Genomic DNA, 144,179 nt, shown 5'->3' with positions numbered 1-144,179 from the left:
AAATTGACGATGGCCGTGTTGACTGTGATGATCGTTTAGACAGTTTGCTCATCAACATCAGTTACCTTCTGAGTGCGCAGGCTGATGGAGGGTCAAATGTGAGACGGAGACACACATCTGGACTCCAAACTGCACATTTTCAAGCCAGATGTTTAGACGGTGTCAACATGTGCGCGCCCGCATGCTGGGATGTCGCCCTCGGAATTAATAAGGTGGTCTTAGTCATAGTATGTAGGCTGTGGTTTGTCAGCAGCGTACCCGTGCAGACAGAGAAGGCCTTCCTGGGAGAACCCTTCTGCCTGGACATGAACATCGGAGCGCAGTGGAACTGATGGGAGACACGTAGCTCCCGTCACATGTGTGCAGCGGACTGGACAGCAGCCAGGCGCTCCACAGGCCTGTCCACCGTCAGCCTCAGCTGTTGTGTCTGATGAACTTTATTGAAAACTATATGCTGAGATCCAAAGATTTGTTCCGGCCGTGTTGCGGGGAGCGCGCAGTGACGAACAGCCCGCTGCGCGCTGCCCGCTGTTGTTTCCCTCTTTCTGACTTATCGGCTGTTTTTTTTTTTTTTTCTTTTTTGTTTTGTTCTTTTGCTCTTTTTCTTCTTCCTACCGTTTGTGTCTGTGGCCTGCTGCCGTGAATGTTGAGCAGACCTGCAGGTGTGCAGTGTGTGTGTGTGTGTGTGTGTGTGTGTGTGTGTGTGTGAGACGCCTTTTGCAGCCTATAAAGGGCCCAACAATGCGCCCGAAATTTGAAAATGTATCGACACAATTTATACCATAAGGATGGATCGTGTTTTAATACCGCAATAGCCTTCACAAACTGCACACAGAAGCCCATTAAAGTGTTGATTTCAACGTGTTTTTATAATTTATTTTTATTTCCGACAGACAGGTCGTTTATTATTTTCCATGAAGGCGCAGGAACCGCACATCTGAAACGTCTGTTTAGTTACCAGCGCATTCGATTTTTCTTTCTTTCTTTTTTTTTTTTTACCCCAAACTCAGCTGTCAGCCTGCTGCTGACGACAGTTCCCAGCATGTTTGAGAGGCAGGCTCTGACCGGCCAGCGCCTTCCTGTCCCCTCACATCAGCGGTCTGCTGGCACCGCGCCGCCGGGCCAGACTGGACCTATAGGCTGTTACGCGCGCCCTCTTTTAGGAATGTCGATGGAAATAAGCAACGTTTAATTTGTTAGAACTAAGACCACGCTGTGCTTATTTATGACAGGGCGGATACCTGCAGGCCTGGCCATGCAGACACTGGGGCTCTGAGGCGTGCGCGTCGCCTATGTTCCAGTTTGGAAAGACTGTCTGAATGCTTCTCTAACAGGCCTTTTTCGGGTGCACTTGACGTGGATCTGAACCATCTCGTGCTATAACGGTGCTGAGAATTATTATTATTTTTTTAATTTGCTCTTCTGCCTTACAGGGAGTCCGTGTTTCTTGTATGTCGGTACGAACCCGGACGGGCTCCTTCCTGCCTTTAAAGTTGTAAATACGCCCTAAAATATTTACAGTGTTATAAAGACAGAGCAGCTGTGTTTTCTATGAAGGGGTTTTGACATTAGGATTTTAAATGATAAAATAATGAACACATCCAGCTGTGTCTCTTTTATATGATCCTGTGTAAATAATTCATATCCTAATGGTGTGATGGTTAATAAAAGACAACGGTGCAAATTTGACGTTTCGCAAGGTTATTCTATGATTTGACCTCAAACACACATCAAGAGAAAATGCTCCAGAAACCAGAATGGCATAAATATTGAATACTGTGCTGTGGAGTGAGTGTGCGGGTGGCTCTCCCGCAATATCTTGATAATGAAGGAAACAGCAGTGAGGTCTGGCACAGCACGGAGGACACTTCTAGTATTCACCAATATATCCGCACTTCACCTTTTACATTATAGCGCCGTGAAATTGAAAGCACAACTTATCACTAGTCATCAAAGCCTCCTGTGTGTTTAAGCCTCAGATATTAAAGGACCAGTGTGCAGTTTTGCTGAAGAAATGTTAATGAGCAGAGAAGGGTCTTCATTGGCTGATTTTTTTTTCAGACTAAATAATCAAACTCTTTGTTTTCATGACTGAATACACTGAACAAACAAAAGGACAACACAGTTTATACTGTTTTACATTCTTTTTTTGTGGCGGACCCCGCCGCCTTTCTAGCTTCAAACATTGTTCTGGGACCTTCTTTGCTCTGAGAACAGCTGTATATTCACTTATGAGAAAATACGTATTTATGAGTTTTGTAATATTACCTCATTAATATTGTAGATATTAAAATGTAAAGTTTGAAGTTATTCTCCAAAATGGCATAGTGCTCCTTTAAGTTCAAAACGTTTTAAAATCACAGTGAGGAGTGTCTTCAAATGATTTTACACATTTTACAATGATTGATTAAAATACAATCATGACAATGATTCAAGCTTTAGATCCATATTTTATTTTTCTCTTAACTTTGGTGCAAAAAGAATAACACAACCATACTGTTTTCATTACTTGTATAAAAACTGAATATTATTATATTGAAAAAAAAAAAAAAAAACAGTTCCAGAAAAATTGGAATATAATTCAGGCTAAAACAGATTGTTATAGGATACAGTAGTGTGAAAGTGATGTGACTGAAAGGGACACACATAAAGCATGCAGCTACTTTTACATTCCAAGTAAAAATGGGTTTTTGTACACTGGTAGTCATTTTCCATATTCTGACTCTGACCAGAGGTCATCCATAATACACACTTCAAACATAGCTATCCTTACTGAACATGTGACAAGACTCAGGAAGCAGTGTAAGCTGAGCTAAGCAGGATTAAAGATTCAGTGTGCTGAGGGAGGAATGATCAGTAGGAGCTTTGACCCAAAACAATTCAGCATCTGTAAACCATCTGGTTTTACTGGTAAAGAGCATTTTCACTTAGATATTCATACCTGCAGAGGCCAAGGAGTCAATTCCACAACTTTCACCTCAGAGCACTGAAATTCTTCCTGGATTTCCACTCAATTTCGGCTGAACTACATTCTGATGCAGTGAGTATGCATTTGGCTAAGCTACATTGTGCTTTATTACATTAAAGCAGAGAATTTAGTGGTGGTCAAATCTCCAGGACCTTGTCATCCAGAACGCAATGCTCGTAATTACAGAATATGACCTGAAACTTTATAACTGTTCTGATCTTTGTTAGTTGAGTTTTCTAGCTTTGTGATGTACAGGATCACTAGAGGGCTGCATATACATGATTTGTTTTATTACAGTTATGTTTTAAATATCTAATTAGGGTTTTCTTATATCCATAGATGCACAATATCTGTCAATTATGAACCACATCTTCAAAATGTCCATTTATTAGGAATTTAGATCAGCACGATTTCAAGCGTGGTGCATTTCTTTATAATGTAGTGTTTCAAAACAACCATTTCAGTCTTCAGTAACAATACTGGTATGAAAACACAAAAATTAGCCAACATGAACAGTTTTCACTGACATTCAGCGGTACAGATTGGAGTCATGAGGGTGGTGGACCCTCTCTTGTGTATTGTACAAACGTGTTGTTTTTCTGCTGAATTCTGCTTGGTAACACCAATAGAATATGAAAAACACTTTTTGAATGAGGGCAACAGCAAAGCCAGTTATTAATAACTACAATGAGCTGATACCAGGTTCTGCGGAGACAATGTCCAACACATGGTTCTACAAATGACAACATCCTTAGAACACCTTAGCTGCATTCAAACCCTTACACAATAACTCCCCAGATCAATTCGTTTAAAAGTTATTGTAACTCTTTTCCGTGAACATTTTAAGCCAGTACCAAATGGAATCTTTGATGAAGAAGGTTATTCAGTACATTGTTCAACATGTAATTTCCATTAAAAACTGAGTGCCTCTGACTTGCAAATTACTCCAAGGTAGAAATGTACTTGTAATATTGTAATAAACCTGATTCTGATACTAAAAATGACACAACAAATACACAAAATACTGCAGAAATGCCACTAAAGTCTGTGAGACTGGATGCAGTGGTAAAAAAAGATAAGTGAAACATGTAAAGTATAAGCCACTTAGTTACTACTTTGATTAGCATTTTCGCTTTAGTGTCGATCAGTTTGTCTACAACACACGAGAGAAGTCTGCGACACAATGCGCAGAACATTGCAGTTGGAAACATACACACACAAACTAACACTGATGAAGGTGTGAAGCCAAATTTATCTGCAAACCCAAAACAACTCCTCTTCACAACTGATCCAGTAGCCATATCAAATACATCTTCCAACAGCATCACTGAAATCTCTGAACATCCCACTCATGTTTTATTTGTTTACCTTAATATCTGAGCGATGTGGAGACACAGTCGAGAACAACGAAACAGAAAAGGAAAAGAAATATAGAGAGCAGTGGGAGATCCATCAACAAAAAAGCCTGAGAGTTGTCTGTTACGTGTCCATTGGCGGCAGCAGCAGCAGCAGCAGCAGCAGCAGCAGCAGCAGCAGCATTGACGTGGGCTCTGTGAACGGCAGCAGGAGCCCTCATCTACATTTCCTTTCTTAGCTGGCTTGTATTTGGAAGTATAGCCCAACGGTCGCTGACTTGATGAACTGAGCTAGTCTTGACTTGTGCAAGGGAAGGGGGAAACAGCTAGGAGCTGGGTTTCTATGCACAATGTAAGACTGTCAGTAGAAAGGGGGTGTCAAGGGGTTTAGGAAAGTGGGGGTGGTGGTGGTGGCTGGTGCAGTGGCCAGAGAACCTGGACGAAGATCAAAATGCTCTGGGTGTCCATGCAAAAAGCAGCAGGTGAGAAATGTTTTTGATGAGAAATGGATGTCTTTTTCCCCTCGTTCCACTGTGGAGAACAGGGGATATTCTCAATCCACAGTTGTAGAGAAAACGACTTTTACTGTTGTTCATCATGACTCTGAGGCTTCACACCATTTACATTCTGTTCAAACTGAAACATATTTCGTATTTGTGGTTATTGTGGCTCTGACACATTGACCCTGCTTGTTGTGACTTTTCAAATGTCAGCAATGATCATATACAACCTCTTGAAATCATCATCAAACCATTGAGTCTAAATGTATTATTCTGTCATGTGGCTGCCAGTGTCTACTACTATGGTGAAAATAAGTTAAAGATTGTGGTAAAAAAAAAAAAAAAAAAAAAAAGCAGAGGGCTGAGATGTTTGCCTGGGTAAACCACATACAGGTTAAATGTGTCACATTCCTATCTTCCATCCAAAGCTCAACACCCTTAATATTTTGAAATATTTGAAAAGTGTCTGATTGGCTATAGTGTATTTATTAACTTCTCACGTACGGCACCTGTGGAAACTACAGTAGTTGCTCATTCAAAATGAATGTGTTATAACCTGTATCTGAAATGAGTGGCATTGGTATCAGCTGGCTCAACGTTACAGATTAATTAAATGAACATAAAATCGGAATATCGTATTTTACGCCAGTTTGTAGTGTAGTCCTAGCAGTGCATCATTCTCTGACTACCACAGGGTGGCGCCTGTAACATACAAGCTGCAAGATGTCGCCCACACTGTCCTTGAACACAGGTGGTCATCTCTTTCTACTCACTGTTCAACGCGCTACTCCAGGCTGTGGCTGACGGTACACATGGATTATCATTTGTTTGATTCTGATTTGAAAACAAGGACAAGGCTGGCTAGCTAGCTTGTCTTGTTGTTGATCATACCATCAAATTACATTTAATATCTGTCAACTGTATGCAATGATATTGACCTGAATCTTGCTAGCATAACATTAGCTTTCTGGCTAATAGCTGAGCCGAAGGGCTCAAGGAGCTGAGTGGAATGTTTTATTGGTTCATCAAGTAGCATCCAATTTTTTGTCCAATTTACTGAAGTAGCGCAAAATTTCTACATTTTAAAAGAATCTAATGGGATTCTTATGATTGTTCCAGCTATTAGTTCAATAATCAGGTGTTGCCAGGGGAACAGGCTTTTCGCTTGTGAAAAACGACACCGAAAAATATTAATAATAAAAAAATGAATAGTCTAAATTCCTTGCCAAAACCGCACTCCGCAGGCATTATCTCTTACTTAAAAGATCTGTCAACCACTGTGTTTGAAGCAATAATGACCCTGCAATCTGTGCTTTACTTTACATAGACAGAATCACCATGACATCATGCTAACAACAACAGTCACTACCTGCTAGACACCTGGTAGTTGATTTGCATCATGCAAATATGTGAAATTGGCAAACCACTTTTTTTATTTTTTTGGTTCTCATTTTACAGCATAATTGTAATTGTAAAGATATAAAGTAAAACATGATGGTCCAAGCTATCTGATGTTCCTGCTGTGTCACTTTTCTAGCGAAATTTCAGGCTAACTGCTAGTTAGAGATAAACCTAAGGTGTGTGTATATATATATATATATATATATATATATATATATATATATATATATATATATATATATATATCCCTTAGGTTATATATGTATGTGTGTGTATGTATGTGTATATATTATATATTATTTATAGATATGTAATTTGTACATATATACACACCTTAGGTTTGTCCTCTAACTAGCAGTTACTATATATGAATATAGTATATATACATACACACACACACACACACACATATATATACTATATTATTATATAAATACATATATATGTATATGATATAATATGATATAGAACCCCACATTGCTCATCAGTGAGGGCCCTGCGATGAGCTGGCAACTTGTCCAGGGAGTACCCTGCCCTCGCCCTGAGACAAGGCTGGGACTGGCTCCAGCAGCAACACCCCGTGACCCCATGGAAAGGGATATAATATAATATAGTATAATCTGTATAAATATATATATATATTTTTCAAAAGAGAGCGGTAACAGTAACAGTTACAATTGTCTTGATTGCTTTTAGAGACAGAAAGCAAAGTGTTATGTATGTCTTTATGGTAACATTTCAGCAACATGTCCCGTATGAGGGAGAAAAACAATAAAAAAAAAAGTATTATTATTATTACTTAAAGTTCATCCATCCTCTTGTCATAAACTTAACCTCTCCAACAGGCAGAGGCAAAGGGCAGACGAGCGAAGAAAAGAAAAGTACATATCACAAAGTATTGACGTCCCCTGTGTTTCCGTCAGACAAAAGACAGCCCATCAAGTCCCCCTTCCCCCCACTGAGTAATTTAGCCATAGTTCTCTAAATGCTTCCTAGTCAAACTTGGAATATGGAATGAAAGAGATGAGGGCTTTGTGGCGGAAATATAATTACGGCTGCTAAAAGCTGGTGAAGGTAGAGAATGGGGGATGACATCAGACCAATTTCACACTCAGGCCTCCAATGGGCAGGCCAAGCCTGGGATCGCCGCGCTACACTGATCAAAGCCTGCTGCAGCAGCAACAAAAGCCGAAACAAGAGGGAGACTTAACTATGCTAATCTCCAGGATAAATATATTTTTAATCTTGTTAGAATACAAGATAATGGGTCAGCTCAGTGAACAAACTTAATGCAATAAAAGTAGAAGGATACAAGAATACAAAACCACAGTTGATCTCAAAGGGGGTTTTACACAACAAGTAAATGCTGAATCACAGAAAAAACAAACAAACAAAAAACATTTAAGCAATTATCAAATAGTTTCTGTCATAAAGCTCTCCAGAACCTGTGAGATCATTAAGTACATGTCCTACAATAACTGATAGACCAAGGTGTGGCATATATTCTCCTATTGACTATATCGATAAACCTGCATATGCTTGAAAAATAGTGCTCTGCACAATAATCAAAATTCAAATGTGATTGGTTGATTCTTTCATTGTTTCTCATACAGAGATGTTTCTACACACAGAAAAATCTAATTAGCCATCCAGTACTCTGTATCATCAGAGAAAGATTGTACACATATTTTTTTATGTATCAGGCCAATTTTCAGCATCAGTCAGTCACTGTGGACATAGTGTGTAATTTTAATGTACTAAACCAGAAAGAAAGCGTGTGGTGTCGGGGTTTGGCAGAACCATCCAAATCAATGTTGTGTAATAATAAAGTTGCTTAATCTCAGATTAGATCCACTCTATATGTATTAATTTTGAAACACTTTATGTCATCATGTCATACGTCTTTGAAAGCTCAGTTGTAGAACTCATAGGAATCATCTGAATATGTGTCCACATAAGCAACCTAGTCGCCAGAGACAGTGTTGACTGAGCCATTCAAATTTGTATTTGTGGTGGAGTTAAAAGCAAGAAGGCTGGTAAGCCGCTGATTGCAGATAGAGACTGTGTCTCTACATTTTTGACATGTGATTACGGTGGTTTAAAATTTGCAAACTGTAATTTGTGACCAAATCTGCTGGATCAAAAATATACACACAGTAATGTTGTCTATTAAATGTCTCTTGGTCATTTTCACCTCAGTTAGGCACTTCTGATAACCATCTACAAGCTTCTGGTCATCTTTTGGCTGAATTTTTAACCACCCCTCTTGACTGAGTCGGTGAAGTTAAACTAAATTTGTTGTCCTCTTGGCACAGACTTGTTCCTTCAGCTCAGTCCACATGTTCTGATGGGGGTTTAGTCAGGACTTTGGGAAGGCCATTGCAAAACCACAATTCTAGCCTGATTGATACATTCATTTACCACTTCTGATGAGTGTTGGGATAACTGTCCGGCTGGAACACCCAACTGCACCTAAGACCCAATCTTCTGTTGATGATCTTAGGTTTTCCTGAAGAATTTGGAGATAATCCTCCTTCTTCATTATTCCATTTAATTTCTTTAGAGCAACAGATCCACTGACAGCAGAACAGCTCCACACCATCATACTCCCAGCACCAAGCTGGACAGTGGGTGTGGTGTTCTTGGTGTTAAGGCCTCACCATCTGTCCTCCAAACATATTGATGCTCAATGAGGTCAAACAACTCAGTTTGTTTCAAGTGACCACAGAGTTTTCCTCCAGAAGGTTTTTTCTTTGTCCATGTGATCAGCAGCAAAATTCGGTGGAGCTTTAAGGTTCTGCGTCTGGACCAAGAGCTTCATTCTAGCAGGGCTGCCTCTCAGCTCATGATGATGTGAAACACACCTGACTGTGGACACTGACACCTGTCTTCCAACAGCTTCTTATTCATTGCAGACTTGCCTTTTGGTGGTTTTCGACTTTTGACCACCCTGACCAGTTTTCTCTCAGAAGCCATGCACTTGATAATGACAGACAGCTGTTTGAACAGTTGATCTTGGGACCTGTAACTGCTTTGAAATGGCTCAAGGTGACTTTCCTGACTTGTTCAAATCAATAATGGAGCCCATCACATTATTTTCAGATCAGTGCTGAGCTCAAACAGGTCCTATTAAAACGGGCCCAGAAAAGTCAGCAGCTGGTATCAATCAGAATCGCTCAGAACAAGTTAAGAGACCATGTTACAAAGAACATTAGATTCACACAACTTTCTGTAATCACCAGAAGTGATTGTTCAAATTGCAGTATGTATATTTTTGATTTTCAGAGGACATATAATAAATTAATTATGGAAACAAACATGAATGTTTTGTGACATAATTTGTGTTCGCTCATTCATCTCAGAAACATGAGAGCTGTAATCATTAGATAAAGACTGACATGATGTACATGTTCTTTACAAGTGGATGGAAATGTTTGACCACGACTGTATATATGTATGTACTGCACACAATACTAAAACTATTTGGTATGGTGTAGTGCAGAGGATGAGATAAGTAGTCTCAGCTTGAGGAGTGAAGCTTCTCTGTAGTCTGGTGGTATGGCAGTGGATACTTCTGTATCTATTGTCAGATGGCAGCAGGTGAACAGACTGTGGCTGTCGTGGGTGTTGTCTTTTCATACCCTCTGGGCTCTGTGCAGACATCTCACCTCACTGATATCACTGATGTTTGGTAGTTGTGTAGCTTTAATGTTCTAGTTAACTTTAATCACTTGCTGCTGTGGATTTAAAGGTCCCATATTATGAAAAACACATTTTCTCTGGTCTCTTCATAAATAAACTGGTCCTCCCTGACCCTGCCAACTCCCAGAATGAGGAAAGCAAACAAGTCCTGCATGGTCTCTGCAGCCCACCCACTGGTAACACGGTGCTCCTACAGGCTGTTCAGATTCAGTTCCCTTTGTTACGTACTGAAAGGAGTCACTATCATAGGCCTCCTCTACGCGGTGATCGGAGATATCCAAGAGGGGGGGCGTCCATCCCCGAGGTGAAGTTCGGTGTGACCTGCAGTAAGATAGCAGTGTTTCACAATGTCGTCGCTCAGAGCTAGACATGCAAATGACTCTGTTGTTGGTTGTATAAATCAACATCAGCGCCTATATTCTGTCCCAGCTACAGAACAACAGAAGAGACAGTGGCTGCATTTCATTTTTAATGACAGCGTGCTGGCTGCAGTTTGTGTTAGCTTGTGTGTGTGTGCTAACCACTTCACATTAGACTGCTTCAGTAACGAGGGTCAGTACAGAGCTGGCTTTGCCTCGACACTGACCCTCGTCAAAAGATCAGTCCCAACCATAGCGGACCCAGCAACTGCACCCGAGCCACAGGTAAGTGTTGCCGCGGTTTGATAGTATTTACAGTTGCCTACGCGTATGGTGAAGTCAGCTGGAAATTGGCTAACTAGTTAGCTCCGCTGTGGTCCGCTATGCAATGGCGTGTGAAGCGAGTTTAATGTTAATAATATTACGAGGGAGCTTGGTTGTCACAGTAAAAAGTCTGGAAACATGCAGACTGGAGACAGAGACGAAGTGAACAGTGTCCAAGAGTTTGGAGACTGAGTTGGAGACCCTCTCCTTCTTGGTCCGATTCTGGGTCAAACTGGTATGGTTGAACGTCAGCATCTCGGCGAGCCATAGCGATACATCCACCGTAAAACATTAGCGTATGCTACCGCTAGTAGCAGCATCCTCTCCCTGAGAGGGGCGTGTAGCAGGCAAGGCGGGCGTTAACAGACGTTGCTCATTAGCATCTAAAGATGCAGGCACAGCAACAGTCTGCTCTCAGTAGAGCTCACCTGAGTGACTTTTAGACAGCTGAAATTCAGGACCATGGATGGGTTTGGGGCAATACATTTCGAATACAGTGTTGCTGGACCTCTGACAGCTGTGTGAAATTGATGAAAAACAGTATAATATGGGACCTTTAATGATACTTTGAATTTCAGGATATCGCAATACACAGTTTTTATGATGCCATCATGGGATTATGACGATATCTACCAACATGTCACAAAGTTTGTTAAGCTTTATGAGCAAAATAACAAACAAGTGATAAATGAATTCTGCTCTTTCTCCTTCTGAACAGCAGTGAGTGCTTTCATACGGCTCAAGAAGACAGATTACGGGTCCTACCTGACCCACCCTACTCTGCCTCTGATTGGTTGGCTTTGTTTGTTGCGTTCTCTGATCTTGACTGAAACTATTAATCAACTCTGACATAGTTTGCGTTCGGCAGTGTTTGAGCACCGACCTCTTTGGCCTCTCTCCTGGTCTTCTGCTGCTCCTGTCAGGGTCCCTCATCCTCCGAACCTGCTACTTCCTGCAAGTGTGTGTTTCTCGTGGTGGAGCAACCAGCAGGAAAACAACAAGACTGCAAGAAAACAACACATAAACCCATTAACATCAGACAAATGCTGATCATATACTTGCTGCATGAACCATGCAAGTTTCCAGTCAGAACTGATGAGAACTCGGCATGGGATTTTATCTTCAGTAAGTGTCTAACTTCTTGGTGTCCTTCTTAAGAAGTGAGTGTTTTCTCTTTCTTTCCCTTTTCCCTTTTCTTAAAAAAGAAATCAAGCTTGCATGGTTCACGCAGCAAGTAGGGATTTATAAATGAAAACAACCCATTACACAATATCATCATGATAAATAGTCTACAATACAATATACATCACAGTATTAAATAACCAATGCATCCGACCAATCTCTCTCCCTCTTGTTGTCCGGCAAACACATTATTTTTTGAAAAAAAAAAAAAAAAAAAAAAAAAAAATAGTGGCTGTAGCTGTAGCTCAGTGGGTAGAGCTGGTGGACTGATGATCAGAAGGTCGCTGATTCGAATCCCGGCTCCCCCTGGGGCAGGACTGAGCTACATGTTGAAGTATCAAACTCATGATGTGCAGTTGGCACCTTGTGTGGCAGCCGCTGCCATCAGTAAGGGTCCTGCGATGAGCAGGTGACTCATCCAGGGCGCCCGTCGAGTGAACTGGACTGAACCCCTTGGGGTGAAAAAAGCAGCAACATCCTGCGACCCTCACAGATAAGCGGAAAGAAAACGGAACGGAAAACAGAGTGGCAATGTGTGAAGATCAAGGCAGTTTCTCTGTGATGTTGATTCTAAGGAACCTCAGCCCCACTGATGTAGACACGGGTGTGTGTCTTCACTTCCTTGTCCTAAAATCATCAATCTGCTCCTGGTTTCTGTAATACCAAAGATATACACTTGGTGGAAACCTTTCTGTAAAATATCACAGCCTAATGTTAGACAATGAATGAGTATCTACTAGTTTTGGGCCAATGGCTGACGGCCTTGGATCACTAATCCCTGACCATCGTACTATTGTGATTTAGAAGGCTCCCCACCACACAGCATAATCATGTCCTCTTAGAATTTCTGTAGGGCAAGAGCTGTTGTTATTTGTGATATATGGGGAGAGGAAATGAAAAGTGTTTCTCTTCCTGCAGGCCACTGTTTCTCTCAGTTATGGATCGCTGTTTTATGCATATGAGGCAGAACAAAGCTCAGTTACGGTCATGTGGTGTGTAGACGAAGATGCTTTTAAACCTGGAGCAGGCATGTATGTCGGTGGTAACGGGAGATAGTTTCTTCTGCAGGGTGAGACAGTTGAGGGGACACTCTGCCTCAGATTCATAAACAACGATACCATCGTCCATCACTATGTTTCACTGTAAACATTCAGCAGACATCACCCAACCCCATGTATGTACATAACTTTACTTTTGTAGCAACCATTTTGTATTCAGTGGATAGCAAGTGTTATAATTACTGTCTCAGAAGATGCTTCCATGTAGTTTATTATGAAGGCGAGACAAAGCTGCCAACTGCCAACTGACTGAGATCACACAGGCAACACCGGATCTCCGGGAACCAGTGAGGTCCAAAAATAAACCCGCAATTACTGCTTCTGGAAATCATTGGGATTGCCACTTTAAGCAGTAGATTGCTCTCACCACTCTGCACCTAATTTCATGGGTAAGAGTCTGAATGAAGAGCTGAAATCAACATAAAACATTTTGATATACATGTTGTTAGGTTCATTATTTTAAGTTCTATATTATTATTATTATTATTATTATTATTATTATTATTATTATTATTATTATTATTATTATTATTATTATTATTATTATCAATTTTATTTTGATTATTATTTTATCCATTATTATCAGAATTACTACTGCTACTACTAAGTTTAATTATTCATGTGGGTATTGTCTCTTCATATGATGTTTGCCTTAAAACGTGATTGAAAATCTTTTCCTTTTCCTTTCCTCTGTTTCTTTGTAACATTTTTCCTTTTTCCTTTTTGTGGAAATGTGTGAAGATCAAGGCAGTTTCTCTGTGATGTTGATTCCAAGGAACCTCAAACTGATATCTGCTCCACCTCAGCTCAATCTGCCCCTTGGTTTTGTACATTACAGTAATAATCTCAAAGACTTTCATGTAAATCAATATCAGCAGTTAGTGAGTGAGTTAGTTAGTTGAGTAACTATCTATCGCTGAATGAGATAACACAGTGATGATTAGGAAAGTTCACAGGACTTCCTTGTGATACATTCTGAAAGTCACACACCATTTTGCTAGTTTCTGTTGTATTGTCAAGCAGTTTGGTGAAATTTATTAAAAAATCAAATGAAATTAAAAATGTCAAACAGTAATAATCACAGCTAGTTTTGTCACGATTCTCTAAATCCTCCATTTGATTACATTTTCAATTCTAAAGTCAGGGTTCGATTCGATTCTCGATTTTTACATTTATTTTTTTTAAAGCACAGGTTGCTATGCCATTTTTTGACTAGACTTTTGTGCAATATAAAATCTGACCTTTGTTGGCAATGTAACACTACATTGTCAAATTCAAAACATTTATTAACAACATAATGTAATGATAACTTAAATCTTCAGTCAATTGGAAACCATCTGCCATCTAGTTTCTGCAGAGTTTGGAAACTGTGTTTTCTTTTTGTTGTCAACATAACTCACTGGAAATCCAAAATACTTCAACACCTGTGAGTTCAGTGAAAGAGGAGGGGGTTCAAGTTCTGTTGATGGGTCTCCTGCATCTGCTGTTGCCACTGTTGTAAGAGTGACGTAGCCCCTTTCAGGAATAGGGCAGTGCGTGAGGTGTGTGTGTGTAAGGTGTGTAAGGTGTGAGTGGGCGAGTGAGAGTGAGGGAGTGTGTGTACATGCAGAAACAAGTGAATGAATGGGAGAGCAAGGAGAAGCCAAATGAGTAGCAGTAGTAGTGACAGCAACAAAGTGTACAGTATGGTCTGTAGTTTGGCTGTAAATAAAGGCGACGGCTCCTCCAGATACAGCAAAGCTCCCTGGTATTATTTCCCAACCAGCTGAACACATGAAAGGGGTTCACCCTGAAGGTAAACACAAACTTCAGCCCTGGAGGAAATCATCCCCCCTGTGCTTCCTGACCAGCTATTAGCTAAGTTAGAGGAGGTTGACTCGCGCAGCACTTCAACACACGTGTGTTTTTTTTCTGCTTGGCAAGCCGACCGGACGTGACATAGGGATGTGACAGCATCGACGATTCCATTTTTTAACTCAAAGATCGAGCTTGTGACTTAATTTCAGTCGATTTTGAAATCGTGACACCCTTAATCACAGAAGGATATTTTTATTTTCACTGCTTACAAACTATTTAATCAATCTAAACAAAGATCGACACACTCAGTATTTATCTATATGATGTGCATGTCCATTACTAGTAATATTTGATGACAGACATTTATTTATTTTTTGTATGGAGTGACAGCCCTCTAAAAAAGACCATTTGCCATACGCAATTTTGAATCTCATCAGATGTCTTCAAGCTGGGAATCTGATCAAGCAAGCTGCCTCTGCAACTGCCACAGCGTATGCTCCATCAGCAAAGACTTAAAGGACCTTCTGATCAAATTTGGGATGAGTCTGTTCAACCTGCGAGGTGTAGGTGAAACATTTCATTTCCTTTTCTTGTAGGTGGTGCTATGACTATGAATATTGGCATATGGCCGGCTTGGACTCTCATCAAACACTGAAAAGTTTGGTCTGTGTCTCATTGTCTCCCATCCTTTAAAGTACTTTGTTCCATTGCAAGTCAGCAGTCCGTATTTCCAAGTTTGTATTACCGACTTAAGATCTAAATAGGTAAATTAGTGGATTGTGATGTACCTACTGTGTGGAGACAACCTCTAAACATGCAACAACCATTTTGCCTTGCCCATGGCCGAAACCCATTAAATAAATGCATTTCCACCATATTTTACCTTTGTCCAAAGTTTTATGAGATTGAGAGCTAAATTGATAAATAATAGATAAAAATGATTTACTTTGGCATAGATTTCATGATTTCATCCCTCGCCTCTTCCACCTTGGTTTTACACTGAGATACAAACACAACTGAGGAAGAAAGACTTGGCCTGGGGGAATCAAAGCTCAAGCTGCTCAGTCATGCATACACAACACACACACACACACACACACACACACACACACACACACACACACACACACACACACACACACACTAGCACAATGGTGGACATGCCATTTGCATGGTGACCATGTTTCCCCTCTCTTTGCCAAACTGTGCAGCCATTTTGACACTTGATGGTCACATTGCTAAACCACAACCCCAATAATTCACTGCGAACTTGATATTCAATATATTCTGCTGAATTCATTTCAGCATGTAGTCCTTTTTTAAACCTGAACTGCTCAATAATGCAATATGTAAAAGCAAAACATTACCTGTGATCTGTTTTTGGCCAAACATTTTTATATTAAAATACAACACAAAAGAATAAAAAAGCAGTGAAAAAAGACTCATCCCCGGGACCTGTAGGACTGTTGGTGTAGAATCAAGGATGAGCACATTGACTTTGGATGGTTTACATACCAGGCAGTAATACGTCCTGGTAGATAAATGATTCACAAATGATCCTTCAGTGTTTCAGCTGCAATGAGCCATGTATTCAGATTCACCTCTTTGGCCCCAGTTTTACAAGGTGTTGATAGCTGCATAACCTCAAGGAAAATTAGAACCCATTGCTTGAAAATTTGAATTTTCAGAGGGTTTCCAACTCACTGCAATCATTTTCTTAGCAGCTGCTAGACCTGCCAACACTATGTGCTTCTGATATTTAGGGAGCTTAGAGATATCATTTAAAATCAAAGCTTGAATGGTCACACTTATTGTCTCTGAAATGAGCACTGTCAGCTTGGAAGCAACATCCTGCCAGAACTGGCCTGATCCTAAGTCCCGACCTCCTTAGTTACTGTTGCTAGGTTGGACAAGCTTGACAATGAGAAACATGGCGACGTCAGTCTTGTTTAGCCGGTTGCAGCAGTGTTTAGTAGATATCTGGTAGCCAAGCAAAATAGCTTCAAGAGGTGGACAGCAAGCACAAGCATAATTAAGTAGCACTAAGGTGTACCATGGTACCACGGTTATATGTACACTAGCCAGTTAAAGCTGCAGTTGCTGGAGTTTTGAGAAAAAAACTGGACCTAGAATATTTGAATAAGCACATCTCCCAGGTCCCTCCTTCTTCCTCTCTGCTGCGCTGCAGCCCTGCCTTCAAAGCCAATATAATTAAATTACAATGACGAGTGCCTCATGCAGATCACTGTTGCTATCCCGAGTAACAAACAATATTCCTCACATCGCTGTAGGCGAAGTTACCACTTAATCATTACTTGCTGCAAATGTTTGCCATGCTGCCTTTCTGAAGCATGAGTAACGTTATTTCTCTAAACCAGGGGTACTCAAATACAAATCTTAAGGGCCACAACATTTTTTTTCAATGACTCAAAGGTCCATGTGTTGAGGTTGGTCAGGACACATGCAATAATACTGTAATATTCAAAACAAAATGTCCTTTTCCTTCAAAACAACAACAAAAATAGGAACTAAAATAAAATGTCCATTTCCATTTTGACATAAATTAAAATACATAGCTGTATATTTCCTCTTTTTGTTTGCCTTCAAACATTGTGTCCATCACTTCAGTCATACATTATTTTATTATTTCTGTATCAGAGAATGGCTTCTTGTGCCTACCCAAAACCCACACTACTCTAAGTGAGCACTCTGTTGCTTTTTATTGTTGTGTTATAGATGTGACAAGAATCCTGCTTGCAGCTTGATAGGACGATTTCAGTGCCTTTATTTGTGTTGTTCTTACCTTTGAATACTGAGGAAATGTCGCTTCAAAATTCCTATGCTTCGTCTCATAATGCTGTTTCAAATTGGAAATCTTCATCACAGCTATAGTCTCCTGGCATATAAAGCACATGGGTCTTGTGCTGGTTGGAGGCAGAATGAATGCAAATTTTTCAGTCCATTCCTCTTGAATTGCCAATTTTCACTGTCCACTTTTCTTTTAGCAGTGAAGTTGGAACACGCCATTTTCATGCAATCTTGGCCCCTAAAGCAGGCAAAATGTCACTATGCGAACTGCTCCAAAGACAAAAGTGAAAGTTAAAAATTGTGCTTGCAGCACTGAGTAATCGACCCAGCTGTCTGTGTATTGTTGACATGGAGACAAGTCCCGGTATAGATGTGCTGACCCATCCAAAACACATGGTGAAGGAATGATAGTTCGGGGGCCACAAATAGGAGGCCAGTGGGCCAGATGCAGCCCGGGGGCCGCCTGTTGAGGACCACTGCTCTAAACCAATTCAACCACCTCAGAGCGTACTGAGCACAAATTAACATCATAACTGCTTGGTCACTTGAAAGACAAATGTCAGTGGTCATAAACACAAAGATAAACACCAGAGTTATCATACAAGCTAACAAGCTACATAACTCGACTGCAACATCATACGGCCCTATGCACTATTGCGAGCATTACTGTAATAGCCTTGTGGTTAAAACATAGAATGAAACTTATATCAAGCAGCAGTCCTTACTTGTCCAGCAGAATGTCCTTACAAATCCTGCAGCTCCCCCAACTCTGAAATGAAGCTCCGATATTTGTCCTTGTTTTCTCTCTGGCTCGGTTCAATTCCTTCTTTGTACACTGCTTTTCTTCGCCAGCCTTCTTATTTCTTCTCTTTGACGTGGGCAATGGTGGGGCATTTTTCACCTCTGTTGTTGTTGTCTGTTCTCTGCCATTGTTTACAGTTTGGGCTTGTACGTATCTCCCCTTAGCTCTCATTGGTTGTATTGACCCAGGAGTGGTGTATTCTTGCAAATCAATTTACAGCCACTGGGTGGAGCCACAGACAGTGGATTTTTACACAGGTGACCTGTATCTTATTCTACTGTCATATCATAATGACAATTTTAGCAAATAAATCACACAAATAGTTACAGACTACTGCTTTAACTAGCATTTTGCAAACACCGGCTAACTGAAGATGTGACTGTAAACATTATGATGTGTCAGTGCTGATCTTGGCATCATAATAATGTGACTGGGCATAGTAATGTGACTGTAATGTTTGGGACTGGAATAAATGGAACACCTCCCACATAGTCAGGGTTTCAAATGTCTCTTTTAGAAGCCCCCTAGCAATATCTTTTAACCAACTTCTTGACTCATGTTTTTTTCAATATAAACCAACCAAACACAAATTAAAATATTCATTTAACAGCTTAATGGTAAACAGGAAAGTTGACTGAGGTACTGAGGGCAGGGTACTATGTCACTCAGCTAAAATTCATTCTTTCCTGAGGTTACACACTCACATCAATCTGGTCTGGATGCCAGTCAAAATACTGTATACCATATAAAATTCAATTTTCCCATGAAACAGCAATCTCTGACCCCAAAAGAATGATTCATCATTGATAATATCTCTGTCCACAATAACAGCCTCACAATTGTTAATCTATATGGGCCTAATAAAGATGACACATCCTTCTTTCATTAACTATTAAAATCCCATCAATAAACAACCACTAGATGAAGATTTAACATGTCTCTGCCGAGAGACAAAGACTCCAGCACTTACTTTTGGGCTAGACTATGGACATAAATTACTCTCCTAACCCTAGTCCAACGTACAATTTCTGAGATTTGAAAGATCTGGAAATAATTTTGTTGTAAAACATAACAAAAAAAAAAAAAAAAAGAAAAACGAAAAAAAAAGTCCTATCAACAGACGGTGAAGAAACAACAGTTCTGGCATCTAGAAAATGCCTATGTATTGCACTGCAGAGATAGCCATGGCTTGGTAGGCCTAGCTGGAGCAACACAAACTGTGACAAAAATTTTTTCCAAATGGCATCTCACCACTGTTGTGTTGCTATGCCACATGTGATGATTAAAACATTGCAGTCTTATTTTGACGGAGGTTCTGCAGTATGATCGAATTTCTCATATTCTTGCTCTGCTGTTGGTTATTAGTTGGCATCATTTATAACAGATGACTGTGTGTCTAAGTGTACTCAATATCAATCGATGTCATTGCTGCAGTTAATAACTCATGAATAACTCAATTCTTGTTCCTAGGAGCAGCTCTGGCTTCAACCCCCATGAAGAAATGAGCAGGCCCTAAGAGCTGGAAGGTCCTGCTGTATCAAGGATGGGACAAAGTGACAGTGAAGATTCTGAAGGTCTCACTTGTAATACTTATAAAAGTAAACCATGTGGCCTGTGAAAAATATGTGGCTGAACATGTTTTTCTCTGTAGTCCATGTTTCTGCTATGTGACAATATAAAATCATTAGTTTTGTACACAACTGTTCTTTACTTTCTTCCAAAAGGAGGGCAGATGGCACTGTGATGCATGTCAGAGAATCAGAATCAGAATTTCCTTTATTTGTCAGGCAAACGGGGAAATTTCTTCATCACAGCAGCAAAAGAACAGTGGTATTGTAATGAACGATGATAATAGTAAAAGAATAAGCAATACAAACAAAAGTAAAAAATGTATTATGAGTATTGAAGAATCTACAGAAAACATTCAAAACACTACAGTATCACACTGTATATATGCTGGCCTGATCATATCAAATTGAAATAAATGAAAAACACATTATGCAAAATTAATAAAAAATGATGAGTTCAAACTAGATATGAGAAGGGGACAAATACTGCCCCTTATTCATTTGTGTTATATAGCATTTATGTGCATGTAAAAGGTCCACACCAGAGGGAGGAGTCACTGTCTCCCACTGAGACGCTGCTCCTGCACTGCCAGTAACACCTGGTTTTGAACACCAGGCCTTTATTTCTATAACCTAATTGCATCACTATGTAACAGACTTTATATACATATATATTTTTATGTGTCTATTATAAAATGTTCAAGACAGTCAGCAGACATACAGTTGCTACTGCTGTAGCAGTGTTATTGTGGATCACACTACCTTGCTTGGCATGACTCCCCCTACTCTGCTTCTGATTGGCTACTTCCTGCATATTAAGTAATGTACATGTGCAGCTCTCACCAAAGGTTGATCAGAGAGGAGATGTCCCACTCCATTGCTAAAACAGAGCATTCAAGACACAAAGTGAAAAGGGAGGCTGCAATATTGCACCATATGAGAAAAACAATGTGTTTTTTGAAAATTAAAGTGTGTAAACCTATTCAAGGACCCCCTAATAAAATTATGAGCCTGAAAATTAGCATATTATCTATTATATTTCTTGAAAGGGCAAGATAATTTCATACTGACCTTATAACAAGAAAAAGGACACAGAACTGAAACATCATATAGAAAAAAAAGAGCTGGATAACACATGCAGCCAACCCCAACCCAATATTCAATAAGAATTAAACAAATTCTAAACAGAACTGAATGATCTCATAAACAAACCAAAAATGTATTTAATTGAAAGTCTCAGACACAACAAATTTCAATATAATAACAGATCAAATACATGGAAAAAAACCCAGAAAATCCAAACATTTCAGTCATGTGGACTCGCAGGGCAGTTCCTCCATGTTGCCTACAATGTAAATGACATATTAGTTAATGTGTGTATATTGTCCATACATCCCCTAAGGATGCAAGCCAGCAGCACTTAACCCCAGACACCAAATGCACCCATATGATTTCGGTGGTGGCATGTCCGAAAAAGAAAATAATATATTTAGAGACAGCATGGAAATTAGGTATTAGTAGATCAGTCAATGACAGCAAATCCAGCAAAGATATATTTATGCACACACACACGCACACGCACGCACGCACGCACACACACACACACACACACACACACACACACACACACACACACACACATATTAGTGCTGCTAAGCAATTAGAAAAATGTATGTAATTCTTTACAAGCTTTGCGATTCATTAATTGATCGTGATTAATGAATTGTAATTTATCAAATATGCCAATATCTGCCCCAAGCATTTAAAAATATTTCTGTGCAAATGTATTTTGGTAGATGAGTGAATCAGTGAATAAATGGACATTCTGAACTTTAAAAGGAGGTGATATTTTAAGCTTGTAGAACTCCGATGGAATAAAAAAATTCCTTGCTGCATAAACTGCACAAAACCGTGCTCCAGTCAACAGTTCCATCTGGGCGTTATTGAAGTGCCGCTCCAGTGTGTTTTGGTATTTTTATGATCTTTCCAAACAATGACTGATCATTTTTGACAAATAACTATACAATAATTTTGCGCTTAAAAAAAATGTAGCTGTTGCTCAAATGAAATGGACTGCAGTAGAACCTGGGACATTTAAGTCATCCATCGAGCTAAGCTTCTGGTGTTATAAGAAAGGCTGGTTTATATATATATTTTTGTGTGTGTGTCTGTGTGTGTGTGTGTGTTTGTGTGTGTGTACGCGCACGTGTGTGTGTGTGTGTGTGTGTGTGTGTGTGTGTGTGTGTGTGTGTGTGTGTGTGTGTGTGTGTGTGTGTGTGTGTGTGTGTGTACCCAACATTCTCACTTACTCTACAGTTGTCACAAATAAGGTATATTCCAGTCTGATAATGTACTTTTGCACTCACTGTGATTTCAGGATGTTAGCTGCCTCTGTCTCACCATGGTGGAGGTTTTAACGTCAGTGAAGTCCTCTGTGGCCCTGCTGCTGCTGGAAGTAAAGCTCAGCGCTATCTGAGCTGCCTATCGGGATCCACGTGTAGGGCATAGCTGTTCATGGTTTTGCACACCCTCCTCAGGAGCTCTCTGATATGTGCCTCTGAGTGGGCGAGAGGTACCTGCCCATACAACTGAGAGAGAGGAGGAAGACAGGAGAAGAAAGCTGTTTTGTCCTGTGAGTGTCACAATGTCCTGGGCTCAGTCTGGTCTTCATCTTTTGTTCATATTGCGTTCCTCTGATTTTACCACAGTTTACTATACCAGCTCAAATGCATGCTTTTGAAAGCTGGGGAAACACGCATAGGCCAAGATGGAAATATACACATGGATAAATAAACCTAACCTCAAAATCTAAAAAGTAAGATGGCACTAGTGTCTGTCATGGACACCAACCAAACAACAGTTAGCTGACGTTGAGCCCCCCCCCCCCCCACAAAACTTCACAGGCCACTCTGATGTCGACAGTCCTCCTCGGGGTCTGGGTTGCCCTGCTGTCAGCTGTTTTACTCCACAGGCTCCATGTGGGTCAGCAGGGTGACCTCTTGTTTCTGCTGTGTTTTCACTATCCTCACTAAAATCCTAACCCTCCAACACTGACTTTTAACCTGCATGCATACCCTCCTTACCCCTCCATCCAATCTCCACCATCCAACATTTCTTCTGCTAACTTGGTGGGCAGCAAGGCAGCGATGTCTAGACTGACCAAGACAGGTGCGGTACCTTGTTCCCACTATCCCCAGCTGGGGTTCTTTGACGGGGGTAATGCTCTGGAGGGTGGGTTTCCTCGAAATGGTGGGCTTGCTAGAGGAAACAGGAGAAGCAGGAGGCCTCAACAGAAGCCAAGTGCAGGGTAAACAGTTCATCTTCCCAGCCCTCGCACTGCTCCTGCTGCTTCTTTGTGGCCTATTCATCCCCCTCCATCCTCTACTGATCAAAGGAGGAAATCTTCCTTGTCTTCCCTGGTCAAAAGGTGGCAGGATGTGAGTGGGGGGGGGGTACAGAAGACCGGAAGAGGGGAGGGTGGGAGGGCATTTTGGAGCATGATTTTGTAACAATGTAGATAAATTATTCCCTGACCCTTTGTGTCTCATTTCAGAATTGGCTGTGTTCCCTTCTAGGCCAAGGCTTCACACACACACACACACACACACACACACACACACACACACACACACACACACACACACACACACACACACACACACACACACACCAAGAGATGTCACAAAGTGACAAAGGGTCCCTTTGCCATCTGTTGCCACCAAATCCTTCCTTTGCGTTCTGTTTTCTGCCTATTCCTCTGCTGAACAAATAACTTTTTCACAGTAAAGATAAATCGGACCAATTACTAATCCTTCTGTCTTTAAGGTCAACCCAACTCTTTGACCAATTAATTCAGCAGAAGATCCCTTGAGCTTGACAACACTGTTGTGCTGAAGAGGAAGGAAGTTGGCAAGTCAACAGAATGTGCTACAGCACAGGGCCAAAGGTTGGAGGCCGAGCACTGAGGGATGTAGGTCACGCAGGCCAATGACGATGAGGTTCACCTATCAATCAAAGTCAGTTTGTGATGACTTTGACACCAGTTGCAACATTTCAGTCATGAAGTGTAATCAGTGATTAGATATAGCATTGCCTATTGCACATATGGATATTTGTGTGGCTGATCATTTTATCATCCACTGATGGGAAAACTCCAGTCTCACTTAATTAATAAAGCCTTTGGTCTACACAGCTCTCAGAAAATTGTACAAATTGCCCATAACAATTTCCTAGAGCCCATGTTGACATATTTAAATGTCAACACTTAAACCACTATATAAATGATTGGTGATTAATTTTCAGTTGATCTGCCAAATCGATCTCTTCGATCTCCAAATATAGCATATAAAGTCATCTTTACTCAAAATCATCAAGTTTATTTAGTTACACTTGACAAAAATGTCAACAATGAACGATCAAATTCAATGTTGCATTTGAAATCATTTTATCTCGAACTATCTTCTATTTTTATATTTCAGCTTGTTAATTTCATTCTGTTATAAATATTTCAGTTCAGCAAAGAGTGTATGTATTCTGAAATTGAAGATAGAAAAAATGAAATAAAAACTTTGGAAGGTAAGCTAGTGTTGCCAGCAAAATGTATACATATTGGCTAATTAGTTAAAAGTTGAAAATTCATGAATGGAAAACAACCCTTTTCAGGAATTCTTATTATTACATAGATTTCATCATTATCATAGTTATCATAGATGCTTCTCATTAAGTAGCATTTTCGAGTTTCAGCTGGCTAAGCTGAAGCTACTTGTCACTACTTTAAATAGTTAATTTTTATCAAGTCCAATATACAATAATGAAGACACATAATCATTTATTCACATGACCCTTGTCTGGAGGGGTAGACTGGGATAATTACTAAGCAGGGAATGTGACAGCAGTCCAGGTCGATTCCACATCATCTAGAAAACCCTGTGACGAGATATCAGACACACAGATGACCTCACGCAAATTATTCATTTAACATTTTCATTTCACACATCAGTAACAGTGCAGATCACTTCAGTCATGCCGCTAAAATGTCTTTTACCATAACGGCAATTTTAGCAATTAGGAACATTCGACAAATTAGTGTCAAGAACAGCAACACTAATAATTGTGCACCAAGACACATTTATGGTGATTAAGAACACATTTAAACCATTTTCTTGGGCTTATGGACCCAAACATTTACCCCTATAATATACAGCATTTGCTTGAATTATGGTTTATTATTTAAAATGTCTCCGCTACTGTTTAGGTTGGTAATAGTTTTTATCTTTCTTCAAGATTCCTGATTGCCAGTCTGCCTGTCCGTGTCTGTATGATCATTTCTGTCAGTTTAAGACAAATTTTCAACCAGATGCTGAACAATATATGCCATTCTGGCTTTAGGTATTTAAGTTGCATTGATGTAAACATATAACACAAATCACAATTTTAAGTAACACAGATGGAAGTTGTGACCAACCTTTGAATTTAACGTTGCTTTAATTAAATTTCTTTACATTACGCGTACTTAAAAATAATTACTTAGTAAAAACACGTCAGTTGTATCACAGCAATATGTTTTTGTGTCCAGCATAGCTCTGCAGCTCTTGTAATGATGTGTTTTTGTTATGTAGAGTGAGCACACATTTATCACCTTTTTAAAATTTATTTATTTATTTTTTAACTATGACTGGTTTTCAAATAAATGTAAAAAATAAAGGGGTAGATGTGTTTTATACCAATTTGTAAGTTCAAACAACTAATAAAATTAATACACAGCGCAACTGTTGTTGTAGTGATTGTTTTTGTTATGCAGATTAATCACACATTTCAGTTTCATTGATATGACCACCTGTCATATGATCATAATTGTTTTTTTAATACATTTTAACATTTTTTTTTTTTTTACTTCATTAAACAATCATATAATATGCTTTTCACAAGGTATGTGTTGTTAATTGGCCTTCTCTGCTAGGTTACATTACCATTTAAAGCATTTTTACAAATTAACTTTGTAGAAATAAATAAGAAATTAACATGAAATTTGTTTAAGGTCATTAAGAGATGTCTGTTTTAATGTTGATATGACAGTCCTAAACATTTGTGTTGTCTTACATATGTAATATCTCAAGTATTACAATTTTGTGTCATGAATGGATTGGGGTTTACAGTGTATCTGCTCAGAACATGTAATGAGGCAGAATGTACAGGTGTCCTGCTGAATATACACATTTTCTTCTTCAAATCCTGACTCATATTTTTATTGTCTGAAATGATATGATCAAATGATGTTAGAATTGTCTAACTACTCAAATGTGTCTTTTGTTGTCATGTATGAATTTGACGAAATTTAGTTTGATATTTAAACCCAAACTGAATGCTCAATGTCATCCAAATCCCATTAAAAACAGAATAACTGCTCTCCCCCTGCCTGACATGTCCGCCCGTCTCAGCCCGTGAGCTTGGGTTTGAGTCATTATTATGCCATGCCACAAAATGGTTTGAAATTAAACCTTTTCCTTGCCACTCTCAGCCCTGTGAAAGGGAGCTGTCAGTCACAGTGTTATTTGAAGAATGGATGGGGGAGGGAGGGGGCAGAGAATAGGCTTCTCAGGGATGCTATCCTCCATTCAGTTGCCATTGGACAGGGAGCCATTAATGCACCGCTGTCCAGCGGTATTCAAATGTCATTATCCTGGGGATATAGACCAGTGAACACCCATAAATAAATAAATAAATATATAATAATAATAACAATAATATTAAGAAGAATGAAAATAGTAATAATAATGATATTGTCATCAAAGCAGTCAGTTAATGGGGAAGCTGAAAGGTTATTTTATCACTGTGCCATTTAAGCAATTATGGGTAAGTGAATCAGAATATCTATTATAAAGATTTGATGATAATAATATCACTTCATTATGACAAGAGAGGAATATTAAAATGATGTGTAATTAGCTGGCAATCGTAAATGACATGCATCTTTAAAGCCATGTTAAATTAAGTCATATATATAAGTTGTGGCCATTTTTGGGGTGAGGGTAGGAGGGACATATAAGGAGATGAACCACCAACTGCTGCTTACTATACTTTTTAACTGTATGCTTTGTCTGTAGCTTCTAGTTGCTGTGGCTGTAGCTAGCCATGCAGCTTGGATCTTGGGGGAGTCCCCACAGGCTCAACCAGGCTCGACATCACACTAGGACAAGCACAGCCTACAATCATCTTACTTGGTGTACTGAGTATTAATCTAACTAAAACTGAGTGAGTTTTATTTTGTAACTGTCAAGTTTGAAGGATGTTTTTTTTTTCAGTTGATGAGCTAATAATGTTATTAAACTTGTCATAGTTCGGTAAAGGAAAGAAACGTGAATTTAAGAGGTATACAATTCTGTTTTTGTTTAACAAGGAAAATAAAGACAGGACATGCTAGGATTACTTGGTTAGCATGCTAACTTCACTGTTCTGTCAGAAAAAAATTTAACTTCGCTGTGACCATCCGTAAACCCTCTCAAGTTAAAAAATACACCTACTGACACTTCTAAAGCTTACTGCTTTAGATGTTCTATATTTTTTGTTTAATCCCAACCCTGGAATTAAGTCATTTTTTTGGGCCTTTGATCTACTAATGTAATGGGACATTGTGGTCAAAGAGTAGGGCATCAATTTCAGAACCTTTAAGTCATTATTACACATATTTTGATAAACTTAGTATAAAAAACAGCACTTGGTTTACTGACCTGAATCACTTTAACAAAATGCTGACTTTGTTTTAATGTGAACAATGTGTTATAGTAATGTAAGTTGAATTGTCATGATAAAATAAAGTCTATAACACTGCTGACAGGGGTGGTCATGTTACAAAAAGTAATGAAACTAGCTTTTTCTGGGTTAAAAAATGTTAATGTTCCTTATAATAAGGGAGAGTTCAAGTGTCACCGTGCATTATTAATAACACCATGTTTAGGAGAGTTGTTTAAGAACGCACACAAAGAGCAACTATTAACTGCACTTTTTTTCACATCAGATAATTAGTCAGATCTGCCATCTTTCTGTGGTGGTGACGAAGCATTAAAACTGTACAAACAGTATTTGAATATATATATATATATATATATATATATATATATATATATATATATATATATATATATATATATATATATATATATATATATATATATATATATATATATATATATATATATATATATATATACACACACACACACACACACACACACACACACACACACACACACACACACACACATATATATATCCAGCACACATCAGAAATGGTAAATAAATGAAATACAGAGAAGCTGTATCTCCAAACAAATTCAACAGATTTAGGATATAGTGGAAGGACACCTTAGGAATTTGAATTGAACCAACAAGTTACTAGATGAGATGGTATTAGATACACAATGATTTATATACTACTTGTAACACTGTTAAAGGAGCACTATGTAGTTTTGTAGCAGAAATTCAAACTCTGACTTAAATAATAACAATATTAATGAGGTAATAATACAATAATCCCATAAGTGAATAAACCAGCTGTTCTCAGAGGGAAACAACTTTGCAGAACACTGTTTGAAGCTGGTAAGGTGTCAGGGTCTGCCACAGTATTAAAACTGTATAAACTGTATTGTCCTTTAAGGTCAGTTTGTTTATTCAGTCATGAAAACAAAGAGAGTTTGATTATTTAGAAAAAAAATCAGCCAATGAAGATCTTTCTCTTCTTATTAACATTTCTGCCCCAAAATTACAGAGTGCTCCTTTAAATCACCATGTAGCATGAGAGATTTAACCACTTTGTGCAGTTCTTTCACAGCAAGTCAGGTCTCACAGCAAGTTACAAACTCTATGTAAGTTTGTAGTTAGCTAACTCTAGCAGCATATCATTGTACATTTTGTACTGTACACACTCTACAGTGTTCAATCCTCTTGTGCTGTCCAATTACTTAATAAATGTAACTGTTAGCCAGTGTATTAGCTATTAATCCACAGTTGGTGGCTTTAGCTGCAGTGCTGGAACTATGTTTAGCTGGAGAAAAGTTGCAGCTTCCTGAAGTCTCATCACAGTGAAGGTGTCTTTATTGGTGCTATGGTGCCTGAGCAGAACACAAAACTAAAACCTGTATAAATTGTTCATATCTGGCGGCCCACACTCCTGGTATCATCTCACCCTCAGAGGGAAGTGAAATGCTTGCATTTGGGAGAATGTCGAACTATACCTTGAGAAAGAATGAAAGAAAAAATGCATAACCTCCATGGATTAAGTTAAACAAAAGCAAACCACATGTCACCTCACTTGGTCACATTTCTGGGCTATGATATTATGTGTCACCATGTCATGATACATCCTCTCATTCTCAATGCATGACTTCCCATTGGTCACCACGAGTTCAGGTCGCCACTCCAACTAAGTTCAATGTCTTTGGAAGCCTTAAATGTGTCATTGTTGCAGCAGGCAGCTTTACCTTTTGTGCCACAGAGCAGCCCCATGCCCCCAGGAAGTCCTACTGTGAGGAGGCCAAAGAGCAGAGACTTAAAACCTGCAAATCCCCTTCACTGATGGCATCTTAGCTGTGACATCCCTCCCTCTCTGATTCACACTAGGTCAAAAGCTGTTGAAAAGGAGGGAGCTGGGAGGGCATGGGATCAAGGTTTGGCTTCTTCTGTGGCTTAGTAACATTTGATTGACCAAACAATGCAACAGGTGGAGGTTAGTGACAGCTAAGGGCAGAGGAGGAGCTCATCTCTCAAGGAACCACACTATCCTGGCCTGGTCATAAAGCATGATAATAACCCAAAACTGTTTTCCACCGAAAAACTGCTCTTCGTTGTAGTGTTGTATTGAAATAGTTTTTTTTTCCATTACCAGATGAATAACTCAGAGTGGGTGCATTTTTTTGAATTTTACCATATGTAGAAAATGAATCACACCATTTCAGTTTGCATTTTCTTTGCATAGCTTCCTCAATATAACTTTGTTTCAAGCTAAGTTCACAGCTAAGTTACCAACATATACAGTGACGATGACACTTATACAATGCAGAGTGTTGTTGGTGGGGCGGGACATTTTGCTCGGTGTGACAGGTCAGTGTGACAGTGAGAATGTCGACAGCAGTGGTGTGCGAATGAGTAACTACTGGCGTATGATAACTATGAGGGACAAACCACCTCAGAAAACACAGTGAATCTGTGGCCTGAGATGTTTCTAGTTGAGATACTTTCTATTGCCCCTCTGTAAAAGTTGACTTGAAATTGGCTCCAGAGTCTAAGTTCACTGATATGCAGTCTTCTCTCTGCTTTTGAGAGATGACCAAGATAAGTTATCTGAAATGTTTTTCCCCCCAAGACCCTAAAACCATTCACCTGCTCTACCTCAGCTCCACTGCTGCAGACAGGTGTATGTGTCTTTGCCTCTTTTTTTCATTTCCAAACTCAACAATCAGCTCCTTGTTTTTTTGCAGATGTTGAGTTTGTAATGATAGAGGTTAGCCATGCCTGGGTTAGCAGACATTTGTGCACAGTGTGAGCAGCAGGGGGCAGAGCACACATCCCTGGAAATCCAATATCCAGTTGCACAGTGTAGCAGCAAAGCCTGGAGTCTTTTTATGTACAGGGATAAGTCACAGTCCTCACTGAGATGTAACCTTTGAGTTTAGATTTTTCTCACATCCGCCTACTCCGGTTACTGACACAGGCCCGTCTGCTGGAGGTGAGAATGTGTTCAGCTCATCCTGCTGCGTGGCCTCACACATGAAGGGGGCACTTCTGCTTTTGTGGCCTGTGACATTTTGAATCACCTGCCACATATCATTAGTGCTGTTGATGTTGAGGTCCCTCTCCAGTCTCTGCTGATGTCTCCTCTTTGCCTCCTTGATGCCAGCTTTCTGTCTTGCTCGGGCAGTGTTGTATGCTTCCTTGTCACCTGACCAAAAGATAGCTTTTTTGGCTCTGGGTAGAGCCCTCACCTCACATCAACACATTTGCTAACCTGCGATGTCAGTGAAGATGTACAGTATCTCACAAAAGTGAGTAGACCCCTCACATTTTTGTAAATATTTTATTATATATTTTCATGGGACAACACTGAAGAAATGACACTTTGCTACAATGTAAAGTAGTCTGCGTACAGCTTGTGTAACAGTGTAAATTCACTGTCTTCTCAAAATAACTCAACACAGCCATTAATGTCTGAACTGCTGCCAATAAAAGTGAGTACATCCACCAAGTGAAAGTGTCCAAATGAGCAATTTTCCCTCCCCAGTGTCATGTGACTCATTAGTGTTACAAGGTCTCAGGTGTGAATGGGGAACAGTGTGTGTGTTGAATTTGGTGTTATCGCTCTCACACTCTCTCATACTGGTCACTGGAAGTTCAACATGGCACCTCATGGCAAAGAACTCTCTGAGGATCTGAAAAAAAGAATTGTTGCTCTACATAAAGATGGCCTAGGCTATAAGAAAATTGCCAACACCCTGAAACTGAGCTGCAGCACGGTGGCCAAGACCATGAAACGGTTTAACAGGTTCCACTCAGAACAGGCCTCGCCATGGTCGACCAAAGACGCTGAGTGCACATGATCAGCGTCATATCCAGAGGTTGTCTTTGGAAAATAGATGTATGAGCGCTGCCAGGATTGCTGCAGTGGTTGAAGCGGTGAGTCAGCCTGTCAGTGCTCAGACCGTATGCCGCACACTGCATCAAATTGGTCTGCATGGCTGTCGTCTAGGCGTGTCACGATACTCCAAATCCTTGATTCGATTACATTTTCGAGTCTAAGGTCACGGTTCGATTCGATTCTCGATTTTTACATTTTTTTTTTTTAAAGCACCGGTTGCTATGCCATTTTTAGACTAGACTTTTATGCAATATAATATCTGACCATTGTTCGCAATGTAACACACTACACTGTCAAATTTAAAACATTTATTAATAACATAATGTAACAATAAATTATATCTTCGGTCAATTGGAAACTTAAACAAAATAACCTGCCATTTAGTTTCCGCAGAGCTCACAAACATTGTCAACATAACTCACTGGAAATCCAAAATACTTCCACACCTGCGACTTCAGTGAAAGAGGAGGGGGTTCAAGTTCTGTTGATGGGTCTCCTGCATCTGCTGTTGCCATTGTTGTAAGAGTGACGTAGCCCCTTTCAGGAATAGGGCAGTGTGTGAAGTGTGTGTGCGTAAGGTGTGTAAGGTGTGAGTGGGCGAGCGAGAGTGAGGGAGCGTGCATACATGCGGACAGTGAATGAATGGGAGAGGAAGGAGAAGCCAAAGGAGTAGCAGTTGTAGCGACAACAATAAAGTGTACAGTATAGTCTGCAGTTTGACTGTGAATAAAGGCGACGGCTCCTCCAGATATTATTTCCTGACCAGCTGAACACATGAAAGTGGTTCACCCTGAAGGTAAACACAAACTTCAGCCCTGGAGGAAATCATCTCCCCTGTGCTTCCCGACCACGGTCCAGGAGCTGAACAGGAATGGTGTAACACCATGCTATCGTCTGGCTGGCAGTAGCTACTGGCTTAGCTAGTAGCTAAGTTTTTAATTCGAAGTTCGAGATTGTGACTTAATTTTGGTCGATTTTGATGTGAAATTTAATTTGTGACACCCTTACTGTCGTCTCAGAAGGACGCCTCTTCTAAAGATGATGCTCAAGAAAGCCCACAAACAGTTTACTGAAGACAAGCAGACTAAGGACATGATTACTGGAACCATGTCCTGTGGTAGGATGAGACCAACATAAACTTATTTGGTTCAGATGGAGTCAAGCGTGTGTGGCAGCAACCAGGTGAAGAGTACAAAGACAAGTGTCTTGCCTACAGTCAAGCATGGTGGTGGGAGTGTCCTGGTCTGGGTCCACAGGGGTGCTGCCAGCACTGAGGAGCTACAGTTCATTGAGGGAACCATGAACACCAACATGCACTGTGACATACTGAAGCAGAGCATGATCCCCTCCCTTCAGAAACTGAGCCACAGGGCAGTATTCTAACATGATAACAACCCCAAACACACCTCCAAGATGACCACTGCCTTGCTAAAGAGGCTGAGGGTAAAGGTGATGGACTGGCCGAGCACAACTCCAGACCTAAACCCTACTGATCATCTGTGGGGCCTCAAACAGAAGGTGGAGGAGCGCAAGGTCTCTAACATCCACCAGCTCCGTGATGTCGTCATGGAGGAGTGGAAGAGGATTCCAGTGGCAACCTGTGAAGCTCTGGTGAACTCCATGCTTAAGAGGGTTAAGGCAGTGCTGGAAAATAATGGTGTTGAGTTATTTTGAGGGGGCAGTAAATTTACACTGTTATACAAGTTGTATATTGACTAATTTACATTGTATCAACGTGTCATTTCTTCAGTGTTGTCCCATGAAAAGATATGATGAAATAATGTGCAGGGTGTACTCACTTTTGTGAGATATTGTATATTCCTCAAGATTGATGTTATCCTGAGAGGCAGCATTTCTGAACATTTGCCAGTCTGTGCACTCAAAGCAGTCCTGTAGCGCTGCTGTAGCTTCATCTGCGATAACATAAGCGACGCACATGCACCCAGCCATCCACGTAAAAAATGTGATTCATCAGACCAGGCAACCTTCTTCCATTACTCCATGATCCAGTTCTGATTCTCCCATCTCACCATCACAATTTGGCCAGTGTCAATGTTGCTGAGATCCTTAAGTTGGACCATTTTTTTCTGCTTCCAACACATCAAATATGAGGACTATATGTTCACCTGCTGCCTAATAAATCCCACCTACTGACGTGCCATTGTGATAATCAAAACGGGCTTGACAGTGCAAGCATTTCACTCCCTCACACTCTTTTTTTTTTGTCCTTATTTCTGTTTACTGTTTTATTTTAGTGTGTGACTCTCCTCTCAGATCTTTTCCTGCTCATGTGTGTTTCCCCACCACTGTGGTTATCTCCCCCTCCCTAATGTGTCTCATCACCCCCTCTTCCCTTGAGTATATATTCTGCGTGCTCCCTGTCTTCTGAGTTAACTTGTCTTTGTGTCCCATTTCAAATCATCCAGCACTTCTCCTAGTGATACCCTTCCTTGTGTTTTGATTAGGGATGTCCCAATCATTTTTTATCCTTATCCGAGTCCTTTAATATTTAGTATCTGCCGATACCGAGTCCTGATCCGATACTTAACTAATATTTTCTTGGATCATACAGCTGTTTTAAGAAAATAAGTACCTTCATTCTTTAATAGTTTTTTTTATTTTGTTGAAACAGAGTAAATACTTTCAGATGGCTCTGTCTTATTTTGCATATGCTTTTCCAACATTGGCCTCCACCTTCCTTGTGTTAGCAGGTGAGTCTGTGACGCTGCGCTGTGACAGCAGAAACTCGTGTACAGCAGCTGAAGTGTGTGAGACGCAGCCTATGCTTGGTACCTCCATATCATCCACTGCTTTTTTCATATTCCTTACATTGTCATGTAAAATGACATGGACGCGTTGTTTCTTTGTTTCACACGCGTTCAGCTTCTCCTCAGTTGCCTGTTTTACATGCTCTACTGTATGAGACCCACAAAACTAGTGCACATACCGGCACGTTGTAACTCGAAACTGGAGTCAATGTAATGTCATGCAGAGATGGTAGGGCATACGGAGGATTAAAAAAAGTCCAGATGACAAGAAAACCCTGATCCTCAACCACAGAGATGAGCTGGTTATTCAGAGAGATTAATTTAATCACCCTCTCTGTAATATTTGTGGCCATGTCGCTGTCTCCAGGATATTTCTCTGTCCTTTTCAAAGTATCTGCGAGTGTTTGTTGCTTCGGCGTCTTTGCCTGTATTGCTTGAGTGAACTCGTTGTATTCTTTGAGTGTTTGTTTTTTATTTGCTGTATCAAATGTGCAGTATTAAATGCTGCTCTTTTGTTACCCCCCCTGCAAAAAGGTCGTATTGCAGATGTTAAATGTCGCCATTGGACTACTTCAGCTTTATTTATTCAGTTATTTCCACACTGCAGACAGTACCACCCATTTGTTTTGAAATATTATAGATCTGATAACAAATAATGAGAATAGATATACATATATATATCTGATCTCTGATTGGGATGTAACGTCCAATTCCATTCAAGTCTGAAACCACGTGATCAACCCTGATTTCCGAACCTGTGATTGGATCGGGACATCCCTAGTTTTGATCCTGTTTTTATTTTTGACTTTTTGCCTGTGTCTGATCTCTCTATCTTTGTTTGCCCTGCTGACTCCTGTCTCCTGTGTAGCGAACCTGATTCCAGTAAAGATTTTTGCATGTTTGCACCCAGTCTGTCTTGACTCCTGCATTTGGGTCCCTGTCAACTGTAAAGTCTACATTTGTCTGAATTTTTTAGTTACTAGTTAGTTTTGAGATGACATTTTTTCTTCATGTCTAGTGAAAACCATGAATCTCCAGACTGGATGATTTTTAACATTTCTAATATTTCTGTTTATAGTTCCTTACCATAGAGCAATACTCTAGAGGAAACAGCTGTCATCGTGTTGGTAAAACGATCTAAGCAGTACAATACAACTCATCTTCTTTGAAGTGTCCATGTTTTTTCCTGAATAAAAGCTAATCAAGCTAATCAAATAACACCCCAGGCCGGGAAATGAAACCCTCCAAGGAGCATGTGAACGCCACTAGGTTGCGTTTGACGAAAACATGTTCTTGCAAGCCCTGCCAGAGCCCACAGAGACTGCTTTGCTGTGCCCTGATGCCTCAATATCATCTCTATTTCTACCTACATATCAACCAATTATGAAAATGATGACACAAATGTGTGTTTTTTGACACGTTGATTGACACGCCACAAACAGGTCACATACATTTCAGCTTGTTGCTGCCAGTCTTAATCAGGGCTGTAGTCAAGACGTTGCAGTTATGTTCACTATTTGCCTTGGTTTGATCTTGTGATCAGTGTAGACTTTTCTTTTGTGATGAAATATCATACATCCTGCAAGCTGCAGTAGCGAAAAGCAAATTTGAACCAGATCTCTTCGGCTAGAGTTGGTTAGTTGACTAAACTGGGGCTCTATCTAGCCGAGATGTTTAAATCAATCGGGCTGTGGACCGGTACCGGTCGGTGGGTCGTTTGGTACCATAGAAAGAATAAATAAGTTATTTTATTTTGATTTATATTGACGATCACATTCTGAAAGTTGCTTCATTGTGAAAAACTGGTTCTCTTTAAATAACATCCGTCTGTTTCTCTTGACCTGCCCAATACTGGCTGCACCCAGCAGAGATGCGCATCTCTGCTGGGTGCAGCCAGTATTGGGCAGGTCACAATAGTGTAGTTCACTCCTCTACTTTACTGTAACAGGGAAGAATGTGTGTATTTTTGCATCTCTTACCTCTGCTGCAAAGTATTCAATGGTGAAAAGAGCTCAGCATCTGTAGTTGTACCATCCTGCTGATTTAAAAGGAACACATGGTTTGAATGATGGATGTCTTGTTCTCAATGGTCTAAATTGTGTTTGCATTGCTCATATTGATTTAATTACATTTAATAAACTTAAATGTTACCATTGCCCACCATATTTCAGGCAGCATATACGTTCTTAGGACAATGGTTATTTTGATGACATGTACATATTCAGTATGATTTATTACAGTCAGCCTGCAGGAAGAAAATCCAATATGACGTCCTTTTTATAGTGCTAATAGTGCTCTCATCAAAATGTAGCTAACATCCTGAATCAAGCCTCAGGGCAGACAGAACACAAGAGTCTGGTAAGAGGAGAGGAGATCGGCTACATACAGAATATCATGCTTGCAGGACCATAGCCAGGATATTAGAAATGCTGAGGCAATGCATCCTAGCCCAGCAGGGGGGGTTTGGGGGCATGCCCCTGCCAAGAAAGTTTTGTAGAATATAAATCTATATGTTTTAATACATTTTGAGAGTTACAATATAACCTCTCTGCATGGCATTACTCTGGCCCCCAGCACACTGTAAGGGATCTGGGAGTCATCTTTGTTGTTCAGCTATTAAATCTTTGTCTGGTACATTACTTGGTTCCTTTCAACCAAGTGACATTGGTTTGTGATTAATTCCTGCAGGACACGATTTCATCATGCTCTTATCACCATGTGGCACAAGCTTTTAGTTGTTGTTTATACTGCTGATGGTATTACACAGTCATATGCCTCAGTTTGCAGTTTGTCCTCAGTGATGCTGCAAGTGTTTGTTTTCCAGAAAATACCAATTAACCTCAGTCCTCAGCCCTCCTCCTCTATGTTGGCTTATGGGATTAAACTCTGTATGGCTTGGCACTCTTGGCACTGTTGTCAATGTCTACAACACGGCATTCAAATTATATTTAGTTGGTTTGCTTTTCCTGCCTGTAATGTATTCTAACTGATTAGGGCACAAAGCACCACTGAATGCCAGATGCTACAAAGCTATGATCAGTATGTGACTCTTATGAATGTTGTAGTGCTCCATGTTTACATGCTGTGATATTAGATTTAAGGTTTTAGTACCTTCCTCAGCAGATATTGAGAATAAAAACAAACAGAACGTGACAGTTCCTGAGTTTAGTGCCTCATAGTGGTAGACAACCCACTTTCATTAATAAGCTCACATCAAATTCTTCATAATTGCTGTCCTCAAGCCTTGGAAAAAATGATAAATAATCATAGAAGACAATGCATAATCGTTAACATAATGGTATCCTCCCAGAAAAACGGTAGAGTCTCTTACATGCATCCTTCCAGTGATAATTATTATGATGTATGTGGCATATTTTGATGTAATTTAAGACTTTTTTCAAACTTGGCTATGTTTACATGCACAATCCCTCCCAAGGTCAGTTTACTAAATGGTGCTCTGTGGAACTTCTGTGTTGCGCTGGAAGCCATCATAAGTTTATGTTAGCAGACTCCATTTCTATATTAATGTGTGCTACTGCTGCGCCCTGTTGATAGAGGTACTGAGACGAGGCACTCGACAACATACATCAGGCAGCATCTCTTGGACTATTGCAGAAAATCTAAATCGAGTCCCTCACGAAGAAATCCACAGTCCAGTAGCATTAAAGAAATTAATCAAATAGTCCACAGGCTTGTTTTACACAACCAAGAGAGACAGAGAGGTCTCATTTTTCACATCATGTTACAATCCCCTCACGTATGGCTATTAAAAAAGAGATGAATGCATAATAAAACCTACAGAATCCCTTTATATTATGTTATTTTATGCTTGCTTTTTTTAAGGTTCATACTTTTATCTTCAGGGTCCACTAAAAAGTCTTTACATACTTGAGTGTTTCTTTTAGGATTTCTTAAGACAATGGCCCAGACCTTGACCTCTGTGTCAATATCATCTTCTTTTTGCTGGTGAACAGTGCATGTCATGGAAGTCCGTCCATCAGCATTTCTATAAATATAATCATCACCAGCTCAAATATTATTTCTCGCCATTGTAGACTTTTGTAACGATGAACACGGTCACTGTACATACCACACATTCTCCACATTCTGCTTGCATATTCTACACAGTCTATCCAAGGCATTCCAATTAGAACACTGCAGTCTGCTGAGTGTGTCTGGTGTGTGTTGCCGTTAGCTCGAGGAGCTGCGCCATGGCTCAGCAGCCAAACATCTTTATTCACTGCCTGTCGCAATAATCCGATACACTCCATCTCCACACCAGAACCTTTAACCGAGCCATGTATGTGTGTGTGTAGGCTTCAGTATGCCTCATATGGCCTGCGGACAGTATCCTGCCACGGTCATCAGTTCACTTTCAGTCCTGCAGGTGCCCAGCGCTTCTGCTGCTCCTTTCCTCATAACTGCTATATACATATGTAGAGATGTATGAGCTTGAATGTTTGTGTGTGTGTGTGTGTGTGTGTGTGTGTGTGTGTGTTTGCATATCAGAACACAGAGAGGACATTTCAAACATGACAGAGAAAAGCAGAAAAGTAGGAGACAGACTCATCATTCAGAAACCATATGAAATGAGTCACAGTCATGATAAATAATAAAATTTAATTGACTAGAGCGTGTGTATAACTTTCTGATAGCCACACAGATCTAAAACGTTACACTTCTCTGCTTCTTCTATTTTCTTCATATTTTCAATCACTCTTCTTCCTATTTCTCAGCTGCTACTGGGCCACTTGTTAACATAAACTCAACATGATCACAAACTGAGCCATCTCCATGAAAACTGGGCAAAAGTGATGTAGACAGTGATATGCGAGTGAAAGGTCTGCAAAACGACACTTTGTGGAATGCTTTGAACCACAGGAAGATTATATGATTAAAATGCATGAATATATGAATCAGTAAATGTAGCCTTAATCAAAGCAGTGAGTGTAAGTGGGCGTAAAATAACAAAAGTGCGACTCATTGCCAAATAATACTGATAGAAACATCCTTGGGTCAGAAAAATTCATGCTACTGGTTAAACAGATACATTTGTGTAGTGGCTTTGGTAGAACATCTGATGTGGTGAACATTTAAACTGGATCCAGGGATCCATTCCAACAATACATTGTTTTTAGGGGTGAACTACAATATATTAACAGGATGGATGGTGGGTGTGGATGATTTTTCTCTATACATATATATTAAAATGAAAATATGACATGTCCAAATAGTATAAAACACAAGATACTACTATAACTACTACTACTATTACTCCTAATAATAATGATTATTACTATTATCATTATTATTATGGGCGGCTGTAGCTCAGCGGGTAGAGCAGGCCGACTAGTGATCGGAAGGTCAGTGGTTCAAATCCCAGCTCCGGGCAGGGCTGAGCTGCATGTCGAAGTGTCCTTGAGCGAGATACTGAACCCCACATTGCTCATCAGTGAGGGCCCTGTGATGAGCTGGCGACTTATCCAGGGAGTACCCTGCCCTCGCCCTGAGACAAGCAGCAACACCCCGCAACCCCATGGAAAGGGATAAGCGGCTACGGACAATGACATGACATTATTATTATTATTAGTAGTATTATTGAAACTTTTCTCAATGGCAGTAGACCTCAAGGTAGTTGAGTATTGTATCTTCTTTCAGATTCTTTCATCCAGTGGGTTAGGAAGATGAGCGAGTATTTGACTGTGCTTCCATCCTCTCTGACCAATCAAGATGTTATCTGCATAGACAGCCTGTGGAACAGAAGCATCTAGTTTCCCCATGAGAAGGAGATTTGGGGTAATGGGGTTAAGATCTGCTTTAACCGAGGCTGTGTAGCTTGGATTTATAGATTCCTTCTTTAGTACAGACCGTAAGACTTTGTCGGGTCACAGGAGTTCATATTCATGGGCCAGAGGAACCTGGACCCTCCAACCAAAAGTCTATCAGTCAGACGAAGATGCTCAGAAGGTTTGCTGGAGTTGTGAAGACTCTGTGGCAAAAGAGTTTATTGTGTTCTCTCAGACCGAAACAATAAACTCGAGCCAATCTTGGGACCACACTGAACTGGAGCTCTCAGGCTCCTGGTTTTGTAATCTCGGAGATTACGAGGAGTCTCCACCTTTTTTCTTATAACACTCCCACATAGATTTTTCTATTGGTGTATTTTCTCGCCTTTTTTCAGTGGCTTTCCTAATGGCGTCATGTCAGGGCATGCCTAGGCCTGATCTCGTCCAACCTCTGTTCCCATTATTTCTGAGACTTTTGGGATAAATGAAGTCAATTTGAACTGCTTCCTGATTGATTTAAATATCATATAATTCACTGAGACTTGATCCTCCAAATGGTTTAACCAGGCAAAGGCAAAAAGAACAAGATGATCGAACCAAACCTAAAAGCCTCGGATTGGCCGGACGAAACACCAGATGCTGATAACAGAATTGAGGGAGAACCCATGAACAAACCCAGAGGGGAACTCCATTAAGTCACATTTGTGTGCCACCATAGAAACCTGCATGGCTGAAATATCTGCTACCATTAGGGACGAGATTTCATCCTTCAATAAAAGCATTCAGAAGTCTGTTTCAGAACTGAAAAACCACTTTGCCGCACACAATGCCAGCCTGAAGGAGTTATAGAAATGCACCCCCTTTCCACACTTAAGGCCACAGTGGTTTTATAACAGAGGTAAAGCAACTGGATGTAAAATGTGAGGATCTTGAAGCCTGATCTAGATGGAACAATATCAGGACCATGGGGATACCTGAAGGTAAAGAAGGGGAGAGGAGAGAAGAGACTTCATCTCCTAACTCCTAGCTGAATTGCTGTCTTTGGAGGAAAAACCACTGATAGACAGCACACATAGAACCAGTCATTAGCGCCCCGAACCAGGAGCCTCATTGCGACCCATTATACTGAGGCTACATTACCATCATGTTCCTAAGGAAATACTGCTGAGGGCCGGAGCAAAGAAACACTTGGAATACCAAGGACTGAAAATACACATTTTTCCAGACCCCCCCCCCCTTTTTAGTGGTCAAAAGGAGAGCCGCATTTACCAAAGTCAGAGAGATGCTACAAGGAATATGAGACGTCAGCTATGGACCTGGCCATGTGTACCCTGTTCAGACTAATGACAATGCATGGAAAAGTGAAGGTGTCTTTACCGACCCAAAGGAGGCTCAAAGCTATGCCGAGCAACACTTCGCTCCACAACCATATACTGCAATAAAGGACAAAATGCACCAGACTGATCAAACAAACTCTCACGGACAATGCGAAGTCCAACTCCAACGAAAAAGGACTGATGCACAGGTGAAATTTTATCTGAATGGGGAACTGTTTTTATTCACCTGTTGGTCTGATTTGTTTTCAAGTGGCCTGAGCCTCTTCAGCCCAACAAATACGCTCTTCCTCCCACTGTCATTACAATATTACAAGTTTCTCACAGAGACTAGGTCTATTATAACCGTTTTACTGTTCAGGTGTTTTTAAATATTTGTTTTTATTAACAGAAGCTCTTACAAGATGTTTATGGTGTATAGCAAGCATCTACAGTTTGATACGTTGAAAGTCATTTTTTACAAAAGGAACATACACAAATGTATAACCTTACAGACACATGGTACAAGGATGATGATTTTTAATTTAGTTAACTTAACTAAGAAAATAAAATCAATACAAAACAAAAACGGAAATATTAGACAAACTTTTCCCATCCCACCCTCCTCCCTTCTATGGTTCTCAGTTTCCTTTCATTTATATATCTGCGCAGTCTATATATACAGTTTATACATACACCCATCTGAACACATTCATATCTGAATAAATCAACACACTACTCGCAAAAAATGCATCAGTGAGTAAGTCATAGAAGATGAACCTGCAGAGGGCTAATCTGAAGCCGGTCCAGGAAGGCTCACACCAGCACGGTCAGCCAAGTCCAGAGAAAGCAGAATGTCTGTGAAGGGGCCCCAGATTTCTCCAAAGGCTGCATGCTTCCCTCTCACATTATTTAATATCGTTTCAGGTGTGCAGTAAGACACAAGCTCATTAACCCAATGTCTTACTGATGGTGAATTTTCAGATTTCCAGTTCATCAGAGTAAATTTAGTAAAATAAAGTATTTCCTGTAGTAGTTCACATTAATAGAGCTTGTGTCCCCCAGAATCCATAGTTTTGGGTCCTGTTCAATTTGTTTTCCTATTACCCTTGAGGTTAATTCAGTGACATGTTTCATAAATTCTTCTCTCATTGGGCAACTCCATAGCATGCGAATAAGATCACCATTGTTCACTTTACATCTCTGACATCTGGAGGAAATGTTGCTGTCAATTTTATGTAACCTGTAAGGGGTGTAGTATGTCCTAACCCCCCCATTGCAAACTGTTCGAGGTGCCACCAAGGTGGCCTGGCGGGATATTATTTCTCTAATTTGATTATATTTGTACAGTTAAATTACATGTGTTTAAATCATCCCTCTGATTTGTAGTTTTGCTAATGCACATGCATACATCTGGAGTACTGGTCTAGTGCACAGTTAAGATGCATTCATTTGGGGGAGTACTGGGGGTTCACATGAGTGTATCCAGTGTATCAACTCACAGAATTGGCAGGAAATACCTTTGCAAATCTAAAAAAGAGGGATGACTCGAGCTCCCAAATGTCTTATCGTATTACTGGGCCTCAAGTATTAGAATCATGACATGCTGCCTAGATCACAGTGCAAGAGCCACCAAACTCGAACTGGAAGCTCGAACTGCCATCCTTCTGTCTCCTTCCCCTATTGGACAATCTCTTTACAGTTGGAATGGAGTGATTCACAGTACACTGTGCATTTGGAAACAAATTAAATCACATTTTACAATATCCATTTTGCATAATCCTTTTAAACTCTGGAAAGCATCAACACAATAGGAGATTTGTACATTTGGGTTGTTTTGACCTTGTTTACACAATTACAGTAAAGTATAAATCAACAAGGAACAACTTTTTCAGATTTTTGTAAATAAGAGAATGTATTAAGAAACATCTGCAGAATTTTGGAACTTTTGGGGGCACTAGTCTTGATGCGTTACTTTCACTCTCACCAGGCTCACCTATCAATATCTTGTATTTATGACAGCTTACAATCTATTAGTCTGGTTAACGCCACTCCAATAAATGCAAAAAGGGAGGAAGAAGATTCGTTGATTCGTCAGTGGGACCAGAATTTAGATGACAAGTTGATTTTTGCATTGTTTGACATGTTGCGTCCATCAGGTTTGTCCAGGTGCTGTACTGCTTTGGATGGCACATTTGGACATCAGTGTGGTAGATCTCTGAGTGGCTTACCTACCTCCTATCTTCTACTGAGCTTTTCTTTGTGTCCAAACCAGCCTTCACTGACTGAGGTTTGTTCAGATATCTCTACAATCCTGCTGACTACAAAGGTTTTATACCTTCATGACACAGACTGGTGTCATGCTATTCACAACCACTGTGGAATCAGACCACAGGAAGGTTCTGTCAGTAGGGACCATCAGCTCAGATTTGATCAGTTTTCTTGGCTGGGCTCTGGTCGGGGCTGCAGATAACTCTCAAGTGACCATAGTCAGATTCTTTAGAGGAGCTACACATTACAGATTAAAACAATTCTGACACATGGGTTGATGTCCTTATTTACAGAATTCCATTTAGTTTATTAAATCACTTTTATGACATTATTTTAATATATTAGACAATATATTTATACACATGGCTTTCATCTTGAAAATAGAGGTTTGAGGCATGTGGATTTAGATGCGACACTTCTGGTCATTAGTAAAAAAATATGGGGAGATGTACACACATTATGGCAGTGACCCTTTAAATGTGGTTACGCTGCACTTGTGAGAAAGTGATGTATCCAAGGCAGGATACTGACACTTCCTGGTCAAAGAACAGCCGCAGTTCTGTGTGGCCGACGCAGACAATACAAATGTAATTGGGTTCTATGGTGTGTTGGCGACACCTACTGTTCAACCTGTGTACTGCCGTGCGTGCTTACAGCATGCTGTGTTCACGTGATCAATTAACGGAAATTGGAGCTACCGACAACCGCCAAAGACGGGAGAAAAGTGCTCGTCAGAATAACGCGACATCAGAAGACTGTTGTCAGCAGAGCTGTCAGGCGGCTTTAACAGCGGTAGAGACGTCAGATGAATTTGTGCACAGCTCTTTTAATGTCGCCCAACACACAGACCTCCAGTGGTGTGCATTGATAAACCTGTGATCAGTCACCACTGTGATAAAAACAAACTATTTTTGTCTTTTAAATAATGCAGTTTGAAGTGTCATCAGCTCAGACACGTGCATGTATAAAGTTAGAGTGAATAGGCCCACACTTGGACTTAGACTGTGATTAACTTGATTTACATGTGGGTTAAAAGATGGATAAAGGTATTATTTCCTTTGCAGTTATTATTTTGCATTATTTCAGCTGCTGTCAGTGTCCTGCATCATAACCAATCATGTCCTCTTCCCAAACACTGACCTCTGGAGAAACTTTAACAGCTGGATCTGGATTTTGTGAGCTGGCATGGTAAAGTTCAAACTGTCTGTCTGTTGCCTGTTTGGCAGTCTGTTTTGATTGTTTTTGTTGCATTCTGTGAAAATTCCAAATACAGAATTACTCACATTCAATGTGACAGTCACAAAGTGCTTTACAATGAGAGACAACATTCAAATACGAGGCAGAGTAGCATACATGACTTGCAGACATTGACGATACATTAAAATGTTAAAAGAGCAAAAGTCAACATGATAATAAACACTTAACAAGAAAGTCCAAGCAAGTTAATCTTGATCAGCTTGTTAAAGGTTCCATTTTGTAGAACAGACTCTCTATTTTGAAACATTTCAAGGCCTACACAAGATGTGTAACTGAATATTGTTTGCATAGCTGATCTACAGATACCTGCCTACTGCCTGGGATTATCACCCACACTGCAGTGGTCCACAGAATCAAAAGCAGCAGTGAGATCATTTGAGACTCTGACATCTCGACCATGTGCATGTGGACGTTATTCAGTGGAGCGGCAGGATCCATCTGAGCCCTGCCCTTCTCCTTCACCTCCTCCAGTGTCCGTGGAAGCCTCTGCGCTGTAGTCCACTGCCAGGATTTGGAACATGTCGTGAAAAGTCCAGCAATCACACAACCGAGCAGCAATTTGATTGTTAAGGTACTGAAGAACAAATAAATCAACAGACAGGACTGGAAGGACAAGATGAGACAGGCCATCAGGCCAACAGTCTTCATACACATGGTTAAGTAAAATTACCCCACACATTTTAAATGCTTCCTCTACTTATGGTTTGAGAAATCTGAATTTGCTTTGTTGCTGTTGTTTGGGTATTTTTACGAATTTGTATTAATATTCCTATAGTCCTGGTTCTGGACTTTTAGTCAGACTTACGTGTACTTTCCACTTGAAATGCACTCTGTACGAAATTGGCACCACCACGGTACTGCACTCTTCAACACAGATATTGATATTAACAGAGATAGCGCGCGCGGTTTGGGGGGTGGGATTGGTGTGTGTGTGTGTGTGTGTGTGTGTGTGTGTGTGTGTGTGCGCGGGGGCGCTGACTCTCACGGTCAGCTGCCTCTTCATTCATCTTTCCGCCGTCCACAAGCAGCACCGCGTGCCATGGCGCCCCACCGGTACATCGCGGGCAGGTCCTCCGCCGTTCAGACCGAGGCAGCCGCCGGAGCCGCACCGCCGGCCCCCTTCTACGGTAAGAAGCGTGAGCGGTGTGGACGGCTGACAGTTGGCAAGAGGATGTTTAAAATAATTGAGACTGTTTCCTGCTACAGGTAGGGCGAATGTAACAGCGGGAAGAAACACTGGGCAGTCAGGACCGCAGTCTGATGTGACTGAGCTCCACGGAGATGTTTAAGGAACAGCCTCAGATTAATATCTTTGGAAAACATTACATGTGGGATAAAATTCGATATCTTTGTTGTTGTCCGTACACTTTAAACTCCTGAGACACTCTGTGCTCTGACTGCCTGGTGTAGATGATGGGTGCTCACTCTAGGTTACGCTGACATTTAAAGGAGCACTCTGTACTTTTGTTGAAGAAATGTTAATGAGCAGAGAAGGATCTTCATTGGCTGAGTTTTTCAAACTAAATAAACAAACACTCTTTGTTTCCATGACTGAATAAACTGAATAAACAAATTGCCATTAAATGACAACACAGTTTATACTGTTTTACTTTGTTTATATGTGGCGGACCCTGCCGCCTTTCTAGCTTAAGACAGTGTTCTAGGACCTTATTTTTCTCTGAGAACAGCTGGTTTATTCACACAGAGAGTCATATAATTACCTAATTAATATTGTAATTATTAAAATTCTGAATTTGAATTATTTCTCCTAATCTACATAGTGCTCCTTTAAAAATTAGGCTACCAGTTAAAATAGTCAAGTAATCATCAGTAACGTGTCGATTTCCATTTCTTTTGAATTACCTCAATACCAAACATGTACAAATAAATAAAAAAGAAAAACATCAATAAACTGACTCGTATTTATTGTTAATCAAACTATAAATGGCAATAGTAGTGGTATCAGTGTAGGTATGGGTGTGTGGAGAGATGGTTGGGTGTAGGTGGTGGTTTGGGCAATAAGAGAAAGAGAGAGAGAGACCCAGTACAGTTAGAGGCTGGATTTTTATGGGTCCAGGTGCTCCAGATCTGGCTGTTACTGCAGTGGTAAACTGAGAGAGTGACAGGTAGAGTTGTCAATAACAAACCTACACAAACGCTCATAACCAGCAGCAGGGGCTGTCATTTTCTCTTAAAGTATGCACAATCTAATCTAACTTGATTTGAAATGCTAAAATACTATATCCTCATTGAAATGGCCAGGTATGCTGAAAACTAGGTAGACAAGACATGCAGATAATAGATAACACATGATATGTTGCATTGTTCCCTCTTAAGGCTCCCATACGGACGGTTGTTAATATGTCTTTAATGCATGAGCTAAAACCAAAGTTGTACTTTGCAAAAGTACTATTTTAGTTTCATACTGATTCGCACTTTTTGCAGAATACTGTGGATGGTCAATGAGTAGTGTAAAAAGAACCAATAAGAGCTGCTAACAGAGGTGTGGGTGCTTTGTTGTGAGCAGACTGTGGTTATTTTGGTCAGCAGGATAAAGATTAGCTGAGCATTACTGGTCACTAATGCCATCAGCTGACATCAGGTCTGTGCATCTCTCTCAGCTTGTTTTGTTGTACGATAACTGCCCACTCAGCACCAGATTACCTACATGAATATAAAAGACACTGAAGTGAGAATAGAATACAATAGCACAGAATAGAATTGATTTCATTGCACTGCAGCAGTTCAGCCAATCGTAGACGGTTGCTGAGACAAATAAACACATAGCAACAGCTAATTTAGCCAGTTAGCGTGCTTGGGGCGGTGGAAATATCACCCCAAGCCTATGTTTAAGTATCCTGGCAACCAGAAACAAGTGTTGGAAATCAAGATGGCGAACAAGAACACAGAGGGCTTCAGCTACCCATACATTCTGTAAAATCTCTCTTGCTAAACCCCTTCAAAAGGAGCCTTTAATGGAAAAACTCTGTAGTAAAGAACTTGGACCTGAGAAGCCCGGTCTGAATTTAACACAGCATACACATGAGAAAGGTACAGTGCACCAGAGGAGCCTCTCTCTCTGAATTGGTAAGACAGGAAGGCTTGGCTAACTGGATGTAGTTTTGCAAGTGCAGTATTCTGCTTCCCGTGTTTACTTTTTCACCTGCTGGGGATAAATACTACATGGATTTTAACAAGAGTCAGAGACCTTAAACATCTGTCAGAACGGATCAAAAAAACAGGAAAAAACTCACTAACACCTCAGGGCTTCCATAAATTAAACTAAGTCACATTTACCACCCAAAAATAAGATCTGAATCTGAAAACATAAAATCTAAAACCGAAAAAATTCAAAATCAATAATTTATTCAAAAGAATATCAGAATTAAATCAAAATTATATTTGAATTGATATCAACCTTTTCCTAGACTTATTTTTATTTTGAAAATGTTAAATGTAAAATGTTTTTGTTTTTGCATTAAAACATTTTGACAAGAAAAATAAATAAATCATTCATTGTTTTCAAACCCTTATAGTGTAATGCCAGAGTCACAGCTTTTGAGAAAATCAGGTTATAACATTTTCAAAAGATCCCTAAACCGTGCCTGTACTGAAATGGTTCAACAACAGTTTGGTTGCCTGGACTTTTGGTCAACTAAATTTTGAAATAGTACGAGGTTGACTAAATATGATTAAAACCTGATATGTTTTTCTTTTCGTTCGTTATTGTTTGATTTTCAAAACCACAGTTCTTTACAACAGCAGGATAAAACAGAAGCCTGAAAAATACACAAGGAGAACAGTTAGCAATAAAATAGAAAAAGGAGAAATAAATACACCTTTTACTCTTGCAAAAAAAATAAATTTTACTGACAACACAGATGTTCATTAATTGTTGAGAGAAGCTGCAATTTTGGGGCAACAAAACAGAATCTCACCTAGGCCCTGCTCTGACAGCCTGTCACAGCCGGCAGCTGAGACACTCTGTGGTGTTGGGAATTTATAACTGAACAGTGAGCAGGATGCACACTTTCTCTAAATGTGTGGAAGTCTGATGTTTTCACATCGCAGATGACAAAGACGGGCATTAAAACACAAGTTTTACATCAAATTGTTTTATTGAACAGCCAGAATCCGAGTCCTGAGTAGGGCACAGACCTGCAATCACCCTTATCCATGTATCTACAAATTCATACAAACAAAATAGTGGTTTATTTCTATGGTTTCACCACAGTGTGTCTCCTGAACGGTAAAGCGCCATCTGACATCAAGTAAACACAGAATTGGTCAGAGCTGATCATCCTTTACAGGGTCTAACTTCTCACTCCAATCTACCTCTCCCAACTCAAGTTTTTATAATGGTTATCATTATATTGTATCACAAGTAATAATGATTGTAGTATTACAGTACTAATACATCATTAATTACCACCGTTACATGAACATTTGTGAACAACGTTACATATCACAGTTTATTTATTTGTCCCCCCCCCCCATGTTTTGTCTGAAAACATTAACCCTTTACATTTCTTTTTGTTTCATCCAGGGGAACCACAGAAGTTTGATAAATTCTTCAGAGGTCCAGTCCGTAAAAGGTAGCTCCATACTTCCTTCATTGCCTTTGAACGGATGCTGTAGTAGTCTGTCCTGAGTTATTATCGTCACATATAATGTCACACAGAATACAACAAACAGGGAAATTCTTTGTTGCTTAGTTCCAAAAGGAATCTGACAAATATGTAAATAAATATGAATATTGCCATGAAATAGACAAGAATCCAACAAATAGATAAAATTTAAAGATGACCTCTGTGTGACAGTGATGCATGGCAGTCAGTCATGCATTCAGTTACTGTATAGATAGAGCAATGCTGTGTTATGTATTGCTTTCTCTTGTAATATGTTGCAATGTTTGGCATTGGAATGATGGCAAACATGAGTCAGTGTGTGTGTCAAATAGGCACTAAGCTCAGACTATGCACTTATCTCTGCCCATGTTGTTGCACTGTTGCTGTAAAGGTGCGAGTTTAAGTATGCTGGTACGCTGGTGAACTGACAGCAGCACATGAAATAGAATAACTTATACAAGGTTACAAAGTTACAAGATACATTTATTGTAAAAAAACTAAACAATGTTTGACTCCTGCTACATCTATTTTGAAAAATGATGTGGGTGTTGCGGATGAGTTCGGGAGTCTCACAATCTGAGGAGTGAAGCTGCTGTGTAGTCAGGTGGTACAGCAGCAGGTACTTCTGTATCTGTTGTCAGACGGCAGCAGGATGAACAGACTGTGTCTCGGTGGCTGGTGTCTTTTATTATCTTTTGACTCTGTGCAGACATCTCACTTCACTGATGTCACTGATGCTCTGTAGATGGTACCACAACTCACGTTTGTAGTTGTGTTTTCCACTTGCCGCCGTTTTGCCAGTCAAGAAGTGTCGTTCTCCGAATGCACATGGAGGACAGTTACAATGGACCCCTCCTAAAGCTTAGTTCCATATAAATACATGGTTAATTTGCTGTTTTGTCGTTAGCGAAAAACAATATTGACCTTGAAGTTGCAAAAGGAGCCTGATATAAGAAACAATACTAGAATAAAAAGCTGGAAAAGTCCCGTGATCTCACTTGGATAGTTGTTGCTGAAAGACAGTAGCGGTCCACCTGAACTCTTTCGGAGATCGACACTTCTTGACTGGCAAGACGGCGGCGAGTGGAAAACACAGCTACTAACGTGAGTTGTTCAAAAACTTTCTTTTCTTCTAGTAAACTCTGTGTACACAAACAATGTTCTCAGTCACAGTCAATCAGTTCAGCTCAACTGAAAGTCCCATGGACAACTTGTTACTTCTCTGTCTCTTTAGAAGCTGCACTGACGTCTTATGTTGTTTGATCTTCATCACTGTCATCCTCTTATATGTGGCACTGGGAATAGTAGGTGAGTATACACACACACACACACACACACACACACACAAATGCTACACACTTGGTGATGCTTAAGTGTACGGTTTTGTTTTGTTGCTGTAGTGGTAGCTGTCATGATGTTTGTTTGTTGACGTATTATTGTTTATTGGTCAGTTTTGCTCATGATAGTCAGTGCTCAGATTCATTTACTTGACTGTAAATATTTAATAAATATTTGCATTTTGCAAGTGAACATCCTTGCATTTTTACAGGCTGCATTTTCCTATTTGGTTATTGGTCCCATTATTAAACATTTACATTAATAATTTTGGTAACTGCTATTAGTAAGCAAACCTTGTGAAGTACTCCATGGAGCCCTGAGAATAGCTTGTTACATATCTAGCCTAACAAGGCATCTTTGCATATATAAGATGTATAAGAGCTTCCAGGTTTGATTCCCACCATGGGCAGTAGTGTTGTTAGATACAGGGCCGTTTCAGTCTTTCTGGGGGCCTGTGCAAGATGCTGTTTGGGGCCACTATTTTGTCAAGGATAGATTCCTAACCCTATTAGTGATCCACAAAGATGCAACAATCTATTACATTTCATAAGGAAAACAGGCCGGAGTCATGAAAACCTCTCTGAAATTAAAATCAAACATCTTAAGTTGACCCACCCAAGCAAGTTGAACTGATAGAAAATGATAATGCAAGGTAAACAATGGGGATCGTCTATAGGTCAGTAATTGAAACTGATGCAGTGTTCCGCAAAAATGTTAAATTGTAAAATATTTTTAAACTTAAACATCCTGGTCCGGTGGTGCTGAAAGCAGCTATTCTGATTCCTGGTCCGCAGCTCCAAAATATTTCAGAATTGCTCCTGAAAACAAAACTCCTTAGGTTAACTAGCAATATAATAATGATGAAATAGTTCATAAGCAGATATTCATACTATATAATTGAGTTATGTTACACTAATGCAGAAATTCATAATCTGGTTTTACATTAAACATTGCAATGTACAGTACAGTATCCCTTCAAAGTGTCCTCAGATATTGAGACTGGACTTCGAACCTGAGGGGGCCCCCTAGTGGTGCGGGGGCCCTATGCACCCGCATAGTCCGCATATAGCAAGAAACAGCTCTGGGTAGAAACAACCTTGAACTCTGACATTTGTTTGGCTAACACAGGTATATGTGTTAACCCAACAGAATGTAGATTTCTTGTGAAGTTGATCAGAACAACCTGTGTTGTCCAAATCATAGTCCACATGGATATATGTGTTTTAACCTACTGCAACTTTTACTATGACTACTGCTACTACCACTAATACTAATACAGCCTTTATACCGATAATGCTTGCCCTACTACTACTGCTAAACTACTGCTGCCACTGCTGCTCCATGGCAGAGTGGGTAAAGCACATGGCTAATAATTCCAGTGGTGTCGGAAGGGTTTTAAATATGTTCAATATATAAATATGTAAATATGAACAATTAATGATAGATTTTTATGCCTTTGCCAGAGTTTTTTCTTGTCAAGTGGTGAAAAAACACACTCGGAACACTGAAAAAACGTCAAAATGTGTCACAGTCTCTTTACAATTTTGACAACACTAAATGGTTAAAATATTAAAAATATTACACATTTAGTAGCTCAATTAGTAGTATGAGCAGAGGCTGTGTTTTCACCACAGTGGCCAGTGTTCAGATCCACTCGGTTGCTCCATGATGCTCATGCACTGGACGTCACCTGTTTGGGAAGAGACTTTTGTTTGTAATTTTTTTCATTTCTAGCAATGGACATTTCAGCATTCACACTGCATTATCAGCAGGAAATGCATTTTATAGCTGTAATATTAATAACTACATAGACGAGCCAAATTCCAGACCACAAAATCAAGTAAATCACATGTATGAGATTCCTTTGCTAATTAAATTCCTTTGCAATGTTTTTGGGATAATGGATGGCTGAAGTTCATCATACAGAGAGAGAGATGTAGATTTCTCCATGGTTACTGGATGGATCATAATTGTTTTCCTTTTTTAGTGAAACTACAAATAGCGAGGTATTTTGCACAGAATTTTGTGTGTATAGAATATATAACTATTACGCCTACAAAATTAAAACAATATCAGATACATAATATTATTGTACTGACTGTGTCTAAATCGAGTTAATTGATAGTATCCTATGGATCCAGCAAGTCTTCATGTTTCTCTGTGAAATGATCTGTTCTGTCTACCTGCCTGTTTGTCTGTCTGGCCAGCCTGGTTACATGGAGACTCCAAGAAAGTGCTCTATCCAACAGACAGCTATGGCCAGTTCTGTGGTCAGAAGGGAACTTCCAATGTGTAAGTCTCCGATATCAATCAAACAATAGATTTCTTTTACACTCTACAGGGGGTTGCTGTGGGGTTCCAGAGTAGAGAGAGCATGTAGGAGATCATAAAACATCACATTAAACCAGACTCAGAATCAAACTCCCATGTAGGCTTTTTCTCTTGCTCAGAACGACCTTAACCTTATCTTTTAATATGGTTCTACCCTACTCTGAGATAAAGCAACGATCTCTACTCCCACTCTGGGGGTTTATCGAAAGACATGGGACATGTAGAAAATTTAAAAAGAAGCAAATATTGCAGTTTATCCGACTTGATGACCTTTGGGTTGATGACACACTGTGTATGTGTTTGATTTAACACTGAACACTTCTCTGCAGGAAGAAACCCATCCTATTCTATTTCAACATCCTGAAATGTACCAACCCGGCTGTACTCATCAACCTGCAGTGCCCCACAACTCAGGTACTTTATTAACAACCAATCATGTGCTGCAGTAACACAACGTGATTCTGATTTATCATTTAGTTTAAAGAGAATTACATAAAGAACAGTGAGGACTAAACTACTCTTCACTTCAAACACTGTAGTACAACACAAATTGAATTCAATTTGTCAATTTATCATACCTTACATTAACAAACACGCACATATTGTCAAGTGCCCTTCACGTAACTGAAGACAGCTTGATGTTTACTAGCTGACAGTATGTATATTGGCATTGATAGAGAATCTGTTTAAAACATATATCCATAGCAGTGGCTAATAGCTTTTAATTAATTAGCAATTAATCATTATAATTTTCCTTTCAGATGTGTGTGGCAAAGTGTCCGGACAAGTTTGCCACCTACGCTGACATGCAGCTGCAACACAAACTCAACAAGAGCCACTGGGAATATTACAGACAGTTCTGTAAGCCTGACTTTAATAACCTTGACAAGGTACCAAAACTGATTTATGTTTCACACCAGTTATTTAGAAACATGAACAAACTGCACAGGGATTACTACTGGACTTTATGGGGTTTGATAAGCTGTGGTCAAATAGAACCAGTAATGCACAGCACAAATTACAGTACTACAATATTATGACAGTAAAGTGAATCCTTTTTTAAATTCGAATGGAAAGAATCTTAAGGCACGGCCAAGACTTATGGAGGATATGGCCTGTCTGATATCGCTGTGCTGGTGTTGTTCCTTGGACATCATGATTGATGTCGCTCATTGAAACTGGCTAATCACGCTGTTCTGATGTCATATCTTTGCGACTCTTGATAGCGTTCCTTATGATTAATGTTTCTCTGGAATCATAATTTCAATTTATGGAAAAGCAACAATTGTGCAGTTGTGGCTGAACGGGTTGAATGCTGTACTGTCACTCAGGAGACCAGAGTTTGTATCCCACTTGGAAAATATTGTTATACTTTTCACTTTTTACATTATTTTATTTTTACACGAAGTTGAAGAATTATCAGAGCCGACAGGGCACAGGACGGATGCTTGGTGCTCAAACGCAGTTAAAGTGGATGGACAGTAGGGAAGTAACCATGCCAAGAACTCAAGGCAACATATAATCATGATTTGTAGTCCATGGTATGATACTTTTCACAATATTAAAAACAACGAAAAGAAGACTTGAACAATGTCACTTGATAATAAATGTGATATGTACCACATCCATTATTTGTCATTACAGAATTAGTTTTTACTTTTTACTTGAGGTACCTTCACTTTCCTGCTATATTGAAATGAAAGTAGCCAGTCATGACCTAAGCATATGTGCAAAGTACCCATTAATTGTCTGTTTCCCTGCGTTGCAAAGCTATGACATTACAAAATGTAATGCAATGAAAATCCTGGAGCAACATTATTTCTGATGTTTCAGGAACAACAGCAGCACGATGATATCAGATCTCAAGAATCTCTGCGTGTTCAGCGATGATGTAGTCCTGCTTTTAACCTTCACACCAAAAGAAGACACACACACACACACACACACACACACACACACACACACACACACACACACACACACACACACACACACACACACACTATTCTAACACTCGTGTCTCTCCTCTGTTTCCTCCAGCCACTATCTCAGGTTCTACGAGATGAGGACTGTCCCTCCATGATTGTGCCCAGTAGACCATGTAAGGATTAGAAACTTCTCTCATTAGAATTTCAACTAATTATATATGTACAGCATTTACATTTAAAAGTGGACCCCCACTTCATAAAATGTGACATTTTGTGTGTGCCTAATTCAATGAAATAACTTGACCATCTGTTCTGTCATATAGATTTGATTTTACTTGTATAATTGATTGCATTGATAAGCTAAATATTTTTCTCTCATGGTGTAAATTCTGTTTGAGAGGAGGTGTCATTTTTTAAAAAATTGATCCTATAAATAGTTACACGTTAGGAAATTAAACTTAAATGGAAAGTATCAGCTCTCGTAACGTTCACTTATGTGTTCACGTGTGTGTGTGTGTGTGTGTGTGTGTGTGTGTGTGTGTGTGTGTGTGTGTGTGTGTGTGAATGTGTGTGTATCTATAACAGTTTTTCAGAGATGTCTACCAGACTTCATCACTCTGAATGGGACTGTGACTACAGCTAACAGAACCAGATTTAAAGATGCTCTAGAAATGGCACACAACGATACTGAACTCCAACTTCCTGCAAAGTACTGCAACTTCTTCTGTCATTGTTTATTTTCGTATTTCTTTTGTGCATTGTTGAAACTCCCCAAACCCAGAACACTTGTGACTAAATCACCAGCAAAGACTAAGACGTTCTTCATGTGCAAACCTTGTTAGACAAAAAAAAGTCTTTGTCAGGCAATGAAGGGAGGCGATTATGGATAAGTGCACACAGTTTCAGGGTTTAGACAATAGAAAAAAAAAACGTATGTGTGATTTTTTTACCCGATACTTGCTGAAGAAACATGAAATATCTTATCAAGACAAAAATAATGCAAATTGTATAATGAAGTGTCTAGCTGATGAACATGAATCTTAAAAAAAAACGGCATTTATCTGTACCCTGTCTTTTGTGTTTGTCGTTGATGTAACATTGATGGGACCAGTCTCTGTCTCCTCTGTCTGTTCAGAATCCTTCTAATCTAAAGTCAAAGTCCAAACTTTTCTTTGCATAGTGACACTGACTTCTCTCTCCTTTATGCAGGGATGTGACAGAACTTGTGGACACTAAGCAACTGGGCATGAAAATAGTGGAAGATTATGCCAAATCATGGACCTGGATACTCATGTAACTAAACAACACACAGAGAAAAAGAGTAACAGTGACAAGAAATCGTCTTCTCTCTGAATAACATTCACAGTAAAATATGTGACAACTCCAGCTTCCTCCCACAGCTCGAAGACATGCAAATGAGGTTTATGGGTCACTCTAAATTTCTTGTTGGTGTAAATGTGAGCATGACTGGTTGTTTCTCAGACTCAGCAGCACATGTAGCATAGTGCTTCACAGCTGATCAGACAGTAGTACTGAGTGAAGTGAGAGGAGTATCAACTTGCTTACTGTTTTGTGAGTGAGATAGGCCTTCATACTGAAAAGCCAGTAAATGACGAGCTCATCACTTCCCATTTTCAGTATAACCTTACCCTGTCCCTGACAGCCATCAAGTCATCACGCTTGCTAATTCTAGTGAGGTAGCAACTAGCCAGCTTTAGTTTGTCAGTACAGTCAGTAACATAGCAGACTGAAAGGTAAATGTCAGAGCAGGTTCCTGCAGCTGGGCAGACACTTTTGAATCTGTTCGGCGATAATTTTACGCTCGTTGGTTACCTCATTAGTGAGTGACGATGCTGGAAGGTGAAACAAGTACGTCCCATCTTCTACTCTTTGTGGCAACAAGCTTATCAAACTTGTTAATGCTGCATGTTAACAGTGAATATATCGCTAAAGATGACATGTGTTGATTATCAAGAAACACTGTTCACTGATTGGGGTTAAATTCACTAAAGAAATGGTTTTGAAGTGGAACAGAGACGCAAACATTAGTGTCATAGCCTGCTTGAGAATGAATGGGGTTTAAAAGAGGAGCGGTGGTGGAATGCAACTAAGAACATGTACTTGAGTACAATTTGTAGGTTATGGTCGAGACTTGCACATTACTTGAGCATTCCAATGTAATTTACTGCTACTTGTTCCACTCAACTCCACTTTTGTACTTTTTAATTCACTGCACTTATTATCTTACAGTTAAAGTTGCTAGTTACTGTTGTCAGTAAAAAAATTCACCCACCTGTAGCATTCACCATTATCCTTTAATAACTGCTTTGTTACACAGACAGCATCATATTCTCACTTGATCTTTTTATCTGTGCCTCGTGTCCATGCATGTGTTACAGGGGGCTGCTGTTATCGCTGGCTGTTAGTCTGGTCTTCATCCTGCTGTTGAGGTTCACAGCTGGGTTGCTGCTGTGGACTACCATCATCACTGTCATACTGCTGCTGGCATATGGTGTGTGTAGTCATCATTCTATCATTCTAATGTCCTGCATTAAGGTGCTGTGGACTTAACAGCAGAGACGTGACTTGAAAAGAAACACTGCGAGAGGCAGTTCTGTAACCTCCTGTTAATTTGACTTCAAATTCCACATTGAATGCATATTTGTATGTTTGTGTGTGCAGGTATGTGGTACTGCTCCATGAAGTTGTCCCAGCTCAGACACAAGCCAGGCTCTGACGTCACCATTGTAGAAGTCAGCTTGCAGACTGACCTGCAGGTCTATTTACAACTCACACAGACATGGATCATATTTTGTAAGTCTGTTCTGGAAAAACTCACAGGAAATCATGAGAATCCAGATTGTTACTTTTAGATGTTTAGTGCCAGTGTTCTTCAGTTAAGACCTCTGTAACATTTAGAAAGTTAAGAGTAACATCATATCGCCCTGTTAACCATTTCTTGTTTTAATGAAGTCAATTTATTATACCAGTCATCTAATTATTTTACATCAGCTTCAGACTATTCAGAGGATGTGCTAATTATTGAATCCTTCACTGGTCTGCTTTATTCATCATGAATCATCATGCATCATGAATAAAGCAGTTCAGTGCTAGTGCGAGGTAATGTTTTTAAGAGTATGTGCGCAACAATCTTGGCCCTGAAAATATATACAGCATAAAGTCTTGTTTGTGTTTGTCAGTGGTGTCTCTGGGAGTGACAGAAGTTTCCATCCTGCTGATGTTGATCTTCTTAAGGAGAAGAGTCCGAGTGGCTATCGCTCTGCTCAGAGAGGCCAGCAAGTATGAACTCTAGGCACCGGGATCGAAATTGCAAGTTGTGTGAATGGGAATGATGGGATTAACAAAAAAAAACAACAAACAAAATCTATACTGTACAGTAGACCATATTCACACGGCGGCCATTTTACTCTGATGTTACGCTCAGGGTGGAAAGCTCAAATGTTAATATCAAAAGCATGGTGTTGTACCGCTGTGCTCCAGGGTGCAAGACGTATATAGAAACTAATAAATCATCATCAATTCACCGCTTTCCCATTGATCAGCAGCTAAAAAGATGATGGACAGTTGATATGGGAGGGACGTCAGGCCATATTTCAAGGGATTTCAACTCATTTTCATGTAAACTCCATGACTCTCTCTTCTAAGTGATTAGCAGGGCTTTATAATGTGTTAAATGATATATATCTATATCTATATCTATCTATCTAGAAATCAGGCTTACAGGCTGGACACACAGGATGTGTGTGCTGCTGCATGGTGTTACCTCTCGCTTTTCTTTTCAGCATCCAATACTTTCTTTCCCTTACTCACTCTCGTTTCCTCTCCTTCTTTCTTGCTCTATCAGTGGGGTAAAGGAAAAACAACTCAACATATTTATTAATAGTTATCAAAGTCAAACTCCATGTAGACAGATAGGGCGGGCAGGAGCCGCGGTGTGTGTGAACACACAATCCACACAAGTTTTGGGGCAGATCACTGAACACTGATCGCTGCAAGCACTGATAGAAAGGACATTTCTTTAATTTGTCATTATTCAGTTGTTAGTTAGTAATTAGTGGCATAATGAAATCACCATTAAGATGATGTGGAAATAAATAGAAAGGAACAGGTTTAAAACTTAATGCAAAGTTATCTCTTATCTGTAAAAAGAGATTCAACAAAAATGAAGTGAGTCTCTGTACTGAGGTCTTTGTGCCCTGAAGCCACCATGACACCACCTGGTCACTGCTAGTACCTGCTTACTTTTATCCTTGACAGAAGTTTGATCAAATGTACACCTTCAACTGGATCTCACGGAACACATTTGTTGTCAGTAGCCCACTTTATAATAAAAATCAGCTGGTGTTACAGCATTGAATGCTTTGAATGTGAAGCTGCAGTAGGACACGTGCAGTTTGCATGAGCAGTACATTAACACAGCACTCTACAGAGGGTGAAACGATTTTCTTGTTAAAAGCTGGTGTGTCATCAGCCAGTGGGAAAAGGTTGTTACACAGCAACCAGCGCCCCTTGGGTTTTGGACCCTTGATTGTTGGGTGTTTGGTGGAAGATAACTATGACTAGTTTGTCTCGTTTCTGAAAAAAAGATTAGTGTTGGTTCAGGGAAGATAATACCATCGCACTCAATAATATTGTACAACATTATTCTCTTGATATCAGCATTTGAGCGAAGCATGACATCAAAGGATGATAAAAAAAAGAATCAATTTTGATTACCTGTGTAGTCTGTAATTCTAAATAGTGATAGTGATACGTATGTATCTCTGTCATGCATATGTATCACTATGATGTAGCACTATATTTGTCACTATGATGCAGATGTCTGTATCATTATGTTGATGATTATTATGTCTGAACTAGTCACATTCACCCATTTACACACACATTCATACACTGATGGCAGAGGCTGCCATACAAGGTGCCAGCAGCTCATCAGGAGCAATTGTGGGGTTCAGTTTTCTGCTCAAGGATACTTCAACATGCGATAATCAAGCGATTCGATAAGCAGACGACCTGCTCTACCTCCTGAGCTACAGCCGCCCCTTCACTGATTTAACAACCCACAATGAATACAGCCCATGGGTTGATGTTCAGGGCTTATGATTTCTTTGTTGTTGCAGAGCCATCGGTCACATGATGTCCACGCTATTCTTTCCAATCGTCACATTTCTCTTGTTGACTGTTTGCATCTCCTACTGGCTGATGACGGCTATGTATCCTTCAGAGTAAACAGAAAAACAAAGAGTTTTATGTTGACTTTTGATAGTTCAGAGCTGAGAGATTCATCGAAGAGTTCACAAGATGTCAAAATGATCATTTCTGAAACTCTTAAGTATCCAAAGTATGGCAGGTTGATTTTCTATTTCATTACCTCTCAAAGCAGCTTGTAAGATGTGTCTTTAACCAGCACTGTGAATCAGTCACCTAGCATCCTCAGGTAATCCCATCTACAAAGTCGTGTCGCCTGATGTGAGCTGCCCCTACGCAAACAGTACTTGCAAACCTGAGGTACAGTACATTATAAACCAACCTAATTTATTTTTCTGTACTGAATGTTTTTGGTCTTTTAGGCCCACTAACAGTCTAACAGCATTTGTTCGAAGTTAGCAAAGGTCTTTAATAGATTTGAATTGTACTTAGCTCTATAGGCAAAGTATGCGTACACATACAAGAGGACTTTGTCTCCAGTTTTCTCAATGTTACACACTGTTTCTATAAAATTTTACTGTTTCTATAAAATGTTTCTATAAAAATAGAGAAAGAAAAATACATACAGCTGAATAAGGACAACAAAGCTGAACAAAGACACATAAATATAAATGTGTGACACAACTTAAAACAACATTTGTGTATGTTTTTGAAACCTAAAATAACCACTTTAAAATTTTGATGGGACAGTGTCTTGTAACAGGGTGAATGGTGTCTGTGACTTGTTTCTGCTTCAGATCACAACTTTACATGAATGTTTACTATCACATCCAACTTTTCAAAATGGTCATATAATGTTTAATGCCTTCTATAAGGAGCAACATCTAAAATATGGCGAGACTCTTAGTTCAAATGTATGCAAGCAGGAAGTTTGCTCCTTACGCCAATAAGTAAAGAAGCATACACACAGAATGATAACTCTGTTATCTCAACATGAGTCACACTTCAAACTGAACAGAAATAAAATAAACACTTACACTGTGTTCCTGTGTTTGGTCCAAATAAATAATAAATGATGACAGTATCATGCCAGTCTTATGCAGACCCCTTCACTTAAAACGTTGGACCAGTTTATTTAAAAATGTAAACATACTGTATTCAAATAATCATAATTGAATAAATAAAATTGATATTTCAGAAATTGTACAAACCTACTTGAAGACAGAGTAAATAACTGTCCATTGTTCTCCCCCCTCACGTGTCTGTCAGACCTTTAACAGAACCAACGTCTCCAAATTAGCGCTGTGTCAGGGTTCTCAGTGTCTCTTCGCCTTCTATGGTGGGGAGACACCCTACCACCGCTACCTCTTCCTGCTGCAGCTGTCCAACCTCCTGGTCTTCCTCTGGCTAGTCAACTTCAGCTTAGCCCTGGAGCAGTGCACCCTGGCTGGGACATTTGCTAGTTACTACTGGGCCAAGAGGAAGCCTCAGGACATCCCACCATGTCCACTCTTTTCATCATTCAGCAGGGCCATCAGGTCAGGGCATGTTCAGAACGCATGTTTCAAAGTGTGAAGTGTGTGGTCCTGTTTGATCTTTCCTCCAAAGTTAATAATGTAATACATCTGTCCTCAGGTATCACACAGGGTCTTTGGCATTCGGAGCTCTAATTCTTTCAGTTGTCCAGCTGGTCCGGATCATACTGGAATACCTGGAACAGAAACTAAAAGGTTTACACACACACACACACACACACACACACACACACACACACACACACACACACACACACACACACACACACACACACACACACACACACACAAATTACTACAATTGCTACCATTATCAATATACTAATCTTGCCCTTGTTTATCCATGTAGGTGTTGACAACAGTCTGTCCAGGTTCATTCTGCACTGTCTGAAATGCTGTTTCTGGTGTTTGGAGAAATTCCTACGCTACATGAACCATAATGCTTACATCATGGTGAGTTGATTAAGGCAGTGTATGATCAATAATAATAATCATACATCTTGGTTTTATATAGTGCCTTTCAAGAGACCAGAGGAAGCTTTACATTAGGGAGGGCACAGAAACCAAATAATAACAGTATGAACACCTATCCACTGTTCATGGTGTCACCAACAAACTTCAGCTGTTGCTTCTCTTCTCCACCAGGTGGCGATCTATGGTAAAAACTTCTGTACCTCAGCCAGAGAAGCCGTCTTCCTCATAATGAGGAATGTAGTCAGGTAAGGAGACTCTCCAGAACCGTTCAGGTGTCCACTAATTCTCTCTTGAGAAATATATTTTTTTTTTAGTCGATACGTTTTTGCTTGATAATGACAATTACAGTTATTACCTGTGAACACACATTCCCTGTGTGAGTGACAGAGACTAATCAGCTAATCAAAGCAAGGTACCCTGGCTGTGACTTCCCGAAGCTCACTGGAACTCTGTTCTGAACCTCCCTGTGTTAGATGAGGAGCAACGCTTAACTTACTGACTGTGTCTGTAGGGTTGCCGTCCTGGACAGGGTGACGGACTTTCTGTTGTTTCTGGGCAAAGTGCTGATAGCAGGAGGAGTTGGTAAGTGACAATGTATGGCAGACAAGCCACTGTGAATGTGTCACTGTGTCAGACAAATATAACACAAAGACACCAGCACAGTGTGTCACCCTGTGTGTGTGTCTGTGTGTGTGTGTGTGTGTGCATATTTGTTTTCCAGGTGTGGTTGCATTCTTCTTCTTTACCAGCAAGATCCCTGTTATCCAGGAGGAAGTGCCCAATCTCAACTACTACTGGGTCCCTCTACTGGTCAGATACACAAACACACATAAACACTGTAAATGCATGCATATACACGATGAAAATCTTTTAGCCCCATTGTGCACTGTGCACATTAAACAATAATATTTGAGCAATGAAACCACAATTCCCCAGACATTGTTTAATTTGAACCTACAGGATCTGACAGTACAAACTCTGGTCTTAAGATTGGATGGGGATAACACGCTCCATACAACTTCTGTCAGGGAAACATCCTCAATCTTCATATAATCCATTTTTGGCCAGGGATTATAAATTATGTATCAAGAAGCTGACAAAGGCATGAAAATACAGAAATGTAAATAATATCTTCACCCAACAACAAGACATCGCTTCCGACCATATCAGGACTCACATTTGATGATCACCTCCTCCTCGTTCCACTCTCCTCATTCTCAACGCACACAAAGTCGGGCGTTTTATTGCACTCTGATGCAGACATAAAAAAGGATGTAATTTCTGTCATTCTGTGATCTGGAGAAGGTTGTCCATGCATTTATTTCATCTCACCTTGTCTACTTCACAGTTACTCCCTGTGTACATGTCTCAAAAATCCCTCCGTTCCCTCCAGCTTTAACAAAATGCTGCATCGTTTTCATAATAAAAGCCAGTAGGTTGCTCTGCCTGTGCTTATGGAGCTTCTAAACTTTGAGCACATACTCCAGTGTCCATAATCTGCAGTTCACTTCTCACCTCGAAATTTCTCAGAAGTGAATTCCATGACGAAATGTCATACATGAATAAAATGATAATATACAAAAAAAAAGGGATGGCCTCTTTCCATGCTGCTCTCTGCTCCTCGCTTGAATTGAAAATAAAATGTGGATATTTGTGGTGTCAAGTCACCGACCCGTGCGCCTCTGAACAAATACGCTTTTCAGCACTTCTAGGAATTTTACACATTCCCTGGAAAATGCAAAACTCGTCAGTGTATTTTGACAGTAGTTGGGGTGCAAAAGATGAATACAGATGAATTCGTTGTTGAGAAAAATGATGTCTTAGGTTCCTACCTGTAAACATTTGTAGTCCTGCTTAACCTGTGTGTTTTTCACATCAGACGGTGGTGATAGGTGCCTACCTGATTGCTCATGGCTTCTTCAACGTCTATGCCATATGTGTTGATACACTCTTCCTCTGCTTCTGTAAGTACAGCCGGATTAATTGTACAATGGGGTGCACTACACTGTACTGACAACACACTAATTAAACTGAACAAATGTAGCCAGCCTCCACCTGTCATAATGGCAACAGTCCAGTATTATGTTCTAATTTCTTTTAATTCAATTTGCTTGTTGGTTAAAATACATTAGACGACGAATGCCTTGAGGTCAAGGAAATGAAGGAGGAAAGTTTGTACTGAGTAAGAATGACAATTACTCTTAACATATAGCATAGTGAACTTTGGAGCTTTTAAAAATTTACATCTAGTCTCTCGGCCCCCCAATGTGTATAGGACAAGCCCTAAACTAGTGTGTTTAGGGCTTGTCCAAGTCCATTTTGCTAACGGTGGATAATCTGAGTGCAAAGAGGTGGTATTTAGACTGTGAATTAGTCTTGGGTGTCTGAAGAAGCCTCTTGGATGAAAGATGAAACATCTTCAAAAAATGATACAGCGCTTAGAATAACCATGACCTGGATAACTGAGAGCCTTCTTTAACTGTATTTCACAACGTGAAACGAGTAGCATTGAAAGCAATGCAGGGATGATAATATGATAAACCCACCTGAAACAGGTTTGGGAGGGGTGGCAGACATCATCTGGTATGCAGAAAACCTCTACCAGTCAACACAGTACAAATATCTACTGAAGCCAGTGAAAAGTATGAACTAACCTAATTTAAGAAAATTACAAATGAACTATGATAACAATGATATAACAAGTACTATATATATAATCTCCAATGAATATCCACATTTTCACACACAAAACTTATAAGGATATTAAAATAATCCTCAGCTCTGAAGCCATAGTAAGCAAAACCTGTGGCACTGTGGGGTTTTATTCAGGATATTCTAGATGTGACAGAAATACTTTAATATATCACAGAACCAGAGTTTGGTTGCATACAGTGAAAACTAGTGGAGATATGAATTTTTAAAAATGACAGATCATTCATTCTGGTAAAATAAATAAATAAATGAGACTTTATGTTATTAATTTGTATTAATTTATTAACAGTTTAAGTGAAAACATGTTTCCTCAGGGTCTCCTGGATGATCAGGACAAATGTTAACACAATCCAGTAAAAAAAAAAAGAGATTGGTGTGGTTTAGAATACACATGTCACTAAGTGCCGAAACTCAGAATTTAAAAGGTGTTTGGAGCACAGCTTTAGGATTTTGCAAGGTCCTATTAATTTGACAGAATTTGCAACAATTTTTTTGATTTGGGGGGTTTTTGGAAAGTGTCTATGACTGGACTAGGAAAGTTCGACATTTGAGAGACTTCCACAGAGAACATTACTCTGAGTGTACCATCAACATGATAGACAAGTCCTTGGAACACTCACACTCCCCTCTGATACACTCATTCACCATGTAAAAACTGGGGACATACGATAACAATAACAGACAGTTTCAACCTGTTAGAATGTCTAGCACCACTGATGTACAGATTTGCATTTGTCTTTAATGTGTCCCTAACCCTAACCCTAACCTCCTGAAAATGACAGTGGGTTTAAATGGCCTAACACAAGGTTTTGTTACAGCATACATAAAATCATCCATCCAACAGCATGTATTAATTGTTCTTTTCTATACATTACTGATTTTGTTTCAGACAGGTCAAAACTCTGTTACAGAAAAAATAATAGTGGAACTCTAATGTGATCTCTTTTTGCATGTGGATCTTTAACATCACTAACTAACCTCTTCTGTCTTTTTGTCTCTATTTCATGCACAACCACCCTGCTTTTCTGTTGTTCTGCTTCTCATCTGCTTTTCATTCATCATTGCACCTATTTCCTATAATCCATCTATCCATCATTCATCCACACCTGCTTCTCCTCCTATACTTCCTGTTTATCCATCCATCCATCCATCCATTCATTGATCCAACTAGGTGATGACTTGGAGAGGAATGATGGTAGTTCAGAAAAACCTTTCCTCATGTCGCCGGAACTGCACAGAATTCTGGGAAAATCCAGTCAGGTGCATTGAAATCCTGTTATCCAGCCCACTGCATCAGCCATTCTTGTTAGTCTTTTTCTTCTTCTCCTGGATCCCTTCTGAAGTGGCACCCCACCACACTAATGCAGAAACTTACTGAAATGACGGATAAAGTGTTTTTAAATAGAGCCAATGACGATGTGTCAGGGTCCTCAGAATTGAGATAAGAAGCACCCTGAAGCTCACAGTGAAGACACAAGAAGATTCACTGTGTGAAACCCTCCGTTGTACTTTTAATTATACCTTGTAATGTGTTGTATGTTTTGATCGAATGTTCAGAAAAATTCAAAGTGTGTCTAAAGCCTGGTTATAGGTAACAGACACCGGAGGTGAAGGCTCTAATCGCTTTCTTTTGATGACAAGAAAGAAGTGGCATTGAGCTTTGTGACCACCTCACAATCTGCAGGGAGATTTTGAATGAGGGTATCTATCAAACAAACAAAACAAAACAAAAAAAAAACACACTGATCATCTTTTATAAACAATATAAATGATATATGATAGGGGTGTTGGAGTACATGTATTCGTCACACAAGGCGAACGCACATGTACGTGGACAAAAGCACAACCGTTCTGCTCCACACACCAATCCAGGAAGTGTCAGTGATGTGCCTTCTAAATGCCGTTATACAAGAAAAGCAGCAGAGGACAGAGAGGATGATACTGTGATGTGGTACGCACACAAGAGACAGCTGAGGTAGAGGACCCACCTGCCGCCTGCTTCAAATCAGCTGTGAAGGAAAGTTTGAGAGTGTGTGGCGGATCAGGAGGGGAGGCTGTGACAAACTGTTGTTTCACAGATAAATATGAGTGGAAACACAGATGTGTCGCTAGAGTGAGGCAAGAAATCAAACTGTTTATAATCAGCCTCAGCCCTGCATGGAAATGATGGTCACTGTTTACTGCTTAATGCATTAACAAAGAAAATGAAGCAGCTTTATGTTTTCAGGCTCCACACCTGTGCACAGACTTTCTCAATGAGGTCTGAAACAGTCAGCGCATTTACATCAGGGCGTAACACATTACTGCTTACTGTGGCTTTCCAATCAGTTAGGTACACAACCTCTATAATCTGTAACTATGTGTTTCCTTTTCTTTTCTTCTTTTTTCCTTTTCACTTACATTTTTTTCTATTCATTTTTTTAATATTTCTAATGTCTTAACTCAGTAGAACAAAGTGTATCTGTACTGCTGTCTGTTGAAAATAAATGAGAAGAAACCCAGCCTTATGCATTTGGGTTATTTTGTTTTTCCCCACAAACCGTGACCTCTGTGAACTGTTAAACCCCTGATATATTATCGAAATGATCTGACTCTGATATATGATAGAATATGCCTCACCTGCTTCCCAGGCCTTTACATTTAACTGGCCAGGGATTTTCAGTTTTCCCCAACTTTGTTCCACAAAAAGGTGAAATATCAAAATGTGCCTTTCCACTGAGTTAATTAGAAATATGACTGCAGTCAGTTATTTGTTATTTGTGTTTTTTAAATTACACACACACACACACACGCACACACACACACACACACACACACACACACACACACACACACACACACACACACACACACACACACACACTGTTAGCTGTTACTGACACACTGGGGTTTTTTCATGCCTCATTTTGAGCAACACAGTATATGTAAAGAACTTGGTTAGCAGGTTAGCAGTATAGTAATTGTAGCAGCAACACTAGAAGTAGTTGTAGCCTAAAAGCTACTAATGGCTGCTATTATATCTGTATAGCCAACATATTGCACGGACCAATCAAAGCCGACGATTCAGATTAAGGGTGGACCTGCACAGTCAGGACAGAGAGAGAGAGGAATCAGAGAAGATGAGAGGGAGAAGGACAAGGGGGTGTGGCAAAGCCTGACAAGAGAAAGAAGACAGACGAACCAACATAGCCAAACAACAGCTCGTTTTAATTTCTGATAAAATAAAAATGTGCTAGAGACAACTGTTGTGTAAAAGAGCAGTTTGTTTGACAGAACAGCTAAGGTTTTAGCCAATCACAGCCACAGGAGGCTCCAACAACAGGTCTGAACCATGCCGGTGAGACGGGGCCATGTGGCGCCCCAGAATACTTTCCTGGACACCATCATACGCAAATTTGAGGGACAAAGTAAGTACAAGGATCCATTAACAGTACTATTTGTAAGGAAAGTTGATTACCAAATTAATAAAGTAATGATAATAACACACTCTGGATGTCCTAACTCATCAAAAACTGCTGAGCTGGGATTATAGGACAAGTCGCCCCCCCAACTGAGTCTCAAAATCAACTTTTCTTACAAATAGCACATATAAACCTACATTGTAACTGTCTGAGTTCAGTACTAGAATGACAGCAGGATAAATGAAAAAAACTATTTTCTTTGTGAAGGTCATAGGCTGTTTACAAAAACACAATATCTTTTGGGGATTTTTACAGGCAGTGGGGAAGTAGACCTCCATGTTCTGCCTGCAGCAGGAGAAACAAAGAAACTATTTTGTTTGTTTGTCTCAGTACGTCCGATATATGTACACGCAAATAGACAAAACACAAGCAAATCAGAACATCTCCATCGATTTGACAGCACATATAGAGAACACTACAGAAATGGCAGCAAAAATAAACAGAAAACAAATTTGGTCTCTCAGCCTCTGTTGTGTTATGTGTAAATCAGCTACATGAAGTTTTGTATAGAAAGTAAAAACCATTCATGTATTAAAAGACAGCTTTTTCTCAATGGCTTACATGAATACTGAGATCATGCGTCCAAACCCTTCCACGAGTGTACAGGGACGTTCCACTTACACAGAAAATAAGTTACTAATATGGACAGTTTTAATATTACTGTTTTGTTACTTCAGTTTCTTTTGGCATTGAAATCAGCTTCACTGTCAAGCAAATTTGTCAGAGGAGCAAAACTACAGTAGACTGCAGATGAACACTGCTCACCTGATTTACAGGAGCCTCCAGACCATTACTGGCCATAATTCAGCGGCCTGAATTTTTTGACTTCGAAAATCACAGTTTAATTTAAACATATATCTCTAAAAAGTACTTCACGTTCTATGTTGTATAAAATTGTTGAAAAGACACAAATGCCTCATATGTCTTTAAATTAATTACAGTATATACTAATAGTATGCCCTAAATTATTACTTTAGGGCATACTGTTGCCCTCTCTGTATATGTAGTGAGTTGCGCAATTCGCTCGAGGCTGCCTTGTTAGACGCAGCACCTTAAAGCTCTACTGAAGTTTGTTGCTGATCACATGGACACACAATTCAGTTTTGTCTAACTTTTGGTGAAAAAATCCACACTAATTCCTTTACTGATCACTGTCTGCACCGTGTGATCACTTAGAAACTGAATCTCAGAATCTCAGAAGAAAACTCAGAGTCATTGAGAGTCCAGCTTGTTCAAAAGCCCATATGAACGACAGTATATTTTCTGCATGACCAAGACACCTACATCTGTGTTCACCTCCTCAAGGCGATGCAGAAGGCTTGCTTAGATACTGCGAGTGAATCTTGCTAGATTTTGGATTAGACATACAGAGGGGTTTGTGATGTTGAGGAGAATCGTTGGCTGAACTTATTTTTTAATGCTTGGTTTTCATGTTAAGATAAGCGTGCAGCTGTGCAGTTGTGTTTAGACTTTTAGATGAAATTAAGCATAATTAGGTTGCTGGGGACCTAAAAATTTCATAATCTATTGTTGTCCTCCATTTTCACCACTAGGTTGTGCTATAATCAAGGAAAGTGCATTTTGGCTAATAACTCACATATACTTCGTCATACAGTCGAAAGCCTTATATCCACATGTTCACTAAATTGTGCTGAATCTTGTGATATAGGCCGTTTTTTTTCTGCAAATTCGCGAAATGTCGCAAACCTACTTTTTCCAACTCCTACCAGGCGATTTCACTCATTTCCACGAAACTTTGCACACAGCATCTGTGGACTCTCCTGACTAAAAATTATTAAAAGAATTTTGATATTCTAAACAGTACTCAAGTTACTGAATAACAAATTCCTGTCCATTTTTCTCAAAACACAAAGTGTTGCATATCTTCACATTGGTCTGTCTGAAAGACATGAAACCCAAGTGACTACTTTCCTATGAGCCACTAAGGTTCTACGAAAAGATAAACTTGCGTTTTTGAACTCCTCCTAGGCCATTTGACCAATTTGCAACAAACTTTGCAAGTAGCATCTGTGGACAAAACTTATCAAAAGCTTTCACCTATGTCACACCTGGTGGCGCGGTCCATTTTTATTCTTCGCCATAAAACCATCAACTTATTATAACTTCCACATACAATTTGCCATCTTCTCCAGATTGCTCAAACATGTAGAGGGTCTTGCTCTGAATACATCTACGCAACACATCCCGACATGTGGACTGCGAGGACCCGTTCATCGCTGCTTGCAGCTTTAATTTCAAGAAATGTCTTTTAACAATAGAAAAAAAACTGTAAAGCGTCCTGACAGATGCATATGGCAACAACCATACCTCTAGTTTGTCCCTGCTGACCAAAGTGTCATTTTGTGCATGAAATTACTGGTTTTATTTTGTTTTGTTTGATCGCTAACATGCATCAGTCCGAGCTGAAGTCCAAACTCTCTGACTGACAGTCAGAAAACAGGTATCTATATGGACCAAACGGTGACTAATTTTTCATTGCTGTCACACAACATGCATTGAATGACCACTTCTTCCGGCTCCATTAACCAGCTCAGCCATATGCAAGGATCTACTTGATTTGTAAAGTGGATCTGATAAGACTCAGTCACTTTGTGTCTGTGTATGTATGTTACCGTTATATATAGGGTGCCATTTTTAAGATCCATTAATTTCATTCTCAAGTATCTGTGTGTGTGTGTGTGTGTATGTATGTGCATGCTGTGATTTTAAGCTTATGCTCTGCTTTGCATTTTGGGATTTTGTTCTCTTATCTTCCTAATCCCTTCTTTCTTCTCTGCATTTTTCCTGCAAAGACCGAAAGTTTATCATCGCCAACGCACAGGTTGAGAACTGTGCCATCATCTTCTGTAATGATGCCTTCTGTGGGTTGTGTGGTTACACCCGCGCTGAGGTGATGCAGAAGCCCTGTACCTGTAGCTTCCTGTATGGACCTCACACCAAGAGACCAGCGGTGGCCCAAATGGCTAAAGCTCTGCTGGGAGCAGAGGAGAGGAAGGTGGAGATTTCCCTCTACACTAAAGATGGTAGGATCCTGTCAACTCTGATTTTTTTTTATATTCTCTCATCATTTTCATCAGTTAAGGTAGGGTATTTGTTATTTGCACATAGCTGCCACAATTAATATAATAATATATATATATATAAAACATATAAACAAATGAATATAAATAGATTTTCGACACATATCACCCCCACACATATAAACATATATTACAGATTAATTGTTAATAGTCAAATCGTTCATTAATTTGTAGTAGAATAAAACCTCAAAACTTAAAAGTTGACATGTAACATTTTACATCTCAAGCAACAAAGCAAAACAGCATGTCAGCTGTTGTGAGGCTTTTACCTGGGGTGTGCTTTATTGTGTAGGAGTACCTCCTCAGGCGCATTCTGAATCTCTGTATTTACGGTGGCAGTGAGTCCAAAGCCCCCCCAGCCCCCCCAGCAGACTCACGAGAGGCTTGTGGTCATTTCCCAGCTCATAATGGAATCCCAGAATGACGTCATTGAACTTTTCACAGGCCCAAGTAAGAGTTAGTGCCTCTTTTTCCAGCTGAGCGTAGCACTGCTCTGTGTCTGTCAATGACCTGGAAGCATAAGCGACTGGTGACCACACTCCTCCATCCTTCTGTAGCAGCACTGCCCCTAGCCCATATGATGAGGCATCAGCAGATATTTTCTGTGGGATGTTAGGATCATATAGTTGTACTGGGGAGGCTCTTTCATGTCCTGCACAGCTCTGTTTTTTTTTCTGGATCTGGCCTCGTGCCATCTGCTGAGACAATGTAGCCCAGGAACTATCTCTCTCTTTCCAAACTCACACTTTGCCATGTTTAATGTGACGCCAGCCTTTTCTGCTCGCTGCAGTACAGCATGAACTCTTGTGTCATGCTGTTCCTTTGTGGTCCCCCAAATGAGGATATTGTCCATGTGACAGACCACACCTTGCAGGCCTGCTGTAACCTCAGTCACCATCATGCTCATGTCCTGGGGCAGAAGAGATACCAAAGAGCAAGGAATTAAAATGGTAGCACGCGAATGGTGTGATGAAAGTGGTGAGGGGAGCAGAATCCTTGAACAGGGGTATTTTCCAAAAACCCATATTTGCATCTAACTGAGCATTCCTAGGGTTTGGTCTATAGAGGGGGAGGGTGTACCTTTCCCGACACACTGACTCATTTAGTTGTGTCATGTCCACACAAATGCGAACCTTATCACCACTATGCCACAGCACCAGTAATTTGGCTCTTTCACACGGCTGATGACTGCTAACCTCTCCATCCTCTCCAACTCTTTTGTACTTTGTCCATTAGAGGACCCTTCATGGCACTTTAAGAGACAAGGGCTTGGCATTGGGCTTGATCTTAGTGGTGTATGGCTTCTAAACAAACCCGAGTCCATCACAGAGTATGGGATATGTCTGTTTGGTTATCTCTTGGTCTATGGTGTCAACTCTAGCTAGTAACTTGCGTCTCACAGAAGCTGGTCTCCTCAGTAGTGCTGCATGTAGATTTCTCACAACATAGATTTTCTCTGTGGCGCTCCTCTCTCCATGATAGAGTCTCTATAGCTGACCCCAAAACTAGTAGTTCAGCACCACCAGGACCATAGAGTGTTTTTTGAGCTATTTAGAGTTCTTCGCCTCTGTGTCTTGTTCTTTCGAACATCTGTTCAGGAATGGCAGTAACATCAGCTTCAGAGTAGGGATGTCCAAATTTGATCACGTGATCAGAAATCGGTACGATCATGTGGTTTCAGACTTGATCGGAATCGGACGTTACATCACATACGTTTATTTATTCTCATTATTTTTTATCAGATCTATAATATGTCAAAACAAATGGGAAACATAACAGCTTAGTATTTAGTACTGTAATGTGGTGGTACAGAGTCAGACCGTCTCAATTCCATACAGAAACAATGCATGCGGCATGAATTTTGAATGTGGACCCATGAAGTAGCTCTCAGATTCAAAAAGGTTGGTGACCCCTGGTCTAGCCATTATAACAGCTTTAGTGAGAGTGACGTCTTTGTTAAGCTGCATCCTCTCTGATAGTGAAAAATCTCTGAGACCAACTACTAGTCTGTCTATTAAAAGTTCATCATGCAGTTCTCCATACTCACAGTTCTCTGCCAGTGCATATAGTGCTGTGATGAAGGAATCTGCTTCTTCTGTAGACTGCTGCACCCTCTTGTTGAACTTAGCCCACTTGTAGATCACATTTTTTTAGGAATGAAATATGTGTCAAATCCTTTTCGAACTGCATCATATTGCTTACGCTGCTCGCTCGTCAGCTTCAGCCTCGTCCCTCATGCAGCTGACGAGCGTGTTCACTTGATTAGCAGCAGAGGAGTTGTTCAGGTTACTTGCCAGTCTGAAGCTCTCGAAACGCCTTATCCACCTTTCCCACTCCTGTGGTTTTGCAAAGTCAAAAGGCTCTGGGGGTTTGATGTTGAAAGTCGCCACCAAGTTGCCAACCAAGATCCCTCCATGTGTGCCGCTGCCTCACCCTCAACCCTAACCCTAACCCTAACCCAGTGCCGGCTTTCCTCCCGTCTATCGCTCAGAACAATCCCACTTCTGACACCATGTTGCATTGCAATAAAGACGGGGTGCTTTCAGGTTGCATTCTGTTTCCTTTACTTTAACAACTGGCAGGTCATACGTGATTATCCAAATGCAGGTAACTGAGTGACCCCCCCCGTAACCCTTGACCCGAGTTGCAGAAGGCCAACTGTACAAGAATGAAAGTCACATGGATTCCATCTCCACCTCAGACCAATTTATGTCATTATAATGTGAAAGTACACATACATATGATAACATAAATGATCACATTTTAACAATAAACTTTTCACATTGTAATGCCATAGTGTTTTTTTTACTTGTCTGGAAGCAATCTGCTTCCATAGAAAATAGAATACAGTAATCACAGCTGCAAAGAACTCCCAGAATGCTTTCAAGGGAGCTCATTGCCTAACAAGCCTCTGCTTTAGGAAACCATGTGCTAACTACTGTACAGTACACGAAATTGATCGTGTCTGGAGTTGCTACTTTGTAAGAAAAGCTTTGCTGTTATGATCTTAGCTTTTTTCATATTAAAAGAACTATGAATAACAGTCTCTGATAATGCAGAGATTTGGAGAGGGGAAAAAAAAACTACATGAGAGAATGGAATTAGTGTTAGAATGGCAGAGAGGAAGATTGTGGTGTGAGACAGACTGACAGGCAGAGTGAGTCTGTGTGTGTGTGTGTGTGTGTGTGTGTGTGTGCATGTGTGAGGGATGTGGGTAATCTTTTGGGTCTTTGCATTAATCTTTAATCCATTCGTTTATCATTTCTTTCAGTTTATATTGGTTTAATGCTCTTATAAAAACTATGATCCTTTTTCTCTCATTGTCCCGAAAGACAAACGTCCTTCACAACGGCCCCCAGAATAGATTAATCCAGGCTGTGGGGGGAATTAAATACATCATCATTCAACTTGGAAACCTCAAAATAATTCTGCAAAATATGAATACATCAACTTTCTTGCAATGTTTGTCATACTGGATGTCCTGTAAACTCTGCTATGTGTTGAAAACAAACCTTTGAAAAATATACAAACAAATAAGAGCACAAATTCCACGCATCCAGTAGATGTTCACTGGCTACAAATAGAGCCTGTCTCAGCAGAAATTCAACAGTGTTGTTCATTTGTCACAATTCCTTAAGTATATGTTAATGTTGCCAGACAAGAACCCTTTGTGGTAACATCATCAACTTTTGTCTGTCATTAGCAAAGGAGAACTATGATGTTGTTATTGTGTATTATATATTTTGTGGCATGTCATCAGCATCACAATCAGTATTATCTGTCAAGTCTGTGTAGGCATACAAGGAATTTGCTTCTCATTGCTCTTAAACTGTAACAGAAATAGACATACTATCCAAAAGGGAGAAGCTGTGATGTTACTCTGCTAGAGCACATCGACAATAAACAATAGAACAAGTGGGATACAAGGCTTATTATACAGTGAGGTTCAAACTGATCCACAAGACCAGACTGAGTGATTACAAGTGAAACATAACACTTCATGACTGACCTGTCCTGCTCCAGCTCTGACCTGCGAGTCATGCCATAGAAGGTGTGGCATGCAGGCCCTTAAGTTACTGTCTGGAACCACAGATGAAAACTTAAACTGCCACACAATGCCAAATTGAGTGAGTACACGTGGAACACTTTGTTACACTTCACTGTTAGTCTAATAGCTTATATGACTGCCCACAGCAGCATGATGTCTGGTTTTTAATTTCCCATGAAGTTAAATCCATCTCAACTTTTTCACCTGCTGGATTTTTTCCCCCGCACACTATTCGGCCCCCACCAAAGCAGCCTTAGCACACTACCAACACTCAAATGAATGGGAAGACTGCACTTTTCACTGCAACACCCGATTCTGTCTTAATGAGGCTTAAGAACAAAGGTCAACATCAACATTTAAGTTTTATGAACTAAGGTCATCGGCTCCTATATATGTCACACACAGCCTGTGGCTGAGCTCAGTAGAAAGTTGGGTGCATACAAGAAGAGGTCAGACCGTCTGAGCAACCAACGCTAGCCCCTTGGCATTGCAGAGTTCCGCAGTTGTTAGGCCTCATTCAGACCAAAGCGGGTGCTGCACAATTAGCCACAGGATCGTCCAGTTGTGTTGAAGTGTCATTTAATTGGACCAATGCAGTTTAACACAGTTCCAACACAGATTATTCAAGTGATGTGCTGCCCAGAGAGCGTATACCCAGCAAGCAAGAAAAGGATCTTGAAATTGTTTAAATTTAGTTTTGTCCCCGGCAGTTGGCAGGGTGTATGATTTTATCATGTTAAAGAAGTCAACAGTAATTACAAGGGGAAATCATGGCAAAGAACATAATTGCAACATCATGGCAACATCCCTTATTGTGTCACAACGCACACATTTCGTTCAAATTTCACATCAGTTTTAGAATTTGCTTTGTAGGTTAAAAGAGTGACAATATCGAGTGGTTCTGAGTATTTTTCATATCAGTCAAATCAATGTAAGTATGCATTTGAGGTGCTGTGGAGACGAACAAAGCACTAGTGCCTCGATGCTGGCTGGGTTAAGTCCAAATGAAAGCAAAGCTGCACTTGGCTTTTATAATGAAGGAACGCTTAGTCCAAGTGCTTCAAATCCAGCTGGCTTGGGCAATGTTCTTCTCTGGTACCTTCAAAGACACTTAGGAAAAAACAATCACCCTTCCAAAGCAGCTGCATATGAACTGCTAGGCAGGGGTTGTCACACGATGGGGATATAGTTTACCACTAAATACATGGTGGTCATTATGGCTGTATTTAAATTGCACTTTCATACATGGCAGGATTCCTGAACATGTAGATAGATTTACATTCTTATTCCATCACTGAAGCTCATGTGAACACAAGGCCACTTTTTGATAATGCTTTTAAATGAAAAGTATCTCCTTTTAAAAGAATATATTTTTTCCTCATCACATGGTTTGTTTAAAAAAAAAAACCCCAAAAACCTAACTTACGATGTTGAAAAACATAGTAAACCCATTAAACAACGATCACTATAACAATTCCTATAGCAAACACAATGTCAGCACCCACAAAAGCATTTTTTTCCCAGTAAAGGATTACTTTTTTGAAAAACTAACTAATTATAGGATTACTTGAATTGCAGAACTAATGTGTTATGCCAAGACAAAATAATACTCTAAAGGAAGTTACCCCCAACACTGACCAAAAGCACTCATGTGACATTATTTTGTAGGAAAATGTCCCCAGAATCGAGCTGATTGGTGTCCCAGTAATTTTGGCTGTATTCTGACTGAGTGTCAGTGTTTCTATTGTTCATTCAATCAATCTGAAAGTGATCCCGATGGTATATGGGTTTAAAGCATGCAACTCTCTTCCAGAAAAGTGAAACATCTTCAAGAACCTGAAACAAGTCCAGTTGCCTATGATACAGCACTTAGAATCTCAACGACATCAGCCCCCTCGTCACTGTTGTTATAGTTGTTATGTGGACTCTGTCATCTTCTTGTGTTAGTCAGATTTTAAAAATCTATCTATCTATCTATCTATCTATCTATCTATCTATCTATCTATCTATCTATCTATCTATCTATCTATCTATCTATCTATCTATCTATCTATCTATCTATCTATCTATCTATCTATCTATCTATCTATCTATCTATCTATCACCCAGTCTGTGGGGACTAAATTGTGAATTATTTTTCATTGCTCTTACACAACATGCACTTGATGATCATATGTAGTATTTGTAGAAAATCTTAGCACAATATTTTCTGTAAAATGTCAAATATCATCTTTATTTTGTTGTAAATGCCAGTATGATCAGCCAATCACTGAGCCTTTTGTATGTCTTTGTTGGATCTAAAGCTGTATACCCTTAATCATATGTGGCTTTAACTAGCTACTGGTGTCACTGATGTGAATGTTTCTCAAATCTTCCACCTGCATTAAACTCAGTGACAGTGACAAAGCAGTCTGATCTTTGAATTCTTCCCCATAATCAGCCATTAATCCAGATTTGTCTGGATTAAATCATAAAGTAGTCACTCCTGGTGGAAATTATTTTTGTATTGAATTAGGTCAGTACAGCTCATGGTTTAGTCAGTGTTGGCTCATAGTTTCAGGATTATCACATTGGAAGCATGCCTGGCTGTGTGTGTGTGTGTGTGTGTGTGTGTGTGTGTGTGTGTGTGTGTGTGTGCGTGCGTGCGTGTGTGTGTGTGTGTGTGTATGTGTGTGCATGCGTGTGTGTGTGTGTGTGTGTGTGTGTGTGTGTAATATCTTAACCAGTCATTTCTTATCTTTCCAGTCATTTTATTGTGATATCATTATTAGGGTAGAATAAGTTAAATGCAGTGACATTAATCGATCCTGGCTGTTAATTTAGTCCCAACCCCATCCCCCCTCTCTTGTCTCTAATAACCTGTTCATACAGACACACAAAGGCTGCTGGACTGGATTCTGTCTTATCCATCTATTCAGTTCTATTTTACTAGCTAGGACAATGACGTAGCAGTATGTATTTCAAAGGTTTAATGTGTATTCAGGATGTTTTTAATAAAGACGGCACCTGAATGGTTGTAGAGCGGGAGGGTAAAGACAAGAGATTATTTTGTCTCAGGCTGGTGTGGGATGATTTACAGCTGGTAAGGCAGAGAGACACCCCAGTGTGGGGTTCTGCCTCAGGCGTGATTTTGCACAAACTGATTACAGGCCCCCAAAAGAGTCACATCTGAATTGAGCTGAGTTGAGTGTGGCCTTGCTGGAGATCATGAAGATTGTTGTATAGAAACAATATGTCTGAGATGACTAACAGCGGATCTGGATGGCCTGGTCCGTGATGCCCAGTCTAGCAGCTGTGGAAGCTGGGCAAATACAGGTATGGTTCCTGTAGCGTTCTGATTATATGCCTAAAATTCAGAGGACTTAGTGCAGATACGTTTGTAAACAGAATTGAGTCACCATTTTTCCTGTGTCAGTGAGAAAGAGTGAGTGTTAAGGCGAAGCCATGGTGATAGACCTACTGTTACCTAGAGTGAAAATGGAAAATGCACTAGATGGGAAGGAAACTCCCAGCGGGTCTGTTGTACGTCTTTGGAGAGTGAATACAAGGGATTCAGGAGTGTAGATCGTTATGTCAGGTAGACAAAGATGACGAGGAAGATTATAGACAAATGAAGTTGGGATGAATTTGGAGCACCTCAGGAAGCCAGTGAGAGCACATAAGAGCATGGATTCTAGGGTTAGGTCAATTATTAATGTAGCCTGAATGTAGAGATTGAATGCAGTGGCTGAGAATTCCAGAAATGAGTGGCAAGCGTCTTGCTGTGACAGCAATTTCAAGTATTTGCGCAAGCTTTTGATTAACAGTATAACATGGTAATGGGAGGTAGAAGAGCAAGTGAGGCCTTCTTAAATGTTCTGGCTGAAAACAGTGTGACTGATGCTGAATGAAAATCTGGAGCCAAGTGTCTGAATTTCTGTATTAATAAAAAAGACTTTGAATCATAATTGCTGTTTTGTTACCTTCCCAGTTAATGAATGAGTTGATGAATGAGAGGAACACAAACTGTTCATGAAGTTTGGTTCAATAATTAATTTATTATAGGTCGTCTGAAAATGTGACCAAATTTGCCTGATAAAAAATATACATACAGTAACTTCACAACAATCTTTCTATTCCCTCAGCCTACAAGTTCCCCCCCCACCCCCCCCACCCCCCCCCCCCAAATGCCCTCTTTATATTTTATCCTCATATTTATTGTTTTTATAAAAAATCTCTCCACAATAGTAGCATCGGGATGTCTAATTTAACCTTTTAAGCCCCTAGCCACTTTTCTAGGGTTAGGGATAGGGTGACTCACGAAGTCTGATGTTTAGTTGTTTATTTGAGCAGTGTTTGGGCTGTGTTTGGGTCATATAAACATGTATTTTACATGTTGTAGCCCAGCTTCTGCTGTTCAATTTGAAATAAAATATGACTATATTCTTTCATAATTAATGCAGCAGTGGCTCTGTGGTTCTTCTGCATGTCTTAAGGGTTAGGGCTAGGGGTTAGGGTTAAAACCCCAAGGTCCCCCAACTGGGGGATCCGGCACAAATTCACCCCTGCTGGTTTTGGCCTGCCTGTGTTTCGGGACTTATTTGGGCAGATCCGGTACCTCTCGTACATAAAAAAAATAATAATAATATAAAAAACAGTTTTAGAAAAAATAGAATAATAAAATTCATAAATTAATTGAGAGAACAAATCCCAAGAATTTTGTGTTGTTTCGTAAGATTTAATGTCATTTGAAAAAGATCTGAGATCTGTTGATGCACTGAAAAGCTTACTGGGTCATCACACCCCACCTCTGACACAGAAAAAAACGTTTGAAATTTGCCGCATCTGGGGAGCCAGCAGAGATGAACAAAAGGTTACTATTTCAATGCAAACATGTCAAAAAGACAGTTAAATTTACCGTCTTTTCTCAAAAAGAAGGAAGAGTTGCATGACCAGCAGCTGGTCAGGTTCACTGCCTGTCCGTTTGGGAGCCAGCTACAGTGCTAGCAGTCAGTCAGGTGGTACACCAACAGCCAGAGAAACAGGCAGGTACCCTGGCATCAACTAGCCCGGTACAACATCCGGAGCAAGAGGCAGGAACTGTGGCATCAGCTAACTTGTTTTTACAGCAGGAAGATTCAGAAATCAGGGTACTTGAGGCCATATCGTTTCGGCCAGGCGCTACACTGAACTTAGCCAGAGGGGAATTGAGGAAAACTCTCTCCATGCTGTCACACTGAACGGAGGAAAATCAAGCGACAAAACTCTTGATGCAAAGCATTTTTTCCCAACAGTGGCCAAGTGGCCAACTTTGAGGACTGTAGATTATGTTAAGGAGGCCGGTTGCCAGATAAAATATATATGCTTTACGCACAGTACTGGCCCGAGGATGCAGGTGCACTGTATGGAGAGACTGAGGTTGAGTCGATGTGTCACTGCTTTAACATCGCCAATCTGTTATCTTTTTTTTTAAAAAAATCATTATTTAAAAAATGTCAAGTGTTACCACCTGGCTCCAAGGTGGCAACACGGAGGGAGGACACACACAGATAGAGCATGAAAAAGTGGTTTTATTTTAACATAACTGAATGAACTTATTTATGATAGAATGTAGTGTGCAACAATGGTGGGTCTGGAGCCTGCTGAGAGTCTGCTGAAGGAGTAAAGCTATGCAGAAGGCCGTCCTTTATGCCCTCTGGAGAGTCTAGCCCACATCGGCAGGTATCATCACAAGACTCTGATACAAAAGTCATGTTGACACGCTACCATCTTTGTTTTTGGGAAATGTGTAACGGCTTTTTTTTTTTAACTGGTCCTCTGTGAACTAACTCTCATCTCACTTAGTCAGTTAGAAGAGATGTCCAGTCAGCAGGTCTATTGGTGCAGCCTTTAGTCCTGATGATGTGTCACTGCTGTGCTGAGTTAGAGGGACAGGAGCACCTGATGCTGTGTCACGGGGGTGGTGCTGAAACATAATAAAAGTGCATCTGAAGACAGATGAGAAGTATATGTGACCGCTGGATGTTACATTTTAATAAAAAAACAGATGTTTGATGTGTGCTATACATAAGACTAATATAGACTAATAATGAAAATGTGATGAGATTCATTTAACTTTATTGTCATTGCAATGCAATTCAGTCTAACCACAGTGTAAGCGCAGTGTACATATATATTTCACCTATGAATAATATGGGAAAGCTGTGGTGTGGAGTATTAACAGTAACACACTTTAACTGCACTTTAACACTGATGTAAACTTTAACAAACATAAACTGTGACACAATAAGCCAAAGGCTTACACTGACCCTATTACAAAGGGGATGGAAAACTAATTGCATTTTAACTGACATACAAGCAGGAAAACACAGCCAACAGGTAAAATAACACCTGAACAGGCCTAACGTTAACTTTCCAAATGTCCCTGGTGAATTTAAGGTGGAGTAACATTAACTTATGTCTACTCAGCTATTTATTGATTATTAAACAATGCTGCTATCGTCTGAAGTAAGCTAGCAAGCTAACACTCTGCTCCAGCAACAGTAACTACAATCATTAAACTATTAATTTCATTCACTTCATCACATTGCCGTTACTGTACCAGTACCTTTCTCCTCTTCTTTCCTTCTTTTCCTTCACTGGGTGCTGGATGGTTTCAGTCTTTTGGACCTTGTAACTCCACTACAGTGTCAGTAAATCTCTCTCCTGGTCTTTGGGTCCAGTCAGATTCAGGCAGCTGGCCTCTTGACCCAAGCTGTGGGCTTATACAATATTTTGAAATAATAGTAGTTATGGCACTGGTTAAAGAAAATATAGTTTTTTTTACATTTTTTATCTATTTATTTTCTCCCCCCGTTTTCGGCGCCCCCCACTGATGACGGCACCCCTAGCATTTGCCTACTACCTATGCCCAGGGCCGGCTCTGCATCTGTGGAGCTGCAAGGATAGGGGCAGAGCACAACAAAGACTTTACAGACTCAAGAGCTTGGGCTAAGCAGGGAAGTGAGGGGAGCAGCAACTGCGGAAAAGTTGTTACAAAAACCACAATAGTAACCCACCATACCTAAGAAACGAGGAAGTTCTTTTTTGGTGGTCAGAACAGGAAACTGGTCAGCTGCCAACACCTTTGCCCTTACTGGCCTCACCTGACCGTGGCCAACAACTTTTCCCAGGTAAATGACAGTTGCCTTGGTTGATGGTCAAACAAGCCCAGGCCAGACGGTCAAACAATTGCCGGATGCACTGTAAATAATCTTCCCAGGAGTCACTGTTAATCACAACATCTTCCAAATAAACAGCACCAGTCAGCCCTGACACCACTTTATTCATTAGGCGCTGGAAAGTGGCTGGGGCATTATGTAACCCAAATGGCATAATCGTGTATGAATACAACCCGCTGGGTGTAATGAAGGCAGCGATCTCTCTAGCCCTAGGAGATAAAGGAACCTGCCAATACGCTTTAAGCAAGTCAAACTTGCTAACAAATTTGGCAGAACCAACCTGATCTGCACAGTCCTTCATACTTGGAAGTGTAAAAGAGTCAGACTTTGTTACTTTATTTACCTGTCAGAGGTCATAACATAGTCTAAATGTACCATCTGGCTTACTGACAAGCAGGCATGGGGAAGACCAACTAGACACACAGGGTTCAGCAATGTTACTTTCCAACATGTAACCAACTTCTGCTTCCAACTGCACCTTCTTCAAGATAAACTGAGCACAAAGCCCAGTAACCCGATTGACTTCCAGCATGCTGAAAACCACCTAAACAGTCATGGTGTGCACCTGAGCAATTGCTCTAACCACTTTACTGCACAAAAATAATAAACTAATATTGTATAAACAAGGTCATATGAATCTTTGTTAAGAGTTGAAGGGTCAAGATTATCTTGATAGTGAGAACATGCATTAGTCAGGGGATGAAGTTAAAAACAAATTCAAATCTATTCGCACACATCCAAGCTTTAGGAGAATATGAGAGTTTGCAATATCCATAGGAAAGGATGTTTAATCCAATATGGATTACATTGGCCGAGTGTGACGGAAGAAAGGAAGGATAGTGACTTTTGTTCATCCCTTGTGTGGAGTATCTCATTATGTGATATAAGGTACATTAGACTGGTAGATGCAGGGGCCCCCAAATGACTGTTCGCCTGGAGCCCCAAATGGCTAAGTTAGCCACTGGATAAAGGAATCAATCAGTCAGGCTAGAACTGAGGTTTTGGAAGGGCCTTCCCAAAGTCCTGACTTAAACCCCATCAGAACATGTGGGCTGTGCTGAAGAAACAGGAAGTAACAGGAAGCCAACAAATGTAGTTAAATTTCAGCCATTGAGGAAAAATTCAGCCAGAGGAAGGAGCCGGATAAGCTGCAACGGTTAACGGAGAGTCCAGCCAAGATCCTGCGGATGTTGTAGAGGGCAAATCTGCAGGTTGTGTCACAGCAGTGATGCTGGGGGCACAGGACAGTCCATTGTCTAGGATTACCCCCAGGTTCCTTGCAGTCGACTAAGGCGATACTGCGACATCTGCAACTGTGACTGTCCATGCAAGGGCAGTCTTTCCTTGGGATAAAGAGGGGTTCAGTTTTACTAAGGTTGAGTTTGTGGTGATGCACATCTGTCCAAGCAGAGATGTCTGGCAAACATTCCCAGATGCACATTGCAATGTAGATGAGCCATTACATGTGACCTGAAAAGTGCGATTTGTCAGGTATGATGTGAACCAGGTTAGAGCAGATTCCGCAATGCCAAGTTCAGCCAGAGAAGACGAATTGGTGGTTGACTGTGTTAAATGCAGAAGATAAGTCGAGGAGAATAAGGACTGACAAGCAGGTGGAGGCTCTGGTGGCACAGAGTAACTCAGACACTGTAAGGAGGGCTATCTCAGTGGAGTGAGCAGTCCTGAAGCCTGACTGATTAGGGTCAAGGAGATCGTTTTGTGAAAGACAGGAGGACAGGAGGACAGCAGAATGCGTGTTCCAGGGTTTTAGAGAGGAATTAAAGAAGAGATACAGGTCTGTAGTTTCAGATGTCAGCAGAGTCTAAGGTGGGTTTCTTTAGAAGTGGCTTTACTGTAACTGTCTTGAAAGGAGCTGGGATAAGGCCTGAAGTGAGAGGGGAGTTGATGAGGATAGTGAGGAATGGCAGGATGTCATGACAGTTGTTTTTTGGAGAAGGGTGGGAGGGAATCGGGTCAAGGGAACAGGTGGGGTCATGGTTAGACATAACTAGTGTGAGAACATTTTCAGGAGAGAGAAGCAAGTAAAGCTATTGGAGGTGAGAGGTGGGGGAGATGGAGGGTTCTGGATATAGGAGTAAATGAGGAGCTTATGTCTTTTACTTTCTTGGAAAAAATCAGTTGCAAAGTCATCAGCAGTGAGGGAGGAAGGAGGAGGGGGGTAGGAGGGGTGAGGAGAGAAGAGAACAAAGAGATTAGTTTCCTGGGGTTGGAAGCATATTTAGCTGCTAAAACAATTGTGAACTGTTAAACTGTGAACTGGAGTTAAATGTGACAACACAACAAATACCTCCAGTGTCCACATTCCACATAGCTCATAGAAAATGGCTGCAAAGATAAGATAGAACTTTATTAATCCTGAAGGAAATTCTTGTGCCAGAGATTGCTCCAAAATGTACAGTTCAACCAGTAACAACCAACTGGTTCCTTGGATTAGGGTCACACACTGGACTCTGTCGCAGCAGTAAAGGTTTGAATTGAGGGTGCCCTAGTATGTGCCCTGATTAAACTGTTGTATCTGGCCAGCTGCCTGGTAAAGTTGAAAGTTGACCACACCTTAGGTGAGGGGGAATCTCCCCTCCTCTCACATCCTGAATTCTCCTCTATCATACATTGGTTTCTAAATCTGAAACTGCCATTTTACAATGCAAAAAACACTCAGTCAGAAAAGTCATGTTGGTAACCAGCGGCATATGCCAGGAGTGGAATGTGGAAAACAAAAACATATGCCACTATATAATATTAAAATAGCATGACCTTGATGAAAAATTAAGTTTAACATACAGTTTCTAAAGCCAATAATTTAGACTGTGATATCTCAGACATTTTTGACAGCTCTGGGTTTAATGTTGGAACAGTAAAATTATTCCAGTTGTGTTGGGACCCACAGATGAAGTCATTCATTGTGGATTTCAGAATGGACTCTTCAGAAGTGAACCCAGTGTCCCAGAATTCATCATTCTTCACACCTAGGAGCAAAATTCAGCTTTGAGCTACTATTGGTCAAAATAAAATCCCTCCATCCTCCCTCACACACCCACTCAGGACTGCTTCACTGGATTGTGCAATATAATATAACAATACACATGTGCAATATATTTTATATTTGATGTAGTATTTTATGTCATGTTGTCATGTTTATTTTTATGTAAATACAAAATTTCATTCTGATCTGCACTGTAAGGTGTAAATTCAATGACAAAGTCTAAATCTAAAGAAAAATATTCAAAATTGCATTAACCTACTGACAAAATTAGTTCTCTCTCAGAGGGAAGCTGGGCAAGAGTGTGTCAAAATGGAATGTGACTATTCCTGCTTCTATTCTCTTCTATGTCTCTTTGTCCCTGCAGGAGTGTGTTTCCACTGTGTGATAGATGTGGTTCCAGTGAAGAATGAAGATGGCCTGGTCATCATGTTCATTCTCAACTTTGAGCTTCCCACTGACCACAGGCCAACCAACAGCTCTCCGGCTAGAGATCTCAACAGAGTGCTGCATATCCCCTGGCTGACCTTGGGTAAGATTCATTTCTTTAATCAATTCATACATGCCTAAACACGTAGTACCAATTAAGCAATCTGATGCGATCACTGATCAGCATGACAGCACACCTTAAAGAAGGGAGGGAGCACAAGCCAGTTCATTTGTTATTATAGAAATGTTTGTGATTTTTGAAAAGATCAGAGTGGGGGGTTTTGAAATGTTTTTAGTCATAAAAATGAATATCAAACCACAGTGGGCCTATATAGACTTTGACATCCTGTTTAGCGCTTTAAATAAGTTGTTTAACTGACATTTAGCTGAAAAATGCAATTTTAGAACTTAAACTTAACCAGTTTAAGGAGCTCTCCAACATACTTATATAAGTGATTCATCTGATTGAACTAGTTAGTCTTATCGCGGTGAACATTTTCTTTAATTTCTCAATTAAAAAAGTTGTGAATTATGGAAATTATTACATCTATCTTTTTTCAACACATTTTGACTTGTGGACTTTTGTAAAATGTTGGCATCGCACGGAAACTGTTCAGCCTTGAAACGCTCCATCCAATACTTCCATCATCAGCTGTGCTGACAGTATGCATAACACACACAGAGACGCACTGCAGCCCTCCTCCTCTAAGTTGAATAGAACATTTGTTTATATGCAGTCAAACAGTTGTTGTCATCATCTTTATTGATTATTGATCACTTTCAAAGGCAAACTCCAAAAGAGGCGTGACCGTCACAGTTAATTTCACCCCTCACCACATCTGAAACTTTCACATAGAGGAGAATATATATTGCATTATTGTTGTATATATGTTAGGATTTTTATCTTTTTTTAAAATACTTTTTTAAATTGATATTTATATTGTCAAAACGAAGAGCTGCTAACTGCGTTTCATTCTTTATGAAACAATGACAATAAACATCTATTCTATTCTATTCTATTCTATTCTATTCTATTCTATTCTATTCTATTCTATGCAGAGAATTGGTGCAAGTTCCCTGCACTCAAAGGGCAGTGTTAATGAGGCTAGTGATGTGACCTTATCAAATCAGTTTATTTTACATTGGTAATAATAATACATTAAAACTAAAAACTAAATTTAGGATCTTGATAAGCCACAAAACACAGGACCTGTCCTAACCATTTCAGTTTATACTGTGCATATTCCTTAACAAGTATATAATAGTTCAAGTAACCATAAACTATTGTCATACAATAAACATGGGGCCTTTGGGGTCCATGAGTACCTAGGGCTTCTGGGCAGTTGCTTCCAACAAAACACAGGAAGAACCTCTGTAGCAACATGAAGTATAATTTTATTCCAGCCTTTCTTTGTTAATTAGATCAAACAGTAACTGAACCATCACTTTCTTCCTCCTGTGCCGCATCCAGCTCGGCGGCAGCGACTGCGTCTCCTCTTCCGCTCCTTTAGCTCCCATACGGGCGTCCTGTCACAAGACACAGAGCTAATTGCTCCTCATGCTGACCTCCCGCCCCTTGGACATGAGTCTGTGGCCCTGGACAAACTGCTTTCCCTCCCTGAAAGACAGCAGCTGGAGGAGGCGGGAGCTGGACTACTGCTGTGGGACAGAGACGGGGAGGAGGAGAAAGAAGAACGAGTAGGAAGAGGTGGAGAGAGGGACACCTTGGCCGCACTTAGGCGAAGGAGCGAGGGAGACAGAAAGAGACGAGAAGAAGGTGATGCTTGTGGGCTGCTGGTTGATATGAATGCAGGAGGTAGAGAAGGGAGAAGAGGGAGGGAACTCCCCACAGGTCGGCCCCCAGCTCCAGCCTCAGCACCCCCAACAGTGGCCCTGCCAGTCTACTCACAAGCTGCACAAAGGTAAATCAATATTTTGATTTTTGCTTTTTTATTTACATGTTTTGCCATGTTTTCATTTTGACTTATTGATGTAATTTTCAATAATTATGACTTACAAGGTGCAAAACTCCATTAATGTGGAGATTGGCCTTGACTGATGTTAGATTCCCAGCCTAAAGTATTACCCCAGACTGCCCCTGATAATACATTTAGAGACAGACAGGAAACTTATCTTAATTGTGCATCCCAGGAAAACACAACTGGCCGTGTTTAGGAGTGGTGCCGTTTATTGTTGTCCTTAATCATTGTGCTAGCACTTTGTCTCAGATGTTTGGGACAACTTATTTTTTTCAGATTGTGTTTGTGACCTCTGCATATACAAATGATACATTCTGGGACAATAATTTGTGTTGGTGACACTGCCTAGAAGACTATTTTAACATGTCTTGGAAGGAAAAAAATTTCATCATAATCAATCAGCCAATCAACCATGTGTATGTATGTGAAGTTTATAACTACATGGCCACAGGTAAAGTGAGGAAGGATAAGGACTCAAACCCATAACCATGTGGTCTTGAGCTATGTACTTTACCCATTCTGCCACATAGCCACAGATACAATTACAGGTATAATCAATTATACAATGTGTATACACATGTGAAGTTTTTGAATATGTAATATTTCTTAAAATGAGAAGATGAGAGGAATATTGAACACCTGACCATATGATCCTGAGCAATGTATTTTCAAAGACAAGCTTTCCAGGCACTCTTTCTATTATTATTATTATTATTTTTTTTTTTCAGTTTCAAAGATTTGATATATTATGTTTGTTGTTATTTAAAGCTGTGAAAAATCAGAGAATGATGTTGATGTTCTGAGTAGTAGGTCTATATACAGTAGGGAATTATTTCAGCATTTCTTCCCCTGCCTAATGTTGGTTTATGTTTGTGTCTTTGTGTGTGTTTTAAATATTATCATACTCATGTGGTGCATGAGTGCGGTGTATCAGTCATACAGTCAGCCGTGCCTATGCATGTGTGAAGTTTGTAAAAACATTGGAAGCTTTTCTCAAAGTAAAAAGATGAGGACTTGAAATCATGACCACGGTCCACAAATACAGATTCAACACTTCACACACAGATTTACAAATGTACATATGACAATATGACATTCAATGACAAATGCACACACAAAAAGTGTATTATTTTCACTAATGATGAATGATATATTTACAAAATGACATTTTTACAAATCATAGTACATTTACTTTAATGTCAACTTAGAAGTCACAAGAAAGGAATTGTGTGTTTGTGGATAGAAAAACTCATTTGTAAATGGTGGAATTTTTGTGGATCGTGGTTTCATGCATTTACAAATAGTTCTGAGACATATCTCTCTCCATAGGAGTACTTTTGAAATGGAGGTTTTTGCTGATTTGTATTTTAGGTGATGGAGAATATGTCATGGTAAGAATGTATATGTAAAAACTGCATCAGACAGAAAGGTCTTTAAACATGTTTATTATGTGTCAAACAAACATTTTGAAATTCAACTATTTATCATTTCCTATGCTGATTTACTTCAATTAAAAAAAAACAAAAAACGTATTTGTCCATTTTTTCGGATAGAAGTTGTTGGGTAGATACATGTATGAGAAAGCTCACAAATCTACATTCTGTAGGAGAGAGGAGAGAGGACGAAGCAGGGATAAAGATGATAAGATCCACTTCAACCATCCTTCCGGCAGATCAGATGGCAGCTGTGTGAGTTTGAAACATTCCTCCTCAGTGGATGACATCAAGAGTGGACAGGGCTACTGGGAAAAGAGGCTGCAGCTGAGACACAGCTGCACTGGTGAGAATAACACTACATTTAGTCAAATTCAATCCCTCTCCTGTATGCAGAACATTGCTTATAACTGGAGCTATAAGCCACTGAAATGAAGAGAAATAATCACGTCTCCTACAAACCAACTTCTGGTCGAGGGTAGCTGATTGGTTATGTAAGAATGTGAATAATACCCCTCATGCCCTCATTAGTGGGAAGACAAGGCGACATCTCACTTCGGGTTATTTGCACAAAAGTACACAACTCAACTCTCCAGAGGTATCTGGTATCTCGCTTTGAGCAGAGGAAACCCTGCCACGCTTCCAAAGCATAAAACTGATCACTTCTTAAAAATTCTGCCGTTGATTGCTGTCAAAACTGCTCTCGGGAATCCGTCCTTGCATGCTCTGAAATATTAACTTGTATTTTACCACTATTACTTCCGATGAACAGCATCTTATATTGTGAATTTGAATTTTGCTTGGATTTGGTATACTTCAATTTGATAATCAAAGGTGCAACAACAGTTCGCCCTTCTTCTCTCCTTCAGCTGGAATAGTGACCATTAGAAAGAGCAGTGTACCAGTCGGGACATCAGACACTGATTTGCGTGTCCAGAACAGCAACCAGGTGAGACACACAGACATACTCACAGTACTCAGTCTGCACACATGCAGAAACATACACATGCTTATCATCTAAATGTGACAGGAAGTTCAAACATGTTAGCTTTTCCACTGCTGCAGCAGATTAGGCAACTGTGAAGTTTAGAAGTTAATTTGATTTATATTTAATTCATTCTTGAGTTAATTTATTTAAAAATGTGTTAATGTTTACACAGGTAACTATTTACTTATGTATGTTACAGCTATTATTTACATGTTTTCATGTATCTTTCAAAATCTTTTCAGTTGCATAGACAAGACAAGACAGCATAATGTATTGAATGTACCTTCTGGGTTGCCATACCACTTACCTCAGTCCTTCTAGCTTCTGAATGGTTACTTCAGTCACATGTGAGTTAGAACAAGGAAGTTTTGTTGTTGTGAAGCTGAAGTGCAGTAAAAAGTAGAGTGAAGCTTAAGGAAATTATCCGTCTCCATTCTGCTCTCATTAACATTAAGATTGTTCAACCCACCACACACCAAACCCTCACGTGACACATCGTTAAAAGTCATATTGATAACATTTTCATGGTCTTTTTTTTCAATGATACATCCAAAGAGTTTGTAGAATGGTGCAGCATTAGTAGAGATCCTCTTTTCCTTAAAAACATTATTATGATCGAGAATGAATCAGTTCATCTTCATCTGTATAGCACCAATTCACAACACAAGTCATCTCATGGCACTTCCAAATTGAGCGGGTCTATACCATACTCCTTGATTAATATGATTTAAAAAATGTTGTCAGGTCCAAAACTATTGTTGTGTTTACCATTGTGTAAGAATTCAGATGGTTGGATCCAGCTTTCCAACAAGCTGTGAGGTCCAATAGTATAATGGCATGGTGTCTGTGCTTCATCAGCATCATGGGTTGTGGTAGTTGTCAGTTTGTGTAAAAATGTACTGTTCTGCCCTAACTAGCATGAGCATCATTAATGTTAGCTTGCGTTAATGATGTTGTTGGAACGATTGTTGATTGTGCACATGCCGCAGATGACCCAGAGCCTGCTGGACACAAAGACGGACCCCTTTGTGGCATTACCTCCTGGTGAAATTAGACCTCCATGCAAACTGATTGACAGAACACACCATGTCACTGAGAAAGTCACCCAGGTTAGTAGAGACCTTATAAAACTTCTATATATCTCATTGTTTCAGTTCCGTTTTTTCTATTGCGTATACAGATACAGGACAAATGGTGGCAAGCTGAAGTGGAAGTCCATAAAGCTGCAAGAGTTGGCAAATAAATGTAATTATCTACCAACCTCCATGTAGGTCAGAATAGACTACAAGCATTAGATGTTATGACCATGCAGACTGTTAGTGCAAACCATGCAGATATGCAAAGTATTAATGAGAAAAAAACATTTACACATAACATTACATAACATTGAGAGCGACAACAAAAGAGAGACTAAGAAAGTGTATGACGAATTCATTCTAAGGCTGTTCAATTCTGACACTGAAGAAGACGACTTCAGTGGTTTTAGTGCGCAGGAGGAAGATTAAGATAGCGATCAATGACTTTTCTGGTAGGCTAACAGCCTACGGCTGGTAGGCTGGTTATTTTTTTAACCAGCCATGTCACTGTCGTTTTACTGCCGTGTTACTGCCATGTTACATGCACTGTTTGGAAAAAAGTATTTATTTAATTAAACATTTTTAAAAAATTTGTGGCTTATAGACAAGTGTGGCCTATATATGTACTTTTTTCTTTTCTTTTTTTTTTTTTTCTTTTTGAAATTAGTTGGTGCAGCTTATATTCAGGTGCGCTTAATAGTCCGAACATTACGGTACTTTTGACATATGTATTCCCTCCAGCTTGAGCTTGGTCTGCCTCAGGGTCTCCCCTGAGATCTTCATTCCATGGAAACCTTTGTCAGAGGTCGCCAGGAGGCATTGAATTATCCCCTCCTTTTAAAGCTGATGTCAATATTTTCATTGATCTCATCTACCAAAATCCATTTGTATTGAAATATTTTTAAATGCATACAGCAAATATTTGTATGCGTAACAGCTGCTTACTTGTTAATGTCTGTGCCATTAGCATACAGTTTAGTGTTTGAGTAACTCACCAATTGCTAGCTTGGAGGTTGTTGTTTCACTGGAGCAATGGAGGTTTTAAAAACAGTTAACACAGACAGGACTCAAATGATAGGCTTTATACCAGCTATAAACAGTCGACATGAGGTAAGTCATCAAAAATCAAAATCCTTGTGATATACTGTGTCTTGTAATAGACACACACACACACACACACACACACACACACACACACACACACACACACACACACACACACACACACACACTAGATTTAGTTCCAATTTGTAGGTCTTGTGTGGCCGCTGAGTGGGGATGAACAGATTAACAGATACCTCTTTTTCCTTAGGTGCTGTCTCTGGGTGCTGATGTGTTACCAGAGTATAAGCTACAGACTCCCAGGATCCAGAAGTGGACCATTCTTCACTACAGTCCATTCAAAGCTGTGTGGGACTGGGTTATTCTACTCCTTGTGATTTATACAGCCATATTCACTCCTTATTCTGCAACATTTCTACTGAGGTTGGTGGAGATTCACACAATACTGACCACTACATTAACTTACTGATAACAAGGACAAATGTGTTTTGAAGGACACCACGATGAGACAAAGCTTCACTAACTGATCCTCTCAGGATGTTGTGACATTAGGTGCATTTTTTTTGTACCATGCCAGATTGTGATTGCTGCTTTCATATTAGTAATGCCGTTCTGTACCCAAGCAGCTTTGTGTAGTTACACCAGTTAGTTAGCTATTCGTCAATATACACAAAGAAGTAGAAGGATCAAACACTTGCTAAGCATAGCAGTCCATGCCCATTTTCTGGTAAGCTGCTTTCACACCTGATGCGTTCCCATGATTCAACTCCATAACTATGAAACAAAGACAATCAATTTACAATGCTGGATGTTTTTACCACAACATGCATTTTGATTGGTCAGACATACATGTCTAAAGTGAAGCCTCTGGAAAATTGACCTCAGACTGAAAAATAAGAGCAGTAATATCACACAGTGAAGTTATGTTGCTGATGTGAAACTTTCATTGACTGGGTAGGGGTTTAAAAAATATTATTATGGAGCAAATTATTGGATCATTGGGAAAAAAAGGCATCAGGTAAAGGTCATAAGATTGTGGAGTGTTTTTGACTGTTTTCAACAGGTTAGGCTAATATGCAGAGCACATGAAAAGCAACTCACAAACATTATCATATGGGCATGGTCCATGTGCTAGAGCTATAGTGTACTGCTTCATGCTGCTAGTAGTGAAGATTCAGAGATAGGGATTAAATGAGACTGGAATATTAAAGCCAGCATAATATGCTTAATATTATTCAGCTCAGTGAGAAATTGGAGCCCAGTCTTTGTTTGACACAAGGTTCCCCGTAAATTACTGCCTTACACTGGATTTACTGCATATGGTCAACTGCACTTGGTTGGTTTATGGTTAGGTGTTCTGTTATCTTTCCTCTAGTGAAATCTCTGGTCAAATTCTGAACTTTTGGAACAATTATCTCTAATCTGCAGATTAAACCTGAAATTACTCTATATCTACAGGACAGATGTTTCAGGTCATAAAAATACTACAATAGTGTTTTTTTTTTATGGTCACACATTAGACTATGGGATAACAGAACCTAATTTGCAAGCCATTTTGATATAGACAATTAACTCTATAAATATATTTCAGTAGTAAGGGCAAGTCTGCAAATGTGTCTTGAATTCCTTGTCCTTTCACTAACACGTTTTTAATATTGTGCTCAGAAAAATTGTATGGTAGCTGCCATATTGTTTTTCCCTTGTATTGTTTGTCATTGGGTGTTTTATTCTTTTCTTAGACACACCCAAATAATTTATTGATGTATTTTCTTTTAGCGACCAGGAGGAAGCAGCCATGCAGACCTGTGGTTACTCCTGTTCCCCCCTCAATGTTGTGGATCTTATAGTGGACATCATGTTCATTGTTGACATCATCATCAACTTCAGAACCACATATGTTAACTCCAATGATGAGGTGAACTGATCTGATTGTCTGATTAACTTACTAATTAACTGACTAACTAACTGACCCCCGAACTTGCCTTCTCTTTGTGTAAGGGACTGACGGACTGACTGAAAGCCACAGTGACTAAAACGGACTGTGTGACTAAAACAGATTTTAGTGACTCACTAAAATGGTTCTGTGTGCTGACACATATATTGAGTTTGACGTTGACTTTTATCAACCAGTTTACTTACCAAGTGACTCAATAGTTCATTTACACATAGGTTGTTTCAAAGTGAAACAAATTATTTACTCATTGTAGTGAGGTAGTAAGGTTTGAACTGTAGCTCATCACAACTTGGTCGTTATTGGCTGTAATTTAAAGAAATAAATGCTTGTTTATTCTATCAGTAACTAAGAAAATTAATTAATTTCCTTGTTTGCCTTAGAACTTGAATGTAAAATGGTTTGCTGTATTCGTAAGATTTGCCAATTAGGTAAATTGATTGTTTGCTTTCATTTCTAATTGCATGACCAATTTATTTTTCACTTTCATACTTTATTGTATTGTCTTGTCCTGTATACTGAAATGTACATACTTACGTATATGTACATGGAGCCATGTCAGTATGTTTTAAGAGCCAAGAGATCCACAGAGGATTACACGTCCACTGCCCTTCTCTCAGTCTTCATACTCTCTGAGGATAAGAACAGCTAAAGTCAGACTGCTCAGCACTGAAGACAAGCTCACCCATAAAGCTGCATGGTGAACCAAACACTCTGGGCTTGAGTACTGCACTCTGATTGGAATTGGCAGTCACACCTCTGCTACATTAGTGCCCAACACTGTCTGCAGGGCTGTCTGTTCAGCCCCATCCCGGTCACACTGTACACCTATGACTGCACTCCCAGACACTGAGACTCTTTCATGAAGGATGCAAATGACAACACCATCATTTGCCATATTATAACCAACAACCCCCATAACAAGATGCTGGCTCTACTCCTGAGCCACAGCCACCCTCATCCTACATCATCATGTCCACTATCCTCCCTGCTGAAAAAAACAAAGAACCATTGGACTTAATGACTACAGACACATCACCCTGGCCTCTGTAGTAATAAAGTCATTTGAATGCCCAGTGCTGTTCCACCTCGAAGCCATCACCATGCCACTCCTGGACCTAATGCAGTTTTCATACTGAGCCAACTGGTCCGTAAAAAATACAGTGAACATGTCCTTCTCTTCATCTGCTAGTACCTGCCCCCCTTAGGGACCTATGCCAGGATCCTTTTTTGGACTTGACAGTTATAAAAATTTGGAGCTCAACACTTAAAAGACAATGGATATGGTAGAGGACAACAAGAAGAATGAATAGCCATCAATCCAGGAACTGAAGTCCAAAAGCCTGTAGCTGAATCCTCACACTTCGAACAAAAATAGTTTTAGACATTCATCCACCTGTGGTGCCTCAGGACCACAGCCTCACACCACAGCAGTTTCTTCCCATATTGCACACTGAAGATATACTTTAAACTTAATACTGTGACATCTCCTCATAACCTGGCCAATTTTTTGCACATTCCTACATAAACATTACTGTTTTTTTTTTTAAAACTAAAATAAGATACATAATATACTGTACATTTGGTTTATAGTTTTTTTTTTTTTTTAATGTTTTTGTGAATGTTCTTTTTTCTGTTCTAATCTTTCTTTATATTGTTCTATCTATAAGGGCTCAAAATATAAAGGTGAATTCCTTGTATGTGAAAAGCTACTTAGCTAACCTGATTCTGATTCTATAATGTCATTTGACAAGGTTGCGGAATTTCAAAGTACTCTCTCCCTCTACGGTACAGTTATAAAAATGTGATGATGCATATGTTTTACTCTGTGTGTTCTGTCTCCTCAGGTGGTGAGCCAGTCTTTTCGGATTGCAGTCCACTACTTTAAAGGGTGGTTCCTTATCGACATGGTGGCAGCCATTCCCTTTGACCTCCTCATCTACCGCTCAGGAGAGGAGGTGGTTAGGGGAGGTGGAGAGGGAGAGGTAGGGAGGAGGGAGGGAAAGAGGGAGAAGAGGGTGACGTGAGGAGCCAGGAAGGGAGGGAAGACTGTTGGGGTGTGTGTGTGTGTGTGTGTGTGTGTGTGTGTGTGTGTGTGTGTGTGTGTGTGTGTGAGAGAGAGAGAGAGAGAAAGAGAGAGAGAGAGAGAGAGAGAGAGAGGGAGAGAGAGAAAGAGAAAGAGAATCTGGAGGCCTGAAACCGTAATGATATGCTGTATTGTGTTTGTGTTTTTTGTTTTTTGTTTTTTTTAAATAAGTTGCTCATTTTACCAAGTCACACAGTCATATTGCTGCTCCTGTCTCCTCTTCCTAACAGACCACCACATTGATTGGCTTACTGAAGACAGCTCGGTTATTGCGATTGGTTCGTGTAGCCAGAAAGTTGGACCGTTACTCAGAGTATGGTGCAGCTGTCCTCTTCCTCCTCATGTGCACCTTTGCCCTCATCGCCCACTGGCTGGCCTGCATCTGGTACATTATTTTAGTTTTCAGTCTAACTCAGACCAAAACTTTACCAAAAAAGACACCCAACATGGGTGCTGTAACAGACAAAACCAGACATCCATTTCATCCTCGTTGTACAGTGGTACCACACCCTTATTCCATGAATGTAGGCACATTGTTTGTACCGTAAAAATAAAAACAGAACGCAATCGCTTGCAAATGAATAGTGTGAACCAACATCCCTATGATGCTCCCACCACCATGCTTCATGGTGGGGATGGTGTGATTGTGGTGATCTTTCAGTGTTTGATGTCCGCAAACTCTAGTCTGATGGCAAAAAAGCTCAGTTTTGGTCTCATCAGACCAAAGAACCAACAGTGGTATTCTTTTTGGCATTCTCCCATAAGGGAGACATTTGTTGCCCATGTCCCAAGTTGTATGCAACTTGTTGCTGCCATCAAATTCAAAATAAGCACATATTCACAAAATTAAAACAGGTTAATCAGTTAAACCAAATGCATTGGATTTGCACAGTGGCACCACCTATAAATTAAGAAAATCCCACTTTTTTCAGTAGTGTTGGTGATTTATGTCTCATGATACCACTCAAAATTGGTGGTAATTACATCATGAGAGATTCATCAGTGTCCAAAAGTTGGGCTGATGGAACCATGGAGAACTTGTGTACCAAGTTTCATTATGTTATATCAATACTGTAATGGTCCCTGTGGATATAATTGTGAAAAAAAGTCGACATACTTGTGCAATGTGGCGGTATGAACAACTCTCCCAAATATTCTTTCAACTGAGTTTAGCATAGAAAAGTTACAGCCTGTTAAATTCATCAGGCCACGCCTATGCTGAATGCCCTAATTGGCATACAGATATCCTTAGTCCTGGACGGTGACCATTCATATTCAAGTTGCCTGGTTCATGGAGCTGCCACTGTAGCTGTGTCCAGTGAAAACTTGCGATCTTCACTAAATACCATTATCAAGGTGTTAAGGCTTTTCTAACCAAATTTGAGGTGGATCTGGTAGACTTGTTAGGAAGACTAGTGCTGTTTCTCCATCACATTTGCCGGACTGGCTCTACTAGCTTTGATTTGGCGCAGCAGCTCTGTTGTTGGTTGTATAAAGCAACATCAGTGCCTATATTCTGTCCCAGCTACAGAACAACAGAAGAGACTGTGGTTGTGTTTCATTTTTAATGACAATATGCCGGCTATGCTTCCTGGTAGTTTGTATGTGTGTGCTAATCACTTCACGCCTGACTGCTTTAGTAACAAGGGCCAGAACAAAGCTGGCTTTGCCTCAACACTCAATACATTTACATGCACAGCTTAGTCGGATTATAGCCATAGTTCGACTATGCTACTCAATCAAACAACTGCAATTGTCTGAGTATACATGCTGGTGAGAAAATCGAATTATTGGCTAAAGCTTGTCATACCCCAGTTTGTTAGATGGCGCTGTAGTCATTTCAACTAGCGGAAATAGAGCCACCTCTGGCTGACCTCTTTATATCACCAGCAACAACAAACTCTGCCTCGGCATTTGTGAAAGATGGCCTACGAAGAGCAAGACAAAGCTACATCTTTGTACATTTCGTATGTGGTGTGCATGATTATTACACAAACTAGATGCACAATGGCGCTCTTGCTTGCGGTTATTACTGAGGAAAGATGCTGCCGCCGCCATCCTTCTACTTCCGGCTCACGGACCCGGGAAAAAACTCTTGAGTCTGCGCAGAACGCAAAAATCCAATCCAATCCATTTTTGTTTCTCTTTTGTCACCAGGTATGCCATAGGTAATGTGGAGCGGTCAACTTCTGCTGGGATTGGCTGGTTGGACAATCTGGGTGAGCAGCTGGGGAAGCCATACAATGACTCCGTCAGCAGGTCGGGTCCCTCCATTAGGGATAAATATGTCACAGCTCTGTACTTCACCTTCAGTAGTCTGACCAGCGTAGGCTTCGGGAACGTCTCCCCAAACACCAACTCTGAAAAGATCTTCTCCATCTGCGTCATGCTTATTGGTGGTGAGTTGTACAAAACAGCTGTCAGGACTTTGGCTATGTCAGAGGACTTGAGTGAAACCAAAGAGACAGCAGTTTATGAATCTCTTTAAACCTTTACCGGTCTGGTTGTCCGCTTTTGGGTCCTGCTAAAAATTTACCAACCAGCGCAAGATTTCTGCACAGAGCCTAAAGGATACTAAAGACAACCTCCATCCCAGCCAAACTATGCTCACCCTGTTGCCATCTGGAAAAGTATATAGAAGTATCAGACAGACTATGGAGCAGCTTCATTCCTCAGGCTATGAGACGCCTCAGTTCATCAATGCCCAATTGTCTAAAAATAGACTCAAACTTTTTTGTTTGTGAACAAATCAAAACAGTGATATAAGTAAATATTTTGTATAAACCAATGAAATGAAAGCAGGCTGTAAAAGCAAGCAATAAAAGTAAGCAATAGAAATGCATAAAAGGTATAGGTATAGGGAATATGTATATAAATGAGTGTACACACACACATACACACAGTAAACTGACATTAGATAACACATTAACCCAAAAGTCAGGCTCATTCAGTAATTATTGCAAGGTGAGGCAGCACATTTGCAAAATGTATACGTGTGACTGGTCACAGCTATCAGTGAAATGCAGCTCCACACTACTGTCACTTCTACAGACCACAGACGACGACCAGGTGGATTATGAGGCGTTTACTACACACTGCTCCCTCCTGCAACACAGCATACAGCACAGCAATGGCGTGTGAAAATTTGCGTCAGTCTCAGGATGATCACAGTGAAGTCCTCTTTTCTCTGTGAATTCAATAAACAATAAAATAAAATACACAAATCTTTTCATATAAGATAGAAACAAAAATTACATCCTGGTGTGATCGTATAGTGTTTGTTCCACACATGTAAGTAGAAAAAAACAAAACACATAATCCATTATGTGACATAAAATGGATTTTAAGAACACTTTCAACATTTACCATGAGGTAAGTATAAAAATACACTAAATTCAGAGCTAGATAAATGAATGTGAGCCTTTTAGCCGAACAAGTGGCAGCTCAGACAAAATATACAATAAAACATGATGAAAAGTAACAAGACAACATGCACATATTACCTGCAACACAGCATACAGTACACAATAGCATGTGAAAATTTCAGTCTCAGGATGAAATGAGGGGAAGCACTTAAGCTAGTTTAGCATCATTACAAGTTTCCAAAAAGTAGCTTTATCGCTTTTTTGACATCTACTCTGTTACATATGCTTAATAGGTAACATTGTTTACAGGTAGCTAACTTACCATGGTTTTACTGTGTGCACGTGTCCATATGAATATAATTTTATGAAGGGAACATTGCCAGCTAATGTGCACATTTTATAAATCTGATTATTTTTGGGGGGCACACATGATTTTAGTCTTTTGTACACATATAAACTTTTAGCAGATAATAAGAGCCCAGATCCTGACTAATGCAGCATGCTTGTATTATACTGTTTCCATAAGGAAATTTGTTCTCAGTGTTTAAGTGCAGTGTTTATGTGTAAGGAATTCTAAACAGAAGATAATTTTTTTCATGATTTCACGGATCAACACTGGACAGTCAACAATGGAACTCGATTGATTGTTCGTTGACTGTTGCTGGGTTTTACCGTTATGAAAAACAAGTAAATAATATGGTCTTTGTTTCTCTCCCCTCTCCAGCTCTAATGTATGCCAGTATCTTTGGTAATGTTTCGGCCATAATCCAGCGGCTGTACTCAGGTACAGCCAGATATCATGCCCAGATGATGAGAGTTCGAGAGTTCATCCGCTTCCACCAGATCCCTAACCCCCTGAGACAGCGACTGGAGGAGTACTTCCAACATGCATGGTCATACACTAATGGGACTGATATGAATGCTGTGAGTATTAGAGAGTTTCAAGTGAGCCAATACTGTCAGCCACATTTAAAGTTCTCACCTCTTGCACTCAGCCATTTCAACAGAATGTATAAGAAATGGGTCTTCAGTTCTCAATCGGTTCTCTTTCAAAAACAATATAGAAAATAAGTTTCTATATTATTTTTGAAAGAGAACTAATTATTTTCACAAGACGAATGGCCTTTGTGTTCACAGTTGCTATGTTAGCTAGTTATCTGTTTCCAACTTTTCTAAAGATGCTGAAATAATCAGTATTTTAGTGTTGAGGATGAGTTCAGGAGTCTCACAAACTGAGGAAAGACGCTGCTCTGTAGCCTGGTGGTATGGTAGGTATCATTTGTCAGATGGCAGCAGGGTGAACAGACTGTGGGTTGGGTGGGTGTTGGCTTTTAGTATCCTTTGGTCTCTGTGCAGACATCTCAACACTGATTATATTTTTGCCATTAGTATGGTGCTATTTTTACTATTATTATTTGCTTTGAAGTGCTATTTACACGTGTGTTAATGTTAGATTCTGTGGTTCTGTTTTGGGTGTCTAGGTTGGGTGATGTGGTTGGTTGGGGGGAAGGTTTCCCCTTCCTTTCTCCCTCTGTGTTTTCTACAACTCTTAAAAGGAAGAAGAAAGATGAAAAAATTGTGTCTGTTTTAAAAATTGTATACCTTTATTGTCACTGTACACCTGTACAATGAGATTTAAAAAAGCCAGCTCCAGTGGCAGTGCAAAAAAAACTGTTAAGAATAAACAATATATACAATATAAACATATGACATAAAGTAATAGTACGAAAAGGGGGGTAAGGTGCACAGTCCTGAGGAGTATGTACTTTACAAAATAAATACAGTGCTATATACAGGGAATATTACACATTGTATGGTATTGCACAGTAGGTAAGGTTTTTAACGGTAACAGTAGCTGAAGAGAGTCTGGGGGTTGGAGTGGTTGGACTATGAGATCAGTGCATGTGAGAGCTCAGAGTGGTTATTGCTTTTGGAAAGGAGTTGTTTTTGAGTCTGTTTTAACCCTAATGCACCTGTAGCGCCTCCCTGAGGGCAGGAGGGAAAGATGGTCTGACTGGCTGAGGTGGGGGAGGGGTGTGGCTCTGTACACGTGCTTAATGTTGGTGTGAACATTGTCCAGAGTGTTCTTCCCCTTAGTAGAACACTTGACATGCTGGTAAAACTTTGGGAGTACAGTCTTCAAGTTGGCCTATGATTTTGTATACAGCTTGCATTTGTATATTATCTAATGATTTGTGAAAAAATAACAAAAAAATCTGAATAACAGTACAATTCACAGGGAGTGTTAAGGAAATGGAGGTTAACAGGGGCCTCAATCATTGGCTGTTGGAAACACTCATCATTGGGTTTGAATGCTGGAGGCATAACATACTGTATGTTCTTCTACAATTCTTCCTGGCCTGTTTTTTATAGCTGCTAACTCATTCAACATTTTTCAGTGAAGAAACATCATTCAGACATCAAAAGTTTCATTTAATTAGGACCTTTATTGTTCAGAATTTTGATACCCTTTATGTTTTGAGAAATTTTCAGAGTTTTTTGGACAGAAGCTGCCATTAAAGTGAGTATTGAATTATTCAGTACCCGTGGAGTAGCTGGGCAGTGTGTTGTAGGTGTATATGACCCACAAGAGATGCTGGGACCAGGAAGATGGGTTTCTTGAGACCATGCAGTGACTCGTATTTCCATTTCCTGGTTCTTCCATTCAGTCTGGCCATTGGACTGGCGGATAGACTGATCGTAGCCCCAAGCTGCTCATCACAAGTCCTTTGGAGCCTTGGATGATAGGTGAGGTGTGGGCTGATTGGATGACATCGCACCTCAGGGTTTGGAAAACAAATAAACAGTTAGGAGCACTAGGAGCAAGCACTAGGTCCTGGTAGACCCTCGGTGGCTGATCTCAGCTGCTCTGTGACCACCCAAATCAAGACAGTGACTTCACAGGGAATTAGGATGATCAAGTCCAACCCAGTGGTGGTCTTCTTCTATCAGTCTTCAGAGTTCAGTCTTTTGGCAGTGAATATTTCAGGTTCTTGTGGTCCGTCCAAATCATTGAACCAGTGACACCACCACTCCAAGGCCAATTTGATGGTAAACAGTTCCCTGGTGCCGATATCACAATTCCTCTCTGCAGGGGACAGGCGTCAGAAAAAGGTGCAGCAGTGGAGCTTCTGATCGATGGTCATCCTTTGTGATAGGGCTGCCCCCACCTCCACATTGGAAGCACCCAACTCCACCCAGAACTGATATCAGGATCAGGAGTCCAGAGGGATGGAACTTTGGAGGAGGTAAGAGCAGTGATGGGAGCAGCGCTGGAGCTGTAATTGCAGATGAAGCGGCGATAGAAGTTGGTGAATCCAAGGAACCTCTGTTGCCGCTTGCAGGAGTCGGGAACAGACCAAGAGCTGACTGCGATACTTTCACTGGATCCATCTGTATGTTGCCTTGAGCCACGATGTACCCCAAGAAGGAGACAGATGGGGCTTGAAATTCACACTCCTTGGCTTTCACGAAGAGGGAGTTCTCCAGGAGGCACTCAAGGGCAGCTTGGATGTGGTGAACATGCTCGTCGAGGGATTTTGAGAAGATTATGTCGCTCAAAATGTCATTGACCAAGGCTTGGAATACTGCTGTACTGCCGTACATTTGTGAGACTGAAAGGCATCACCAGATACTCATAATGTTCTGAGGGGTGCTGTAGGCGGTTTTCCACTTGTCCACTTCCTGGATCCAGTCAAGGTGATAGGTGCTGCAGAGGTTTGTGAAGATAGTGGATCTCTGCAATAGCTCAAAAGTAGAGGAGATGACAAGAAGGGGGCAGCAGTTCTTAACCGTAATGTTGTTGAATCCCCTGTCATCAATGCAGGGCCTCAGAGTCTGTCCCTCTTCGCCACGAAGAAAAACGCTACCCCCACAAGAGAACAGGAAGGGTGGATGATGCGAGCAGCAGAGAGTCATTAATATAAATCTGCATGACCCAGCTTTCTGAAGCAGACAGGGAGTACAGACATCACTTAGGGGGAGATGTGCTGGGCTGCAGGTTGATGGCGCAGTCATCTGGGCAATGAGGAGGTAAGGTCAAAGCTCTAGCCTTACTGAAGTTATGGTACACTGAAGGAATCCCCACCACATCTTTAGTCGACCTGGACACGTGCAGAGGAGTGACAGCCTGTTGGAGACAAACCTGGTGACAGGAAGAGCTCCACCCAAGGACGCTGCCTGTGGTCCAGTCAAGGTGGGGGTTATGGCACTGCAGCCAAGGATACCCAAGGATCATGGGAATACATGGAAACTTATTGCCAGACAGGAGCATGTGGACCAGAACAGTCTGATGACTGACGGTCCCCAGAAGATGTCCGTCCAAGGCTTTAACTGCAAATGGACAGGAGAGAGAAACATGACCTATCCTATCCCTAGCTGTAAGGCAAGTCCCTCGTCCATGATGTTGGCATCAGCCCCAGAGTCTATGAAGGTGGATAGGGAGTGGAGGGAACCAGGAGGGAAAGCTTGAGGTGGAAAAGGGGCCTTTGGTTTGGAGAGGGTTGTGTGGAGGTATGGCTCACCATATCCATTTACCGGACAGTGGGAGACAAAATGGCTGGCCTGGCCACAGCACATGCAGAGATTTGCCTGTCGCCGATGCTCCCACTCCTTCAGAGTGAGGCTGGTGCTAAATTGGATGGATTTCTGTGACATATACGCAGAAAAACAGAGATACAATATATGTATATAAAGTATATATTTTCCAACATTTTAACTATTCAGCTATTATCTTTTTGTTTATTCTTACAGCAGCAAACTCCATTTAAATATTTCAGTGTACCCAATCATTGATATAGTGTGAGATTTATTCAAATTTCAGTTCCATTCAGAGTATCTGACTCATTGTAACTGTAACATCTCTTCATGCAACTCATACTGCCTCTCGACAAAAATTCAAACAGCATTGCAGTTTTGCTCCCAGCTTCGGTGTATTTTTCTTCCTTCATTCTCACCCCTATATTATGACTGTTCATACTCATTCAGATGTGCTTTTCAAATATGTTAAAGCTTTAGATTTCAACAAACCTTAAAGTATTCAATTTATTATTATTGTTGTTGCTCATTCTATTTATCAAATTTTCGCCTTGTGTAAAAGTGCTTTACTTGTATATATTATATTTCGGATATGTATAATTCTTTATAACACGGTTGGCGTTCTGTGGACAACAAAGGAAGAATTTCATTGCATAATTGAGAACATGTTTCTTTACTGTGCATATGACAGTAAACACTTTGGATCATTAATCTTGAATATATTCTTGACATTGCTGAAAGTTTTTATAGCCAGCAATGCATATTTGGCATCAGCTTTTCAACAGCCAGAATCCACAACCTCAAGTTCTTCAGAACGTGCTTTCTCTAGGTTATATAGCCATCATTTTTCTCAGTAGTGAAGTGTAAGAGTGAACAGATATTGAAAACTGGTCATGTAGTGTGGAACAGTGTATTGTCCAACTTTTAAGTAACTTAAGGTGGAATTTAAGAAAGAATCCTGATAAGAAATAGACTAAATTGCTAGACACCCACTGAATAGTTACATTCAAAAGTCTGTTTATTGTCACACTGGGGTTTAAAGGGGAAAGCTAAGGAAATAGGAGGTGGACCCAAGACAAGAGGCAGGAGTGAGGGAGAACAAAGGGTGAGCTTTTATTAAAACAAAAGCTGATGGCAACAAAAAACAGAAAGGAGCATGAAACGAAAATGAAACTAGGACAAAAAACCAAAGTAGCAACACAACAGCAAGACAAAGTAGCAAAATAAAACAGTTCAAAGTGCAAAGAAAAAGGCAAAGTACAAAACAAATATGGGAAAACCAGAACTCACAATCCAAAAAAACAACAACAAAAAAAACATACCACTGGGGAACTATCACACCGACAGAAACAGACGCAGACAGAAGCAGGAACAGAGGCAATGAACTGACAAAAACAAGAGGGGAAGCAGAGACTAAGTACACAGACACTAACAATGAGACAAGGAACAGGTGAGGAGAAATAGGAGGGAAGAGGCCAGGTGAGGTAACGAGGGGGGGAAGCACAGAGGAGAAGACACTGACAGACAGAGGGAGACAAACTGCAACAAGGGGAATACTTAAGAGACACTTAAATGACACAATGGAAAATCAAAACATAAGACACAATAGGACACAACACAAAGACATCGAATGGAGAGCCATGACATTTAGAGGCAAACAAACTGTGTTACAGCATAGATAACTATGATATAGATGCTACAGCAGAAGATTCCCATTGAGGTGCTGCATTTTATTGAAGCTGCATCTAGTACAGTCATTCAGATGGTCAAAACAAGTCATAAGCAGGTGTGGCATATACGCAGGCCCAGTTTCAATGGACATTTTTTCACCAGCTAATTACCATGATGAAATGCTCACTGGTGAATTTCTATTTGCTACTTGTAGATAAGGTATTAACGGCCCTCCTTTTGTGTCCTTCTTCTGCACCTATCCAGGTTTTAAAAGGTTTCCCCGAGTGTCTCCAAGCCGATATTTGTCTCCACTTAAACAGGTCACTGCTGCAGAACTGTAAAGCTTTCAAAGGTAATACTATTTTACATCACACATGAAAGTGGATGTTTCATCAACATAAGTAGACATAATTAATTTATGGTGATGCAAAGTAAATACCTTTACTCAACTACTGTACTAAATACAAAGTCATATAATATGCACAAACAAACTCAAGGGAACCAGAAGATAGCGGCAAAGGGCAGAGCAAGTCCAAGGGGCAACCAGCAGGTCTTGACATATGACAGAAGACTCTTGGAGGTCGGGCTGGAGGCTGCTGGTGTTTGGCAGAAGCCCTCTGGAGGCTGGAAAGGAGTCAGTCAGGTCGAAGTATGGGAACCATAGGCAGACGTTATTAATGACAGACTTGAAAAGCAAATTCATTTAGCTTTCCCCTCTTCAAGCTTTTAAGCTGTTAGCATGCATAACATGGCTGGGAAAACGAGAATGAAGTTAGTCAGTCGGTGCATTTCTCGACCTGTGCGTACAGTATGTGAACGCACTCTTGCTGTTTCGAAATATTCCTTGTATTTCCATCCTTGTTGTACTTGTGGCAACAAGTATTGTCCTCATCAACAATGTCCTCATGGCTTGCTGCCTGACCCTGCCCATTGCATAGATGGCTTATGAGAAAGACAAAACTCTCCTGGATAGGAGCTGCAAATTTTTATGATCTTAATTTCTCCAATTACAATTATAGATTGTTGCTGTTCCCTCCTGACTTTTACTCCTGGAACAGTGCTTTCTCATATGATGGCAGTAAGAATCATGGTTAACATAGATCAATGTCTTTCAGTCCTGGTCCTGGGACCCCCTGCATGTTTTAGATGTTTCCCTTCCCAGCAAACCTGGTTCAACAGAATGTCAGTCTTCAGCTGAGCCTGGTGTCAAGCTGATCATTTGAATCATGTGTCTTGGTGCAGGGAACCTTCTAAAACATGCAAGGCAAAGGGCCACCAGGGGAAGGATTGAAAAACAATGGCATAGATGCACCTCTTGCATCAGTTATCAGAACCAGAGCGTATCTCTTCATTGAAAGAAGAACAAAGAACAGCACTGAAATCTTTTCAATGCTAAAAATGCTTTCAATCATCTCCTGGCTTGTTCTGATTGTTTGACATTGCCAGTTATAGACTGTGATAGACAGATGGTTCATCCAGTCACCTGCCAAGCATTTTTTTTTAAAAAGTACCTGCCTTTTTTGAAATACAGTTTCAAATGATGACTTCTCAGATGATTCTGTGTAGAAAATGGACTGTTGCTTCAGGTTTTTGCTCATCAGTGCCCTCTAAATCACTATTGAGCCTTCCCTGCCGCTGGACAAGAGATGAAATGGCTGGTATGGCCACAGTACATGTGCCAGTTCTTCTCCTTCCTCCTTGAACTAAGTTATACAGAATTCAAGGCGAGGCTTGGGCGGGAGTGACTACCGCTGGAGCCTGCAGAGATATGGAGACCTGCTGCATTTACTCAGCACTTGCTTTTCAGCAGGAATCTTTTGGAGGCCCCCCACAATGGAAGTTGGTTGAACCTCGAAGAAGGAGGTGCCTGCAGTGAAGTATATAGAAATTACATTTGCCTCATCACTGCTTGGTTGTTAAGGCAATATTTCTAAGCAGACATTGTAAACCTGGATGAATAAAGCAAAAACTTCATGAAAGCATTAAAGACGCAGCATTTTGCTATGGTCTTACCTGCCCCTCATTTACTTCCAACAAAAATATTGTATTCCATTCAATGGAGACCAGTGAAATCAACACATTACACAGTTTTATTATACACCTTTAGTAAAGCAGCTGTCATTTAAACATGTCATTGCCTGTCAAATATATATGCTAGTCCAACAAAAGCACTGGAACATTGCTCTTGTAGCACAAGACCTACATGTTGTATTTCTTATGATGTCTAGGATCCACTAAGGGCTGTCTGAGGGCCCTAGCAATGAGGTTTAAGACGACCCATGCACCTCCTGGTGACACGCTAGTCCATGCTGGAGACCTGATATCAGCTCTGTACTTCATCTCCAGAGGATCCATAGAGATTCTGAAAGGAGACGTGGTGGTAGCTATACTTGGTACGTTTTCATTTGAGCCATATGATCCAACTCCAATGTTACAGTTACATTTGTAACCATTTCCTTGGCTGAGCACATTTTAGAAATGAACACATCAAGATTGTTTTTTCATATCATGACAATAATTTATTCTCTTCCAGGAAAGAATGATATCTTTGGGGAACCCATTGATCTGTATGTTCTGCCAGGAAAATCCAGAGCTGATGTCAGAGCTCTGACCTACTGTGAACTGCACACGATACACAGGGAGGATATGCTGGAGGTATCATGTGATTGTCTTTTGTTTATGCATGGACACAGAGCAAATAAATATGAATAGCTGAATAGCGGACTGACGGACGGACGAATGGACAGGCAGGCAGGCAGAGAGACGGATGGACAGATATTTAAAATTGACTCACACAATTTCCTGTTATTTGTGTTTGCAGGTCCTGGACATGTATCCTGAATTTTGTGAATATTTCTGGTCCAACTTGGAGATCACCTTTAATCTCAGAGATGTATGTTATGCATGTTGCAACTCTTCTGTTTATTGAAACTAGGTAGCTTCCAATTGCAATCAGGGAGTTGCACAGGATTCTGTGAAAGTGTTGGGCGTGAACCAAAGGATAGCTGACTAACTGATCAGCCATTTCACTAATAGCGCGTGTGGTAGTGGGAGTGGCCTGTAACAAACAAGTGTACAACTCGTAAACAGATATACATTACATGATTGGCTTTGTTGAAAGCCTAGCACGTGCGCACGTGCGCACATACACACAAACACACAAACACACGCACATCCACATGGATGAATGTGTATGGATGAATGAACATGTTGATGCCTGCATGTTGCAGCCATTGTGAATGTGCACTTTTTTATATACATATAATTAATTACTTTTCAACAGAAAAACTTTAACAACAACAATATATATATATATATATATATATATATATATATATATATATATATATATATATATATATATATATATATATATATAAACATCGCATGTATGACCATGAATCGCAACTTTATCTATAGGCATGATTCTTTATTTCATTACCATTGCAAATTCTTCCCGCTTTCTCCTTGTTTGCAGGTAAATAATGAAGCTGTTGGTTTCCTAAATGGAGAAGTCTCTGAGTGTGAAGGATTCAGTAAAGCATTGAGGAAACGCAAACATTCTTCCACAGGTAGCACTTCATAAATAAAATAGCTTGTGAGGACATATTGTACCTGCCAAGAGGTACTGCAGTCAGGGTGGATCAGATTTAAGAGATGACTTGCCATTTTTAATAAGAAGGAATAGAATGTTTGGCTGTTTTAAGGATTGAAAAAAGCTATACAGTGGCCAAGAGTCTATTCACTTAATAATAATAATTATAATTATAATAATAATTAATGCTAACAACATACTCCCGGTAAGCTAATGAGCTAACAAACATGTACGTTACACATCAAGTAGAAATATCTTAAGCTGCTTACAGAGTTTCCTGATATGGACTCACAAGTAAAAAATCTGAGACATCAGCCACACACTTGTTGCATAAACTCTTCACAGTCAGACAAGTCACAAAACTTAGCTCAAGCGCTTACTTCCTGTACTGCACACCTGTCCATCAACCACCTCAACCAATGGCTGATCAATATTACTCTTGTTCTCAAATACCACATTCTTTTACAACCATGAACTCTTTTTAAATAATGTATCCTGAGGTAACATTTAACATTTTCTGTATGTTTTTCACATCTACACACCATTTTATTAATCTTATTACAATGTAGGGTCATTTTGACCTGGTTACACTTCTAATCATTATTATTATAGCCTTTCAGCAGATTCTCTTTAGTATGCCACCCTGAGATTACACTGCACAAATTTAATATGAGCATGTAAAAAATAAATCTTGAATTTTAATCTTTTTTAACATTTAACATTTTGAAATACATTTACTTTGTTGCCTAATGGATGCATAATGATTTGACTCAAAGTGACTTGATTGCTTTAGCCATGGCTTAAGATTTACTTCAGCACACCTTAAATGTCTCTTTTGTGTTGGTTGCGTCAGTATTTGTTTTTGTTCATCATTGTTTGTATTCATTAGTCTCAGGTACGTAGTTTTCATGAACCTTGGTAATTTCTTCTTTAAAAACTGTTTGTGGATATTCATCAGGTGACAGCATCTCAGCGACGAGACAGAGCGCTGCCTACAGATGTAGACGTAAACACAGTAACTGGGAGCAGAATGACGGCCACAACAAAAATGATCATAAACATACAATGTAATTCTGTTTATTTATTTCCTCTGCTATATATATATATATATATATATATATATATAAACGTAATCAATATCAGATTGGTCTATACTTTCCCCATGACAAACAAGCCTCTCAACTAAGTGCTTCTCTAGATATGGCCATGTGTTCTCCAGTGAGGATGAAGGGGAGGATACAGAAGTAACCAGGCCTGCTTACACCTCCATGATTCATTCTGCTGCCATGACGAGAGATAAGACCTGCAAACCTTTAACAGGCAGGTGTAAAGATGCATTCAAGGCACATGAGATAAATGAGACAAAAAAAAGAAACTAGTATTGTTACTAGAATGGTGTTGACAGTTGTCTGTGTCTCACTGTCTTTCTGTATGTTGACCAGATGCAGTCTCAGGGGTATCCGACATCTTTTCATTCTGGGGCTCAGAGAGTCGAGAGGGGCAGAGATACCAGGAGGTGCCCTGCTCCCACAGCCTGCCTGACCCTCTTCCTCAGTCTGCCTCCCAGCAGCTCCCAGAAGTTCCCTCGTCTTCTCACTGTCCCTCTAGCCCTCCTAATCTCCATCCTCCTCTACCTGTTTTGTCTTGGAGGCAGAAGGTGGCATTAGAGAAAAGGCTGGAGGTACTGCAGGGAGACATTACCAGGTAGGTGACAACCTTTTATTGGGGTCTTTATCAGTAGCGGTGATGACTTTACATTAATTTCGGATTTTAAGTCAAATAAAACAATACCAAAAAAAAAAAAGGTTGCTTAAAGTCAAAACTCCAGTCAAAAATGTGTTTTTCTTCTTGTTCCTACAGCTGAATATTTGAGCTTAACTGTGTAGAGCAGTGGTCCTCTGGTTGGGTGTCGGTAGATTTGTGCACTAGAAAACAACGCGAACCACGGCTGGCTTGATCGCAGTAGGGAGTTGCTGTAATAACTGCTCATTGCTAGGACAGGAGCTAAAGTATAGAAACACAAATTGTCATGTTTGCCAGCTGACATGTCCACTTTTACAAAACGGTGCAAGCGAGACCCACCGCTGAACAGTCGTTAGCCTGCTAGTTAGCAGGAGACCCGTCTGTCACCTAACCCTCTCTCTGCTGCTGTTAGTTTAGCATGTGCTGAATCCGCCCTCTCCTCTGATTGGCTGTGGGATCAGTCGATCTCAGATCAGCACCTGCCTTTTCCAGCATAGACTGAATGCACAGATAGTTTTGCACCACATATCTCAGTGGAGGCAGGATTTGTGATTTGTAGTTGAAGGAAACAGAATCTGTGACTTGTGGGGAAGATTTGTGCACTTGTACTTATCGATTTGTGTTTTTGTTTTAAAAGAACACACATATTTTCGTGAGAAATTATTTTACATACATTGAACATTTATTGCACAAAATCACATTCATTTTTGCACATATTCAAATTTTGTCCACAACTTCACATGGTGTGATACAGGTGCACAAATATGTTTTGCACCAGATATACTACAACAATTGGAGCAAAAATGTGAGCGTGTCAGTTTTTAAATTACATAATTACATCACCATCAGTAAACTGGATGCTGTTTACTAATGGTTTACTGTTTATACAATAGTGGAAGGAGACAAAGACATGGAGAGTTAAAGTTTTTTGCTCTGACTCACAGCACATAATCACTGCCATTCACTGGTGATTTGCATAATATCCTCTACCAGTGGATAAATAATTCATATGAAGAGTGGAAAATAAAAATTGCTGGATTGTTGGATTTTTTGAATGGCTTCCCTACATATAATGAAAGTAGGGCAAACCCTGTGAAATTACTGGTTTCATTATCAGAATTTGGGCAGTTCGGTCTATAGAGCTTAGAAGAGCCGGCCGATTACCTTTTATCTCCATCCAAGTTAGATTGGAGCTAAACCGGAAGTTTAGTCTTGTGGTGGACATGCTCTATGTCACCCAAGCCTGACAGCCACCACCACACTTAAAGTCTGATTCTGTAGGAAACACTGTCTTCTCATCAGACAGTTTGGGCGGCCTAAACAAAATAGAACCTCAATTAACAGATTCATGTGAAATACATATTTATGTTTATGAACACATGGGGTTGCTGTACTATTGAAGACTTACAGTGTGGTGTATTTCAATACTGTAACTTCATAAACCCGTCGAGCTCTATCTATCTGGATGTGTGTTTTTCAGGTTGGAGTCTCGTATATCAGCAGACATCAGTATCATCATGCAGCTACTACAGAGGCAGATACCAATGATCCCACCTTCCTACAGCACCCTGACATCTACACCTAACACACCCTCCACCCCCATCATGTGTTCCACTGCTGCCTCTCTCACAGAAAAGTCCCCACCCGCCAACCCCCAGCGGCAACTGTCTGATGAAGTCCTTCAACAACTTCCAGAATATAAGTCCCTCCATTGTGATTCCACTGTCCTCCATTTTACAGGCACAACCCCCCTAACCCACGCCTCACCACTGAACACTTCCTTACATCAGTCACTGAATTCTTCATCCAGCTTACCCCAGTACACCTCCACCTTTCCACCCCTGCCTCGATCGTCAACACAGTCTTCCTCCTTTGTCCCTCCTCAAACAGAAAATCCTTGTGTGTCATCCTTACATGCATCGTCCCTACCCTCACCCCTCACCCCCCTAATTCTCCAGCTCCCAGAGCAGATTAAACAACCGACCCTTTCCTCCAGGAAACAGGGATTACTCTCCGGCTCACAGGTAATGTAACACTTTTAGTAGAGTATCAAATGACAAGTTTGAGCCACACTTCCTGAGGATGCGGCATTGTTGTTTTCGTAATGAACGTTTGCTTCTCATGCCGGCTGTCACACCTAATAGGGGGGCGATACCCCCAATTTGGTTTTGATGTGATACCAAGTAACTTGAGGCCAATATCCCCAATATGACACAAATAATTTTTATTATGAAAACAATGATTTTTAAGGCAGATAAGAGTATATTTATTTAATTAATGTAAAGTGAAAGTGCATACATAGGAAAAAGGTTATTATTCATATAATAATCATTATAATATATTTCTTCATTTAAGAAGTCTACTGTATATTTTCAGTTTCAGTCAAATAATTAATTTAGGTAACAAGTTCCAATGGAATTAATATATTCTTTAGAAGTGTGAATAATATAGTGTGTTATATTAAATCATCTTAAACATTTATTTTACTTTATATACCTTTATATTCCCTGCGGTGAACTCTGTCTCAGTGTCTGGGGTCTAGATGCTGAGGCATTTCCGTTCTCCTCCTTTCTTCTCTGCTGCAGCTCCATGTTCTCTTCCTGATGTCTTTTTATGTTTAAATACATTTGAGAGGTTGCCAGAGTAGTAGCTTTCCTACCCATCACAGTTCACATCGTTTTCATTCACGGCTGTGAAGGAGCTCCAAATGATTCTCCTCTTACGTTCAACCATCACTGCATGTTGGATTAAATTAATGGTCAGGGTGTGGACCGGGGCGAGCTGCTCGCCAAGCCAAGAGAAGGCTTACATGTATTCAGGCAGTGGACCATTTTAGACAGCTCGGTTGTTGATGAAATATAAAGTAATGAGCACATTAAAAAAGTGAAACTGATCCCTTTGTATTGATCCAAATCGATGCTTGAATCCATCTACAGAAGGAGTATGTAGTAATAATAAGAAGAAATAGAAGAGGAAGAAGAACAAGAACAAGAATGCATTTTATTAAAAGGCGCCTTTCAAAGCACTCAAGGACACCGCACATAACAACAACAGTACGACAAAAACAGGAGACAATTTAGACAATTACATGGTGCCAGGAGCTCGGCATAGAATTCAGACTCCATGGTCCTCACCATACAGGAAGTCAACTGGGCTGGGTCAGGCAGGGTTGAGCTTCAGGGGTGAAAATAGTACAATAGAGTGGAATAGAGAATAGGCAAGAGTGTGATTGTATGATTAGTAGATACAGAGTAGGCCACTCGGAATAAATGTGTTTTCAGGCAAGATTTAAAAGTGGAGACAGTATCAGAAGTGCGAATGTGGGAGAGAGTTCCAGAGGCTGGGGGCAGATCGACTGAAAGCTCTTGACCCCATGGTGGTTAGGTTGGCAGATGGGGTGAAGAGCTGGATGATAGAAGAGGATCGGAGAGTGCAGTAGGGTGTGTGGATATGGATCAGTTCACCGAGATGTGATGGCGCCAGGTTATGAAGGATCTTAAAAGTGAGGAGTAGAATCTTGAAATCAATGCAGGATTTGATAGGGAGCCAATGGAGTTGTTGCAGGGCTGGAGTGATGTGCTCAGTAGAGGGACTTCTGGGGATGATACGAGCAGCTGCATTCTGGACCAGCTCAAGGAAGACCATGGAGGAGAGAATTACAGTAGTCCAGATGAGATGTAATCAGGGTGTTCACAAGAATAGCAGTGCAGGTTGGTGTGAGTGAGGGACAGAGGCGGTTCATGTTGCGTAGATGGAAGTATGCAGACCTTGTAAAATTATTAATGTGGGCTTCGAAGGATATGGTGCCATCCAGGATGACACGCAGCCTCCTTACATGGGGTGATGGTGGGACAGTGGAACTGTTGATGGACATGGAAAATCGGCATCAGACCACCCTTTCTTGTTTAAGCTGCTTAAAATTTGCTTTGCATCTGGGCACCGTCCACTGCAGTACAAAGCTGAGCGTCTGGGCTGGAGCGGCTCTCTACCTCTCCAAACTGAGGCTATGCTGATCAGTGATTACGGTAGGGAACAGATCGATATGTACTTCATGTGACCCCACTTCAAAAAACATGAACTATCCCTTTAACGTTGAGTAGTATGTAGTTTTATCTAAAGAAATTGTATCCTTGTATTGGAGTACGTCATTATGATGCATTTCTTTGTGCACTGCTTGGCCGGTTTTGACAAAAAGGTGTTCAAGGTGACAGCCTTTGGTTTTGAGCTGGCGTAGTGCTGGTGTAAACCAGGGAGCAGAGTGGGCAAAGGAAACAGACCTTGTTTTCAGGGTGCAAAAGTATTTAGCTGCTGATGAAGTCCAAGATTGTAGTGGAATACCAGTTCATCTGTGGTAGATAAGTTGTTTCTGCCGACCAGTCAATATCTTTGATGTTTTGAAAAGTGATAAAGCGAGGCATGCAAGTCCTGCATGACATTAAAGGATATTAGCTTGTGGTCTGAGATGGCTGAATCTGAGGCACAGCAGTTTAGGTGTTACACCAGAGCAGCAGATTAAGTTAAGAATGTGTCCTTTGGAGTGTGTCAGAAAGTCAATATGTTGCTGTACTGCGAAGCTGTCAAGGCATGAGGTAAAGTCCTTCGTAAGAACATTGTTGATGCTATCCCAGTGGATATTAAAATCACCTAGCGATATTAAGTTTGGGGACACAGAACATAGGGTTGTTAGGAAAACAGAGAATTCCTGTAGGATGTCATTATTTAGCTTGGGTGGTCAATAGATACTGGCCAGAGTTGGACCTTTGATTTGTAGAGCAATGGACTCAAATGAGGGGTATACAGGCACTATAATGGAGGACACTTTCCATATTTGATTGTATATTATCTCTAGGCCACCCTCTCTGCCAGATGTACGGGGTTGTGATGAGTAGACGAATCCAGGAGGAATAGTTTGATTAAGGTGTGAAAAGTTATTAGGCTGCTGCCATGTCTCAATCAGGCAAAAGAAGTCAAACTTTCAGTCATTCAGTAGATCAAAGAGCAGAGGTTCCTTGAGATGTTAAAATAACCCAGAGGTTAAATTGCTGGTGTGAGGTTTGCTGTTAGCTGATCTGGTTGGTATAACAAGCACACTGTGATCAATAGTTCACCTACACCTGTGCATGTGTATTGATTTGCGAGGTGGCTTTATGACAGCCAGTAGGAGACAGTGGGCCATGGTAGGGGCGTTGAGCCATGGAGAGTGACAGTACCCGGGTTGGCTCCCAGGGGGAGCTTGTGAGAGACACCGTACTGTGTGCTGCAAGAGCAGATGAGAGGAAGAAAACTCCAGGTGGGGGGGCGTGGCCAGTTAGTTGTCATTCAAGCGGAGCAGCGTTAAAGTTGTTTGCTTGTCGTCTGGCTGAAAGACTTTTTACAAGGTGGAATTATAATGTCATTTCGGCGTCATTCTGATCCATTTATTGCACTCATATCAGTGAGGAATCTCTTTGCTTTGGGTTAATAACACCTTATAAGACACTAGCACTCAGCAGAGACTCATGGACAGAACTGGGCACTGGTCAGCCTCAGGTTGTGCTGGAAGCTGCTGTTACCACACGCTAAAATTCAACCAGCTGGGTTCCGCACTACTTATGCAAATAAAAATGAACAATTCTGCACTAAAACTCACTCGTGGAATATAAGGGATATATTCACTTTGCATATGGTCTGAATGCACTATAAGAGTTCATATTCGGAAAAATATTTTAATTTGTTCTTATGAAACAGTCTTCTGTAGTGCCACACCTTATTCCTTTACTGTTTGTCTTTTTATGGCAGGATTTGGGCACAGACTGTGGGGACCAATCCTCCAAACTTAGCCTGTGTACTGACAATAAATATCTCCTTCAGTCAACATCCTGCCAGTCAGAGCCTCACCGCCACACTGGAATAAACCAATCAGATGATGGGTTCCTGAGTCTCACACCCGCTCAGTGTAATACAAAAGAGGCATCTAGGCAATCAGGAAAGCATGGAAGCCAGCAGCCCGCGTCGACGCCAGGAGATCCGGCATCATTATGAACAGCAGGTAGCTGACTCAGCACTATGGCTCCAACCCAGGAGGTCACCACGGGTGAAGAGGTCTGGTATCTCAACACACTACATAGAGTCATCTCTAAATTCTGTGAACATTTTTCTGCAGGAAAAAGTGACATGGATGTAGTCATCTGTCTGACAAAAAAGGGCAAACGTCCATTTCTTTGTTTAGGCTCTGTGGTGACATGCAGCCTATGTAAACAATCTATAGGGCTTGGTCTAAAGCACAAGTAAGTTGAGAGCTCAACCGAGTTCATTTTGCTGGTTGAATAGCCAATAAACTGGCGTCAAAGAGAATAGCACAGTGTGAAGGGGTTGTATTTAGACTGAAAGTCATGGTTGTGTTTTGGGTGGAACATAAATTAAACCAATCAGATTGCAATCTCCTAATCCCTTTAAAAGCTGCTTGTGCCAGGACCTTGAACATTGCTGTCCTCTTGGCAGAAGGACAAGGATGTTGTCCTCTGCTGCTGAATCCTCTGCCCTGCCATTTCACAATCATCTGTCCCATTAGACTGCAAATGAAAAAAGACCCACAGATATTTAACCCTCCACTGTCAGTGCCCCTGGCCACACCTCATTTTAAGACCAACATGGCCAGGGTAGCACAGGTGGGTGTTAGTACATTTGCTATTCACACAACGTGGGTGCTGAATGTGAAAATGACGGCATCAGTCTGAAACTAGTAAAGTCACTTGCGCAGTGCTGTGTGCAGCTAGAGCCCATGGTGAGGTCCGTGTGACACAAATATCATCTGTGTACCCTGTATATGTATGGATGTACTGTAAGAATGGGTTCCTGGAGGGAGCCAGGAGGGAGGAGTGCTGATATTGGAAACACAGTGAGACCCACGATTATCGTAATGCAAGTCATGAAAAAACTTTTGAACCCAATAAATAAGTTGAAGTCTTTGCTGTGGGTAGTAGGACAGAATGACAGCAGAAGCAGACATTCATGTATTTGAAAATAGGCTAACTTGACAGGTCAATGACCTTGATTTCCTCTGTACGGCTCCCGTGTGGCATTTTAAATAGCTTAATGTCATAAATGTACTGTTTTCCCTTTAGAATAGCCTTGTTTGAATGAATTTATATAGAATCATGTACTAAATTGGTTTGTTGAGGTACCACTTATGTACATCATCTCACCATCAGGGACTATGTGCTACATCATTTGTATACTTAAAGCAACATTATGTAGAATTTGGCATTTTGTGTAATTTGCTGTCCCCAACAGTTTCTGAGTGCAGCACCACTTTGGTAAATACAAATCCCAGGTGTGTAACATTTGTCAGAAAAATCGTGCTGTCTACAAATAAAACTCATGACATCATACCAGCATCATGAAATCTTGTATGTTGAAGTAAACATCTACCCTTTCACTGAAGTGACAATGCACAAACAAGTGACTGAGACAATCGGTACCATCAACATGACTCTGAAATTGGTTCATTAAGGTAAAAAAGTTACATAAAGTTGCTTTAAGTTTAAAGTTACTTTGTGTCATTTGTATGTTTGTATATGCTCTTGTATTTTTTCTACTTACTAGAGACTGTTAATGTGTTAACATATTCCCACTTTAGTCAGATGAAGTGTAGGTTTGTTTAAAACATCACAAAGTAGGTGCGTTAAATAATAATAAATATTGGAGCCCTGCAACGTGCAAGCTATTTTAAATGGTAACCACCAAAACAAAGAGTTGTGTATATGTATAAATAATATAAAAGTTGTTCAGTGCTTTTACACCAGGGGTCGGCAACTGTTGCAGCATAGGCACAGGGTAACTTAACCAATGGCACACTAGTAATAAGTGTGCATGAGAGGTTTTTTGTTTTTTTTTGGAAATATTACAGTTCCCCCCCATCTGCATGCCAAATGACCTTTTCTCACAGACATTGGTAGTTGTGCCTGTTATTTACGGTAGTTTGATTTGATTTCTCCAACCAAATGCCACAAAGGCCCGCCAGGGCAGGCTCACCGAGTTTATGTTTCAGATGCATTGACTGTGTGCACTTTATGTCCTGAAAATGTTTTTTTTTCCGAATGTCAAGTGCTATACCATTTTGAGACCAAAGATAAGGCAGACGAGGCATATATACAGATGAAATAAAGCCGCTGATTAACAAGAAAATGATCAAATATCAAAAAGGTTGCCAACCCCTGTTTTACACTCCACTACCCCACAGCAATGCTAAAACCTAACATCTGACACCAATGTGCATAAGATAACATGCAGGAGCTGCTTACAAAACAGAAGTCTGCTTTTATTTACCTGATTATTCACCTCACTAAGTCCTGCCTAAGAAAAGATGTTTTTCATACTAACAGAGCCGACAAAACACCCCTGTGGGAACTACTAGATCATATGCATGTCACAACTCTCTAAGCAAGCATGTGTGACACTGCTATGTGTTGTAGAAGAAATGTGTTACACACTGTATATATGTTGTAAATGAAAGTTAGACCAGCAGTAATACCTAATGAATCCAATTGTGTAAATCAACTGATTAATGTTAGTCGTGACTCATAAACTTGTATTGATGTGTGGACTGTTTTTTTCAATACATGATATAAGTAAGAAACATCAGCTCAGGTATCCCAAGATTCATTTTAAAACATAGCACAGTTGTGAGAAGTCTTGAGTGAACATAACAGACGCTGATTTTCGGACAGAAATGGGACGAAGAGTCGGTAGGATGGGCAGGAAGACGGACTCTTCTTCACCTATATCTGTGGTATGTTTTTCCTCATACGAGTTGGAAAGTTACAGTTACTAAGTTACTGTTGTCTGGTCATGTAACGTTGCTTTGTGGGAAATTTCTCTTTATTGAGTTGAGAGAGGGACCTGTGTAGTTACCAGACCGCCCGACCAACACGCCCTCGATACACGCAGCTGGCTTATCCGTTCACACTGGTTTGGTTCGCCAATAATAATGCGGCCCTGATGCTACTATCCAGAGGCGGATCAGCACCGGAGAGAAATCTCCCCTCCTCACCACCTCCGAGAGATTCACACTGAACAATCGTCAGCGTGAATGGCGTTACTGACTATATACATTATATAACTTTAATTGAACTACACCTCTGACACAAGACAAGACAATGATACACAACTACATATAACAAGACAAAAATAAGACAAAAGAGACAAAATTAAGACAAAGATTGAGTTTTGGAACAGAGTATAGCTTTTACTTACTGTATTTTTTTGCTTGGTTGATAAAGTTTATAAACAGGAAAATGCATCCATAGTTTAAGAATTGGGTTATATAAATTATTGATCCAGGTGTGAATGGTATGTTACAACATCAAACATATCCATGTGTATGTATCCATATATAAATTGACCTATACTTACCCTTATATGCATGGGAAAAAAAAAAAAAAATTTAAGTTTGTTCTTGGAATTGTTTCAAGGGATATTCCTCAGACTGTCTTTCTTCTAGAAAGGTGAGGATGTAGATGTGAGGGTCGTCACACCCATTAACATAGATCTATAGGTCTATCTTAACATAGACCTGACTGCACTCCCAGGGTCAGAGTGGCATTTTAATTCAAATGTTGTCTCTGGGTTAATGGATAGGACTTGCTGGTTAGGTTAAAACAACCAGTAACAATTAGTGGGTTCCCCTCGTAAGAGTCACACACTGGGCCCAGTTTTTATGAATAAATACAATATGGTATTAAATATTAGTGAAATATACCAAATATAAAGTGTTGAAAAAGTAAATGCAATAAAGAGAAAACTTAAAATGAACAAAAGAAGAGAATAAATTATTGGAAGCTACATTGAAAGTAAAATTGGCAGTGGCAATGCTGCACCTGATAACTAACATAAGGTGCACATGATGTTGAAAAGTGAAAAACAGAACAAATAATATTGGTATGTTTGCTGTCAGTGTCCTTTATTTCAACTGTGCTTCCCACATAAGGAGGTGGTGAAATAAGACAAAATATATAGAAAAAAAGCAGACTTGTTGTGACAAAGTTATGGATAGCTATTGATTTTGGTAAGTTTTATTAATATCTGATTATTAGTTTAATGTAGTTATTAGTTTAGTTATTTTTGTGTCATGCCAAACTTTGACCCTTTCCCAGGTGAAAAAACTACTACACATAAAAAGTATGACACTAATGTATGTTACTAATATGTTCAGTTATGCTGTAAAGTAAATATTGTATTGTACCATTTATGCATATTTAATTGTATTTACTTAACATTAAAGAAATATTCAAAAAATTGTGCTCTGTCAAGGATTATTGTGACTTGGTTTAAAGCGTCACAGACTTAATTGAATTGAAAGCCTTTATTGTCATTATACACAGTACAATGAGATTTAAAAAGCAGCTCCGTAAAAGTGCACACATAATTAGCACAATATAAAAGACTACACAATAAATACAGTACAATACAATATATACATTAGTGCAAGTTTGAGGCAAGTATGGTGACAGCTTTGGGGAAGAAGCTATCCCTGAGTCTGTTTGTTCTGGCCCGTATGGACCTGAAGCGCCTGCCAGAGGGCAACAGGTTAAAGAGGGGAAAAATACCCTATTACATTATATTCATTAACATTAAAAACTAAATGAATATGAAGGACAACATAAGCTTCTCTTAATACTTCAACTAGTGACAACACATTTTTATTCTGATCTTCTTTCAGTAGTGCAGGGCTCAAGACACACAACAGAAAATGTATCTGGGGATGAACAGAGATCTTCATCAGGATGCCCCCTGTTCAGGGGATCATTAAGCATTTCTTCTATCAACTTTATTTTTTCAGCTGGCAGACCAGATTATAGACATATTACCACCACCTACTGGACTTGATTGTAGCAGTAGACTGACATATATATATATATATAAAAAAAATGTAATGTAATATTATGTTGTTGTTTTTTTTTTCATTTAGCAATGATAAAAATTCCCTTCTGTCTTCATCAAACTTGTGCATCCATCAGGTCATATTTGAAAGTTTCTGGTTTATTCCATTGTGTCCAGAAGGATGCGTGCCGCTTTGGGATTTGTGGATATCACAGACATGGACTTAGACTCTTAGAGCACCTTTCGAAGTTAACTAGAAGCAAAATTATAGCCATTTTCAGTTTCTCGCGATTAAGGGAAATGTGGCAGGCAAACAATGTTTTTTATGCACTGTCAATTTTGAGATTTTGGGTTATTTTGCAAGTTGGCTATGGCTACTGGTTTTGCTAACCATTAGTCATAAAGACAAAGCCAAACAACGGAGTTAGCATACAAGCTAACAAGCTACATTTAGCAACAAGCTACATAGCTCGACTGCAACATTGGCAAGTTAATAAAATGAGTGTGAAATTAGTAAAAAGAAGACATAAAATGCTCAAATTGAAACCATAAATTGTAATAATAGATTGAAACAATTAAAATGAAACTGGGACACCACCCACCTCTTTCATTTAAGGTTTGAATTTAGTTGTTTGTCAAAAAATATCTGATGAACAGCATGGCTCAACAATGTCAGTAAATAACCCAGAAATATATAAAATATAAAATATCAGATGGAACAGTTGACTGGGCACCACTCTGTACAATTTAAGCAGCACAGGACTTTTGAGCTTTTGTGTACTGTGAGTTAATCGAGTAATATTTACTAAAAATGTAATAAATTTGAATTGTCCAACAGCTGTTATTTACGTTTGTCAATAGACACTTTATACACATTTCAGTTTTTGCCTTTCAAGTGAAATAAAATGACCACCCAGCATCTTGAAAAGCCAGCATGTGTGATGTCATGGGGGTGTGCTGGCCATGGCATCAGTATCTTGTGCATCTATGGAGGTACCTTCCAGTTGTACTTTTCCATTAATGGTACTGCACAGAGTCCAGCTGAGCCATGTCAGCGATGGAATTTATCCAGAGTGGGCCCCTGCCTCTAAGCGGGTTGCTGTGATGTCTGACTGTGAGGACTGCCAGTCCTCTATAAAACCCCTTCCTTTTCAGAGAAGCCTTTAATCCAATATTGCTGTTATATATGTTTCATAATAAAAGCCCTGTTAAAGAAGGGTTTCCGTCCATTGGAACACAAGCAATACAATAACTTATCAAAATCCTATACATGCCTGCCTCTAATACAATTATTCATCAAATAAAGGTTGTTCACTTTCTACAGTTGATGTAAATAAAGGCCCAGACCAGTAGTCCAAGGAAATATGATAATTTATTAACATGATATTTATATTGACAATAAACCTTATAACGTATTTGAGAAAATATTTTGGTTGCCAATCCTCTGTGGATAATCCACCCTGGTAGAAGTAAAATGGACTGTACAGTTTGAGTTTTGGATGCAAGTCATAGTAACAGCACATCAACCTTCTTTGCAGTCAGTCCTTCAGCTCTCATCAGGTCTGTTAATGTCGTCTGCGTCAAACCTGAAGGGCTTGTCATAACCCATCAGATGGTTGTAGTCATGTGGGATGGGGAACATGTCTGGGTTCACTAGTAGCCCAATGTGGTCAGCATAGAAGGTGGTGAACATCTTGCTGATGTCTGGGATCCTGACCTGCCTCTGGTGGAACACGTTCTTTTTTTCAGTGAGGAAGACACTATATGTGATAGCAGTGTAGGTGTCTTTTTCTGGGTTGTGGTACAGGCGGATCACGTAGCCCTTGGTCAGAATATGGAGGAGGACGGGGATGAGGAAGGTGAACACTCCAATGATTCCACAATAAGCAGCCTGAATGGCAAAGCCCTGGACTCCTAAACCAGTCTTCAGGAGGATCTGGGGCATGACGAGGAGGCTAAATCCACTGGTACTATAAGAAAACAGCTTTACACCTGACAAAAGAGAATTCAGAGAACATCGGTTACCTAATGGAGGGTTACTGTAGAACACTTTTCTAATCACTTCCATCATCAGGCACATATTCATTTAATCTAAGTATTGTATGCATTTCAATCAGCAGTTTGTTGCATCAGTCTTTGTAAAGTAAATTTCTCAAAACCTGCAGTTTAATACAGCCACTGAGGTCTTATGTGACTGATTTTGTTTGTATAGAGGTACAGCAAGTGGCTCTGATTTAAGAATTGCTTTATAGTTCAGTGTTGGATTTCACAAGTTTCAGGATATACACTACAGTCAACCAGAAGCGTATGCAGGCTGCGATGAGATGTAAACAAAGGAGGGAAGAGGACCCAGGCTCAGGCCAAAGCTTACTCTTTAACTTATGTCTCTCCCCAGAATTTTGTTCCATTTCGAATAAGGAGTGAACAACTGAAAAATCTAGCAGAGAGAGGCCAAGTTGCAGCTGAAACAGCATGAGAGGCCATGGTCAACGGCGACTATCGAGGGCTGCTGGTTGTGCGTTTGCTCACATAGCCCTAATGCAAACAGAAATAGATGATTTCTGCTGCAGTGATTTTGCCGCAGGCAGTTTTTGTAAGGTACTGTCACCAACAACCAGCCTGAAGCAGCACAAGTGCGTTACATGAGAGTTCACTTCTGGTTTGCATAGCGGTGAGCCAGAGACTTTACTCATGATCCTAAAGTTTAACTGGAAAAAAACAAGACCAGTGAGACAGAGCAGAAGGATGACCACTGAGTGAGTAATCTGTCGTCTAACGGCATGTTTTAAATATATTTAGAAAATATGTAGACGTAAAGTTTATCGTTTTACATACATTTACGGTTTCCGTATACAACAGCTGTTTGTGCGAGGGCCTGCGGAAAACAAACACTAAAGCTAATTGAAATTACTAAACACAAATCAACTTACTTAAAGCACTAAGAACCCTGAAAGTATGTGTTCAACATCTGTTCCTTAGCTATCAGCATGAGGAGACCAAAGCTGAGCATGTGAAGTGGTTGACAAGGGCACAGAGCATGTACGACAGCACACAGGGCTGCAGCTCCAACAGGTGACAGTGAGTCCAACCTGCTGGTAAACCTGCAGCAGGCCATCTCTTTGCCATCATCAGTTTTGAATTTTGTTTGTTTATACTGCAGAATAAATATAATTTCCATGAGGCACTGGAAATTTATTCTCAGCAGACAGACCACAGACAATAAACCTGGCATATAATATTCCTCATACTCGCAGCTGTATAGTGACATTACCGAGCTACATAATGAGTCACGTTCTTTTGATCACTATCTTCAATCAATATTAAATCCACAAGATAATACACAGAGCGATCAGCTGGTGATCCAACATTTATGCACTTGTTTCATGCATTTTTTCCTTGTTTCATTTAGCGTTGCTTGAACGACTGGGGATCATCAGTAAACGTTGTTAGTTCATCGGTTCACTCAGCCATCTTCCACGTTATTGTTTGTTGTATTCAGCGAATGTTTTACAACATCGCTTCACAGTTTTTATTGTGAACAATGTCCATGTCTCACTGGACCAGTGTTTCCCACACATTAATTCATTTGTGGCAGTCTGCAACATATTGATTTTAATTTTGAAGTGGTATCCTGTTCCCATTCACTCAAGACAGCACCCGTCAGTGAATAGCATGAAGTAGCATGATGATACAGTGGATGGCGTTGTAGTTTTTAGTCTCCAGGTGAAACCAACACAGAGAGAGAGCGCTGGGCCTTGAAACCAGGTTTGGTTGTGTAATTACATCTTCATGTGATGCACTGGGGACTTTTTCCCCAAAAGCTATCATTGTAAAAGACGCGTCTGCAAAACGTAATAAAAACCTCACAACTCCCGCAAAATTACAAATTTTACTGTCAGAAATTGAGCAATTCAGTGCGATAAAATTTGAGAATCTAGAAGAGCCGCCTGTTTACATATCATCCCTCTCCAAGAAACTCGGTCAGTAGAAGAGTTGAGTGCACATGAGAGAATGTTATCAGCAGAAACGTTGCTCCTGATGTTTCACACGATGATGAAAAAAAAAAAAATTGTGTTGGGCATCACAGGTGCTCCTAGTCATTAAACGTAGTCGCACTTCCCAGCCCTACAAGCAAATATAGCACACTCTGTACAGCTGAATTGGAGCTTAATCAAAACTAGTGTCAGATATTGTTTTTCTTTTTTTTCTTCAGATGTAATAGGGCTCAGATACAGTAGGGTATAGTAACTCACCTCGAACAGCATTAGCCAGGTTGCCACTGTAAATAAGGTTCCCATCCTCGGAGCTGACTGTCGTGGAGAGACAACGGATGGATGGATATTGAGACTGCACCTGTTCAAAGAACCGGGAAAAGGCTCTCAAGTTTAAGTTGTATTGTTGATTTGGAGATTAGTGACAGACTAGTGGTGATATCCTGTAACGTATTGATTACAAGACATGGCGGTAATGCACATGAAAGCTGTTTTGCTGATGACACTGCAATACAATGGAAATGGAGGAACTATTCATGAATACAAAAGCTTAATAATAATAATAATAATAATAATAATAATAATAATAATAATAATAATAATAACTTACATACCCTATCTAAACCAGCTTTGACATGGTTTTACTGATTTTTAAAACTTGGACAATAGCAGTATTTCACAGCAGTGTAAATAAATGAAGGATATTTTGCAATAATAGTATAGAGTTACCTTTTCAATCTATTTTGCTTGTTCTCTTGTAACACATGGCCAGATTTAACTGCTAATTCTAATTCATACAGCATTTTCCACAGGAGACATTCTAGATCTGTTTATGTCAAGCACACTGCAGGTCCTTTAAAAGAAACCCTTAAAACAATCCCAAAGACGACATTCAGAAGATTTCTGCTTATTTTTTGCAGTATCCTATGTGACACTATAAATGCTGAATTTATACATCTGAAAAAGTCTGTTTTGGTCAGATATCCTCCCAGGCCCTTTTCTAGACGTCTAGCATAGCATAGCAGGCATTAACAGTCGATTCCAGACAGCGTGATCTTAGCGGCTAATGCTAATGTAGCAACTAGTTTTGTTTAAATTTGTAACGTAAACGCTTCAATTAAAGTATTAGCTTGATGCTGACTCCTACATATCTCTTAAGAGTACACAGTGTCAGTACGGTGTTAATAACGTCACCTTGCTGTGTGTCTGGAGGAATGACCTCCTGGCAGCAGGTAGCTGGCTCCTGCTCGTCACTCTGAAGCAAGTCTGGGTAATCGGCGCAACATGTCGCGCGGCCGTAACGTTCAGGTTTGCGAACGACCGAGAGATAATCCAGGGTCGTAATGTTCGCAGGATATGTGCAGAAAACATTCTAAATTAGTTCTTCTTAGCTGGTTGAATTTCACGTCTGCTGGAAGTACTTCCTGTACTTCCGCTGCAACGTGTTCTTCTTTTGTTCTTTATATCGGGTTGTAACCATGACTTTTACATGAATACTGCCACCTACTGTACCGGAGTATAACATTGCTTTGTATCGCCTAGTAAATGAAATACCGTAACTGCATCAGTATAACCAGAGAACAAAAACAAAACAACAAGGTTTTCTGTTTCTTCTGGAAGCACCCTGTGCATTAACGCTATTCTGTTTGCTGCATTTCTTTCTGTTACTATCCCTCTACCATCTAATTTGCCATTACTTCATATTTTATACATATCTTCTGATCCTTATTGTTTTTTTGTTGTTGTTGTTGTTGTTGTTGTTGTTTTTTTTTTATGACTAACTGTGTCTATGTTTTCTTCTTTTCATGGCTTGTTCGGTCAGTTTGTCCACCCTGTTATTTCCCACAATGCCTGTATGAGCAGTTACTCAAAAGAATACAGCCACAGTGCCTCGCATTCCTATTCTTGTGTGTAGGCTAATGATTGATTATTTTGTAAAATAATTGCTGACAATCACTGGCCATACCTGGCATGAGACTGCACAGGACTGAGGCGGAATCATTAAAAACTGCTTATTTTGTTAAACAGTATACCCTCTCATGATTTGAGGTTTATCGGGCCCTGTCTCCCTCTATGGTTGTGGATTACAAACAGCACGTGTGTTTCCTGTTACTAAGTACCTAAATCCACATGGCTTTTACACTCACATTCTTTATAATTATAAAATCCACTGACTGGATCTGTAATTGTATTCCCGGTCTTAATTTGGATTAATTTTAAATCTCATCATAGATTCTAACATCCACAAGGAGTTACTGGCCCTATTAGAGTTGGAGCAAACTCATTTTCATGCGTTTACAAGTCTCTTGATGCTGCATTATGCTGTCCAAAACTTGCTACTTCCCTTTTCCAGATGCCCTTTAATGCTCTTTTGGCTGGATGACTCTCCATGCCCCTTCAGAACTTACTTGCAGGTGGCATTTCCCCTGCCTCAACTTGGAGTTCGAAAACTGATGATGATCTTGCTTTTTGGTCCTTAAACACATTCTAAAAGCCTCACCAGCCGAGATTTTGCCTTACCCCCTCTTCTAAGCACATCTCTGGATCCGTTGTACTCCTTCCTCTCCTAATCCACTTTGATAGGTAGCTACTATTCCTCTACATTCCCATAAATAAAAAAAACACTCTTTTTAATAATCTGCTACACATTAATTTACAAATGTGCGATGTCAAAGCAATCAGTCTGTAGTTTCCTGGATTGGAATAAGCATTACTTTTGTCATCCAGCTGAGAGTCTGAATTCTAAAATAGGCATTCAGTTTGTGCCTGAGCTGGCTTATGTACATGATGTCGCATCTGTCTAACCCAGAACATGCAATAACTGAGTTGTTTAACCAAGTCATTAGTGATTTGTGGAAAACCAATGTCAGTGAATGGGATGAAATTAACTGAGGCAGGCAGACGTTTAACATAATAGTGATGATGCAGTATGGATGTCCTGCTTACCAGAGAAATATGAAGACAGACTTGAAACACCTGAGTTTGAAGGCATGTGTTTGGCTCACTTTACTTCATGGTACAGGACTCTGTGGACAACAGAAAAGCCATTTACCTTTTTGCAAAATATAACCCAGGGCAAATCTTCCATTATCAGATTTCCACGTTTCTCAGAAACAAAAGACCTAGAGAAGTCTTACAGGTGATTTGACTCCGTGCTGAGCCAATCCGTGAAACTGATAAATCTCATCAAATCACGGCCGCTAAACTCTCGCTTGTTTGGGGTCCTCTGCCAGGAGATGTGGTCAGGGCACGGACAGCTGCTTCTGCACACTGACGCTCGCTGGCTCTCCAGGGGGCGGGTGTTACATGTGAAGTGCATGTGTGCGTGCATGTGTGTGTGTGTGTGTGTGTGTGTGTGTGTGTGTGTGTGTGCGGCTGTGTGCATAACTAGAACAATGCAATCTTGAAGATGGAGCAGTAAAATAACACTACGTATTTTTCATGACGTTTGTGAGTACAAGTCAACATTTAAGTACACTTTTCTGCAATCTAGCATTTATTTATATATATTGGCTTAACCATGACCAACAGATGATAAACAAGATGGCTCCTGTGAGAATCCTGTGTGATATAAGGAGAAATGTGCTTTTTTGTCAACACCATCAAAATTTGTGTCTGATGGTGTTGACTAATGTCATTTTAGTGTCCATTTTCAGCATTTTAATGTTGGTTATACCAATATCACACCAAGAATATCACTTCCTATGCATTTTTGTTGCTAGTGCAGTTGCATGTGTCGAATTAAACCTAGCTGTGACATACAGTAGTGTACGTGAATATGTTTAAAGAATCTGCCTCTCAACCTGATATGTAATGAAGTGTTGCATGTTTATCCATGATTAAGACCTGATTGCAGAATGGTATGCATTTCAGGTTAGAATGGCTAGACAGAAGTTGTAGGAGAAGGAGAGAAAAAAATCAATAGCCAGCCTGAGTTGAAGGAGTTCCTGACAAAGGAGAGGGAAAGATGGAGAAACAGGGTGAACGAGAGCAAAATGAAAAAGATCAGCAATTCAGGAGAGAGAGAAAAGCGGCATAAGAGAAAGTATTGGAAACAGGCACAGAAAAAATCAAGAGGACGAAAGAAAAGAGCAAAGGAAAAAGAAAAAAGAAAAAAAAGAAAAGGAAGGCCAGCAAGAATTAGATACTCCGCCACATCATCCTTTAGACAACAGCGTTGAGGAGTGAAGGAGCAACAGACAGCTGCATGCTGGTGTGAGGCAGAGAGCTTAAACTAGCAAAAGACAATCCAGAGAGAAAAAAGCATTGACAGACAAAGCTGATAAGTTGGCAAAAAAGCCCCAAAAGCTGAGAAAACAACTTAAACGCAGAGAGCACTCTCAGGAAGGTACAAATCATAAGACTGCACGAGACTCACCTCGCACACAGACTGCTTGAAGGGAGCAGACTCAGAAATCCTTCAATAAAAAGGTCATTGCTCTTCCACCATGCAATGACTGCAGAGCTGAGAAGAAATGTCCCTCAGACTCAAAAAAGAGACAGACTTGCATCACAGCATCCACAACTGGCTTTGTCTGGCAGAATTCTCAAGAATTATTGCCCATTTTCCATCACACCCCCAAGAGCCTCTGATCAAAAGACAATGTCAGTACAATGAGAATGCAAAGATGATGCTTGAGGTCTTGAAGTTCCACAATATTGTGTCCTCAAGAGCACAGGGACATGATAACCAACTGTGATGACACCACTGTCATGGTACATGTGGAGATCTCTGAGGCCTGGAAATGCAAATATGCCTCAGAAATTCGAGCCTGTCACTGATCAAAACCTGCCACAAATAACTCTCCATACGGGCATGTCCCACACGAAACATGAAAAGGCAGGATTCTGCACTGTTTCACAATTCAAATGTCAGGATGCTGCAGCCATCTGGGGACATAGATTGTAGGAACACAAGCCCTTCCGTCTCTGCATCTAACAGAGCTCCTGTTTCGGCCATGACCCAAACTGACTCCTCTTTCCAGCATATGAGCCTGAAAGCCCCTCACCTCTTGACCAGGCATCGTGAAGAAGAGACACATTTTTTCTTGCCATAAACACGTCACTGGAGACTTCTTTTAGTAATTTTCAAAGAATAACCACATCCGGGTCCACCCCCCCAAAAAAATTTACTGAAGATTTACTTAAGTTAATCACTTTTACAGAGTCTGTCAAAACACTGTCCAGTTCTGGGCTCATGCGTATGGAAGCCAACGCTTCTCTGTGAATTATGCAGTGCATGCCTTGGATGTCGGGGTCTACCTGCCTAATGCAAGCGACAAGTCTGCGGTGCTGACCTGTCATAGACGCTGCCCTGTCTGTGCATACATGCGAGCAGCGCTTCCAGTTCAACTCGTGCTCCATGAAAAAACAGTCAGTTAAATTCAAAATGTCCTCATCCCAGGTTTTTTCAGGTAGCAGCTTGCAGAAGACAATGTGTTCAGCTGTATCGCTGACTGTGTCATCTTTGAAACAAGCAAAAATGACCAACTGGGCTTCTCCATTCAGGTCAGTAGTGTCTTTTTAGCTTTGGCGACAAGCAAAGCTACCTGGTAAGAAGCTTGAAGGGAAGTTGCTGAAGTCTGACTTGCAGCACGCATGTGATTTCGCGCCCTCCTGAACTCGGGACAATTTCTGAGTGAAAAAGTCAGCAGTCTTGCCCGCCGACAATTGGTGCCTCTCCACATAAAAAACACAGAGGCTGCTGAGGGTCTGAATCAGTTACTGTAAATCCCACCATGATGTATTCCTCTTTATAAAGTCTCTTTTTCTGTCTGTTTTCTTTTTCTTTTCTGGTGGCGCAGAGTCTGCTTTGTGCGAAACAAGCGGCCTTTCTTTTAATTTCAGCCATCTCTCCATGTTGTGAAGTCGTCTGCTTCTTTTTCATCGTCTTCTTCTTCTTCTTCTTCTTCTTCCTTTTCTCCTTTTTTTTGTAAATGTACTTATCATCTCCTTCGTTTGTTTGTAACTTTAGCTTAATTTCAAGCGCTAACCTGAACCTTACAAGCTAATGAGTTTTACCACATCAGCTTCCTACAAATATTTGAAGCCCCCCTAAACAATTTTACAAAAAAGTGCTGACAAATTCAATATAAAGTGGTCAGAATATGAGTTTAAATAAATAATCATATAAGGGGTGAGAGCTAACATGCTATGCTTCTTCTCGCTCCTTTTCGAATATGTCATTTATTTTTTTTTTCTGTGCTTCATTATTATAATACTTCCTCAAAATCTTCATTTCTATATTATGTTGTACAAATAATTTGTTGAATATCAGGAAGCCATGTTCTATTTGTGCATTTGGAATAAAATAATAATAATTAAAAAAATCATAAATCTGTCAGATTCCCTTCACTTCATAGTGTAAGGTAGACAGGGCCCCTTCAGTGCGTCGTCATCCAATCCATTCCAGAACGCCCACATCACTGCAAATCCAGTCCTCGTTTTCGACCTTGCTTGCCCTCGGTACCTGCAGCGTGTACCTTGACGCACACAGAAGAACGTGAATGAAAAAGAATGGACACAAGAACGTTTTTCAAGAAAGTAAGTATTCATCATTGCTGGTAGTAAAAATTAGTTAGCTCCAGTTCCCAGCTAACAGGAGAAATCCCATGTGATTAATGAACCAAGTGCTCCCTGGTAAATAAAAACCTAGCCTGCACACTATAGACAATCTCTGCACGTCTCACCTTTGTTGTTTCGCGGTCAAAAGTGACATTCCAGCTCTAAAGAATGCTGCTACTTAGCTAGCTAGTTAGTCTGAACTGCATTGTGAAGGCCCTGGTTATTTATAGAGTTATAAGTGTGCGCTCTTTTTACCATAGACTATCTTTGGGGTGACTTCCTTATAGAGCATCAGCTGTGTTTCTCACTTTACGCATGGATGCACACTGTGAAACAGGAGCTGAGCTCATTGACATATGATTATCATCAGTGGATGATAATAATAATAATAATAATAATAATACACTAATAATAATCACTCCACCAGCCCTATTGACCTGTAGGAGTCAGGGCGGAGGAGCACAGGGAGTGAGAGGGGAGAGACCTCTACTGGAAAGCTGAGTCTAAAGGATTCACAGGATAGAGTCATTTGTGACGCAGATAGTCTTGGAATTTTATGGAACTCAATATGAATATGAAGTATGAAACATTTAAGTCAAGGTGCGCCATATAAGACTTATTTAACTTGAGCTTTCATTGAGGAGAGTAATGATTAGAAAGTGGAGAAAGCCAAGATGTACAAAAGCCAAATTAGCCTGACCTAAATATTTTCAAGAGTATCATCATATTACTTTAATTCAAGTAATTAAGTAATATTTTTCATGGCTTGAAATTACAACCATTTTAATCACATATGTGCCCAAAATGTAATCTGTGCAACTTCAAAATATTTGGGAGCAAACAATTATTGTGTTGTGAGGCTCACAACATAATAATGTTGTAAACATACTGTTACTGTGCAAACCCGTGTTTGTTCTTGTACTGATTTAAAAAAAAAGACTGAAATAATAATGATAAATAATTTTTCAGTCTTTGTTAGCTGTTTATGAAATTTTGTGCTTGCACGCTACGTTCGCTCACATCCTGTGCATCTCTCGGGGGGTAAGCCTGCCATTCTTTCCCCCTCCTATCTTGACCCCAGGGCCGACGTACTACGCACTTGCCAGGATCAGCATCCCTGTGACGTCATTTGCCCTTTTTTTCCCCCTGAGGACATCCTGCAGCTAATTCTGCACTTCACAAACCTGCTGTGGGCCTACCTGGGGCTGCTGATATTGACAGGCATGTTCAGGTCACAGCACAAGTCAAACAAGAGCCTGTGGGACAATGAGACGGGACGTGCAATTTTTGCTGCAACAATGTCCCAGAAGAGATTTTTGCAACTCTGACTGTTACAGTGCCATGATGCAAAAAGAAGTACAATACCATCTTAAACACGGTTTCACCCAACGGTTCTGTAATGATTACTGTAAGGTTAACACCATTACTATGTGACAAAATGTACTGTGTATGTACTGGCAGGTCCCACTAACTCGCCATGCCTCTGAAATTAGCGCCTTTGTCACGCCTGACCATTTCTTACAGTACACCGTCATGCCATTTGGGCTGAGAAATGTACCTACCACCTTCCAGCGGCTGATGAGTACTGTCTTGTGAGGTGTAAGCGACTGTGAAGTCTATTTAGATGATATTGTGGCATACTCATCTACGTGGACCAAACATGTACTAACCCTTCGTGCCATTTTCGACCGTTTGTGTGCCGCCTCCCTTACCCTTAACCTGGCAAAATGTGAGTTCAGAAAGGCCGTCATCGCATACCCGGGCAAACAGGTGGGGCAAGGTCAGATTTGCCTAGTGAGAGTAAAAGTCCAAGCTATTGTCGATTTTCCTGCTCTCAAAATGTGTCGCCAGCTCTGTCGGTTCCTGGGGATGGTGGGGTGTAAAGATTTCTCTGAGGTGGTAGCTCCGCTCGCATGCTTGGCAAGCCCAAAAACTCAGTCACAGAAATGTCAAGTGGCATTCTAGACCGCCAAAGCTCTCCTCTGCAGCGCTCCTGTGCTGGCCACTCCTAACTTTGCCTGTCCCTTTAAAGTCTGTGTCAAGCTATTTCAGCCATTTTCTTCTAAACACATTAAAAAGGTCATAAATGTATTTCTTTAAAACATGTAAAAAGCATTCAGCAATTTAGAATCTAATTTTGGAGCTAGGCTCACAAACTGTGTTTCAGGATTTCTGTGTTCAGGATTTAATGGATGGGCCGACATTTCCCAGGTTGGGTCGGCACTTGGTCAAGCATTTGTGTGTGTGTGTGTGTGTGTGTGTGTGTGTGTGTGTGTGTAAGTAATGACGGTACTTCCAGCTACAAAACGCTCATCTCTCTCCTCCCTCCATGTTGTTTGTGCTGCTGCATGGTTTTACACGTGAGTGTGTGTCCTCGTGCAGAAAACGTGACTTCTCGCGCAGGTGACGTCACTCCCCGAGATGCAAGAAGAAAAGCTAATATAAATATTTTTACTGAGGAAAATGACAAAAATAATAGTAACGCACAGTGATTTGAATAAGCAATTTTAATCTGATGAGTGGTTTGGAAATATTACCGCGTTAGATTACTCCTCACTGAAAAAAGTGGTCAGATTAGAGTAAGGCGTTACCGGCATCACTGATTGTGTAGTGTAAGTGCAACGTGGAGCTTGAGAACATCCGTTATAACAGCCCACGTATTGGAGAAATGTCGGGTTTAAGTCGGGCTCAGGCTCATAATTACAGTTAATGTGTCGGGCCGGGCACTCGGACACAACGTGCACGGGCTGGGCTTGATTTTTTTGGGCCAGATCTAAGCTCTAAGTGTAAGTGTGTGCTTTTGTATGTTATAAATATTGTACATTTTGGCAATTAAATGCATTTTGCTGAAGGTGCAAATCCTGAAAGTGATTTTACACCGTGCATCCTGTCATGCCCATGTAATGTTTGCAAATGTTATTGCATTTAATCATGACATGATTTGGCCTCATTCCCTGAGCAGAGTCCATCTGACAGCACAATGATAATCCACAGGTAATATTTTATGTGCACCAATATAGCTATGACAAGGAATTATATGTAGACTGGGGTTTTACGTTTGTGTGTAATGTAAAACATGGACTGTGAGGAACGAGGCTGAGCACTATCAGTGTCTGACTCAGAGTCAGTTTCTGGCTCTGATGGCTCATACAGGTCAGGCTGGGTCCGTCAGATGATGCTGCTAGCTGACAGTGTTACTGTAGGTTACATCCTTGTACAGTACAGGGAGGCTCCCCTCCTGCGTGTGGGCGTGGCTCCAGCACCTCTGTCTGACACGCCCCCAACCTTTCACAGCAGAGAGAAGTGCTTGTTCAATTTTTTTAATCTTTCAAATTTGGCTCAGTGGTCAATGACACATGTTTCTGTGGAATGACAAACTCATTACACACATTTATTTCTGCTTTACACGGACTTTAAGCTGGAGGGAGACGCCAGCGCTCTCGGCACGGGCGCGGTGCTCCTGCAGGAGGATGAGTGTGGTGTTGATGACCCGATTTGTTTTTTTTTTTTTTTTTTTGAGGAAATTCAAATAACATCAGCTACACTATAGCACCACTGAGAAAGAGGCCTCAGCCCTTCTCTTGGCACTACAGCACTTCGAGGTGGACTTCGGGTCCAGCTCGATGCCTACAGTCGTATTCTCTGACCACAACCTGTTAGTGCTTTTGAAACAGATGCAGAACAGTAATCAGCGATTGATGCACTGGTCGTTATTAGTGCAGGACTTCAACAATGAGATCCGTTATTAAAAGGGGTTGGACAACGTCACGGCTGATGCTCCGTGACGTGCTCATTGAATCAAATATTTATTAGGGAATAAATGTTTCATTTTCAGGTGGGGAGGTGTTATGACCCTTGGTCATTATTTTCTGTACATTTGAAGCTGCTCTGTCCCTTCTTGTAGTATCTGAGCAGTTTTCTCTGAGTGTGTGAGTGATTGATAGCAAGTTGGACCTGCTGATTGGCTGGAGCGGCCTTAATGCTGCTCCAGGATTGGTCAGAGGCAAGAGAGGAGCCTTTTTAAAGCACCGCTTTTTGCATAGGGAAGGTAAGGCGATAGACTCTTTTGTTTGTTGTTTTGGCTTTCTCTCCCTCTGAATCAAAAATAAAAATGCTACCTTTAAATACAAATTCCTGGTGACACTGGTCTTCTTGGGAGTGGAAAGAATGGGGAGAAGCACCTCATGTTATGTAGATTCTGCTAGATCAGCGGCGTAATATTGGCTACTACAGTAAAATACTTGGCCTCCTTTATTTCCTTTAACAGGGTCTCTCCAACTCCTCTGCACAGCATGCATTCTGAGTTTTAGAAGGAAAAGTACTTAGCATTCTGGGGTGTTTTGCAGATGTTGCTTTAGGATGGAATCAAATTCTGCTATCCAGTGAAAAAGTGTCTAAAGTTCCCATTTTCATGTTCCCCTTCCCTTCCTGCCACGTTTTGCTGGCCAAGACACATGATAAAGTGTTCCATGATGGATAATTGACACTTTCCATTGGCCATGGCCTTTTCATAACATATTTTGCCAGTAATGGAACCAATGTAATTTTTTCCCCTTTGAACTACAGACAGGTGAACTCTGCCAGTTGAGGGGCTCTTTGATGCCCAACTGCCAAGCTATGATTTGTACTCCTTCTCTTCTCCTCTGCTCCTCTGCTCTTTTCTTCTTCACAGTTCCCTCTGATCAAGCTTTTTCTTTCTTTCTTTCTTTCTTTCTTTCTTTCTTTCTTTCTTTCTTTCTTTCTTTCTGTCTGTCTGTCTGTCTGTCTGTCTGTCTGTCTGTCTGTCTGTCTGTCTTTCTTTCTTTCTTTCTTTCTTTCTTTCTTTCTTTCTTTCTTTCTTTCTTTCTTTCTTTCTTTCTTTCTTTCTTTCTTTTTGTAATATCTAGCGTATTCTGAAGGAAGCTTCCTGGCATTATTTTGTCACAGTTGTCTTATATAATTTTCTGTGGGAGGAAGAATCAAAGTGGATGATTCACTTTTCTTGAATATAGTTTCTTACATGAAGTAAGAGTTCTGAATTAATGCATTCAAGTTAATATATAGCAATGATAGCAAGACAAGATATTATGACTAATTACACATTTTCAAATAGTACTTAAAGTTGTAGTCTGTAACTACTTTTTGTTATATTTGCAAAAAAATACAACTAATCAGAGCCAAGGGGAGTGTCTGAGAAGTGTTAATCACTCTCATGCATACCCTGCTGGCAGCCCCCCTCCCTCACGCAGGGCATACTGGGCAGTGCCCCTCCCCCGTGCAGGTGCAGGTGCGATACTTCTGGGAATCTCACAAAGGTTCACAAAGTCTCATTCACTAAGGAAGACCATGCCATTGTTTAGCGTTAAGGTCATTTTGTTTGATTTGAAAGAGGCTTGATGAGGGTAGGAGAGGGGGAACGAACGGGGGGTTCGAGACAAAGCCGACCAATGCCGTCTGTGATTACATGGCAAAATCAAGATCCAAACATGGCAAACTGAACTGATATCTGCTGATAATCTTGTAGATTTAACTTCATATTACAGTTTTACTTGCAAGGAGTTCCTCTGAAATATTATCCTGGAGATGTGATTGGACTATACCAAGCCTGTGAAGGCAAACTATTTGATGTGGTTCTCTCTGGTGACTCAATTGTTGTTTGTTGAAGATGTGCATCTCTGTCACTTTTGCATTGCCATTTCTTGTCATTTATTAAGGCTAATACATGTGTACAACCTCTGCAAGCTCATGTATCAAAATAACCTGGATCTTAAGTAATGCTTAACATTGAATTAGAGGGAAAGAGAGAGAGAGAGAGATAGAGATAGAGAGAGAGAGAGAGAGAGAGAGAGCGCTAAACTGACTCAAACTGAAATTTGGTGCCATATTTAGACATAGTTTACTGGATATGATAACAGCCTTTGGTATTTTCATGTGATGATGATGCTATGACTTGAAGGATCCTACTGCTTGAACCACATGCATTGTGACTCAGTCAGAATGCAGTCTATGGGTCGAAGTTATTCTCAGTATTTGTCATGTGTTTGTTGTGAGCAATGCAGTTTTTGTTCAGCATGATTGTTTGTATTATGCACTGTGTGTTGTGTAGAAGGACCACTGTTTTCTTAATATGTGGAATGTGAAGCAGCAGGTTCTGTTCTGTCAGTCTGAGAGCATTGACAATGAATAAAAAAATATGTATACAAGCTTTAATTGTTCTTGTTTCACAAGACTCAAATTTGTGCAAGTGGTGTCACTCTTAAATCAAGGAAAACAATCCTGTTCCCTTGCTGGGGGAAACCATTGTAACAGGTTCAAATGAGCTCAGCTTACATGTCTTATTAAAATATATATATATATATATATATATATAAATATATAGATATATATTTACATATTTCTCAGAATAAAGAAATTCCTTTTCTGCAGTGTAGAACCTTTTGGACAGATGGTTCTTTGGTAGAGGACATAGAACCTTAGAGTTCTATATAGAACATAGTAAAATTCATAGTAAGCAAAGTAATGAAGACCTTGAGTTTTCAGATGGATCTTCTGTGCTTGATGTGTTTTTCCTTTTCCTGTGTGTTTCAGGTGCAGCAGAGGCTGGGCGTGTCTTTCGGGTTAGGGGTGGGAGGTTGACACACACACCTGCAGCACCTCTCCTCATCAATCCTCATTAAATACCTTGTCTACTCTTGATTCGCTGCAGGGTGTTTCTGACACAACACTGTCGTAGTTAACCTAGCTGTTGTTTTTGGCTTTTGATCAAGATGTAACTGCTTCACCTCGTTCCTCCCCAGCGTTGGCGTCTGGTAACACCGTATCACCACCACTCAGCTCGCCACTAAGCTTCTCTGCATTCTCTGGAGTCTCCTGACCTCTGGTGACCTCAACTCATGGAGTCCTCTTCATCCTGCTTTGATGAGCTATCCCTGAACTGCACTTCTCTCACTGATTGTAAAATAAATCCCCTTAAAATCTTCTCCAGTCTGGTTGTCAGCATTTGGATCCATCTATAAACATTCATATTCATTAATTCATAAACATACTGACTATAGCAATTTATATGATTGTATGTTGTTATTTTGTTTGTCCTTTTTTTTTTGTAACGATGCTGCTCCTCATGCCTTTTAAATTGCCCCTTGGGGACAAATAAAGTGTTTTGAATTTGAATTCAATCCGCCACACATCAAGTTGTTTTAGTTTTCATCAACCACCACTGTCAAATGGAATCCAAAATGTCACACCTTCACCAGCCCTCCTCATACCCTTTTATACAGTTCAAATACCCTGGATGAAGTTTAATTGTGGGGATAAAATGGCTACAGAAGAGCTTTTGTTGAGTGTATGGGATCAGTTTTTACTGGATTTGACCAAATCTGTCAACCACTGAGGCTCAGGGTCATCTGTGGAGGGTTTTCAAGTTCATCCACATATTTGTAAAAAAACCTGTTTGCTCTTCTACACTGTCTAAACAGAGATGATGGGGAAGTAGGGGTTATTTGTAAGTACTTGTTCGTCTTTTGTCACGCACACACACACACACACACACACGCACGCACGCACGCACGCACGCACACACACACACACACACTTTGTTAGGTAACATTAGGTCAACAAGGTTATATTAAAATGCCTTATTGACCAGGACTTCCTCCTTTACAATGACACTTGGACCTTAATGACACCATAACATACTGTGAGTTCATTTGTGTTGTCTTGTATTTTTCAAGATCAGACTCTCTCACATGTACTATACTATGTGTCAGTCAGGCGTGGAGAAGATGATTACACAAAAAACACACTTCCAAGCCTTATTGCTTTATATAGTATTTGCAGTATACATATAGACAGATATCGTGCGATAATAACACTTGCACACATCTATTTAAAAAGAAAAGTCAGTGTCTTGCTGACTCATGCGCTCATGGTTTCACCTGCAGTAACCTCTCATCAAGTTACTTAAGGTCATGGCCCCTATGTTATCAGTTTTATGCGTGTAATGCTTTCAAGGCCTTTGTTTTCTGTCAGCAGCACAAAGGTCTAACTCTAGAATTAAACATGCATTGGCAGAATATTGAACTGTGGTTAATCAAAAAGCTATAAGCCACTGATATCTTACACATCCGACACAGGTGAGCAAAGATTTCTGCTTTCCAGAAGTTGTCAGAACAACAAGGTGCTCGAGGTCATCATAAATGACAACTGAGTTGTGTCAGAATCAGGAGTGTTCTGCAGTCTTTCGAACACGACCGTAGCCAGTTGTGCAATACAGCAGCATCAAAGACCCTTCCTTACTTTGATATAGTGATATGGTGCTACTCCAGTGTGTGATATTAAATAGCATTCTGCAAACACAAAACGCATGACGTGTAACAGCATGAGTGTAGAGTGTGCCGTTTTATGGGAAGCACTTCCTAAACAGTGGCAAAAGTAATCAGTGCCCGTCCCTTGTTGAGCTCAAACACTGTTTGGAGTTTAGTATGCACACAGATCTTCTGTTATCCTCAATTAATTGACATGATTGTTGGTCTTCTTTAAGTTTGCTGCTAACTGATGCTAACTTCTTTTTAAATCCCCCCCACATGGTGGCTGTCTTACAGGCCAATGAGGGGGTACTAACAATGCTTGGAGAAATGACACAAGTTGTCAGATACTGGCAAGGTAAGAAATATTCAGGTTTATAGCAATTATTCAGAAAGCAAAACACATAAAGGGCCAGGTGGATAGAGAAAAGATGACCCAAACCCAAGTAAGCAGTGTACTTGTTGGGATCTGTTTTGAAGCATGGATAAATAGGAGAACAGAATAATGTCAGACTTTTGAATTGTATTGGGTTCCCTTCAGGTAAGAAACATACCGTGATCAGAACTGAGGGGACCGACTTTCCAGTCTGCATATGAGAAGTGAGTCTTCACAATGTGACTGTGAAATGACAACATTGGAGACTGTGGAGACCATTCATAGCCTACATGTGCCTATGCAGCTGGCCTTGACTTGACAATTGTGTGCTTGTTGGCAGCAACACAAATCACGTGTCTCTTATTCATTGATTTAGTTTGGTGCAATACTCTGCATCTTGGCCAGACACACAAACAGTCCACTGTGAAGCCAACTGTTTGTGTCGGGACCGCAGGCTTACAGGGTTATTAAAGGTTACTTGCATTGACCTCAGTTCAGCTCAAGATTCAAGGTTCAAGGTCATTTGTCATTATACAACACAGGGTTGCATGATAAAATGAAAGTGTGAAGAACTCCTTCATGCCACACCAAGGGAACATGCAGTAGATCAGATATTTAGGTATTCATTTTCATATTACAAGTTTGACACTGTTAAACACTGTACATCCATTTTGACTGATTATGAACACCAAGCATGAACTATGAAAACACCTCTCCTCATCCAGCTGTAGTCCTGCACTCTGTTGGTTTGGATCAAGTTCTGCCTGTCGAGAGCAACAGCTTTATCTGGGATGTTATGGTGGAGACAGGTCTCTGTAAAGATATGGCCGCAACAGTCTCTGATTTCCCTGTTGTCTGAGCAGCCTTCGTGTCATTTGTCCCTATCCTATTCCCATGAACAGACATGAGCCAGAAGCAGTCTTAAAGCAGTCCCAAAATTGATAAGCATGACTCTTTACCTGACTCTCAACAGGTGCTCCTAATGGAGAGAGAGAGAGAGAGAGAGAGAGAGAGAGAGAGAGAGAGAGAGAGAGAGAGAGAGAGAGAGAGAGAGAGAATGTGCGCTGAAGATCTTGGAAGGGAAGGTTCATCTGTTGTATTTGCACTAAGTTTAACAGATAGAGACATCAGAACACAGTCCAGGCAGGTGTACAAATGTATTGATTTATTACCCATTTGCACAGTATGTACATGTCAACATATATACAGTACGTGGATTGCACTGTCCAACCATGAAAAGACTTAGCTTGTCAATGGAAAAAATAAAAAAGCTGTGTATGTTTACAGTGGTATCCTGTCCCCAATTTCAGTTTCACCACTTTTAAACTGGTAATATGGAAGGTGAATGCCTCTAAATATTAATGTGGAGTTGGGGGAGTTCCATTGAAAACAGTAACACCTTTAAGTGTATATCCTCAATGCAGTCAAAGTATGGCTTCATTCTGATGTCCGTGTCCAGTCCTTTGTTTCTTTCATGTACCTGAATTATCTAACAATACTGACAGGGTAGATATACACAATCAAACCAGCAATCAGGCATGTCCTAAGTGACAGCAGTGTTGGAGCATGAGACAGCCTAAACGAACAATGTCCAAGGTTGATGAAAACTGTATCTTCAGCTACAAGGTTAAGTCGGAAAGAGATTCTGATAACAATTGTGCATTTATTACTCAGCAATTTCACCCAGGAGAAAAAAATGAGCTATTGTGAAATGACACCCAGATTTTTCAACATTCTGTGTGACAAATATAAAAAGAACTTGATTCGCTGCAGAAACAGGAACCTCCAGAGGCTCTCAAGCTTAAAGGGGCAAACCAGTGTTATCCCATGTTCAGTCAATTCACTACAAGTCATGTATACTTGACATTACAAAAGAACTAGTCTTGGAACATTACATTTTAAGATGGATATCTTGTTTGTCCAAGGTTTGATATTAGGCATTTTGTACTTTTAACTTCATTTTGAAATAACAATGATCTTTTAAAGACTACCAATGAGGACACTGGGGACATGTGTATTGTGCTTTTTTTTGACATTTTTGAGGGCAGTTTACATTAGTCCTGGCAGTAAAGAGAAGGCTTGTAGGAAGATATATGCCTATATTAATGCAGATTAAATGTTTTAGCAGCAAATTAAAGCAACACATAAAATTCGGTCTATTTACACATACAACAAAGCAGCTCCAAAATATACACTATGTACAGTAGTTCACTCTGCTTGACAACAAAGCCTAGTAGTCCGATTTTAACTTGTATCTGAAGTCCACATCGTAGGTAGGCTGGAGGATTCCCAGACCAGCACGGGACTGGTCGAGAGGTGGAACTTTAATAGCAGGGTCCAATAGTTCCATGTCAAAGTAGGACAGCACCAGGGTAAGGAACTGCTTTATCTCATACACAGCAAAAAATCTGCCAGGGCATT

At 40.2% G+C, this 144,179-nt stretch overlaps 4 protein-coding genes across 10 annotated transcripts in view; 2 read left to right on the top strand and 2 right to left on the bottom strand.

Moving 5' to 3' along the window:
- The first annotated feature begins 44,004 nt into the window (after positions 1-44,004).
- On the top strand, positions 44,005-67,462 carry LOC119011899 (choline transporter-like protein 5-A). 7 transcript variants are annotated; one of them, XM_037085349.1, is made up of 24 exons: positions 44,005-44,634; positions 44,737-44,776; positions 45,137-45,972; positions 49,392-49,440; positions 50,708-50,781; positions 53,019-53,103; positions 53,472-53,556; positions 53,904-54,032; positions 55,183-55,243; positions 55,656-55,779; positions 56,280-56,363; positions 57,470-57,582; positions 57,753-57,884; positions 58,271-58,370; positions 60,212-60,304; positions 60,512-60,599; positions 61,509-61,777; positions 61,875-61,969; positions 62,124-62,227; positions 62,420-62,493; positions 62,760-62,830; positions 62,970-63,058; positions 64,128-64,212; positions 66,132-67,462. In XM_037085349.1, the coding sequence occupies exons 3-24, from the start codon at positions 45,669-45,671 to the stop codon at positions 66,227-66,229; spliced, it is 2,406 nt and encodes an 801-aa protein (XP_036941244.1). In that variant the 5' UTR covers positions 44,005-44,634; positions 44,737-44,776; positions 45,137-45,668; the 3' UTR covers positions 66,230-67,462. The 7 variants fall into 7 exon arrangements, with proteins under 7 accessions (XP_036941244.1, XP_036941247.1, XP_036941246.1 ...); XM_037085352.1 differs by having other exon boundaries at positions 44,005-44,776; positions 45,137-45,416; positions 45,874-45,972; XM_037085351.1 differs by having other exon boundaries at positions 44,005-44,776; positions 45,137-45,500; positions 45,874-45,972.
- Positions 67,463-68,291: 829 nt separating this feature from the next.
- Positions 68,292-119,644, top strand: LOC119011619 (potassium voltage-gated channel subfamily H member 6-like). The gene is given in 24 exon segments (XM_037084907.1): positions 68,292-68,367; positions 71,235-71,465; positions 86,138-86,302; positions 87,671-88,121; positions 89,785-89,957; positions 90,481-90,560; positions 91,589-91,708; positions 92,988-93,160; positions 94,514-94,652; positions 96,536-96,673; positions 97,005-97,159; positions 98,932-99,173; positions 100,864-101,063; positions 106,611-106,698; positions 108,575-108,739; positions 108,880-109,001; positions 109,168-109,239; positions 109,825-109,918; positions 110,900-111,008; positions 111,140-111,216; positions 111,260-111,319; positions 111,384-111,645; positions 113,165-113,708; positions 117,463-119,644. Coding segments are annotated over 24 exon segments (4,179 nt in total). The 3' UTR covers positions 117,706-119,644.
- A 4,253-nt stretch (positions 119,645-123,897) lies between these two features.
- Positions 123,898-127,997, bottom strand: tmem70 (transmembrane protein 70). The gene is made up of 3 exons (XM_037084908.1): positions 127,731-127,997; positions 126,798-126,897; positions 123,898-124,536 (listed from the first exon to the last, which is right to left on the bottom strand). The coding sequence occupies exons 1-3, from the start codon at positions 127,905-127,907 to the stop codon at positions 124,091-124,093; spliced, it is 723 nt and encodes a 240-aa protein (XP_036940803.1). The 5' UTR covers positions 127,908-127,997; the 3' UTR covers positions 123,898-124,090.
- Positions 127,998-142,908: 14,911 nt separating this feature from the next.
- LOC119010568 (cytochrome P450 7A1-like) overlaps positions 142,909-144,179 on the bottom strand; it is a 5,247-nt gene continuing 3,976 nt past the window's right edge. Inside the window, exon 8 of the mRNA XM_037082795.1 lies at positions 142,909-144,179. This exon is cut by the window's right edge and continues 112 nt beyond it. Within this exon, the coding sequence (XP_036938690.1) occupies positions 143,989-144,179 (191 nt within the window). The 3' untranslated portion in view covers positions 142,909-143,988.

The sequence above is a fragment of the Acanthopagrus latus genome, chromosome 21 (genome assembly GCF_904848185.1).
Source record: "Acanthopagrus latus isolate v.2019 chromosome 21, fAcaLat1.1, whole genome shotgun sequence".
NCBI classification, from domain to species: Eukaryota; Metazoa; Chordata; class Actinopteri; order Spariformes; family Sparidae; genus Acanthopagrus; species Acanthopagrus latus.
The sequence above is the reverse complement of the archived record's forward strand: the minus strand, read 5'-3'. Positions and strand labels throughout refer to the sequence as shown.

Coding starts and splice junctions, on each gene's coding strand:
- LOC119011899 (XM_037085350.1), top strand. CDS start 45,669: ATGCACTCTGTACGAAATTGGCACCACCACGGTACTGCACTCTTCAAC. Junction 55,244..55,655: donor GATTGTGCCCAGTAGACCAT/GTAAGGATTAGA, acceptor TATCTATAACAG/TTTTTCAGAGATGTCTACCA. Junction 61,970..62,123: donor CCTGGAACAGAAACTAAAAG/GTTTACACACAC, acceptor TTATCCATGTAG/GTGTTGACAACAGTCTGTCC.
- tmem70 (XM_037084908.1), bottom strand. CDS start 127,907: ATGTTTTCTGCACATATCCTGCGAACATTACGACCCTGGATTATCTCT. Junction 126,898..127,730: donor TCCTCCAGACACACAGCAAG/GTGACGTTATTA, acceptor TTCTTTGAACAG/GTGCAGTCTCAATATCCATC. Junction 124,537..126,797: donor CCTGGCTAATGCTGTTCGAG/GTGAGTTACTAT, acceptor CTCTTTTGTCAG/GTGTAAAGCTGTTTTCTTAT.